Source organism: Gopherus flavomarginatus, chromosome 7 (assembly GCF_025201925.1).
Source record: "Gopherus flavomarginatus isolate rGopFla2 chromosome 7, rGopFla2.mat.asm, whole genome shotgun sequence".
NCBI lineage: Eukaryota > Metazoa > Chordata > Testudines > Testudinidae > Gopherus > Gopherus flavomarginatus.
The window spans coordinates 58,784,559-58,926,734 of NC_066623.1; the positions used below are offsets into that span (position 1 = coordinate 58,784,559).

At 47.5% G+C, this 142,176-nt stretch overlaps 3 protein-coding genes and 1 long non-coding RNA gene across 4 annotated transcripts; 2 read left to right on the top strand and 2 right to left on the bottom strand.

The window, feature by feature from the left end:
- Window positions 1–2,196: 2,196 nt before the first annotated feature.
- On the top strand, window positions 2,197–61,391 carry AXDND1 (axonemal dynein light chain domain containing 1). Its single transcript, XM_050963452.1, has 26 exons — window positions 2,197–2,314; window positions 3,674–3,834; window positions 4,593–4,774; window positions 16,349–16,449; window positions 17,133–17,241; window positions 18,151–18,233; window positions 19,328–19,384; window positions 19,508–19,616; window positions 20,426–20,547; window positions 22,385–22,525; window positions 24,117–24,221; window positions 26,953–27,073; window positions 29,485–29,586; window positions 30,224–30,390; window positions 36,285–36,360; window positions 36,617–36,851; window positions 38,786–38,999; window positions 43,564–43,657; window positions 47,790–47,998; window positions 49,183–49,279; window positions 51,092–51,202; window positions 52,161–52,307; window positions 53,068–53,208; window positions 54,031–54,122; window positions 54,887–55,029; window positions 57,082–61,391. Exons 2-26 carry the CDS (start codon window positions 3,705–3,707, stop codon window positions 57,168–57,170), a joined length of 3,177 nt encoding a protein of 1,058 aa, XP_050819409.1. The 5' UTR covers window positions 2,197–2,314; window positions 3,674–3,704; the 3' UTR covers window positions 57,171–61,391.
- On the bottom strand, window positions 6,081–14,101 carry LOC127055921 (uncharacterized). The gene is made up of 2 exons (XR_007775662.1): window positions 13,520–14,101; window positions 6,081–6,685 (listed from the first exon to the last, which is right to left on the bottom strand). It is a non-coding gene; the product is annotated as an uncharacterized LOC127055921 (long non-coding RNA).
- A 2,114-nt stretch (window positions 61,392–63,505) lies between the features above and the next one.
- On the bottom strand, window positions 63,506–74,907 carry NPHS2 (NPHS2 stomatin family member, podocin). The gene is made up of 8 exons (XM_050962282.1): window positions 74,634–74,907; window positions 70,777–70,880; window positions 69,300–69,372; window positions 67,936–68,018; window positions 66,306–66,509; window positions 65,427–65,482; window positions 64,703–64,781; window positions 63,506–63,781 (listed from the first exon to the last, which is right to left on the bottom strand). Exons 1-8 carry the CDS (start codon window positions 74,905–74,907, stop codon window positions 63,506–63,508), a joined length of 1,149 nt encoding a protein of 382 aa, XP_050818239.1.
- Window positions 74,908–85,775: 10,868 nt separating this feature from the next.
- On the top strand, window positions 85,776–118,164 carry TDRD5 (tudor domain containing 5). The gene is made up of 18 exons (XM_050963069.1): window positions 85,776–85,817; window positions 86,220–86,458; window positions 88,582–88,974; window positions 89,453–89,631; window positions 91,886–91,969; window positions 93,373–93,429; window positions 94,450–94,603; window positions 96,284–96,393; window positions 98,498–98,718; window positions 101,801–102,013; window positions 102,639–102,705; window positions 103,788–103,988; window positions 105,562–105,717; window positions 107,738–107,911; window positions 109,729–109,938; window positions 110,346–110,474; window positions 116,593–116,809; window positions 117,596–118,164. The coding sequence occupies exons 2-18, from the start codon at window positions 86,227–86,229 to the stop codon at window positions 117,850–117,852; spliced, it is 3,054 nt and encodes a 1,017-aa protein (XP_050819026.1). The 5' UTR covers window positions 85,776–85,817; window positions 86,220–86,226; the 3' UTR covers window positions 117,853–118,164.
- Window positions 118,165–142,176: the final 24,012 nt, after the last annotated feature.

A 142,176-nucleotide genomic window follows, 5' to 3' on the forward strand; every position in this document is an offset into this window, starting at 1 on the left:
TCTCTATGCATTTACTTGTTAACTTGCTTTTCCTGTAAAATCTTGATTAATTATGCATGACCATTATCTTTTGTTAATCACTTTGTTTACTTCTGTGTATAAATATTGATGCTCACCCCTAATAAAGGGGCCACACTTAATCTAAAGCTTTTTAGAGCTAAGGATAGTGTGAGCCCGTTGATCAACGCATTGGTGTCTGGTCTCTGACAGAATTGTGTGCCCCATACCAACTCCGCACGAACTCGGGTGCTGGAGAGGTGAGTGAGGACTTGCTTTATTACCTAACAGGGGGTTGGGGTGAGGGCTCTAACTGGAGGCGCAGGCTCTGGGGTGTGGCCAGAAATGGATTTAAGGTGTGAGGGGGGGCTCTGGGTGAGGAGTTTGAGGTACGGGAGGGGGCTCCGAGCTGGGACAGAGGTGTTCAGAGTGTGTGAGGGGGCTCTGGCCTGGGGCAGGGGGTTAGGATGCAGGCTCCATCTGGAGGTGTGGGTTGAGGGGCTTGTGTTGCAGGAAGGGGCTCAGGGTTGGGGCTCTGGGTCACTGGTGGCAGCTCCTGGTCAGTGGCACAACGGGGGGCGGGGGGTGGATAAGGTACCTTTCCTGACACTGCAGACTGTATTGGTCCCCAGAAGCAGCCAGGAGGTCTAGCTCCTAGGTGGAGCGGAGGTTCAGCAGGCACCTCTGCATGCTACTCCTGCTTGTAGGCACTGCCCCTGCAGCTCCCATTGGCTGCAGTTCCTGGCCAAGGACAGTATGGAGTAAGTGCTCTGGGTGGGGGCAGAGTGCAGAGCCCTGCCCCCCCACCAGGAGCCAGCTGTGCTAGCTGCTTCTGGGGTGCAGCACAGAGCCAGGACCAGTAGCTCTGCAGCACAACTGACTGGACTTGTAATGGTTCAGTCAGGGGTATTGACTGGGGCTGCTGGGGTCACTTTTCAATGGCGTGTTTCATTTGAAAACCAGTCACCCTACTGTTTGGTTTTCTGTAATTAGAAAGTAGGCAACCTTAACCCTCATCTGCCCCCCTGCTGCAGCCTGGTGAAAATGAGGGAGGGACAGGATCGAGTGAACAGGGGTGGGGCCTTGGGGCAGGGCAAGTGTGTTGCGTTTCTCTGCAATCAGAAAGTTAAGGTTACCATATGTCCATATTTTCCTGGACATGTCTGGCTTTTCAGTTCTTAAATTGCCATCTGGGAGGAATTTTTAAATATTTAAAAATGTCTTGGAAAATAGGGACATAACCCTAAGTCCAAAGTGCTGGGGCAGCTCCCAATATCCACCGGCTAACAGGAGCCTGCAGTGTGGGTGGCCCCCAGGCACAGTGGTGGAGGGGGTCTCCGCATGCTGCACCGGCTCCCGCCTGCCCAATCAGAGCTGTGGGAGCGGGGATTGCAGGCACAGGCAGTGAGCAGAGAGCCCTCTGCGCCCAACCTGAGCCAAAGGGACTCCTTATGTGGCAGAAACTGAAGCTAGTTGGAAAACGGGAGGGTTGCTCAAAGTGACGTTACACCGGATGCTTCTTGGGAGCCGCCCCAAGTAAGCACCGCTGGGACTCCCTATCTGGCCCCCGGCAGGTCCCTCTAGCTCTTAGTGATGGGTCAGGTCTGGGGGGGCAGAGGGCTCTCTGCGTGCTGCTGGCGCCTGCAAGCCCCGTCCTGTGGCTCCGGCAACTCCCATTGGCACTTTTCCCAGGGAAGGGGGGAGGCGAGCCAGGGGCAGGCAGGGGTGCGTGTGAAAAGGCCCGCGGCAGGCAGTGAAGATTGAAGAGGTGAGGGGCAAGGGAGCCAGTGGTGGGCAGCTGGGGGTGAGGAGGCAAGAAGCAGCAAGCCAGGGGCAGGTGGGGGTTCCTGGCGGGGGCGGGGGAAGTTCTGGCAAGAGAGTGAGGAGGTGAGCAGTGGATGGGGGAGTGAGGAGGGACCCAGCAGGCCAGGCCACGGGATGAATGGGGAGGGGGCAGGACCTGGGGGTGAAGCAAGGGTGGGCGGTACTCATGCAGCTCACTTTTTAACACGGGAGGCAGGGGCGCGTGCCGCGGCGCACACTGTAGAGCCGGCACCAAGGCCCTGAGGGAAAGTGGATTTGCTGAGGTGGCTAAGCCACCGCCTGATCAAATCCTCCTTCGGCTCCCGCCCCCTTCCCGGCTGTCCAGGTCGCAATGCCAAAGCTGGGCGTCGGTCAGGAGGCCCAGGCGCGGGAAGGAGGTTCCGCGGAGGGGGAGTTCTACCTCACCAGGCGCTAGTCAGACAGCTATGGAGGAGAAGCCCTGCGTTTCCATAGCAACAAACTAAAGGGGACGTGCGGGTGCTACTGTGAGCTGGTAAACGGCGTCCTGCCCGCTGTCAGTATCACCCCGGCGGGACTCCTGTGGGCGGGCCCCGCTGGCTCGGCCGCGGGAGGGGGGTGTCACTGCACGGGGAGCTGCTCGTACCCCGGGGGGACCCGAGGTGCTGGCGGGGCGGGGGGGTTGCGCCCCCTCAGCCTGTCCCTTCAAGCGGGGCAGCTCGCTGCCGCCTGCCACGGGCCGAGCTCGGGCGGGGGGTGAATGAAGATGCTTGTTGGCCCGTGTCCGGCCCTGCCTCTGGGGGCCGGTGTGATGCTGTCCGGGGCACGGTGCAGCCTGTCCCCCGCCGGCTGACAGCGCGGTGCACGGCGTCTCCTGTGCCTGCCGGCTGCACGCGACGAGAAACCACCTGAACCCCTCGGGCTGGGCGGGCTGAACCCAGGGGCGCCTGCGGGACATTGGAGCGGGAGGAACCTTCCACAGTGTGCGGCCGGCGCGGGGGCATGGAGGATACTCTGCGGGGAGCAGGGAAGGGGTCTGCTGATGTGTCAGGCAGAAAGATCAAGGATACCTTGATCCACGCCACGCCAGCATATCAGTGGAAAGGCAAATCTGCTTTCCAGTCACTTGCCCGGGGATGCTGTTATCATCCCATGATAAGGCTAAGGCACAGGGGTAATTAACATGCCACTTACTGATCTAATTATTTGTATTGCTATTGGTGACCAGATCAAAGGAAGGCTAACATGAGATGTTGTTTGACTTCGCAAAAACGATGTGTATTTGCAGCTAGTAAAAATGGGCTTTCCAAGTGAGTGCTTGTGAAAATATATTAAATGCATCCAATTAGATATCAAGACATAAAATTCAGAATATGATGGGTGAAATGGGAGAGACTAGATTTTTTTGCAATAAATATGGAGGTAATTGCAATACAGTTCAGATATGTCCAACACAAGCATTGTGGTGTCATGCAGGTAATAAAGGCAACTATTTTGATAAATGTTTTACTCCCAACACAAATTGGAAACAAATGGAAAGCACATATATGAATGGGAGGATAAAGCACTGGTGTTGATGGAGGAGCACAGTTTGTCACTCATTCTAATAATTTTACAAAGCAAGGGTTTGACAGTAGATTGGTTTGGCACTGGAAATAAGTGATGAAAAAGTGAATTGCAAAATAGATACTAGAGCTCAATTCAGTGTACTCACAAATGTATGTGAAATGGTTTGTGCCTGCTTCATGTTAAATATTAAAACCAAGCTTTTTACAAAAAATATATATATGCACAAAAAATTTTGGATGCAAAGCACCGTGTCTGGTTCCTGACTCTCCTTGTACCATACAGAAAAGTTTTATTTCCATAAATATTGATTTAATTTTGCTTGCAGGTTATTTCATAATTGAAAATTACTTGAATAAATGAATAGTAAACCACTCACCATGTCCCTCAATCAAATGCCTGTTCCTGGGCCACCATCTGCATCCAAACCAGAGGGCAGAAAAATGAAAAGTAGTTTATCTCTGGTACCTGTCAGCAGTAGAAGTGCAGGTAAATCTCATCTGGGGACCGGATGATACTGTATAAACTGCATATAGGGCGTTGTTTAATAGTGATTCACAAATGTCTCAGTCACCATCATTTTTGCAGAAAATTGACCTCCTAGCAATCCATAGTAAGAGGTTGATAACAGGAGAATGCAGTTGGGAGTACCTTCTTGTTTTTATGTATTCACTGTATTGAGGTGGGTCACATGCCTCTTATATTTACATCTGTGGTTTGAATAATTAGAACACTGAGTGGATACAACATTTGTATCAGCATTCAATCCACAAAAATGATCCACAGATACAAAGCAAATATCCACTGATTTGCAGGTCTCTAATATAATCCAACACCTCAGAGCACCGCCAAAGGAATGGTGAATTTAGGATGCTCATCCTCTGTGAGTGCGCTTGAATGTGTGCATACTGTACTACCATACGTAAAATAACTCTGCAGATAGCAGCAGTTTGATGCCTTTTGTGCCGATTCTGAAATTCTCACAGAAAACCGATTGCTAGATACTGAACAAGTAGCAGTAGCACTGCCTGCAGATGAGCCACAGCAGTGGGTTTACAATGGGCTCATGTTGGAGAGCTATTTCTGTGGGGGCTAATTCATAATGATGGGATAAGGTGATCCTTTAATAAAGATCTATTCAAAAATACATGAAAATGAGGCCAGCTCACCATATTGTTTTGAAAACAATGTTTCCCTCCCCAGCAAAGTGTAACAGTATCTGGGGTTTTTTTCCTGCTGTTTTCCAGAGCTCCCTCAGCTAAGAAACAAATCAAGTATGCTGGACTGTTCAGGGCCTCTTCCTACTTCCCTACAGTGCGATTTCATCCCAAAAGAGATCCTTCTAGCTCTGACTTCTGCTGCCAGTAGTGCCTATAGCCCTGAATACTTAAGACCCCTCAAGAAAAACAAAAGTGCAAAAGACTTCAAGGTACGTACATTATCCTAGGTAGTGTCTTTTCCTCTTCAGGATAAGACCTGCCCAGAGTTGTCCCATTTAGACCTATACCAGCACAGTATCCAGCGGTGCTATCAAAAAGTTAAAGGAATTCTTTAGTGCAGCGTGTTTTTATTCCAGCAGCTAAAAGTTTAAGTGAATTTAATGGGTCTTTTCTGTTTCTCTTGGCTAGAAGTGACTTGTTTCAATGGATCCATAAACTTGTTAAACTTATATTACACCTATGTTCTAATTACAACAACCTTATATGGATTTTAAGCTATTTGAAATGGAATTTGTCATTTAATTACCATAAAGTGGCTAGCACACTTTAGTGCCACTAAAATATTAGATAACTATTTTGTCTATATTAGTCCTGGCTTTTTCTGGTGACAGAGCTATATGGAAACTAGTTAGATTGCTGTTTTGATCTTTTCTACTTCTTGGAAACTTTATTACTATTTTGATTTATTTTATTTATAATTTGTATAGCATCATAACATGCATAAAGCTTCACAATTGGTTACTGTGCCAGTCAAAACCATCATTCCTGCCTCAGCCTAAAGACATGAAAGGGTACACTGCAGTACTCTGTTGGACAAGCCTTCTGGATGAACTATAAATGGCAAGATTGGGAGGTGAGAGAGTAGGAGATTATAGTGTTTAACGCAGGAGGAAACTAGTGCATTGACTGAAATCTTGGCAAGGGGGCTCCTGAAGGGGCAAATTCTGGAGGTACTATAGCTGACAAAAAGGCAAGGTTAGTTATGTGAGGGAAGATGTAGGAAGAGAACTAGAAGATGACCATAGTATTGCAAGCTTTGAGAATAAGGAGGATGTGTGTGATGTTAACAGTAACATAAAAAGGGGAGGAGAGACTTGGAAAGTTGTGACAGGATCCCTGGAGTATAACCTGAAACTGTGGGATCACTGTGCTCCCTTAACTTGTGAGAGACAGTGCAGGCTCAAAATGCTTTGCCAGTGACAAACAGCAGAACTTCTCCAGGTGCTGTCATCACTCAGCCTTCAGCATATGGAGCCCCACACCCAGCTAAATTGCATGAATGTTCCCTGAGCTATTCATGACTCATACAGAGAGAGGCAAACAGAGAGAGGCACCAGCCAATCACCCCAGACTCCAGCCTTGTATCCTAGATATATACTGTTACATTGCTTAAGACTTCCTTGGACAGTGCAAGCTGATTAATTAGTTCACCAGTCCGACAAGAGTAGTGGACATGCAACAGCACTTTTAACCTGAACTGAAATTTCTCATTGTACTTCAACCAAAACCACACAGTTTTAGATAAAATATAAAACAGATTTATTAACTACAGAAAGAGATTTTAAAGGATTATAAGTAGCAGGCATAGAGATCAAAGTTGGTTACATAGAAATGAAAATAAATTCACAATCTAAATTCTACAGACTAAGCAAAATTTGAATCAGTAAACCTAATAAATGTTACAAGCAGCTCAGTTCTCAATACACAGTTCAATTCAAAGTCCGTGTCTTTCGGATGATCTTCCGGGTGTTGAGATGGGAGAGAAAAGAGGCCAAGTGTTGATGTCACTGTCCCTCTTTTGTACTTTCTTCCAACTGCTGGAAAGATAATTGCTGTGATGTGGGTCAGGCTGCCCTCATTGCCTAGGTGTCCTCTGTGTGGAGTTTCTGGGATAGTGGATTATTCTTGATGGGCCATCAACACTTGTCTGGCCAATGATAGTTGCTCCTCTGTCCCTACAGTTGTAAGGCACCTTCTTTGTCTCACCAGCCTCAGCACTTCTCCCTTTGGCAAGACGGGCCAGGGGTTGATTTACCACAGTCTGCTGCACTGGGGCAGTCTTCGTCTCCCCCACTCTGTATTCCTTTGGCCGTATTTTCTTGGTAGGATCACCCTTAGATCTACAACAAACAGAAGGTACTATTTCACCAGACACCAATACAAAGGGAGATACCCTCCCCAGCCTCCTCATTGGTGAGGGGTATCATCCTGTGGTTTGCCCTGGGGAGTCAGTCCTTCCCCTAGTAGGTGCTCAGGCTTGTCTGTTTCCCCTATGAGAAGGAGCACAACCTCTCCTCCTAGAGATGCTTATTTTCTACCTGCCAGTGTGGCCTGGTGGGGGAGGAATTGGGACATAAGGAGGGGCTTTAAAAGGTCTCAGGAAGCCCTTAATTGGATTCATTGTTCCTAATTAACCCAAGGTAACCTCTTCTCAGCTAATCCTAATTGACCTGAGGTAACCCCTTCTCAGCTGATAGGGAAGAGGATCTTTAACGTTCTAGAGCTTACACCTACCCACTTCCCTGGAATTTCAATAGGACACCACTGTTGTGTGGGTGCAGAGCTACTGCTGCTAGGTGCACAGTACCCTCAGTCTTGGTCTGGGCCAGCCCCCTCTTGCTGCCTCACTAGCTAGTGGTCACCCTGGTTGCTTCTGCCGCTCCTTGGGGGGCCCTGCTGGCCTGCTTCCCCATCTCTGTTTCTGTTGCCACCTATGGAGTCTCTCCTGCTTGCCTGGCTGCCTGATCCCTGCCCTTGGACCGGCCCTCCCTTCCTCTGCTGCTTTGGCTGGTGGACCTTCCCACCCTCTGCTTTGCCTAGCCGCCTCCCTGCAGCAGTTTGCCCTTTTCCCTTTCTGCCTGTATTTGCATCCCCCCAGCAGTTTTTCTGTTTATTTGCCTGCCCCACCCAGTCCCTAGGAGTTTGTTGGTTTGTAAGCCTAGCCCTTCTCCCCTTGCCTTCTGCTGCCATCCTTGTCCAGCCCCTTCATTCTGTGCACGCTTGTCCCCCCCCACATTCTTATGGCCCTTCCCCCTTCATGTTGAGTCCCACTGTACAATGCACCATCCTCTGATATTGTAGTCCTTCCCCTTTCCAGTGCGGCTGAAGGAGCCAGTTTTCCCATCTCATGGCAGTGATTGTGCTCCCCCTCCCATGCCTTGATTGGTGCCCCTGTACCCTCACTTTTATGGTACCCTTCTCCCCTGCCTGCAGCCTAGTGGGGAGGTGTGGTTTGGCCTCTCGCCTCCCCCTTCAGTGCTCATCCCCATCCCCACCAAGTATGGTGAGGGGAACAGTGGGTGGGGCCCCCTGGATTGACCTTGCTGCCCCTCCTCCGCCTGCCCCTCCCATCTGTCTCTGTGGCAACCCTCTCGACCACTGCTGCCAGACCTGTCATTGCCCCTGCTGGGGCATCGGCAGCGGCAGGCACAGATGTGGACCCTGTTGCTGCCAGGCCTTCTGTCTCCTCCAATTCTAGGGGACCCCCCACAGCTGGTAGAAAGGAACAGGGGAAAAAGAGGGGAAAAGCTGTGCCCGGAAGGCCAACCCCCCCATGGTAGGGGCTGTCCCCTCTGCCATGGCCCCACCATCGGCTGCAGCCAACCTGCCTCTTCCCTTCCATCCTCTCCACCAGCTTTGGGAGCATCCCTTTCTTGGCCCCCTAGAGCATAAGCCCAGGTGGCCACAGCTGCTCCACTTGCCATCTCATCATCTAACCTGGCCACTGCCTCCGTTTCCATCCCTGGCAGCCGGGGCCCCTTTCTCACCCTAATCAAAAAGCACAGCATCCGCTGCCTCCTGGTGCCCGCCTTGCCCCAAGTAGAAATCTACATGTGGGCATTGGCAAGGGTGATGGGGCCCAAGGCCATGGTGGCAGTCTCTAAGATGTATGGGAAGGTAGTCTTCTTCCTGGCATCGAAGGCCACTGCCCAGGAGGCAGTGAGGAGGGGCCTGGCATTGGGGGGCATGTATGTCTGCCTCAAGCCCTTGGAGGGCCTGAGCATATGGGTGGTTTTCACTTCCATCCTGCTCTTCCTTCCCAATGCTGCCCTTTTGCCTTTTCTTTCCACCTGGGAAAGCCCTGGTCAGTGATTTGTCTTCTCCCACTAAGCTGTAACGACCCCACCCTCCGTCACGTCCTCTCGTTCTGCCGAGCAGTGCCCAGGAATCGAGCAGTGCCCAGCCTCTGCGGATGTCCTCTGGGAGATCGTAGACCGTCACTCCCTGGTGGACGTCTGGCACGACCACCACCTGGACGATGAGTCTACCTTTACTTATGTCCGAGTGGAGGAAGATCAGTCGTGCCACTCCCGGTTGGACCGCATTTATCGATCTCATCATCATCTCTCACGGGACCATGTCTCCAGAGTTTGGCTGGCCCTATTCTCGGACCACCATTTGGTGGCCGTGACGGCCTCTCTCACTTCAGAGAGACCAGGACCAGCCTATTGGCATTTTAACAATAACCTCTGGAGGATGTGGGTTTCGTGGCATCCTTCCAGGAATTCTGGCTGGCTTGGTGAGGGCAGAGGTGTGCCTTTCCCTCGGCGCAGCGATGGTGGGATGTGGGGAAGGTATGTACCCGGCTCTTTTGTCTTGACTATACCTGGGTCGCCTGTCGGCGGAGGGATGTGGTGATAGAGCAGCTGGAGCAGGAGGTCTTGGAGCTGAAGAGGTTCCTGGACACCAGCCCTGGGGATCCATCCCTCTGTGGAACTTGCCAGGAGAAGCTAGAGGAGCTCTGAGCCCTTAAGGTTGATCAAACTTGGGGCTGTTCATTCATCCCACATCCGTCTCCTTTGGGAGATGGATTGTGGCTCCCGCTTTTTCTGTGCCCTGGAGAAAAAGAGGGGGGCCAAGAAACACGTCACCTGCCTTTTGGCAGAGGACAGCACCCCCCTCACAGATCCAGAGGAGATGTGTGGAAGGGCCAGGGCCTTCTATTTCAGTTTTTTCTCTCTGGATCTGACCAACGCTGATGCTTGCAGAGTGCTCTGGAATGAACTCCCGACAGTCAGCACAGGCGACCGGGACTGGCTGGAGCTGCTTCTCACTCTAGCTGAATTCTCAGAAGCCCTCCATGTCATGCTCACTAATAAATCTCCAGGCATGGGTGGGCTGACCGTGGAGTTCTGCCATGTGTTCTGGGATGTCCTTGTCCTGGACCTCGTCACCGTCTGGGCCGAGTCCTTGGAGAGCAGGGTCCTCCCCCTGTCGTGCAGGTGAGCCATGCTCGCCTTGCTACCAAAGAAGGGGGACCCCCGTGACCTTCAGAATTGGCATCCCATCTTGCGCCTCAGCACAGACTGTAAAGTCGTAGCGAAGGCCATCTCGCTGCACCTGGAATCCATGCTGGGGGACATGGTCCATCCCAACCAGACCTACACCATCTCGGGCCGTTCCATCTTCGAAAACCTGTCTTTGGTCCAGGACCTCTTGGAGCTCAGGTGTAGGGATAGTCTGTCATTAGCCCTCCTGTCCCTGGACCAGTAAAAGCATTTGACAGGATGGACTCCGTGTATCTCCTGGGCACTCTGTAAGCTTTTGGCTGCAGGGCCTCTGTGAAGTGTTTGGTCAGGCTCAACTGGACCCTGACTGAACCAGTCAGCTTCGGGCGAGGGGTACATTGGGGTGTCCACTGTTGGCCCAGCTGTATTCTCTGGTGATCGAGCTCTTCCTCTGTCTCCTCCACTGGAAGTTGACAGAGTTGGTGCTCCAAGAGCCTCAGTTGTGGCCGGTCCCATGGGTGTACGCTGATGATGTGCTCATTGTGGTCCAGGACCCAGGTGATCTGGTGTGGGTAGAGGCCTGCCAGGCAATCTACTCAGCAGCCTCCTTTGCCTGAGTTAACTGGGTCAAGAGCTCTGGCCTGTAGGTCGGGGACGGGTGACAGATGAGCTCCCTCCCACCTGCACTTTAAACCATTCGATGGAGCACGGGTCCACTGCTCTATCTCAGCATTTATCTTTCCGCCACACATCCTTCTCTCCTTTTCTGGAGAAATGGCAGGATGTGGAGGGCAGGGTGGGTGAGCGGCTGTTGAGATGGACAGTACTGCTCTGGTAGCTCTCTCTGTGAGGGAGAGCAGTGGTGCTTAACCAGCTGGTCCTATCCATGCCCCAGCACCGGCTCAATACCCTGATCCTGGCCCCAGGTTTCCTGGCCCACCTCTAGAAGATAGTTCTGGAGTTCTTTTGGCCAGGATTGCACTGGGTCTCTGCAGGGGTCTTGAGTCTTCCCATGGAGGAGGGAGGAAAGGTCTGATCTACCTTCACACTCAAGTCCATGTCTTCTGCCTTCAGGCCCTGCAGAGACTTCTTTATGGTGCACAGAGTCTGGAGTGGAGCACTCAGGTGCACGCCTACCTGCTCCACTTCCGAGGGCTCCAATATGACTGGCAGCTCTTTTATCTCCATTCGAGATGTCTTCCGCGAGACCTCTCCGGGCTGCTGTTCTTCTACCACGACCTCCTCCAGACCTGGAAGCTGGTCTCGGCAACCAGGTCCATGGCAGCCGCTGAGGGGGTAGATCTCCTCGCAGAGCCCCAGCTACACAATCCCCAACTCAGTGTGCAGGTGGCAGAGTCCCCCTTGGTGCACCAGAGGTGGTCCTGGAGGAGTCACCAGGATCGGAGACCTCCTGGACTACAACTGAGGAGACTGAGTCGATCCCCTGATGCTAACTCAGCATATGGGGCTCTCCACCCTTCTTACTCCCTGGCACTTACTTCAGGAGGTGAGGGCAGCCTTGTCTCCCGCCTCTCAAGCTTACCTTGAGCAGGTCGTCAGGGAGGTTGCTCCTCACCCACCCCGGGCCCTCTGGATCTTCTTATCAGGCCCTGTTCCATGAGCCTACTTGGCCATCCCACTCTTAAACCTCGAGCTGGCTGCATGACCTGCATCTAGTTAGCTTTCAAACCACGACAAGGGCACATCTGCACACGCTCATGCTCTATACTCTCCATTTCCTCACCCTCGTGTCCCACCCAGATACCAAATGGTGGGACTTAATGTCATCTGTCAAGGGTGAGGAACCCCGGTGGGCCAGCCTATATTCCATCCTAGTCCCGCAGCCATCTAGGAATATCAGCTGATGGCTCCTCCATGCAGGACCGGATTAACTTTTTGTGGGCCCAGCGCCAAAAATATTTGTGGGCCCCCATGGAGTAAGGTGCAAAGGGGTGGGATGGTCAGTCTCCAGAGTGAAGGGCGGGCTGAGGGCAATGAGGCACAGTGCGGTGGGAGCAGCCCTGCTCCGTGCAGCCCATCAGGAGGCCACTGTTTGCAAACCTGCAGCTGCCAGACACACACTGGCCTGCCCAGCCCTGTGCTGCCAGCATGCCCCTTCCCCATGAGGGCAGGCTTGCACCACACCACACTCCCTGCCCAGCACCTTCTCATCCAGAGATCTCCACCACAGATCTCTATGCCCAGCCCCCACCCCTCCCAGAGACCTCCCCTGCTGGCCTCCCACCACAACTGCACAGCACCCTGCACACCACACCACTTGCCTAGCGCCCCCTGCCCATGGACCTCCCCACTGCCCACCACCTTCCTCACAGTCCCACCATCACAGCTGCACAGCACCCCATATTCCTGGGGGGATTTTCCACCAAAAAATAAAAAATTCTATGCACAGTATTTTGTAATATATGGAGATATATCTATTTCAGAGAACTGGAAGGGACCCTGAGAGGTCATCGAGTCCAGCCCCTGCCTTCACTAGCAGGACTAAGTACTGATTTTCCTCCAGATTCCTAGGTAGCCTCCTTAAGGATTGAACTCACAACCCTGGGTTTAGCAGGCTAATGCTCAAACCACTGAGCTATCCCTCAATAAATTAAATGTGGAGGCTCCAACATGGCAGTGGGGAGCACAGGCCATTGGTTGCATGGAGGTGGGAGATTACCCTGCAGCCTTCCTGCACCCCACCACGGGACAGGGACTTGGCAGTGAGGTTTCACCCAACCCTGACACAGTGCAAGGGCCAGGCCTGCCCCAGAAACACCCTGGGGCCCTTTTCCTCTGTGCCAGGTGCACCAGGTGTGGGTGAGCAGGCTCAGCCTGGCAGCAGGATCCAAGTACAGAGGGACTTAGTGTAGAGGGATCCAGGTGGAGGTAAGAGATTTCTCTGTGGGGCAGTCTGGGGGCGGCCTGCTCAATGGGAGATCTGGATGCACAGAAGCTCATTGAGGGGTTCCAGGTGCTGGGGCAATGCGACTCTGTAGAGGATCCAGGTGTAGGTGGTTGAGGCTCAGTGGGGAGGGTGTTGGGGGGGCTCATTGGGGTGGTGCAGATGCAGGGAAAGTGGGGGCTTGTCAGGGTGAGGGTTCAGTGGGCCTGCTTAACAGGGAAGCTCCAGCTTCTGCCAAGGGGATACCACATGCTGGGGTCCAGCTTTCCCCCTGCCTCTGCTTCCCCCATCCCTTTCTCTTCCCCATCGCATGCCCCTTCCCCACTGCTCCATCTCCTCCCTACCCCACCCGCTTCTTTCCTCCCTGCCTCTTTCCCCCTAGCCCCAGCCCCAGCCTGCCTTTCCCCACCATAGGCACTCACTGTTGTACAGAAAACAGGATGGCACACAGCAGGGGAGCTCTACCAGAACTAGGACCCAGAAAGTGGCATCTTCTGAGCAGCACCCTCTTTTTTCAGCCGGGCAGCTCTGCGCTTGCGGAAATGGGGTGAGGCAGTGGCACGTGACTCTGTGTATCCCCACGCCTTGCCTCTGTTTGGGGGCAGTGCCCCCCAAACTAAGCCCACGGGTGTTCTCAGCTGCCACCCACCTCCTCCCTTTGCTTCTTGGTCACTTTTGAGGGCAGCAAAGAAATGTGCAGGGGATCTGTTTTAATTCCCCCAGGAATACCCCACACAGAACCCCCACTGCCCAGTGCCCCTCCCCCAGCCCATCCAGAGACCCACTCCCCCACATCCTTCCTGCCCCCCAGTCACACTCACCAGCGTGCTGGAATTGACTATGTCCATGCATGGGCTGAGCCTGCAGCACTGCTGTGGCTGGTCAGGGATCCCTCTGGCCCTCGGAAGCAGCACAACCAGTCAGGACAGAGTGGGAGCCCGGCCTGCCCCAGCCAGGCTCCTTCACGACCTACATGCCTGGAGGGGCCTATCAGGGCTGTCCCTAGACATTGTGGTGCCTACGCAATCCCCCCGTAGGGGGTCGGCTGGACCCAGGCCTCAGGGGGAAGGGGGTCTGGACCCAGGCCTCTGCAGGCGTGGAGGCTGTGCCCAAGGTCTATGGGGGGCAGGAGTAGGAGTAGGCTTGGGAGGGCAGGGGGAAAACCGCCCCCCAGCACAAGGCAGTGGAGCGGCTGGGAGCCGGCAGAGCGGAATGGGTTGGGGCCAGGTCGCTCCACTTCCTGTCGCCTGGTGATTGCAGGGCGGGCCCAACCCCGCGCTCACGGGGCGGCAGGAAGTGGAGTGACCTGGGCACAGCCCGCTCCGCTCTGCTCTCCTGGCTGCCAGCCTTGGGACTGGAGGCAAGGAGGAACCGCCCCCCAGCACTCACCAGCGGGATGTAGCTCAGGGTAAGGGGTGGAGTGGGGGCGTGGCTGGGGCAAAACAGAGGTGGGAAGAGGTGAGGCGGAGCATGGGTGGAGGCAGCTTTCCTGGCCAGCTCAGCTGGCCAGGGGATCGGTCTGGAGGCTGGAGCAGTAAGTCCGGACAATGGGGCCCCTTCTGAGTTTGGGCCCAGTACCATGGTGCCACTGGCACCATGGTAAACCCAGTATTGCTTTCATGGAGCTGTGAGCACAGATGTGTATTTGACATAGTTCACTCCTGTCCTTGAAGCCTGTCCCTTCTGCAGCATTAGGGAGACCCTGTTGCACATTTTACCTTTAGTGCAGCAGGTTTCAGCCCCTTTTATGGCTCCTCCTGGACCTCCTTTTACATTTTTGGCTGCAGTTCTCCCCCCGCCTCTTTATATATGCACACCTCATCCATGTCCCCACAAAGTCTCGGGACCTCCTTATCAACTTCCTCCTAGCAATGGCCAAGGTGGCTGTCTAGAACTCCAGGGAGAGGATGTTGGCTGAGGGGGTTCTCTGCGACTGTAGGGCCTAATTCCGATCCTTCTTCCATTCACACATCTGGGCAGAGTTCTGCTGGGCCACATCCACCTTGCTCCCTTGACAGCTTTGATAAACAGTGAGTGCTGTCCAGGGTTCTCTGCTTGGTGTCCCCTTCAGGTTCCCTATTTTTGACCCTTTGGCCTTCACACTCATTCTTGTTTTTTTTTTCATTGGCCCCTGTAATTACTTGAGTTTCTAGGCTCTCTGGATTCTCCCTGGAACCCAATAGGAACACCCTTTTGCAGCTGGCCGGCCTGACTTTGTCACACTACTGAAAGGTCAGCTGTGGATGTTTTCCAACCTCACAACATATCTCAGTAACAGATATAGCAATACTTCATAACTTCACATTCAATTATAGTATATACATTTCAACAGGATATTGCAGTCCAACAGATCAAGACTTTTAAAATGATACCTCAGAAGGCACGCATTGTACAAAACATATCATAATCACGTGGCAGTGGTGAATATCGGGGTTCCAGCATGCTACTTTGTGGTACTGAGTGTCACAGAGGTCCAGTCTGAGACATGTTGAGATGGCAGCTGGATGTTCAGGGAGAGATATTGGAGAGACATTGAAGATGGATAGGGAGATGTGGAAGTCATTAGTATAGAGTTGATAGCAAACCCTGGAGAATGACTGAGAGAGTATGGAGGGATGGCAGAAAGGGATTGAGAACAGGGTCCTGTAGAGAACACTGCCAGAGAGCGGGAAGAAGGAAGAAGATGGGAAAGAGAAAGAGTAAATGGATGAACTACCGAGTGATATGTGACAGCAATGAACAGGGTTAAAAGACAAGATGGGGTCGTAGGCAAGAGTCTGTCATAAATGGGAAAAAGGGGCTACAACTCCAAAATGTTTGAAACCACAGAACTATATAAACCAAGCCCTAATGTGGACTCATGGAAACCTGTCAAACAGACCCTCTGTATGCTATATAACTAGGGCCCTTTGTTTCTGGCTTTTATTTTGTTTAAAATTCCTAGGAAAGTTAGTGGTGTTTAGTACACATATTAAAAAAAGGGGTGAAAATCAGTGGCAAAAATTAACTTCACAGTTTTCTGGGTAATTATCGGGATTAATAATGGTGAATGAGAGAACACAAAAAAACAGAAAATAGAGAAGAGGGCCAGTCAGTTAGCAGGAGAAATGGAGAGGGACTATCACTCGGCTCCCTGTCCATCTTTGGGGCTGCACTCAACAGCTGGGGCCAGCAGGGGGCTCTCTCCAACTGGGGGCCTGGTGACAGCCTTCCATTCCCTATGGGCCTGTTGCTGCAGTGCTTAGGTGGTCTCAGCTGCTGAGACCAGACTTCCTGCCTGTCTGGCTGCCCCACTGTGCAACTGTAGCAGTCACCAACCAGAGGTTGCTCTCTTCTGTGCAGGCACCCTGTGCCTCAATACTGAATTTTTCAGGGAAATTCAGTAAAAAGCAAAAATGGAGGACCCTATACGTGATCTGTGTAAAATTGTTAGTGACCATTTTGCTGTTCGCCTTCTATTATGTAAATATTCCTAGTAATATCTCCCTGTTTCTCTTTCTCTCACTCTGAGTCAATGGTATTGTTCTCTTCAGCCATCAGCATAGATGACTCAGTTCTTTAGGTAACCCTGGAATGACAGGTAGGTTTTGTTTGACTACCTTTGACCGTAGGGTTTTCACTGGGAAGTAATATTTGTGCTTGCTCTTCAGGGGAGCACACGTGTCCCAGATGGGCTCTGGCAACATCCCATTCGCCGGAACAAGTTCAAATACCTCATAGACCATCCCATCTGTTTGACGGGAGCTGGAAGGTATGTAAACTGGGGGTAAGGGAGATGGTGAAAGTGGAGAAAGATGAGGGCTGGGAACATCCCTACTCTTCATGTCTAATGACTGTGATAAACACTCAGGTATTGGCTGGGAAATAAACAAGTGGAAGTGCTGCCCAACAATCTGGAGAGATTTTTCAGGGCAAGATGTTTTCCTTTGAGGTCATATGGTTTCTTTTTGGAATTACTCTTTTCCACAGGAGTTAAGTCTCACACATATGTATAATCCAGGATTGCTGTGAGGAAGCCCTGCCTGTCTTTAATAGATTTGGAAGAGGATGCAGATCTCCTATAGCCTTATGGCAGCTCCTTGTAATTTAGCATTGTATTAGTCATGCCAGGGAAGTGATAATGTTCCAATCATATGCTGTCCTTACCAGAAATTAGACACACACATATTTTGGCACATCAGTGGCAACAAGGCTGAAAAGCAACCCCCTGACCAGTGTTATTGCAGACAGTAGTTCCTGGCAGATTCAACTTCAATGAAATGATTAAGATGGCTAAAAATATCACTGTGTCACCCTTCATTGGCCAAGTGTGACAAGATTCCAGGTATAGCCTTCATCAGGACGCACAGCATAATCCCCCCTTAGATTGTGATTAGCATTAGGAGAGAAGTGGAGTGCCTGGTGATGAGCAAGCACTTTCCTCTATTTCTTCAGGGATGTCTCATTTCTATATGACATAGCTGGAAAAGAAGATGGACAAAAGGTGTCTCCAGCAAGCCCTTTAGCTGAACCACATCATTATGATTCATCCATGACTAGTGCTGTGAGTGCTAAAGTTTGATAAATCTTTCTCATTTCATTAGCCCTTGAACATAGTGATCAAAAGATTTCTTCACCAGTCTGAAACCCTGCTGATTCTTCTTTACCTTTCCCGGTATTAATGTATGTTTAAGAGCAAGATATTCATAATAATAGTCACTGTGGGAATGGTGGAAAGTGTAATTCAGTTACTCCCTTTCAGCCTGTCTCAGCTGGAGTGCCTGCAGAGAATGGTGCAAGAGCTCTGGTTTCGTGGGATTTCAGTTCAAACTCTATCAGGTCTAGCTTTTTCTGGCCATAATTATTGTAAGCAATAATATAGCCACCTTAACTGTAAGAGGGGGTGGGGGCAACAGCTGTCTTGCAGGCATCACTGTACAGAATGCTGTGCTTCCATTTTGAACCCTTCCATTTTGGTGTGGCTATAAAGATTTTAAATTTGAACCAGCTTTAGGTGTAGATTTAGGGGCGAATTTTCATTTGCACTCTGCATTGCTCTAACTCTGTGAGAGTTTGGCTGATGTTGGTCCGTGCTGGATTTAGGCCTGGTTTCCCACCCAGCACAGTCTTTTAATCTGTTACCCTGTTACCCTTTGATCTAATAACTCACTGCTTTTTTTGTGGCAATACAATTTCTTCAGCAGCAGAAAACCTCCCATATCACAGTTGGAATTCATACACGCATTTATTTTATGTCATTAATTTACATTTATTTTAGATTTGTGAAGTGCACCAGTCATCTAGGTTCTAAATTCATACATGGAGAAATGGGAAAGCAATACAGAAAGCTTCTGCATAAGGCTTGCTCTCTAAGCAACCACAACAAATATCCCTTCTGGGGGACAGTGGGGGTTTGTGCACAACTTTTACCAACGCATTTCGTGTTCTGATGTCTCCGTTCTGTCCTTCGCAGACAAGTGTAGCAGATAGCCTTGTCCCTGAAGAATTTCACATTGTGAAGAACAAAGGAGTCCTGGGCTTGGAGTATTATGATGAGTGAGTGCTTCTATGATTTACAGAGAATTCTCCTCAAGGTTTAATGGCCTGCCTTGCACTATAGAGTAGGGCAAGGTAACAAGGCCAAGAACACTGGCCAAATATATGCAACCTAATCAAGGGGTGAAAAGTATATAAAGTCTGGTTTAGCAGTTGTGTTAAGAGCATATCTAGAAAAACGGCTGCAGAAGAGATGTTAGGCAACACCTGTCCCTGCAGAGCTGTCTGAGCAATGCTCTTGCATCCATTGCTGTGTGATGGCTAATGAGGGCTAAACCTCTCTTTTTTTTTTTTTCATTCCTCTGACTACCTCTCAAGAATTGGGCTGTCAAATGTATTTCTGGTTGGGTCTGAATGTGGCAGTAGAAATCTAATGAGACCACAGAATTACAGACATATAGGACTGGAAGGGTCCTCAAGAGGTCATCGAGTCTTGTCATTTGAGGGCAATGCTGAGAGACTCCTTAAAGTCTTTATTGGCTTTTGTATGAGTTTAATTGGAATGTGTCTGTCTTTTTACACTCTATTTACCTTTTAGAACTGCATTCTGCAATAAAGCTAGAAAGATTCTCTCATCCTACATAGCGGATCTTCAGTGCCACAGTTGAAATCCTGAAGCTACCCCCTCAGGTTTTCCACCTTTTAGTCCTCCTGGCTGTGAGGCTTGAATTGAGTTCACCAAACCTTGACCAAAGAAGTCTAGAGAGAGTCCTTTTAAACCCTCAACACCATGCCTTAAATTTGTTGGAGTCTCATATTCTGTTCCTTCTTTCTCCATCAGGGAATAAAAGATTGAGATTAGGAATTAAATCCCAGACTTCTGAGTGGCAGAATATATAATGTTAATATAAGTAATATTAATAACAATATTAGTATTGTGTGTTATACTTTTTTTATTTATTTGTATTATGGTAGCACCCCCGACATGCACCAGAAATCCATTGTGCTATGTGTTGTACAAACACGTAACAAAGGGGCAGTCCCTTCCTCACAGAGCTTACATTTTATACAGCACTTTCGAGGCAGTCCTGAATTCCACAACAAAGCCAGAATATTGTCTGAGGCAGGTTTTAAAATTTATGTTTGTTTTACAGTAAATACACAACTCTACTTGAAGATAGTGAAAATAGACTGCGGCTATTCCCATCCATGTGAGTACTGCCCTGCACCATGTTGCTATTAGAAAAAGTGACAGTATGGATTTAATTTCTATGTAATACCTTATAACATTTTATATAAACTAATGGCACTTCTTTTCTACCATGGAATTTTAGGAAACCATCTGGGAGATTAGAGGTCATCCAGCTGATGAAGGTGATGGACACCATGCTGGAGAAGGCTGGAGTAGATGATGAGCAAATTGGGATAACAGGACCTTCACAGGTAATGTCTTGTAAAAATCCTGAGAAATAATATCTCCTCTACGCTAGAGTTTATCCCCTGCAATATTTAAGGGGTCTCCCAGTTGTTTAATTCTAATGCTATATGCTACTGTGGGTCTTGCTTCTCATCCTGGTACTACTAATGGGGACTGTTCCTTGTTGAGGGTACCCTCTTGGGATTTCGTCTGATTTATGAAGAGTGACAGGTTGGCTCCAGGGCATTAGGTGTTGGTCTTTCTTGGTGCAAATGTTGCCAACAGGGGATGTGTTTTGAATGGCTAGTGTGAAAGAATTAAAGCAGCAGATTCCCAATCTCCTGATTGTGACTACAAAAGGAGACCGAACACTACTGATGCAAATTGACTGGAGATGTTAAATACTGGACCTTCAGAAGCCTGTCCAGGCTTGAAACAGGATGTCAGAGACTCTCCCTATCTTAGGGCTGTCTTCAGGCTTTCCATGTACAGAAATGGGGCAGATTTGGACATAGAGGGTGAGACATTAAAAAGCACTCAATATCTGCCTAACTGTTCCCATTGGAGTTAACCGAAGGCTCCCATCAACTTTGATGGGAGCAGAGGTAGGCCAGTACTGAGCACTTTTGAAAACCATACTATTGAACTCATGCACAATGACTCCTTCTCCAGTTCACTCTGCATTACCATTTTCTTCTGAAAAAGAAATCTATCACAAGGGTTTTGTTTTTTAAAACCAAACTTTATCCAGGATCCCTTTATCCCAAAGTCATTGCTGTCAAGGAGTAAATTCCTTGAGAAAGCCTGCAAAGATCCTGGTTTTGTTTTTTGCCAGTTGCACAATGTATTGGAGGTGCTGAAGACAGAGCAGAACATTTACAACATAGTGTTCCATGAGCTGATTCGACAGGTCAGTGTGGATTGTGCAGAGAGAGGAGAACTGCTTTCTAAGCTTAGGTGAGAATTCACAGAGTTCTCTTTCAGATTATGGCTGTGTTCTGACTAGCCTGGTATTTCATAAAACCATGTTGCCTCCAGGAATGTTAAGAATAATTAACTGTCACTCTCCTCCGCACCGCTGCCCTGTTCTCTATAAGTGGTGTCTAGTGGGAGAAGCTGTGAGTAGGATAGCTGAGAGCTCCTTTGTGATCAAGGTTCTTACACCATTCTCTCAGAGGTCCTGTATTTGACACAACTGAATAATCCTAGAATGTTAAAATCCTGGCTTCAAATGCTAGGAAGTTTATATTATAGAAATTTCCATACTCAGTGGAAAGAGGACCCTCCTATTAGATTCTGGATTAGCAGATGTGATTCTCAGGGTATGTCTACATCTACAATTTTGCAGCGCTGGTTGTTACAGCTGTATTAGTACAGCTGTATAGGGCCAGCGCTGCAGAGTGGTCACACTTACAGCAACCAGCGCTGCAAGTGGTGTTAGATGTGGCCACACTGCAGCGCCGTTGGGCGGCTTCAAGGGGGGTTAGGGGAACGCGAGAGCAAACCGCGGGGAAGCAGGTCTCCTTCCCCGCGGTTTGCTCCAGTGTTCCCCAAACACCCCCCCCCAAGCAGGTCTCCTTCCCCACGGTTTGTTCTTGCGTTCCCCGAACCCCCGTGCAAGCAGGTCTACTTCCCAGAGGTTTGCTCCGGTGTTCCCCGAACCCCCCTGCAAGCAGGTCTCCTTCCCCGCGGTTTGTTCTCACGTTCCCCGAACCCCCGTGCAAGCAGGTCTCCTTCCCAGCGGTTTGCTCCGGTGTTCCCCAAACCCCCCTGCAAGCAGGTCTCCTTCCCAGCAGTTTGCTCCGGTGTTCCCCGAACCCCCCTGCAAGCAGGTCTCCTTCCCAGCGGTTTGCTCCGGTGTTCCCCGAACCCCCCTGCAAGCAGGTCTCCTTCCCAGCGGTTTGCTCCGGTGTTCCCTGAACCCCCGTGCAAGCAGGTCTCCTTCCCAGCGGTTTGCTCCGGTGTTTTTTGAACCCCCATGCAAGCAGATCTCCTTCCCCGCGGTGTGCTGTCGCGTTCCCCGAACCCCCCTGCAAACCGCAGGAAAGGAGATCTGCTTGCACGGGGTTAGGGGAACGCGAGAGCAAACCGCGGGGAAGGAGATCTGCTTGCACGGGGGTTAGGGGAACGCGAGAGCAAACCGCGGGGAAGGAGACCTGCTTGCACAGGGGTTAGGGGAACGCGAGAGCAAACCGCGGGGAAGGAGACCTGCTTCCCCGCAGTTTGCTCTCGCGTTCCCCGAACCCCCTGCAAACTGCGGGGAAGGAGACCTGCTTGCACAGGGGTTAGGGGAACGTGAGAGCAAACCGCGGGGAAGGAGATCTGCTTGCACGGGGGTTAGGGGAACGCGAGAGCAAACCGCGGGGAAGGAGACCTGCTTGCACAGGGGTTAGGGGAACGCGAGAGCAAACCGCGGGGAAGGAGACTTGCTTCCCCGCAGTTTGCTCTCGCGTTCCCCGAACCCCCCTGCAAACTGCGGGGAAGGAGACCTGCTTGATTACCAGAGAGGCTTCCTCTGGTATGCTGGGATACCTGTTTATTCCACGGAGGTCAAGAAAAATGCTGGTGAGTGTTTACACCTGATCCAGCGCTGGATCCTCTACACCCGAGTTTCAACGGGTGTATGGCCAGCGCTGCAAACAGGGAGTTGCAGCGCTGGTGATGCCCTGCAGATGTGTACACCTCCTAAGTTGCAGCGCTATAACTCCCTCACCAGCGCTGCAACTTTGTGGTGTAGACAAGGCCTTAGAAAGGTAAGACAAGTTTCCCAGTTTACTGTCTCTATCTATTACAGGCAGAGGTATGTGAATCTGCTGGATCGAATCCCCCAACAGATGAGAAACCTTTACAAAGAAATGATGGCACAACGAGTAATGGACAGGCACATTACAGAAGAGTTATACAACTTCAAGGAATCTGTTGGACAGCTGACCAGGTCTGAATCATGATTGATCCTCAGAAATCTACCTTCTGTGCAGTAGATTTGTTGGGCGTGCTGCTTGTCCATGGTTTCTGCTCCCATGTTATATGCTGTGGGTCAGAGCAATATTAACCATCTCACAGCTGTCTTACCTCTTATGCAAAGCTTTCTCCCCACATTCTTAATACCAGTCCTGTAGAACTGTAGCATAGGATGGCAGCAAAGTCTCTTCCTTTTCTTCAAATCAGGGTGGAAAACAATCAATGGTTATTTAAAAAAATAAAAACCTCACATTTGTTTTAAATTTAAATTTAACTTTCTTTAAATTGAATTGAAAAATAAACCTATTTAAAAATAAATTTGAAATAATGATAGCCTATGTTAAGACCTAAGTGAATTATTGTCTATTTAAATCATTTAAATTAAATACAAAAAATATTAAGTAGTGAATATTTGCTGCCAAATTTTAAAGAATGTCAAACCATTGAACTGATGGTAGTCATTTCCTAGGCATCTAGAACCAATGTATGAAGTGTTAAATTAGCTTTTGACAGCAGTAGCCTCTTCTGCTTGTTCAGAGAGGATATTTTCTTCATTTTAGTTTATTCGGGTAGTTCAGTTCAATGACTAGTTCATTCAAAGTTAAAAAAACACTTGGGAGTTGAAAAATCAGGAAAGCTTGTTTTTCTTTTCCAAGCTATGAATAAAAACTAGGTGTGAGAGGATGAGATTTACTAGTTCTAAAATGTTGAAGGACCTGGTGACCAGAAACAGTCAGTTCAATTCTTTAAATACAAATAATACCTTCTTTGTTTAATAAATTGGTTAGTTTTAAATGCAAAACTTATTTTGATAAACTTTTTGATTTTTTTGGCATATTTCAACATAGTAAAATAGTTTTAATTAATAAATAGAATGCTGTTTTGGTGCATTTTTAATTGAATTTGAATTTCCATCAATACAGAGTTTTGACACAAATCACAAGTAAATAATTAATCATCATCTAGTAAATACAAAATGCATCGTTCACCATTTCTAACTTAAAAAATGGAAAGCTAAGAATCAGAATAAATGGATAGTAAGCTATATTATTGCTTAAATAAATGTGTACAGGTATGGTGTATCTTCCTTGTTTGCAAAATGAAGCACTAAGCTTAGTGTAAGGACTATATTTAGTTGCAAATCAATATGTTTTCTGTTACCAATCAATGAGAATCAATCTTTCTGTAGGAAAATAACTAAAAAGTACTAATGCAAAGCATGATTAAAGTTGATGATTTAAATCAAGATTTTCTTCTTGCTAATTTCAATCATGATTAAAATCAATGATTTAAATAGCTTTGATTTAAATCCATCCATCTTGTTTGAAATGTTATGCAAAGCTGTCTGCAGAGGGAGAGCTTTAAGCAAAACGTGTGCACAAGAAGACCATAGAGTTTTGTGTGCACTGGAAGGACATAAAGATCCCTTAAGATGAGATGATTGACTGTTTGTGGAAGGGAAGCACACAAGACAGCTAAGGGCACTCTAGACTGAGATTGGTAGGTTGACTCTGAATTGTTCTGATTGCAGCAGGCTGTGAAATGACTGTTCTATGCTATTCCAGTGAGCTATGTGAGGTCCGAGAACATGACTTCAGGGTGACGAGAGAAGCAGAACGGGCCCATGAGGAGCTGGCTGATGCAGTGCGGGATGCTGAGCTGAATGCAAAGTGAGTTCCTTCAGCCCAGGGAAGGTTGGAGCAATATGGTGTTTTTGAGTTGAAGGCAAAGCACATATTTCTTCTATTGTCTCACAGGTGACGTGGCCCAGTGTTTACTCTCTGTGGGAAGGGATGTGGCATACTGATTTCTCTCTCTTTAGGGCATTGTAGAGGGGGTGTGGAATATTGATTTCTCTCTCTGTATGGGAAACTGGTTATTTCTGTGCAGTATATCCAACCCGATATACTGCACAGAAATTTCTCTAATAGTGCCAAATTTCTCAAAGGGAGAAGTTGTTTTAATGTTTCAAGTTTTAACCATTAAAAGTCCTTTGTATTTGTTATCTGTGTATTTTCACATTTTAATGATTTTTACTAAGTACTACCCCCTCCTCGTCCTCCCAGTTCTGAGTTCCCTGTCTCTTAACAGTCTGCAAAAAACATCACAGACCTCAATCTCTGAGTGGCCAACTGGTGCAGAGTGTGTCAGACTCCTGCATTGAGTTCTGAAACACCTGACCTAGGGAAGGTTGCATTATGAATAGAACAGTCAGCCTAAACCCAGCACAGACTTGTCTCCAGACTTGTTGGGAGCTCACAGTGGGAATATCAGTAAAAGGGCTTGTCAAGGTTTTTTCCCCCACTTTGAACTTTAGAGTACAAATGTGGGGACCTTCATGAACACTTCTAAGCTTAATTACTAGCTTAGATCTGGTAACACTGCCACCAGCCAGAAATTCAATGTCTGGCGCACTCCCTGTCCCCCACAAACTTTCCCCTCCCTGGGTTGCCTTGAGGGACTTCACCAATTCCCTGGTGAACACAGATCCAAACCCCTTGGATCTTAAAACAAGGAGAAATTAACCATCCCCTTCCTTTCCCCCCACCAGGGCCGGCTTTAGGAAGTGCGGGGCCCAATTCGAACAGTTTCGACGGGGCCCCAGCAAGGATGACCCAAAAAAAAAAAAAAGGCACTTAAAAAAAACCACCTTTAAAAAAAAAGCACTTAAAAAAAACCATTCTCCCCTCTTGATGTATTTGATTTCCTCCTCCAAACCTCCCTCTCTCTCACCTGGAGTTCACAGCACTAAGTACCAGCTGGGGGATTTTTTCCTGGGTTACATGACATGATCCCAACTTTAGTTCTGAAACAGACACAGGCAGGCACAAACTCACCCTCAAACAGCAACACCCTGAAAACCACAACACCAACCCAATATTACAAACCTAGGGGGAATGACAGGGTCAAACACTCACTGTCGGAAGCCCCAGCAGCTGTTCAGGTGAGTGAGGTCCACTGCAGAGATTCCTGTGTCTCCCACCGGACCAGAAGCTCCCTCGGGGTCTCCTCCAGGCTCCAGGTGACTGCTGGGGGGAGAGGAGGGGATGGGAGGAAGGCTGCAAGCACATGTGCCTTCTCCCCTCTTCCCTCTCCTGACCTACAATACCCAGCGGCTGTCTCTGCCTCAGCCTTCTGCCAGCCAGCATCTCTCATTGCCTAGCAGCAACAGCAGCTGCTTCTGGGAGACGCAGAACTTTGCTTCAGGGAGACAGCCGGCCAGTGCGGGGCCCCCTTCAGGGGTGGGGCCTGATTCGGGGGAATCGGGCAAATCGGCCTAAAGCCGGCCCTGCCCCCCACCAATCCCTGGTGAGTCCAGATCCAGTCCCCTTGGATCTTAAAACAAGGAGAAATTAGCTCTCCCCCCTCCTTTCCCCCCACCAATCCCTGGTGAGTCCAGATCCAATCCCCTTGGATCTTAAAACAAGGAAAAATCAATCAGGTTCTTAAAAAGAAAGCTTTTAATTAAAGAAAGAAAAGGTAAAAATCATTTCTGTAAAATCAGGATGGAAAATACTTTACAGGGTACTCAGATTCATATAGCCCAGAGCAAACCCCCTCTAGCCTTAGATTCAAAGTTACAGCAAACAGAGGTAAAAATCCTTCCAGCAAAAAGAAACATTTACAAGTTGAGAAAACAAACATAAGACTAACATGCCTTGCCTAGCTAATTACTTACAAGTTTGAAACATGAGAGACTGATTCAGACAGATTTGGAGAACCTGGATTGATGTCCCATCCCTCTCAGTCCCAAGAGCGAACAACAACAACAAAACAAAAGGCACAAACAAAGACTTCCCTCCACCAAGATTTGAAAGTATCTTGTCCCCCTGTTGGTCCTCTGGTCAGGTGTCAGCAAGGTATACTGAGCTTCTTAACCCTTTACAGGTAAAGAGACATTAACCCTTAACTATCTGTTTATGACAGGGCTTATCTGGGATTCAGGGAAAGGAGCTGTAGATTTGCAGGGCCTGCAGAGTATGGTAATTGAGGAAGGAGATCTGGCTGAAGCTGGTATCTCAGAAATGTTTGGGAGCTGTGGGAAAGATAAAAAACTAGGTTAGGAGGAGGGGGATGTGGATAGTGTACCTCTGTCATCTTCTATGCAGTGTAATTGTAGCCGTATCAGTCTCAGGATGTTAGAGAAACAAGATGGGTGAGGTAATATCTTTTATTGGACCAACTTTTGTTGGTGAGATAGACCAGCTTTGGAGCCACACAGAGCTCTTCTTCAGGTCTGGGAAAGATACTCCAATTAAATTGTAATAAATTAAGTAAACTTATGCTAAACAATCTGTTGCACCTTGCATTTAGCATGTCTCTCTCACCAAGAGAATTTGGTCCAATAAAAGATACTGTATTACCTCACCCACACCTTGTCTCTCTGTCTTCTTCTCTCAGTCTTGTGGAAGAATATCGTGAGTTGTATGAGTTACAAAGAGCGAGGCTTGAGACCCAGCTGCTCCAGTTAACCCAAGAGAAAGAAATCTGGAGCTCAGCTACATATGACCTGGCAATGAAGGTAGGTACAGACAGCATCATGGAGGACACTGCCTTACTGCAGGATACAAACCATTGTAACTAAAACTCCTGTTCCAGGATTTCCAAAGGTTTTATTTAACTGAAATCTTGTGCTCCCAGACCTGCCAAGACTGCTTTTCCCAGGGGACTGTTGCTTTTTGGCTCTTTTAACTGTGGAAACTGACAGATATATATTGCTTTTTCTGGTGCTAATCTCCAGGCTCAGTGCCAGAGGATTTCATATGAAATCAGAGAGTGGCTTGTGTTTTTTCAGAAATAGTGTCACTAAAATGCTTCCTTGACGTTTCTCAAAGTTTAGATTATCCAACCCAGATTCCCTAGACTTTTTCTGTAATTTCAAGACTATATTTTACTTTCTTTTTCTACTGTGTCCACATTGGTGGTCTCTTATTTTATCCCATTCAAATTAAACATTTGCTGTGAGAACTTCTTGGAGTTGTCTGGTAGTTTTTCAGGTTGTTCCTTAGGATGAGACAGCAATAGTTCTGCAGAAACAGAGTGGGAACACATTTTTTTTTGGCTCTCTGAGTTTCCCCTGGACAACATTATTAGTCTTTCAAAGTACATCTGTTCAGAGTTATTGGCGATGGCTTGATATGTTTACATTTCCTTTTGATATTTTTCCTTTTAAGAGATTATTAATGTCCAGATTCTTCCACTCTTGCTCATCCTGAGTAGTACCTTACTTCATCTCTTGAGGACTATCTTTACCAAGAAAAATACAATATTGGAAATATGGTACAGACATTTTTGATATATGTGGTACTTATCATAAATGCCATATGTGGTTTCTGTTACGGTTTAACTTTAAAAGGCACATTATCCTGATGGTTTGTGCCTGAATTTGAGTAAGTTAATGCAAATTTACAATCTATTGTTATTTGACCAAAGTTATTGCCTTCCAGAGAGCTCCACTAAACTTCAAACCGTGGGCTTTAGTTGTTCTACTGCCACTTTTACATACAGGAGCCATCTGCTGGGATGTAATCGAGCATGGGCTCACCATTGTTACTTATAAAATACTCGGATACCTTGCATATCATGTGGAATAAAAGCCAAAAGTTGCTGAGCAGTCCTTTAAATCTCCATCCCTACTAGCTGGGATGTGTTGGGCTTTGGCCATCCTCCATCACACAGTGAAGCATTCTAAGGAGGTTCCTGCTGGCGTTTAAGCTCAAGTGAGGGTAGTGTGGTAAGGAAGTTCTCTCCTCCTCAAGGAGTGTTCTTGGATTGTTAATCAAACCAATGACAGTAGGTGGCTTTACCACACACTTTGGTTCTGCTGTTGCATGCTGTTCATTTATTCGCTATGGTGGCCATTGGCACTTAGGTAGCCATTTTTTATGGAGTTCTGTTCTACAAACTGTTCTCTGTGAGGCCTATGACAGCAACGTCTATTCAGATCTTTCTCTCCAAATGGCAAGGCTGTCATGTGTCTGGTGATGAGGGGAGACAGTTGTCCAGGGCCTGGGCTTTTAGTGGAAGGTGGGCCTCTCAATGGGTCTGCACAGCAGGATGTGTGTGATGCGCAGCAGTGCTGGTAAGAGACTGGTCTGTATTTCCTGGCCCTTTCCCATGCCATGAGTCAGGGTTGAAATGGTTGATGCCCCTCTTGTATGCTGTGGGGGGTCAGTACTCACCAACCACTTTGGACAGGGACAGTCTGCCAGTGTTTGGGTACAGTACCTAGCAATAATATGTGCAGCAGGAGGAGTTCACGCTAGTGCCACCTGCTCCAGTGGGGAGTCAGCCAGGAGCAGGTGTTGGGAAGACACAACAAGCACTCACTGTGACAGCAGAAGGGCAGCCCTGGGCCGTCCTGAGCCACTTGATAAGCCGGACAGGGCAAAAAGAGGCAACAATGGAGCAGGGGGCTAAAACAGTGAGGGGCAGAGACAGGTAGTGAAAGAATTGGAGAGAGCCAAGGGAAAAGGACTGAGAACAACAGCAAAAGTAGATGAGGGATGTTTGAAAGAAAAATGAGATGGGGCAGATATATGAGGGGAGCAGCAAATGGGAGGAGTAACCCCAAGCGGGGATCAGAGGCAAGGAAAAGCAAGGGCAGACATTGATGAGAAACAGACTCAAGGTGAGAGGGTGAGTCCTGCAGTAGGGGAGGCAGGGCTGGAAGAGATAGTGGCCTTCCCTGGGAGTGTGGGGTCACTGTAGGGGACAGGTCACAGGAAGGCAGAAGATTACCTGTCCTGGCCCTGTAAATCCTGTCACAGCTCTGCCCATAGTCTCTTATAGCTTAGGGAGTGCTAGTGTGAAGTCAGCTTTTCAGGGTACGTTTCTTACACAGTGGAGGTTGGGTCAGTTATCTCCTGGGTTGTCCTCTAACCTCCTCACCACTCCCAAAAGAGTTGGTATAAGTAACTGTGTTCCTTGCAGGTGATCGAAAGAAACCAGCTCACGTTGTCTCGCAAGCTCTATGTTAGTGAAAAGGCATGGACCAAAGTCATCAAACACTTCATAGTGCTTCTGGCATCACAGGTAGAGTCCGGTTTGTGATGTATGACTGTGGCGTGGAGAAGGCTATGTTTGAAGAGCTTGTGTCTGTGCAGGGTTCATCTGTCTCAGTGCAGAATTTCATGTTTCCCAGTTACTATTCGAACTTTAAAGTTTTGGCTCAGGTTTGAATGAATGGTATGGTTTGAATAGGTTCTCTATCTCCCCTTTCTCTTTCTCTCTGTTCCTCTCCCTACTGTTCCTTTTTTCTCCTCTCCCATCGCTCTGTCCTCAACTTTCTTCATCTCTCTATTTTCCCTTCTCTCCATGGCTTTTCCTACTTTGATCCCTCTGTTCATCCTCAGAAGACCAAGCCAAATCAATGCTAGTGTAATTGTATCCTCAACAGTGCTGGCCTGGCACATTTGCCTTCTGATGTTTCAGCACAAATACAAAACTCAGGTGCTGAGCTGAGTCATGTGTGCCTCAGTCCTAATGCCACTAGTGAAATGTCCAGCTTCCAAGGTCATTGTGTATGCTGTGGAACTGCAGAACATTTTCCAGCTAGCCGTCTGTGAAGTGGGTACTTCTTCAGACATCTGAGTGGTCATTGTTCTGATCCCAGTGAAATGGAAGGTCCCTTGTCTTATAGCTCTCCCATTCTTTCTTGTGATGCACACAGGACACAGCAGACCTTTCCGATTTGCAGGAGATGACTGAGCAGTTCAGGGAGCTGTTGAACCGCATTGGAGTTGAAGTGGAACATGCTGAAAACTCCAGCAGGGAGAAGTTGCGAATGGTTCAGAATGGCCTCACCAAGTGGATGCAGTACTTCCAGGACAATGTTTTGTGAGTGTCCAGGAGTTATTATTTAATTTAGGCAGTGGTACACTGGCTACCTCCACCACCTTTATGTGACAGAAAATTGCAGTACACCAAACCTGGCAGCCCGTATTCAGGCAAAACCACCATTACTTGGAGGATTTGGCTCACTGGATGCAAGCTGCATACACCTTACCATTGTTCTGTTAGGTTTGACATCTGTTTATTTTGAAAACCTTGTCCACAGCTGAAATCTGTCAGCTCCAGTATGGTGATGTAGACTTCTGTTCATGCCTTCTGCAATAATTCTGTCTTACTCCCCCCCGAACAGCAGAAAACAAAAGATTTCACAGTAAACTATGAGATCTGTTTGTCTGTTACCATGAGGATTTTGAAGCAAATAGGGAGAAATGATCACCTAAGATGAAACATTACTAAAATACAGGCATTCAAGATAACATCCAGCACCTCAGAGGCAGTGTAGCTTGTAAGGTTTTTAGACCATCTATTTGTGCTGTGTTTTTTCAATGCCGAGTACAATGAGGTCCTGGTTCATGACTGGGGCTCCTGGGACTTCCACAATGCATGTAATGAATAATAATAATGACAAGGATAAAGGTTGATTGTCTCTAAATGAAGGGAAAAAATAAATAATAGATCCTATCTATTGGAAGGACTATACTACATCCTAAGTACTAATACACACTAAGGGCTTGTCTACACTGGCAAGTTTTATCACCAAAAACTGGCTTTTGGAGACAAAACAGCAATAGCATACACACTGCAGTGTGACTTTTTAAAAAAAAAAACAACGCCTAGTTTTGGCGACAAAAAACTTCCATCCCTGTGAGAGACTTTTGTCTTTTCTCCTTCCTTTGTTGTCAACAAACATGGAGTGTAGAGACCACAGGTTTTTTTTCGATTTTATTGGCCTCCAGAAAGTATCCCACAATTCTCATGCTGCCGGTTTGAACTTTGCTGCCCTCCAGCCATTCCCCCCACCCCCACCCCCTTGCAAACCCCGGGAATTTTAGATCTAATTTCCTGCTTCCTGGCTTCCCAGAGGAGCTTCCCAGGAGGCTTCCCAGGTGAGCATGGCTGGCTATCGCACCAAACATGGTCCCGCTTGGACCACTGATGAGTTGTTGGATCTGATCAGTATATAGGGAGAGGAGTCTGTTCAGTGCAAGTGACCCATAGGAATCAGGACACATATGGGCAAATTTCTCGAGGCTTGTGCGAAAAGGGCTATGATTGGGACACGCAGCAGTACAGAGCGAAGATAAAGAAGCTGAAGCAGGTGTACCATAAAGTGCAGGAGGCGAACCATCACTCCGGTGGTGCACCTAAGACCTGCCAGTTCTATAAGGAGCCGAATGCTATCCTCAGTGGTGACCCCACCTCCATCACCGATAGCCCCGTGGATACTTCGCAGGCAGCAGAAAGAGGGGTAACCAGCAGGCTGAAATTCTGGATGAAGAAGTTGAGCTAGAAGAGGATGTGATGCTCCCAACGGGATCGCCCAGTGGGGCAGGCAGCCAGAAACTTTTTTCCACTTCAGAAATGCTCAACGGGGAGAAGGAAGCAGATGAGACTCTGGGTAAGTTGCTGTGGCTTGTGTAGGGAATCGAAAAGTGGGAGGCGGTTAGTTTTTTCTGTGAGCTGGACATTGACCTGTGTAGCTATGCATGGCCAAGCAGGGTGTCAGTGGACATCGAGACCTGTAGAGAATCCTCCAGAGAGAGCTCTGGAAAGTTTCCAAGAGGTACTTGTTAATCCTCTGCCACAGATTCCAAGGGATGGCAGCCTTGTTAGTTCCCCCATTTTGGAAAACTGTACCATGCCATTTAGCAATCACTGGAGCTGGGACCAAAGCAGCACATAGCTGAGCTGCATATAGACCAGGGTGAAAGCCACAAGCATTCAGCAGTTGTGCCCTGGTTTCTCTGGTCACCCGCAACAGTGAGATGTTAGCCAGCAGGTTGGCCGCCTGTGAAAAAGTGTGGGATAATTTTAGAATGAGTTCCCTGGAAAGCTGCCCTGAAAGCCATGACCTTTTTGTCCGTACGCACAACTGCCTTCCTCCCACTCCCGACACTCACCATGATTGGGGTGCTCGCGAAGCTGTGTGCCTGCCTAGAGTCTCAGAGGGAAAGTGATTTCTACTAGGAAAATACCCTTTTTACTAAAATGTTTCAATCATTTGCTGGAATGTAACAATTCCTCTTCTGTTCAGCACAGACCTTGAAGAACACACCACACATCCTAGTGGACTGGCTTTGGCAGATAAGAAAAAAACATAGGTGTAGAAAAGAAGACATGTTCTGGGAGGTGCTGCAGCACAATGAGAGACAGACCAGGGAATGGAAAGGGTGCCAGGAAGCCGAAAGGCAGGACAGAAAAGAGAATGCTGCTTTTCCCAGGCAAGCGACAGAGTGGAGCATAACAGTTATGAAGGATCAGACAGAGATGCTCAAGTCTTTGATACAGCTGCCGACTGAGCAGATCTGTGGTCGATGTCCACTGCAGTACATGCAGATGCACAATTCTTTGTCAACCCCTCCTCCCCCCATGCTCACACATTCCTTTTCACTTCACAGCACTCCTGAGTTTCCCCATCACTCCACCCCTTCTCACAGCTTGCACAATGATAGCTGGAGCTACACACAGTTGTGAGGTTTTACCCTTTTTAACAATAAATAAAGGCTAAGGTATTTAATGGTACAGCGTTTTTATCTGTGTTCTTCAAAAGCGTATAGCATTCAATTCACTCTCGCGAACAGGCTTGTAAAGCATTGTGTTGCATAGATCTTGGTCTGCAAAATTGTACATGGAGGCACCAGGGAAGCAACTCCAAAGCAGACGTGTTACTGCCACTCATGGTCAAAGCAGTTCCTCAAAGCCTCTAATGTTAATAGCAGCTCTCTGGGCTCCTCTGACAGCCCTAGCATCCGGCTGTTCAAACTGTGCAGCCAAGCGCTCTGCCTCAGTGCGTGACACCTGAGCAAACATTTCACCCTTAGAGTCACACAGATTATCCTTAGTGCAGCATGGGGCTATGACCATGGAAATACTTTCCTTGGTAAGGTCTATACTATCATTGAGACACCTCCAGCGAGCTTTCAAATGGCCAACGGCACATTTGACTGCCATGTGGTACCTGCTCAGCCTGTTGCTAAAATGCTCCTTGCTGCTGTTCAGGTGCCCAGTGTAAGGTTTCATGAGCCAGGGCTATAAGGGGTAAGCTGGATCTCCCAGGATTACTTTGGGCATTTCCACATCCCCCACTGTGAAACTGTGGTCTGGAAAGAAAGTCCCTGCCTGCAGCTTTCTGTGCAGGCCACAGTTCCTGAAGATGCATGCATCATGTACCTTTCCAGACTAGCCTGCACTGATGTCCATGAAATGCCCCTGGTGATCCACAAGCACCTGCAACAGCATGAAGTATCCCTTCCTATTGATGTATTCAGAGGCAAGGTGGTCTGGCACTAAAATTGGAATGTGTGTGCCATCAATCACCCCGCCACAGTTAGGGAAACCCATCTCTGCAAAGCCATCCACTATTTCATGCACATTTCCCAGAGTCACGGTGCTATACAGCAGGATGCAATTTATTGCTGTGCACACTTGGAGTAACACAGCCCCAACAGTGGACTTTCCTACTCCAAATTGATTTGCAACTGACTAGTAGCAGTCTGGATTCACCAGCTTCCACACAGCGATTGCAACATGCTTCTGTGCAGAAAGGGCAGCTCTCAATCTGGTGTCCTTGTGTCGCAGTTCGAGGGACAGCTTAGCACATAGCTCCATGAAGGTTGCTTTACGCATCCTAAAGTTCTGTACCCACTGGTCGTCATCCCACACCTGCATGACAATGCGATCCCACCAATCAGTGCTTGTTTCCCTAGCCCAGAAGCGATGATCTACTGTATGCAGCTGCTCTGTGAATGCACAAAGCACAGATAAGTTGCTGCCGTCCATATCACACTCGGAGGCCTGTGATTCATCCTCTGCTAACTTTGCAAGTAACTCTGAGAGTAACTGTGCTGCCACGTGCAATGTCCTCATGACAGCTAACAGCACATAGGAGAGAAGTGTGGGATCTATCCTCTCTCACTGCAGATGCTGGCGCACACTGTAAAAGAATGACAGTTGGAAAAAGGGTGCAAAAGGAAGCCAGAAACCTTTGGAAGGGTGGGACACAAAGCAGGGCATGACAGTACATTTTGCACATCCCAGGATGCGCCCTGCTCAGTTTCCACATTCCCACAACACTTAGTGATGGATGGTGTCGCCAGGCACTGTGGGATACATACCCATAGTCCATTGCTCTCGCTGTCGACAAAGGTGCCCCAAATGTGGACATGATCTGTTGACAGTGGGAGTAAATGTAGACACGCTTTGGTGACTTTGCTTTTGTTGATTTTTCCTTGTCGACATTAGTTTCATCGAAAAAACTTGCCAGTGTAGACAAGCCCCAAAACAATACTTCTTCAGTGGCAATGCGGGGACAATACAGTCTTTCCTAAGGGGGAAAGTAGAGAGAAAAAAATATAAAATGCAGTAACAGCTAAGCACTTTCAATACAATGTCCTGAAATAATAACTGGCTTGTTTTTTAAACAAATCCTAGGTATTGAATTCTGAAATCCATTTCTGTCTATGAATCCGGATTGTAGAAAACTTCCTACCACAGTAAACCTCAGAGTTATGAACACCTCAGGAATAGAGGTTGTTTGTAATTCTGAAATGTCTGTAACTCTAAACAAAACATCATAGTTGTTCTTTCAAATGTTTACAACTAAACATTGATTTAATAAAAACAGGAGTACTTGTGGCACCTGAGAAACTAACAAATTTATTTGAGCATTTGTTAGTCTCTAAGATGCCACAAGTACTCCTGTTCTTTTTGCAGATACAGACTAACACGGCTGCTGCTCTGAAACCATTGATTTAATACAGCTTTGAAACTTTACTGTGCAAAATAAAAATGCTGCTTTTCCTTTTTTTTAGTAGTTTATGTTTAACACAGTACTGTACTATATTTGCCTTTTTTTTTTTTTTTTTTTTTTTTTGGTCTCTGCCGCTGCTTGATTGCAAACTTCTGCTTCCAGATGAGGTCTGTGGTTGACTGATCAGTTTGTAACTCTGATGTTCTTAACTCTGAGGTTCTACTGTATTTATCCAATAGCCTCCCACACGTCGGGTGGAAAACCTGATCTCACTGAAGGCACTGGGAGTTTTGTCATTGATTTCAAATGGACCAAGGAGTCCACCCTCTGACTTTATAACCAGAGGTTTCTTTCTGAAAGGTTACTCTCTGACTGGTCTGACAGTGCTCTTGTTTGTTGTTTAAGTTTGATAATTTTTATTCTTAAATGCAAATAAGTGAAATACCAAAATTTATTTTAATAGAACACCAAGGTTACAAAATGAGACCAGTCAGAAGATGTAAAATGTAAGGTTCTCATAGTAACTTTAACTTAGTTCCCATCCTCATTCCACTTACTTGTTGAGCTACACATTTAAAAAGTAAAATAGGAATAAAATGATTATTTTAAGAAGATTTTTTCCAGGATGATTACAGTATTAGTGAAGAACAGCATTTTGTCAGTTTCAGTCACAGCCTTTCTGAGGACTAAACATCCAGTACTTGTTTGCCTTCCATTCCTCCTGTTCTTGAAGCAATCTTTTTTCCTACAAGGGACTCCAAACACTTTTGTGATTCTAGGGGAGGGAGTGTAAGTCAGTGGTGGGGAGGAAGCCCTAAAGACCCTTCCCTTGGCAAAAAGGCCTCTGTTTCAAGTACAGGATATAGCATGGAGCAGCATGTGCACACATTATACGTTTACTTTTGCTCATTCAGGAGTAATGTTTCTCTTGTATCTCATCCCTTCTCACTTTCTCTCCTTGTCCCTCTAGCAGGAAAGCAAGCTTCTCTAATATGAAGGGAGAAGTATTGGAGGAAATCCTGCAGGACTTCAAGAACTTGGAAAATGTAAGACTTTCTGACAAGCATATTCCCCTAGCCTACAAACTAAGCTGCTAGCAAATAATTAATATTTAGCTCTACAAATACTAAGAAGGACAGAAATAAAGCAAGGCTCCAAGTTTATTATATAGTTGCTTAGTTTGCAACATCTTTTTCATCTTGGGCCAAAAGGATATCCCTCACCTTTCTGCTGCACACCTGGGGGTGACCAAGGCAGCTGAGAGCTTTTTCTGGGATGACAAGTTCATTACTTTCTTTTCAGATGTTAAATGAGGACCTGGAGCAATATGGAGGGGAAGTTCTATTAATGAAGACGGAGACCCTCAAGACTGCTGCCAACCTGCAGAAACGTTGGACAGAACTGGGACAAACAGTGCTTAGTCGTCACAAGGACATTAATGGGGTGTTGCCTCCAGAGCTCAGAGCCATGGAAGAAATAAATAAACATGCAGATGAGCTTTGCCAACAGTACAGCGTAAGAATAAATGGGGAGAATGGTAAGAAATTACCCATCTTGTCATTCAATCTTTCCTTCAGTGTGTCAATGAACAAGTGACTAAAAGAGAACTAGCTGACATAATTTATTTGGCCTTTAAAAAGCCTTTGACAAAGTCCCTCACAAAAGGCTACTAAAGAAAGAGGTCTCTTATGCACAGGATGTTACTGTTTGGGAAGCCAGAGTGTGACTCTACAGTGCATTAGCCTGCCATGCACTAAGTCACCAAGCTGACCCTGGTACAGCGCTCTGCAAGTTCTGCAGTGTGCTTTGACATACTGCTGTTTGAAATGGGAGTACATCAAAGTGCACTGTGAAACTTCTAGTGCATGGTGGTAGTGTCTGTATGGGATATTACTGTATGGCAAGTTAGTGCACTGTAAATTCACATCCTGGCTTATGCAAACAAATGTCCCATGTAGACAAGTTCTTAGTAGTCATAGAAACTGGTAAGAGACATAGGGGAAAAAAGTGGGGCTAAATGTTCAGTTTTCTTTATGGCAAAAGGTTAACAATGGGTTGCCTTGTGATTCTGTACTAGCTCCAGTGTTGTGTAAGATATTTATTAATGATCTGAAGAAAGGGGTGAGCAGTGTGCTGGCAAAATCAGCAGATGACACAAAATAATTTAAATCAGTGAAATCTAAAGGGCATCCTAATGTAATGAGGAGATTGGGCAGCACCATGGCAGAGGAAATCCAGTGTTGACAAATGTAAGGTAATACACTTTGGAAAAAGTCATTTGAGAACTATTGCTGGGTTCTAAACTAATGTAACTACTCAGGAAAGAGACCAAAGTATCAATGTGAACAGCTGAATAAAACCGGCGTTCAGTGTGCAGTAATGGTAGAAACAAACAAAATGTTAAGGAGTTATACGGAACAGGCTAGTGATATTGAAAACATAATGCCGTAACATAAAGAAATAGCATTCAATCATCTGAATACTGTGCTGAGCTCTGATCACCCTCTCCACAAAACTACGTATCAGAATAGAAGGGGGTCAGTATAGAGTGACAAAGAGTAGAGGCCTGGAGAGACTTCTGTGTGAGGAGAGATTGATATGACTGGACCATTTAGTTTAGATAAGAGGAGACCTTACAAAGATATACAGAATAAAGGTAAGTCTGGTGCTCCTATTTACCCTTTCTTCTAATAAAAAACAAGGGGACAATGAGTGAATCTGAAAGGCGACGCATTTGAAAAAGGAAATCCTTTTTTCCCCATATTGCACAATCTATGGAACTCTTTGCCACAAGACATCACAGAAGTCAGCACCTTTAGTAGGATTCAAAGAGAGCTTAAACACTTTATGTGGATATTGAGAATGTGTATAGTTACAAGCAGCTCAGCAGACAGAGATTACACATCTGAATGTGCAAAATGGGTAAATGAACAGGTAATCACACCTTTGCACAGGCAGTTTCCCATTTTACACACACCTTTATAATTTGCACATACACATGCACATTTACCAGGCAGAAGTTGGGTGCTTGTGTTGAAAGTTTTGCCCTTTTATATATGAGGCATTCTTGGCAAATAAATAAATAAATAAAACCGTACTGTGAAAGGCTCTATGCATAGGAATGACAGATCCTTTTTGGTCTGTCTTGATCCAGTGCTTTTGAATGAATACAAGGCTGCTGATTCTTGTGATGTTGGCCATTGCTTAGAGCTAGAAATCTGAAATTGATTGAGCTATGTAGATAATTTATGGTCTGAACCATAGCTCCTTGAAATAAACAGAAAGACACCCATTGACTTAGTGGGTTTTGAATTAGGTCCTTACTAAACAATTAATCTGTAATTCAAGCCCGCTAAATTCATGCATAGTGTAGTCATTCCTCTTATCATAGAATTTTGAACTGCTGGATTCTGAAGCTCACTTTTCACTGACTGAAGGAATACAGATAAAGTTTCCTCTTTTCCCCCCCAGGGGTAACCAGGATTTTGACAGGTTTAGTGAGCAGTATGGAAGATTGGACATTCAAGATGCTAACCAACAAGCGAGGATCTGTCATGCATGAATCTGATTGGCTGAAATTGTTTCGAGTGATTCCTGATTGGCTGACCCAGGTGGCTGCACTGATGACAGTTATAGGTTCCGGCCAGTCTCATGAGGATCGGAGCAATAGAAAGCCTCATGTCTCGTAAGATAGGTCCTTGCCAGTATTGTTCATTCTTCTCTGGGGCTGTTCTGATACAATTTGCTCTTCTCACATGCTTGGATAAATGTTTTCATGTGGTGGACACTGTCTGGAACAGGAGGTTGGTAATGGGCTATAGAGCCTTTCACCTCTAGGCCACCAGCTGAAATTTGGTTCAGATGGGCAATGATTAAAAGTCATTCCCGCCTGATGGCTGTTTGGTAATACCTGTGAAACGAGTTGTGTACAGTTCCTAGTACACTTGTCCCCATCACAGCTGACACTTCCTTGGCAATCTTGGAGTTAGAAGCCAAGGACCAAATGCACCTCAAAGCCTGACCTCTCCTCTCACCCCCTGGAAGTGGTCCCTCCAGGTGAGGGATGAAGCACATTGATGGGGCAATGTGAAGAATCTTGCTGCTCATGGTTTACCTGTTAGATGGTAAAAAATGAATGTAGGCTTCAGATTGGTCAGTTTGACGCCAGTGATAATTCTAGCATGTGATGAACTTCATACAAATTGAAGCTTCATACACAAATCATGCTTTTTCTCTTGTATTTGTATTAATTGAAACAGAACACTAAAACATCATTCATAGCAAATAGTGGCACTCTGATTTCTTTACCTTCTAGGCACTCTGTAAAAGCCATCTTTTCTTTCTCTTCTCAGACTGATAAGAAGGGGTTGGCTGAGGACTGGTTATATATATGAAGAGTCCTTTTTTGTAATTTTGTGCATGTTAACTGATAGCGATATTTTATTATTTTATCAGTTTGAAGAAAAGAAATAAAATATTTGATTAATTTACAATTGGATTTATGAGGTGAACTACTTCTATGGTGTAACTCTGTTGACAGAAAAAGTTACATATGGAATGAATTAGCTGCAGAATATGTATACATTGTATAACAGGCTATTTACTACTGAGAAACTCACCAACAGCTACAGCATTTACAGAAATCTCCAAATCTTTTATACATGTCATGGTATAATTCCCCACTCTGAACCTTAGCGTCCAAAAGATGGGGTACCAGCTTGAATTCCTCTAAGCTCAATTACCAGCTTAGTACTTGTAGCGCTGCCACCAACCAGGAATTCCAGTGCCTGGTACACTCTGGTCCCCCAAAAACCTTGCCCGGGGACCCCCAAGACCCAGTCCCTCTGGATCTTAACACAAGGAAAGTAAACCCTTTCCCTCACCATTGCCTCTCCCAGGCTTCCCCTCCCTGGGTTACACTGGAAGATCACTGTGATTCAAACTCCTTGAATCTTAAAACAGAGAGGAAAATCCACCTTCCCCCCTCCTTCTCTCTCCCCCTCCCAGACTCTCCCTGAGAGAGAAAGTAATCCTAACACAGAGAGAAATTAACCTTTCTCTCCCCCTTTCCTCCTTTTTCCCCACCAATTCCCTGGTGGATCCAGACCCAGTCCTCTGGGGTCTCACCAGAATAAAAAAAAGCAATCAGGTTCTTAAACAAGAAAAGCTTTTAATTAAAGAAAGAAAAACCAGTAAAAATTATCTTTGTAAATTTAAAATGGAATAAGTACAGGGTCTTTCAGCTATAGACACTGGGAATACCCTCCCAGCCTAAGTATACAAGTACAAATTAAAATCCTTTCAGCAAAATACAAATTTGAACTCCTTCCAGCCAAATACACATTTGCAAATAAAGAAAACAAACATAAGCCTAACTCGCCTTATCTACCTAGTACTTACTATTCTGGACATATAAGAGACTGTATCAGAGAGATTGGCGAGAAACCTGGTTGCACATCTGGTCACGCTCAGAACCCAGAGAGAACAACAGCCAAACACTAACAGCACACACAAAAACTTCCCTCCCTCAAGATTTGAAAGTATCCTGTCCCATGATTGGTCCTCTGGTCAGGTGACAGCCAGGCTCACTGATTTTGTTAACCCTTTACAGGCAAAAGAGACATGAAGTACTCCTGTTCTATTAACCCTTAACTATCTGTTTATGACAATACAGTATGTAGTAGTCTAACCATAGCAATTTAACCCCTCTCCACAGTTCTCCCCCCTACCAAATACACCTCTACCCCAATATAACACGACCTGTTATAACGCGAGTTCGCACACAATGTGGTAAAGCTCTGACATGCTGCTCTGAGCAGCGTGTTAAGGGTGCCGGGCCAGGCCGGGGCCAAGGGGTTTGATAAGGGGCAGAGGGTCTTGGGGGCGGTCAGGGGGTCCCTTTCCCACGGTGCTGGGGGGGGGCAGGAGCTGTGGGAGGGCACTGTTCGAGGCCCCACAGTCCCAGAGTGGCCCGGGGGATTAGCAGGGGTCCGGGAGCAGCCCGACCCCAGCCTGCTCCACTCTGCCAGCTCCCAGCCGCAGCACTCCGCTTCCTGCCGCAGGTGAGTACGGGGATCAGGACCGGCGCTAGAGTTTTTTGCGCCCTAGGCGCACGGCCATTTCGCCACCCTGCACGCCGCTCCCGCGGAGGGTCCATTGGTCCGCAGCTCCAGTGGAGCTGCCCCAGCCGTGCCTGCGGGAGATCCACTGGAGCCGCGCGGGACCAGTGGACCGTCCGCAGGCACGACTGCGGCAGGTCCACCCGAGCCGCCTGCCGCCCACCCCCCGGCAAAATGCCACCCCCCGAAAATCCTGGCGCCCTAGGCGATTGCCTAGTTCACCTCAATGGAAGCACCAGCCCTGACGGGGAGCATCCTTTCCCCAACTTCCCTGCACTCACCTGTGGTGGGAAGCGCAGCACCGCGCTGGGAGGTGGCAGAGTGGAGCGGGCTGGGGCCGCATCGCTCCACTTCCCGCCACAGGTGAGTGTGGGAGGAATCCTTTCCCCAACCTCCCCACACTCACTGGCGGTGGGAAGCGGAGTGCTGTGGCTGGGAGCTGGTGGAATGAAGTGGACTGGGGCCTGGCTGCTCCACTTCCCGCCACTGCCGGTGAGTGCCTGTCAGGGCTTGGGAATTATTAGGGAACAAAGAACAGTGGAGGGCAAAGCAAGTTTGATATAACGTGGTCTCACCTATAATGTGGTGAGATTTTATGTCTCCCGAGGATCGCGTTATATCGGGGTAGAGGTATATATACAATCCTTCACCCTTCAAACAGTATGTGCATAAACTGAATACAATGCTAGTTCACAGCTATTCACAGCTTGATGGTCATGGCTATACACATTGTTCACTCACTCACCATCAAGTGAGAGGCCATTAAATCTGTCTTCAAAGGGAACAATGGGTTTCTGTGTGGGTTTTTTATCCAAGCAATGTCAGCAGCACTCAAGGCTTATCCTCTCTGTTTTTGCTAGAATCAGAGGGGTAGCCATGTTAGTCTGTATCCACAAAAACAACAAGGAAACTGGTGGCACCTTAAAGGCTAACAGATTTATCTGAGCATAAGCTTTTGTGGGAAAAACCCCACTTCTTCAAACATGCATCTGAAGAAGTGGGTTTTTTATCCACGAAAGTTTATGCCCAAATAAATCTGTTAGTCTTTAAGGTGCCACCAGATTCCTGGTTGTTATTGCTAGAGTTTTTCTGGGACGACTACAAAAGTAGACTGGGAGCTTTCTCAGTCTTTAGCTAGTAGAGAGGCAATGACAAATCATTGATAACAACTGTTTGTCAGGCATTTAAATTAAATACATATTAAACATAAATAAAACCAGAGTTTAAATATTCTGACTGAAAACCAGTTGCTCCAGATACTCTCTTGTCATAATGCTGTTATTTGTCAGTAATCCATAGAGCCTCTCAGGAAGTACAAGCCGGACTGAATTTCTAATGTAAAAATCCAATAGGAACCTCTCTCCTACTTTTAAAACACATTTTAGTTTTCTTTGTCCATCACAAGGAAGCAAATCAATATACAACTTTTGTTTCCACTGTAAGTCAATCACATTTACATAGAACTTATGACTTCAGACAATCAGAATTCCCGTTATTGGAAGCTCTCATGCCCGGTGTGACTACCTCACACAAGAGATTAATATCATTTTTGTCAATTATTTGACTGAATTTTTGTTAACCTAAGCTCTCTTTCACCCCAGATTTCCATTTTCCTTAATTATTGTTGTTGTCTGGGAATGATCTTTATGGTGACTGCTCCTTAGCTCCTGGTTTCACTCTCCTGCAATTAGAGTCCATGATACAAGCTCTCTGTTCTGACTACACCCTGAAAATGGCTCATGAGTTTCACCCGTGGACTCCCCAACCTCCTTCATGAGCACTAAAATCAATTAGAAGACAAAACCAAACTGTTTTAGCACCTGCATGCTGCAAGTGCATCAAATTTACCCTCTTTTCCTGGGAAGTGGGTTAAAGTAAAAACATAACAACAAGAGAAAGTTAGCTGAGCCAGAAGACTCTTGGTATAAGAATAATATATACCTACTTCAACTCCTGTGGCATGTGTGATCTGTGCTAGAAACATGTATGCAGGAAAGATAGAAGAGAATCTTGCTGGTCCAGATAAAGAGTGGAGCTGGGAAGCTAGATTTCTGTATGAGCCATGAGAGCCTCAGAGTCAGATCTGATGCACTATAGGTCACTTTGGTTTTTGGGTTTGTTTTTCTTCAGGGTCCTTTCAGGTGATGTGTTTAAGATGATTCAACAATGGGTCTTGACCACAACTTCTGGGGCTGAGAAGGACAACATACAGCTTACACAGGAAGTAGGTATATGCCTGAGGGGGGTTGGGATGGGAGCACATCTGTCTAGCATTCATTCTCTTATTTTATTTTGTGTATTTATTTTGTATATTCCCGAAGAAGCTCCCTGTGCCTGTACCCCTTCGTCTCCCTTTGAAGCTCAGCACTATGGTTTCCATCTTTCTGGCAAAAGAAGGCTTGGCAGGGATCCTTTCAGAGTTCTTCAGTGCTGTTGCTTATTGAGTCAGAGAAGACCCAGTAGAGTGACATAAACTAGACTTTAAGTAGGACCATTGGAAATTATGAAAAATGTTGCCACATTTTATAGGTTTTTTCCAATGGATTCTGCAAAGAGTTTTTGAAATCTCTGATTTAAAAAAAAATCAGATAATTTCAAAGTACATATGAGAATGTTAACAAGTTCATTGTCTAAAGTATAGCCAATTGCTTGACAGCACTTTCAGTTCAGCATGCAGTTCACCTTACACAGAAAGTGTGCACTGAAGTATGCATTCAAATTAGCCTTATTTATAGTATGGTTGTTTACAGACTAAAAGCATTTTATATGTCACCCAAGACTAAAATCCACCAATCAGCTTTTTACCTTGTTTTCCTCTATCAACCTGTTCCTTCCATATCTTTTGTTTTGGAAAGCACATTCCAAGTGCTAGGGGCCATGAAGGCACAACCCAACCTGTACTGGGACACATCATTCATGTATCTTCGATAGGTTTCATATTTGCGAATACCAAAAGCTACCTTTCATTTGCAGAGTATTGTGAGATATATATTGTGACAGGATGGACCCCCCTTCTGGGGTGCCATCTGTTGTACTGGGATTTCACTGAGCCTCTCTTGCTCAACCAGCCAGGCTTCCCTCTCTCTGGCTTCTTGCTGCACACACACACAGGTAGGGTCACTCCCTGCTGCAGTCACAGGCTGAAGTTAGCTCTATCTGAGAGGACTCCCCCCGCACTCATGTGCCCACCCTTTTTGGGAGATAAACTCAAAATAATACTGTCTTGCACTGCATAGAAAAATCTGCACAGTGCAAGCTCATAAAAATCTGCCCTCTTCCTCAATGTGAAGAGAGATGTGCACAACTTCTTGCCCCTCCCCAGTTAGAAATTATATAAACTGGATTTTATTATAAAAAAGAAATACGTTTATTAACTACAAAAGGTGAATTTTAAGTGGTTAAAGAGATAGCAAACAGAACAAAGTAGATTACTTTAGTAAATAAACAAACACCGCAGACTGAGCTTAACACACTAGATAGGTAGGATACAAATTAACAAATTCTCACCCTAAGTGATAAACAGGCTGGCAGATTCTTAAGGCATCAGTTGCCTTGGCTTTCCCAGATTTTCTTACACAGGCTAAAGATCTTAGGCTGGGACCATCACTTCCCACAGTTCAGTCTTTTTCCTCAGGTGTTTTCAGGTGTGTTGTTGTAGAGAGTGAAGACCGCTCATGTTGTCATTATCCCTCTTTTATATCTTCCCCTCCACTTGCTGGAAAGCTCTTTTGCTGTGACTTGGGTCAAACAGTTCCCAATGTTTAGAGCTGTCTGAGCTGGGTCAAGCAGTTCCCATTGTATAGAGCTATCTCTGAGAGGTTTCTATTGCACACGGTTTCTGGGGTAATCCTTGTGCTTGTGTACATTTCTTCAGTAAGCCACTAACACTGTCTGGCCTCATCTAACATAGCACATTTGAAATACAGAGACACGGTCAATATTCCCAGCTTCAGATAAAAAAATGATACATGCATACAAATTGGATATACACACTCAGTAAATCATAACCTTTCCAGTGATACCTTACATGAGCCATCATGCATAAAGTATATCTTAGTTATACTATATTCATATCATAACCATATTTCCATAAAGAATATGGGATGTAACGTAACATATCTATCTTAACGTAAGTGAACATAATACAAGTTAGTTAGCATAACTACCCAACATTCCTATTTGATATAATGTATACAATATTAATACAGTGAGCATAATACTTATTAGTATGGTGTGTGGCCGTATAATTATATGTGTTGGCTAACAAAGTGGTTTAGTAAATGTATTAATAACTATATTAGGTAGCTTTAGGCAAAATGGGTATTTAACCCAGTCTTTATATTAAATCCCACCAACACACCCCCTCGAGAATTTTCATTCACTCCATGAGACCTGTCAGATCTTCCTACCCCCTTCTCTCTCTCTCCAGAAATCTTCCAGTATGCTAGAGCTTCTTTCTTGCCCTCTCTCCCAGGTTCCTGAGTTGACACCACAAAACAATCAGATACTAGATACAGCATTCAGTTATTTGCATCTTTAAAACTTTCAACCTTCCCCACGCATAGAGTATTCCTTCAAATGAATCTAACCACGCTGGGTAAAATGTACTAGCTGGACGTTTCTGCTTAAATGGCACACAGTGAAATAATTTAAATGTCATCCTTACAGATTTTCATGAGGGAGAGTCCAAGCCCAGTCAATAGGCCTGCTGCTGGGGGCCTCACCCCAGGGTCCTGGGATCTGCAGCTGGATGGCTCTGGAAGTCTATTATCCTTCTTCTTTGGTTTACATTTCTCATCTTTATTTTCTCTTTCCTTTTCTGCCTTCTTTCTTCCTTGTTTCCTCAGGCTGGTGAAAAGGAAGCTGTTCCATACCCTTAATTATTTTTGTGGTTCTTTTCTGTGATTTTTCCAATTCTAATTTATTTTTTCTAATTTATCTGCGGTGACCAGAACTGCATGGGGTAGTCAAGATGTAGGTGTACCATGGATTTATACAGTGGAATTATGATATTTTCTGTCATATTATCTGTCCCGTTCCTAATGGTTCCTAACATTCTGTTTGCTTTTTTGACTGCCGCTGCACACTGAGCGGATGTTTTCAGAGAACTGTCCACAATGATTCCAAGATCTCTTTCTTGAGTGGTAACATCTAATTTACATCCCATCATTTTATATGTGTATTTGCGGTTATATTTTCCAATGTGCATTACTTTGCATTTATCCACATTGAATTTCATCTGCCATTTTGTTGCTCAGTCACCCAGTTTTGTGAAATCCCTTTGCAGTCTGCTTTGGACTTAACTGGCTGTCTAATCGGCTTTGTTTCCATGTGTTAAACTGCACTCAAAGGTAGGCAATTGCTGTAGCTGGCACAGGGATGTTATCATTTGCACAGGGAAGAAAGTTCATCACAACAGCTGACTCAGCAGGGATTGAATCTGAGACCTCCAGAGCTAAAAGCATAAGATGCTTCAATTTGAGCTAACGGGCCAGGCAGTAATGGGCTGTAACATACACCTGTCCTCTGCTTTGGAACAGGTGGAACAGGTGGGGACCTGTGACATACAACAGTGGGCTACAGTAACAAAGCTGGTCCATGAGACAATCTCTCTATGAAGATGTGGCCTATGCTTTGAAAACCACATACTGTATGGATTATTATAGAAGTAAGGCAAGGAAGGGTATGCATGTGTGTGTTTCAGCCACTGGATAAGTGTCCCAGTAGCCTACCACTGTCCTCCCTGCACTGGCCTATTGCTGTATCAAGAGTATGGATCATTTAATTTTACATTTCCTGTTTAAATGTATGGGGTTTTCTGTAACGTATCCTCCCACTATGAGAAATCGTTCCTAGAGAAAATAAATGAGAAAATAACAGGGTAAAAGGTGTGAAAACCTTAGCTCCAGTCTCCCCAGAATCCTTTGGAAATAAGCTTCTGGTTACAACTATCTTTTCTTGATCTCCAGTCTCATCTGGTGCCTCCTCCAGAGTGACTCCCATATCCAGCTCAGATAGCTGCTTGGTCCTGTTGGATCTTGGATTCACCCTAGAATCCTGTTTGGCAGCCACCACAAAGTTATGTTTGAAATGCCCCATCAGTGGCTCCCTAGAGTTGTGGGATACTCCTGGTTCCTGGAAGTGTCATACTGCTTTGTGGCTGATTGATAGAAAAGATGTTAACATGGGATGAAAACTACCTTAGAGGGGCAGTTTACAAGTGTAGTGAGTGTCAGTATATTTACCCACACATCTGAACTTTGCCACTAAAGTCAGACTACTTTGCAAATCAGATACCCTCTTACCATTCCAGATTCTTGATACAGTTTAATCCTTTAGTTTGAACTTCTATGCAGATGATTGATCTCCACAAAGCCCTGACCATGTGGATAGTGAATTTGCTGACTTTGATGGTACCTGACCACTCCTCCAATAAAGGTCTCCTAGAGAATGAGTCAGAAGCTGCTAAGGATCAAGAGCTCAAGAGGCTAAGGGCCTATAAACTAGAGGAAGAAGCTATGAACCTGGTTCCCAAACTGAGCAGATTCTCCAGCTATGTAATGAGGTATTAATAAAGCTTTGGGATCTCACCTGCCTATGGGATTTTCCCATTAGAAAAAAATACTTAGTGTGATGGGAAAGCCCTCTGAAGGGAGGTATGATCTCCCCAAAAGTGCGTGGGATCATAAAAATGCAACTTTAATGCTGTGTGGCACTCAGAAGGAAACATTTCAAGTATAAATTAATGATAACATTAGCTGGAACGACTTGTGGTGTTCAGCATCACTGAGGGCTTGACTGGCTATGAGCATTGTTCAGATCTCTTAGACATATCATAGATTCACGTGGTAAATGTCATGCTGAGGAAAATGATTGGGGAATCCTGGAGGACTTTGAGTTTACAAAGCAAGCAGTGGGTACCCTGGCTATAATGTTGGCATCTACAGAATCGTGCTCTAACGTGGTGCATATTTTATAAAGGAAAACAGACAAGATCCCAATCGTCTGGAATTCCACTGTCTGTTGTGCCAGTGATGCTGTGTGGTAACCAGGACCGGCGCTAGCGTGGCTCCCAGTGCTGCAAGCTACACCCATAGAGGAGTCCGTGCAGTGCTGGGAGAGCTCTCTCCCAGCGCTGGCGCTACGACCACACTCGAAACAGCGCTTTGAAGTGCAAGTGTAGCCATACCCTAAGGCTCTCTCCAAGATCCTGGAGGGAGCTGCTTCTCTCCCACTCTATGGAAGTTGAAGAAGTGGTGCCCTAAAGGGTACAACTGATATGACAGGTTGGCAAGAAATGCCTCTAGGGCCTTTACATGACTTCACTACTGGGCCAAGGAGAAGCTGGTCTGTGCAGGAGGAAGCTCTTAATTCAAATCCAATTGTTGGGAGTAATATCAGAGAGAGAACCTGGCTGGTCTAGTAACTTAAACATTCTCTCTCAATAGTTTGCTACTATGTCGCAGCCCTCCTGTAATACTGGGGAGATTAAGCACAGTGTTATAGGCCTACATCCTCCCACAGCCCTTCTCTAAGGCGTATCAAAAACCTGACAAATGCATCACTTAATAAACAAACCCAAAGGAATGGGCTGCCCTTGTCTGTACTTGGCGCTGCTTTAAAAATCCTGCTATGTGTGATCACAGTGTGCCTTGTTGCAACAACAGGATACTGCACAATTCTGACCAAGGGGAAAAAGGAGTTTGAGAGCATTGCTTAGAGGGTGGGTGACATTCTGTGTCTCCTCAGCTGCTGCAAGGAGTTGGTAGATGTTATAGTTCGGAAGAAACAAGCTGAATTGGATTCAGACCACAATTATGAGCTGCGGGAGCTGGAGAAAATCAAGGTAACAGCTGCAAGTGCATGTGTCTGTCCACACTATGGTCCAGATCAGCCTGGGTTTGTTTGTGAAAGGGTAAGAGGAAGAACTGGCACAAAGCTAACACACACACGAGAGTCAGGAAGGAGTTTGAACAGACAGAACATTTTTGTTTCATCTTAGATCCAAGCGTAGAAAGCCACAAGCCACCACCAAATATTTCTTCCTTGCAGCAATATATTCAGCCTTTATGGTTCACCAATGGTCAGTAGTGAATTAAAACATAATCAAATTGATTGGGTGATATGGACCCTGGTTAGAGACCCCAATGCTCCAGATTTCAAAGTAGCAGCCGTGTCAGTCTGTATCCTCTCTGGTCACTCAGTAACAGATTTAAAGGTGGCAGTTTTGCAACAGAAAAGCTTCAAAAACAGACTCCGACAAGAAACTGCTGAACTTGAATTAATATGCAAACTAGATGCCATTAATTTAGGCTTGACTAGAGACTGGGAATGGCTGAGTCATTACACAGATTTACTCTATTTCCCCATGTTAAGTATCCTCACACCTTCTTGTCAACTGTCTAAAATGGGCCATCTTGATTATCACTACAAATGTTTTTTTCTCCTCCTGATAATAGCTCATCTTAATTAATTAGCCTTTTAGAGTTGGTTTGGCAATTTCCATCTTTTCATGTTCTGTATGTATATATATCTCCTTACTGTATGTTCCATTCTATGTATTTGAAGAAGTGGGCTGTAGCCTACGAAAGCTTATGCTCAAATAAATTTGTTAGTCTCTAAGGTGCCACAAGTACTCCTGTTCTCAATGCTCCAGAGAATCCCTGAACACTACCTCCAGTGAGACTCTACCTCCATTCATGGATTCCTCCCAGCAGTTTCCTACTGACCCCAGCGAGCACTTCAAAAGCTGCACAGTTTTGAGAAGTCTGGGCCATATTCAGACTTAATTCCTTCCTTACACTGTTCCAGCTTACATGCCTTGGGACTTTTCTGTAGGATCTAATCCATATAAGAATTGCAGTAGATTCAAATCTAGTTTAAAGCTTGTCAGGCACTTGGGCTAGGTAGTCATATCCAGGGTTTTGCTGAGCCTAAGGAGAGAGATCCGTGGATATATTGGGAACAGTACCTAATTCAGCACTGGGCAAGACTTCCTTATCTAGTCCTCATGTCTCCTGACTCTGCGTATATATGTAAAGCTATTATGCAGATAACATGTTAACTGCAGGATTTTATCTTAGAGGAGCCAGGGAAGGTGCCCTCTAGTACTGTATATCTCCATTCCTCCCCCCTTGAATTCCCAATACCTTCAAAGGCCACCTTGTGTTGGGCTGATCCAATCCTCCATTAAGGAATACTGGGCATGTGTCCCTCTGAAGCCTCATGTTATTCTAAGCATCAAACAGATGGGGTTGTCCCAGAGTGGCGTGAGGAAATGCTTCCTGCAGGGGTTGAGACTGCTCCTCCCCAGCACTTCTGGTCTGTGCTGGCTTATGGGGTAAAAAAACAAACTTGGGGTCTGAACTCTGATCCCTGCCCCGACCTTTCAGGGCAATGTGCTGCCACTGCACTATTGGGCCAAACCAATTGGCAGCTTGTTAAATATATTGTATGGAATAGGTGATTAGCCCATGAAAGGCTCCATATTTGAAGGCTTAGGAGGACTATATGTTCCTTTTCCTTTGTAGGATGAGGATAGATGGGGCCATATAAATACCATAGATAGAAGGATGGAGTTATTTAATCATAGGAGTGAAAGAAATATCAATTCTTCTCTCCCTCTTGGTAATTTGTCTCTTCTGTTATTTCATCCCAGACCGAGTGCCTTGATTGGATTAATACCTGCAATCTCCTGCTTTCTGAATTCAAAGGCTCTCCAGTCTCCTTACTGAGTTTAGAAGAGCAGAGGAACCTGTTTGGGCCTCAGGTACATAAAGACTTAGCATTTACCAGCCAAAGTAGAGCCTGTTTGGCTGGGGAGCTGCTTGAAAGGCTTTCCAAACTGAAGAAACTATGGTTCAGTTTCCAGGAGGATTCAGCATATAGAGCCCTTTGCATTCAAGACTCCACATTGGTGATTTATTGGGATTCATGATGGAGTTTGTTACACCTAAAATGCTTCCTATGAGGGCAGACTTTCAGCTGGTGTCAACTGTCATAGCTTCAGTAGAGCTGTGACAGTTGACACCAGCTGAAAATTGGCTCTGTGATGTTGCCTGGTAAATTCTGCTTCTCTCAAAAAATTGCAAATTGATGGGATCCAGGGGTTTGGATTGCACAGGAGTTCATAATGGTATGAGAGCTTCTAGCTTCATTCCATATGTGGCTGGACAGATGGATGTTGCTTGTGAGAATTTGATTTGATTCAAATCTTTTAGACGGTAGGTCTGACATTGGTCTAATTTCAGATATGATGGGCTATATTCAAATATTATGGAAGTGGGTTCAGTTCCATTGATTTGAACAGAGTTTCATCTGCTTACATCACATCTAATTTGACCTCATGTGGATAGGTATTGTTTGAGCTTTCCCACATTCAGCACGTGCACTGGCTGCTCTGCAGTCACTCTGCTACCCCGTTCCTTGGCCGATTCTGAACAGATTTTGCCAAACCATGTAGTGGTTTGTAATGTTCATAAGGGTCCAGTAAGGATTTAGAGGCGACACCAACATCCTGTAACTTGTGATTTAAATAGATTTGAAGCCAGCCCTCCTGAGGTGGCTGGGTAGTAAACCACCTAAGCTTCCATTTATTTCTTGTTTAAAAATTTAAGCAGGACAAGATCGGTGATTGGCTGCCTTGTTTTGGTGTTTGCCTATGTTATGTGGAGGGACAGAATCCCAGATGAGAGTGCTACTGACCAGTCCCTCGCATTGCTTTCCAGGAGACCCAGCCACAGATGCACTCAATTGTTGTGGATTCTTTACCTGAAGAATTTTCTGAGACTTCTTCTGAACTTGGGAAAAACAAAACTGAAGATGTTGATGCTGATAAGAAATCTGAGAAAGGGGAAGAAGTGTTAGAGGAAAAGGTGAAAATCATAAGCGGCGGGTATAATAGGCAAGCAGTGGCTCTGCCTGCCCTGGTGCTGCCGTGGCTGTCGGACCCCCAGTCATGGGGTTTGGTGGCAAAGTTTTTGCTTTATTATACCCCATGCAGGTTCCAGAGCAGCTGAGAAGGCACATACATACTGCTGCCTCACCCGCCCCAGAACCTGCATGGGGCATATCAAAAGCATCGTCTAACAGATGCTTTTCCCCTGAGCAGGTTGGGTCCAGGGAGAGGAGGCACGGCACGGCACAGCTTTGGCCAGCCTAAGGTGCCTCCGGGCAGGGGTGGGGGAAGGCTCAGGGCTTTGGCCAGCCCAGGGCTCCTCCAGCCGAGGGGGGTGCTCAGGGCTTCGGCCAGCCCAGGGCTCTGGGCTGTGGCTGGCCCAGGGCTCCTCCGAGCAGGTGGAGGGTGGGCTCAATGCTTCGGATGGCCCAGGGCTCCTGCAGCTGGAGGGGCTTGTGGCTCCAGCTGCAGCGGGAGGGGGAGGGGGTCTGGGGCTCCAGCCATGGGGAGAGCGCAGTAGGAAGGGGCAGAGCCAGGGGCTAGCTTCCCCAAAGGGGGGCTCCACCTGCCACCCATGGTGAAAATCTCCATTTTTCAAGTGAGTGCAGTAGCCATGGTTGGCATAGGATGTACTGCTTTCCAGTGGAGCCTTTCTTTGCTTCTTGCCATTTGCATATGACATGTGAAATGTAGGCCTCAAAGCCATTGCCCTAACTCATCATTCACCTTTCCTTCAGCAGGAGCCACCTGCACCAGATGTCAGCAGTGAGGTCCCAACTGTAAGCAGTGAGGTAACTGAGGACACCATCAGGTACCTAGGACATGACTCCAACATCCATTTGAAATCCCTCAAGTCAACAGCGGTGTCGGTCTCTGGGGTAGGAATCTCCATCATACAAATTATTGTTTCCTTTTCACCTGGACTGGAGCTTGAGCTGTGGGACCAGATTTTTAAAGGTATTTTGGTGCCTAAAGATGCAGATAAGTTCCTAGTGGCACTTTCAAAACAATCTGAGAAGCTGTGGCTGTGCTAATCAGATGGCAGGGGCTCCATTTCTCCCCTCTTTTCTCCCTCTTCAGTTTTCTGATTTTCCACAAAAGCAATAGGATCTGGCTATCAATGACTAAAACATTCCCTGAAATTTTGGAATTGATTATATACAGTGTTCAAAAGTTATCACATTACAGACGGACAAATGCCATTGAGTGTAAGTCCTTCTCAAGCTCAGCCAATTAAAGGAACTATCTGTCCCTTCTCATCCTTTTGACCTCCTTTCATTCTGAGCCTGACCATCTGGGCTTTCCAGTCAGGACATCGCCCTCACAAACTGCCATAACCTGACAGGTTACATGCCATCTGGCTGTGCACTGAAGGTTTTGGCAATCCAAGTCAATTACCCACTGAGTCCACTCAGGCTCTGATTCAACCAAGCACTAACTCTGAGCATGTGAGAAGATCCAGTTGAAGCTGATGGGACTGATCACATGGCTAAAGTGAAGCCTGTGCTTAAGTGCTTTGCTGAATTGGAGCCTTGATGCAGTGCCCTGCCCTTCTTTGTTGCTTGTCCATGCTGCGATTAAGCAGTGACAGACTAGCACCCAACTGGACAAGGCACGTGCTGCGGATGAAGCATAGCTCTGTTGATTTCTGTGCACTCCTCATACTCCCATTCAGAAGGTGTTTCCTCTCCTCCCCCTAGGGAGAGATGACTGCCAGCAAGTCAACAACCCCGTATTCTCAAAAGGAGTTTGAGACCTTGGCTTCACTAGAACGTCTGCAAGAGCAGCTCCTGTGAGTACTGGATCACCTGATTGAGAGGACGGATCAACCTCCTCTTTATAACAACCTTTAATGTTCTGTAAGACTGTTATGTCCCCCATTAGTCTTTTCTTTTCCAAACTAAACCACCCCAATTTTTTAAAGCTCTCCTCATAAGTTATCTTTTCTAGACCTTTAATCATTTTTGTTGCTCTCCTCTGGACTTTCTCCAGTTTATCCACATCTTTCCCAAAGTGTGGTGCTCAGAATTAGACCCAATACTCTAGCTGAGGCCTGATCCGTGGTAAGTAGAGTGGAAGAATTACTCCTTGTGTCTTGCTTACTACAATCCTGCTAACACATTCCAGAGTGATTGCTATTTTTTTTTTGCAACAGTATTTATCACATTGTTGACTCATAGTCAGTTTGTGATCCACTATAACTCCCAGATCCTTTTCTGCAGTACTCCTTCCTAGAAAGTCATTTCCTATTTTGTATTTGTGCAATGGACTATTTGTTCCTAAGGGTAGTACTTTGCACTTGTCCTTATTGAATTTCATCTGACCTTTCGTTAGGAGAAATTGAGTTTTAAAATTAATTTAAAATGTAATTGATGCTCATGGACCATACAGCTGGGGCTGTGGAGTCACTATTTGGTTTAGATCTTTTTAATAATGCCACACATTTACGTTAGTGAGTTGTTTTTTATAGAGCCAATCAGTTATACTGAAAATCTCAGTTTTCTTAGCCTGTCTGTTGAATATCTTGCCAGTGCCTTCCTGGCTTCTGTATTTCAGAGAAGCCGAGATCCGTGCTCAGAATGCAGAGGAGAGATCAGAAAGCCTGAATGAGCATCTGGAAGAAGCTCTGGGGAGAATCCAGGATCTAGAGAAACAGCTGGAAAAAGCACTCAAAGCCCAGGAAGTAGCACCAAAACCAGGTGAGCTAATCAGAATTCTGAGATAGAAGAAATCTGCTAGGTCCCTTAGTCCATTTCAGGGCCAGTGCAGGACCATTCCCTCTTGGACATTTACTAGTGTGTTGTCTAGACTAATTTTAAATGCGCCAAGAGATGAGGTATACACCACCTCCCTTGGGAGATTATTCTATAGCAGAAGCAGTAGAACCACTGCATTCTGAGCGATTTTGAAAGAAAGTTGGTAAGAATGCTTAATACATCAGACTCTTTCTGTTTCTAGGGGCTTCTCTACACTAGAAAATTAGGTCGACTTAATTTAGGTTGACCTACAGCCACTGCAGTAATTCAGTCAGCTGTTGGTGTCCACTCCTGCTGCCGGTCAAGAGCATCCTCACCAGGAGCGCTTGCACCAACTGAAGTGGGGCATTGTGGAGGCACTGACAGTGGAATGTGAGGCACTGACAGCCACATGGGGCTCACAGCTGGAGTCCCCATCCACCCTGATGTTCCAGTCCCAACTGTGAGCCCCACGCAGGCTCAGTTTCACAGCACAGAGACTAACAGCCATGAAATTGACATGCTGCTGTTTTCTCCACTCAGAGCAGCCCCACTCTAACAGCTCTGGGCAATGTGGGAGCTGGGAGCCAAGGCTTTCAGTGCCTGGCAGCAGGACTCAGAGTGGGGAGCCTGAGCAGCAGCCTGCTGGGAGCTTGTAGCCCAGGGGGTGGGATGGTGGGGAGGACAGCAGGGCTCCCAACAAGGAGAGGGGAGCGCAGGCAGCAGCCCACTGGGAGTGGGTAGCCAGGAGCCCTAGGAGCAGCTGGGTTCTGGCTGGAGTCCCCCACCCGTCCTGGGGTGACAGCCCGAGCTGTGAGCCAGGTGCATGGTTCACAAGAGGGAACCTACTAGCCTTTCTTGTCAATTTCACTGCTCTAGCACTGAGCTGCAAAATTGACAAGAATTTTAGCCAACAGCCCATGTAAGTAACACAGTGTCTACAGGGACACTGCATTGCCCTAACTACACTGACATAAGTCCTACGCCTCTCGTGGAGGTGGAGGTATTATGTCGGTGTAGTAAGGCCCTCACATTGGCAGGAGCAAGGCTGTAATGTAGACACCAACATAGTTAGGTCAACATAAGCTGCCTTATGTGGACCTAATGCTGTAGTGTAGACCAAGCCTAGCATTTTAAAAAGTTTGTTTCCAGTGCATTGTACGGACATGAATGTGGAGACTGGCTACATCTTGCTCATGCTCTCTTTGTTGCTATCTTTAAGAGCTGTCCAGGACCAACCTCTCCTGAGTTACAGATAATTCACTCTCCATCTCCACTCAGTTCTGGGGTTCCTCACAGTGTGATGTCAAAAAAGCACAACCCTAACTTTGAGTAACATAGGAACTAAGGATCTGCTATACTAGGGAGAGCAGTGGTCTGTCCAGCCCAGTATCCTTTCACTGACAGCGGCCAGAGACCCAGCTGCTTTAAAGGAAAGCACAAGAAACCCTGCAGCCATGGGGTACCTGCCCCCAGGAATATTCCCTCCTCACCCCCATTCAGTACAGGGTGGCTTATATCTTGAATCTTGCTCATTTTTAATATTTACTAAGATACTTATCTAGCCCCTATCATCCAATATCTAAGTGTGTCTACCCTCACAAGACAGGGCAGGGCAGGGTTGTTCTGCTCGCTTTCTCCCAAGTGCCAAGCTAATGCCCTAATCACAAGACCATCCTTCCTCTCTGCAACTCTAGATATTCTTGTTATCCGTGTAAGTGTCTAATCCTTTTTTGAACCCTGCCAAACTCTTGGCCTCACTGACATCCTGTGGCTTCGAGTTCAACAGGCAAAATGTGCATTATGTGGTAAAGCACTTCTTTCATTGGTTTAGAATTGGATCCACCCAGATTTAGGGGAAATGAGGACTATAGTCCTAGGCTTTCCCAACACTGCCCCTCTAGTGGATCCCTCTCAGCTGTGATTTGAAAGGAGAGGGTGATTCTACAGGATGTCTTTACCCTAGGAGGAGTTTTGCTACATTTATTTTTAACATCTGTGTATTTTTTATTTCAGAAGTCCCTTCCCAAGAAGAATCCAAACCAACTTCTCATAAACCATCTGCTACTGCCCGGTCCAAGAAAGCCAGCAGACCCAAACATTAAAGAGCAGCAATGCCCAGTGAAGGTCGTTTGGTTCCCATTTGTAGTAGACTTTCAGCATAACACTGCCCATCTCTGAGGCTTCAGATACACTTTAATTTCAAGTTCTTTAGTATAGCAAATTGACTGGAACACCCACTAATGCACCCTCCCAAGGAGAGCTTTAGACAAAGCACTGGAGAGGATCTTTTCTAGGTTTATAAATTATCTGAAAACCCCATGCTGGGTAACGCAGTATTTTAGTGTAGTTTCCGGTCATAACTGGAGACTGGACTAGAACAGAACTTGTAGAAAAGGCTTTCAGGCCTTCTCAATGTAGCTGTTAGTAGAGTCTTTAAGAGATCAGGTCATAAACTTATCCCAGGCTAGCTGTACTACCACAGTTGGAACTTTGGGATTAGTTGTCCAGATCTCAGATCCATTCATAAGTGCTCAGCTTGTGAACATAAATCTTGGGATGGTTTCTTCCAGGTATGGAAACAAAGGGAGGCTCCTGGACCAGGTCTTTCTCAGAGTGGGACACAGAATACTTTCTAAGTACTTAGAGGGGAAGTTTCCAACTAATTTATACAAGCGCAGTGTATAGAAAAAGAAAAAAAGTTCTGCTCAGTGTTGCTTGAGAAATAATTAAGGCAGCAGACTCAGAATACCCCTTCTGAGAGCCATTATTTCCATGGTTATCATCCTTTTACAAGATGTTCATGGCTTTTGATATGTTGGGATGTCTGTTAACGTGGGTGGTGAATTGGAGAGGAACAGCTCTGTCAGTTTGATTGAGACTCTTAAGGAAACAACCCACAGGACTGCCCAGAAGGGTTATAAAGACAACGCTGCCAGGACACAAAGGTGGAGCCCTGCTGACTAATGGGGAGAGTCCTAAGTACTAAACCTCCAAGGCAATGCAGAATCACCAGGACAAGAAAAAGAGCTGATGGCAGGGCAGCTCCTAACACTGTAAGGCAATGACTGTGGAAAACGAAGATGCAGCAGCTTGCACCTACAAAAAGGACTTTGGGGGTGGGGTGTGACAGGGAGTAGTAAAATCGCCTACAGTCACAAAGTGTCCCCAGAGCATCCAAACTATAACGGGAGGCTGGGCCTGCAAAGAAAGTTTGATTACTACAGCAAATATCAGTGACCTGCCCAGGACTTTGCCTTGATTGGTTTTATTGCCTGTTATTGCCAGGGCTTCTCCGGGACTTTGCCCTGTTTTACCATTTATATATACACACAGCCCTACTCTCTGCTTTTCCAGGGCTTTGTATATGTAGAAATGTTAAAGATGCACCTCTGTTGCTCCAATGAAATGACCAAATGTCTTAATGACTTATTAGCCAGTTATTAGCCAGTAGAGACTATTGCAACTTGATTCTCAAGTTTACTGGGCCTGAGGATCTCATTTCAAATCCCTGTGTTTGGCCTTATCATTAGCATTTGCATCATTGCATAATAACTTAAGAACGGTCTGTTGCAGGTGCAATAGCAATTAATAAGAAAAGATGTCCAATAACTAGGCTTGATCAAGTTATTAATCAAAGATTAATACAGCATAATACAGAAAGAAAGAGTCCATATGTTACCAACCCCTTTGGAAGACAGCAATGGGAGCGGTCACGCTGTCTCAAAATTCTGTGCTTCCCCCTGCTGTGTTTCTACCTAACTGGGAAAAGTTCCATCAGTTTCCTAGACCACTTTACCTAATACACCTTTTTGTCTGTTTTCTTTTACTGTTTTTCACTGACAATGATGCTCAATACATTTTTACCCCAGGATGCGGGTAGTATGTTGTAAGTTTCAAGATGGCATATAGTTTACATTTTGACAGTTATACAGACCCTGCACATTACACAAAAACACAGATGCATGTACGCAATATTTTAGGCACAGTGTTTTAGAAATTAACAAATTTAAAGGTATCTTAGGTTTTGCATTCTCCAGCGCAGATACATAGCAGAAGACAGGAGTTCTTACAAAAGTCACAGCGTCTACATAGCATACAGTTTATAGAATTTAACATGAATATAAAGGACTTCCGATATAACATACTTATTCACTGACTATTTTTTTATTTTGGTTACATAAGACCCCTTTTCCATTTATACTTATAGTTGCTATAATAACCAATTCCTGTATTTTAATCAATACTTTTTAACCTTTTACGTATAAGAACTGATTTCCCAATACATTCTATCCTGACACACTGGTAGTTGATAAGAAAGCAGTTTACATTCCTGGTAAACAGTTCTGTGCCTCCATCACTCCTTCATTCCTTTCTCCTGGTGCCTCTGTCCACACTCCTCCCCACTCTCTTCCTGTGCCTTCAGCGCTCTCCCCAGGCACATCTACTGCTCTTTCCAGTACTCCTGCCTGTGCTGCTGCTGTTCTTCCCATCCTCCCCTCCCTTGCAGCTCTGCCTCTCCTTCTCCAAGTGCTCCACCACTCTTTCCCGTGCTTGTTCCTGTGTCTTCGCTCCTTTCTGTGCTCCTGCCTGCACCTTCAGTGCTCCCCCTGCCTGCAGTGTGTGTGTGCTTGGTTAGGGCTGATGTACAATGTGTTTCCTGACCTATTAACTTGATGGTGTCTGACTGAGGTTGGTTGTGTTGTTTTCATGGTGATCCTCAGAGTCCCTCCTCTCAGGTATTTAAAGAACAGCCCTAAAAACATGCCAGGTGTGTAACTCACTCCAGAGAGTCTGTCTAGAGGGAACATTCTGTACAGAGTTTGAAACTCAGCAGGAGAAACATCTGGGGAAAAACAAACTATTTAGCTTGATCAACACCTTTCTGGGTCCCAGGCTGGGAGGTGGGGCCCGATGAGCTGCCTCCGTTCAATAACCTGAACTAGCCAGGAGGGGCTCTCCACTCAGCTCATGTTCTTCAGTGGAGACTGACTGAGGCTGGTGCCAAATTTTCCAAAGCCAGTTTCTCCCTTCCCACCTGCTCAGACATTTGGCTGAGAATTTCCTTAGTCTTAGAATACCAGTTAATACCTCTAAAGATGGAGGGTGAAGTATGGAAACAGGAGGATAAGGGATTCTGGAGGCAGGTAGGGAAGGAATCCCAAAGTGGATGCAGCAGCCAGAAAGTTGGCTGCAAAGTGGAAGGAGAGGGAGGAGGGGTGGAGGCCCAGGATGGCACTAGCAGCTCAGGGCTTTGGCCTGATCACTTCACTGGCAATAAGGATCCTTATCCATAACCCTTTATGTGCTAGTCCATCTCCATTATGCTGATGCATTATAGTGATCCATCACTATCAGGAAACTTACCCCAGCAGCACATGGTCTCCTTTTACAGTAGTCAGCAGCAAGCAAGGGCTAAGTGAAAAGAGATGTACAAATACAATAGCCAGAGGGTGCAGGGAGCGAATGGCCTAGATGCCACTGGCTGGGACTATCCATCCTGAAACATTACTGAGTGTGCATTTGTCGAGGGGAGGGATCACAAGGCACTCTCCAGCTCAACACTGATGGGCAGTGAACTACCTCCACACACCAGAGCAATTTGGCTGGGTTGGAAATTTGCTGTAATTATAATAATTATTTTTAATAATATCCAGCTCTTATATAGCTCTTCCCAGCCATAGATCTCAAAGCACTTTATGGAGGAGGTTGGTATTATCCCCAGGTCACAGATGGGGAAACTGAGCCACAGAGAGGGGAAGAGACTTGCCCAAGATCACCCAGCATGTAAGTGACAGAGCCCCAAATAGGATCCAGGTCTCCTGAGTCCCAGTCCAGTGCCCTATCAGTTAGGCTGCACTGCCTCCAGGAGGAGTACTCAAAGGTAGGTGAGAGGGGCAGTGTCAGAGTTGTGGTGAGTCCCAGACCTGGGGGACAGATGGTCAGGAATACAGTGCAGTACTAGGGCTGTACAGGATTTGCTAGAACATGCTGCATACTTTTGCTATGCGGAAAGGTCTATCAAATTGAATAGGGAGCTACAGATATTTGAAGAGCCTTCTGGAGAGATGACGCTTAGTTCTGTTGGGGTTTTTTGAGCATTCTACCTATTCTGTGGACCATCTGACAGAACTGAATAGCGAATCATCACATAGGACGTATAGGGAAGTTGAAGAAAGCTATAGAAATGTTGCTGTTATCTATAAAACTCATGACAGTTATTAGCTCCCTGCTTTCACCATCTCAGGGGAAGTACATCGGCATTTGTAGTTTATCCCCTTAGTTTGCCTTTAGTCTCCTAATAAGATCCCATCTCTCTTACCATGTTCATGTCTCACGAGAACTTTGCCTGTGTCCTGTCCTAGGGCGCCATTAGTAGCAACAAGCAGCAATACAGCTCGCTTACCCCACAGATGGCTGGAGTATCCATTTCAGGAGCAGGCTTCCAGGCCATAAAGGGGCTTGTCTTTCACCCAACCCAAATCCTTCATGGAGGAGACTGGTCTGGATAGGGGGTGCTATGCCTTCGTGCTGGGCTGCCTCCACCCCACGAAGCCCAGGGCCCTGTTAACACCTCTAGAGCAGAAGGGTAGCAGCTCCCCTGGGGATGGCAGTGTTGCTAGGAGCCAGTGTGGCTGATCTGTGTCAACCTCGCTGCAGGCTGTGCCCCTTCCCCACCCCACAGCCAGATGTGTGCCAGCTTGGCCTCCAGCCCCTCCCACTCAAACCTTGGGCAGCACCAGGCCACTGGGCTGCTGCTGGAGCTCATTAACAATTGAGATTAACACAGAGAAAGGAGCTGGAACAAGAAGGACCCCACCTTGCTTTCTGCTGTGCTGCCCGTTTGCTCTCCCTGGCTCAGCTACCTCAGCCCAGAACCCAACAGCTGGTGAGTGACAGATCTCAGGGGACACTATTCCCCAGGGGCTCCCACTTACTGCTCCAGCCCTAGTTTGCCCTTTGCAGTCAATGATTTGGCTGCAGAGGTGGAGAATGCAGGAGCTATCGGTATTAGCTTTCATGAGCACCCTACGTGCCTCAGTTTACCTGCTTGGCATTAGCCTGCCCATCTGTCTGAGGTACAGCCAAAGGAGGCTATTGGGGTAAACAAGCAGGAAATGAAGCAGTAGCTGGGATAAGCTACCTGGGGTAAACAGCTTCAAGGGGGCTAATATGACACTGGTTGAGGCTATTACGTGGGAAGATGCTGTTCTCCGGTTGTCAGGCAGAGGAGGTGCCGGGGGTGAAAGCCTAGAGCTGTAAAAGACCAGGAACAGCTATAAAGCTCCTCCCCTGGTTTTGGGAGGTGGGCCATCATCAGCTGCCTGCGTGGAGGACACTACCAGAGACACACTGATTGTGGGAGCACCTGCAGCAGGCAGGCTGTTCTAGCTGGAGATGAAGGTAAGTGGGTGAGAGGACCTTGCCAAAGGCTGCAAGGTAAGCTGAAGGTGTAAGTGAGAGGGAAGGTGTGGCTAGGCCTGTACCATGTGATCCCTTGGCTCGGTAAATGATTAATATGTAAGTCTGAAGCCCTTGTTTTCTGTCACTTTATTCAGCTGATGCCCCAGGCTTCTGGAGGGAAAGGGTTTACAGGGGCCCGGCCCAGCTGGGCCAGCTACGATTGGGAGGCAAGGGGCTGCAGCCCAGAAACCCAGACAAGGGATCAGCCCAGGACCATGGGGGTTCCACCCAGAGATGGGTGAAGGTAGCGAAACCTGCCTCCAGAGGGGTTCACTCATGAGGTCTCATGTACCTGGGCCAGCGCTTCTTACCAGCCACCCTTCTTTGAGGAGATGCCCACCTCGCAATGAGTGACACAGCAGGAAGATCTCAAGCGCTGCCCAAGCGTATGGAGCCCTGGATAATCCACAGCCTCTGACTGATATGTTACAGCGGGGCGCCCCTTTGGGCTTCCTCGCTTCTCCTGGGCACCGGGCTTCTGCAATGCAAATGATTCCAGCCAGATCATGTTGTGGGGATTGGGAAGAGAGAGGTTGATATTTTGGGCCTTAATAAAAACATTCCTAGTTTATCCAGCCAGCCTAACTGGAAGGATAGAAGCATCTCTAGGGCTCCAGCTCTGGGGCTGGGGGAAGCAGTTATAGCATCCCTCTGCTCCTCAGCACAGCAGGGTGAAAGGAGCAATGAAATGGTGAGATGCAGAGGCAGCTCCCACCCCCACCCCAGTGCCATTCCTGCACCCCACACACGGGATGAGCCGGAATGTTTCTTCAAAGTAAACTCAAACGTCTGTGTCCAGCCCACTTTATATCATAGGCCCCTGCTAGTTTACCATCCCAACCCCTCCACATTTCATGCTGGGGGGCTGGTATGGTGCAGGCCAGTCCATGGCGCTTGTTTGAAGATAAGTGACCTGGTAGAAGGTGTTCATCAGCATTGCAGCCCCACCTGAGTGCCAGCTTCCCTTGGCATGGCTCTATAGCATGGGGGAGTCCTTCTTGTCCTTTGGAGCCTCAGGGTGATTGGGAGCACTGGTGGGAAGGCTGCTGCCCGTGGAGTTGTGGCTCGCCGCAGATACAAGATTCATTAGGTCAAAGGGCAAAGGGAGGACGATAGTGGAAGGTTTCTCGGCAGACAGGCATTGCAGCATGTGCAGGTACCGGAGCTGGACAGCAGCTGGGGAGCTGGCTAGGATCTCAGCTGCCATCTTCAAGGATTCACAGGCAGCCTTCTCCCCATCGGCAGCGATCACCTGCAGCACAAAGGAACAAAGGGCTGTTTCTGCACTATTCCGTTGGGTTGGCCCCCCCAGGGCTGGCAGGAGCTGTGAGGGCCTGGCTGATGGGAGCTGACATTGTTTCTTACAGTGAGTCTGAGTGAAGATGCTAGGCTGGAGTCACTGCAAGCGCCTCCCATGGCCTGTGTTCCTGCCTTAGTCTCTGCAGTGCCTCCTGCTGAGCAAAGGAGGGAGTGGAATAGCCCATGCAGCCAGAGTTCCTCTATCACTTTTCTGCTGTGGCCTCTGCTGGAAGAGACTGGGACTGCAGCAGGGTAACCACTGCAGCACCTACCTCCTCCTGTGTTACTCTTTAAAGCGGGGTTCCCCAGCCTGTGGGTCAAGTACCTCTAGGGCTGGTCAGAGGGGCCTTCCTGGGGATCTCGACTGGGCAGAGCCCTCCTGTGGAGGAGGGCTATAGGAGAAGCAAAGGAGGGAGCAGCCAGTCCAGGGTTTGGGAGACAGGCACTGTGCACCAGCATTTAACCTGCCCTCTCCTGTTAGGATGCCCATCAGTTCAGCGCAGGGACAGAGGCAGCCCCCAACTCAGCCAGCAGGGAGCACCAGTGGGAAGAGTTTGATAAAGGGACTACTCCATATGCAGAAATGGCTGGTCTCCACAGGACATAGGCATTGCAACACAGAGGGTGGAGGGGCAGGGCTGCTGCGGGAGAGAGTCCCCTTAGGATAGGGAGGGGCACCCCTCCCATTGCAGGGTGTAGAGGGGCAGTGCTGTGAGCAGGAAGGCATGTGGGATGAGGAGCCAGTAGAGGTAGGGACAGCTGGGCCCTCAGGGGAATCTCCTCTCCTGGCGGTGTATAGAGTCTCTGTCCAAATGGCCGGAAAAGGCTAGGAATTGATCCACATGGGAATATGGGGCATTCGCTGGTGTCCTACCCGCACTTTGGCCTGTCTCTGGGCCTCTGCTTCCACTGCCAGGGACTGCTGCAGTTCAGCTGGCAGCCGCACGTGGTTGCTGCAGGAGGAAGAGACGAGTTACACGGACCCTGGAATTCCACACCCATGAGTGGTGCCAGGCTGCTAGACTGTCTGACACTGCGCCCCAGGGTCTCCTTCCTGCGCTAAGGCAGGTTACAAAAGCCCCTGGAGTTCGGATTTTCAGCCTTCCAATCTCATTTCCCATCCAGCTAGTCCCAACCCACCTAGCACTGGAATCAATGGGGGGGCCTTCCCAGGGACACTCTGATTCTTGGACTAGAGTCTGCTATTGGCTGAGCTGTGCTTTTCTCCTTTGGAACCGGGCCGGGAAATCTGACTTGCAATAAGAGGACCAGATCCCCAGCTGGTGTAAATGGGTGTAGCTCTCACGACATCCATGGCATTAGGCTGAGTTACCCCGCTGAGGTGCTGGCCCCAGCTGGAAAACACAAGAGCTTTTTGTGCCATTTAAACATTTGCAGCCCAGTGAGTGGAGGTGCTGAGTATTTGGGCAAAGGAGAAGGGCTGGGTGGGGGCTCAGGGTGCTGAAGAGGTGACACTAGGATAGAGCTTCAGGGGCAAAGGCGGAAAAGGAGCAGACATTAGCAAGCAGTGTTTGCAAAGGGGCACGGGGAGGTTTCTTTACCCTGCTGGGTCTCTGCTTCATACATTTCCTACCTACATTTCTGTTCTCTCCACCTTGATTCCCCAGCGACATGTGACTGCATCCAAGGCGACCTGTAGAGATGGGGATATACTGACCGTAGGCAGTGTGTGTGGCCCTGTGCCAAGGCACTTACAAACAGGTCAGACATATGGTTCACTGCCTGAGAACTCATGTTGGCAGGATGTGTCTGCTATGGATACTTGTGCGTGCTACAGAAAAACACTTCTGGTTAAAAGGCTCAAGTGTCTCTAAAGGTTGGACACCAAGAGAAATCCTTGTGGCAGGGCAAGGAGATAGCTGCCATGTGCGTCTTCATTGCTCTTGGCTTCTGGGTCTCACACTGTGCTCAGAAAGATTTGCTCCCAGAGAAGTCAGCTGACTCAGAAGCACCATTGCTGCCTAAAAAAATCCAGTTCTGGTGTAACTCCACTGAAATCAGCAGGGTGGGGCCCACTTACACCAGGCCTGAATTTGGTCCTGGATGTGTCATTTGAATCTAGATGGCTGATCATTTCCCAGCTTGGATTGCTTCCCCTAAACCTTTCTCAGCAGGTGGATTTGTGTCAGCTTTGCTGCAGCTGGTGGAGAAAACCACCGATTCCCTGCTTTGTCTGTGGCTGCGGCCCATCAGGACTGTGTTCTGCCAAAGCACTTTGCCCTCGGACAGCCTGTCGAATCCAAGGGACTCAAAGTATAATCATCACACTGTTGACTTCCATTGGATGCAGCAAGTCACCTGACGCTACGACTGATCCCTGCAACTGATATCACTGTGGGCTTCTTGTAGGCTTTCCCTGAGGCCCTTTATACACTTTTACTGTGGGTTGAAAGATCGATCTATGGCACTGACCCAGAGCTCTGGCCCCATGGCTGCCCACCTCCACATGGAGATACCTTCATTTCCTGGCCAATGCTCTTCCTCTCCAGGAGGATTTCACTGAAGGATCGATGTGCCAGCAAGCGCTTCATGGTTGTCTGCACCAGCAGCTGGACAGCACTGGAGAGGTTGGCCACACTGGTTAGGAGGAGAGAGGCATTTTCCATCCGGTAGTAGCAGACAGCGTCTATTTCCATGGTAACCATGTCTTTGGTCACCACCTAGACAGAGAATTTGGGGGTGATGGAGCTGGTTCTGAAAACTGTAGGGTGGGATGGAGGAGCTGGGAACACTGCAGGAGAAGAAGAATGGCCTTGTGGGTAAAGCATTGGGCTGGGACTCAGGAGATCTCAGGGATTCAGGTCCTAGCTCTGCCCCAGACCAACTGTGTGACCCTGGGCAAGTCACTTTGCCTCTCTTTTCTCTCCTGCAGTTGGCCTGACTTGTCTATTTCGCATGTAAGTGGTTTGAGCAGGGACTGTCTCCTACTATGTGTGTGCAGCACCTAGCACAATGTGATTATCACTGACTGTTTACGGCAGTGTCCACTGCATGCTAGAAGTCATGCAGGATGGTCCCTGCTCCAAGCTGCTCCCACACTAAGACTCTCAGGTGGGGGCTCTAGATGCTGCTATTACTAGTAATGCAGCCGGGTATAAGGCATGCAGGGAGAGGGAGCGAAGGAAAAAAATGAAAAGGAAGGATTTGGGTATAGGGAGGGCCGCTCCACACTGGTCTGTGCCTGCCTAGACCCTGGAAATGACAGACTCTGATCCCAGCAAGCTGTCCTTCCAAGGCTGGTACAGATGGAGGGTTCTTCAGATGAGAGCTTAAGAACCATGCTCCAGGCTCTTCTGCGTGGGACCCCCTGGCACTTTTTGTAAGAATCTGGCCCAGTGTCTTTGGCCAAAAACTCTTCCTCCTCCTCCTTGTCGTGCAGTGTTGTGTCATGCTGTGCTGTACTGGCCATTGGTGCATTGTGTTGTGTTTAGTGTGCTATGTTGTGCAGCAGTGTGTTGTGTGCTGGGCATTAGTGTGGTGTTGCCCACTTAATGTGTTCAAAAATCGTGAACTTGGATTAAAAATGGTGAGATTTTAAAGTCCAAGCACCCCATCTGTATGATCTGTGCCTTTTAGTTTCTGCCCCTTTAGGGTGAATTTTGGTCACATTTGGGAGCCTTTCTGCACAGCTAGGAAGCCTAGATACTGAGCATTGATTAAGGGGGGAAAAAGTGAGATTCTTCCCCATTCGCCTGACTCCAGGACCTGGGGCTTATAAAAAACACCAAATATCATAAGATTGGCAATAAGATCATGAGCACTGAGCAGTGTGCTGTGTGCCAGTCGGCTAGTGTCCTTTGCCCAGAGCTGACTGCATCCCAGCTGTGCTGGCGTGCACAGCTTGTAAAGCACTTCGGGAGCCCTCAGAATCCAGAGTGCTAGCTAAGTGTGAGACACTTTTATTGCTTCAGGGCAGAATGACCAACACTAGCCACTGGCTGCAGTTAACTTCAGGCTTAAATCTGCCTCTTGGGTGGGTGTAATATTATGTGCCACCTTCCCACTAGGGAGCAAATAGATCTAACCAGCCATAGGAAAGGCTAATGCTAGAGATGCAAGGAAGTAAATGGGAGGGAGTTGGCTTACCTCATGGAAGGGGATCTCTAGGGTTTTGAGGCGACGATCTACCTTGTGGCATGTATCCAGACAGGGAAGGAAGAAGAAAAGGCCTAGGGGAGGAAGAGACAGAACAGTGGCATGTGACTGGATGCCATGGAAGAAAGTTCCACTTCCTGACCCAACAGGAGCAAACCTGGGGCTACATAGGATAAGACAAAGACCAAGAGAAGGGCCCAGAGCTGCAGCATCTCCAGCTCTAAACACCTGCCCAGATGTCCTGCTGTAGGAATGGGTGGGGGAAGGAAAAGAAACTCTTACCAAAAGGTGGGCAGAGACATCAGACCCTGAGGGATTCCCCTGGCCACCCAGTGCTAAGGTTTCAGAGTCACTCGCTGTCCCCCTTCACATGTCCCCACACAGCGTGCTGGGTTCTCACTTCACAGGTGAGTCCATGTCTTAGCACCAAGATGGGTCTGAGCTGTACCATTTGAGTGGGATCCAGATCAGAACAAGCTGTGGGCTGTTTGGATGGGGGTTCTGGCTCAGGCCCATGGCTGCCTAGAGTCCTCACAGTGGGGGCTTTGAGGAGGGGCATGCTAGGCCTTTGGGGTCTTAATGCAAGGGCCCCCCAGGCAGCTAATGTGGGGAGTGTGGATGGAGCAAGCTGAGTATGGCACATACACGCGAAGGGCCCCGTGAGAGGAGACAGGTAGGAAGATGACCACTACCTGCCGTTGGAGGTGGGAAAGGGGCTGCACTTCCACCTCCTCATGGTTGGGAGGGGGAAGGGAACCAGGGGGCATGAAGCCGGCCCCACCACTTCAGCAGTGGTTGGAGGCCTACAGGTGTCAGGAGCCTGCCAGGAGAGGAGCCAAAACAAGGCTCCCGAGAAATGCCCTCTCCTTTTTTGGCTCGGCTGCATGGAGCGGGAGAGGGCTGAGGGAGCCGCAGGCACTGAGCGCAGGATTTCCAGATGCCCCTCACCCCACTCATCTCCTGTGGCTGCAGCAGCCCAAGGAGTAGCAAGCCCTGTGAGGAGCCAGTCACCTGCCCAGCAGAGGGCAGTGCCTGCATTGCCAGCCATTAGCAGACCTGATTGGAGAGGGAGAGTGCCAGAGCCTGCAGGAGTGGGGGATTAGAAGGACAAGGCCATTGGATGGGGGCAGAGGAAAAGGGCCTATCACAGACTCAGACTAAGCAGAGGCTGGCCTGACTCAGGATGTACATTTGTGATGGGTGGGGTGAGGGGGCACAGGGAGGGGGACACTGGGTATGGGATCCCCTGGGAACAGTGGGGATGGGGTGGCCGACCCGGCACTTCTGGGAGCCCCCTGGGAGCCTTGCGCGAGTGTGATGAGAGAAAGGGGTGAAGGAGTGAACAAATTGCTTACCGGGCCCTCGGGGCCTTCCAGGAAGGAGGCGCCCGAGTCGGAACACGATGGCTCTCTCGTATTCCCGCACGATCTGCAGTGGGAGACAGAGAGGCTGAAATCAGAGGGGGTGGGGCTCTGGGGGAAGGGCTGCAGCATTGGAAGAGAAGCTGGTGAAATCATTGTTTTGGGAAAACCACCGAAAGGCAAACTGCGCCGAGCCAGCCAGCCAAAGCTGTCAGCTGGCATAGCTCCATTCACGCTAGAGCTGCTATCTCCATTTACACTAGCTGAGAATCTGGATCAGAGACTATATGACAATTGCAGCTGTGGCCTGCTCCTTGCCCCTGGAACTGAGAGCAGGGAACCTGTCTCTCCAGTGCTCTCAATGATCCCCCTTCGCTGGGGTCTAGGCAGCATAGAGGAGGAAGCCATTTGAATCAAATGCAGAGGGGGCAAGAGCCAGATCTGGGTGGGGCAAGTACCTTGGGATGAAGAATTCTGGGAGGGATGCGGGGATGGGGAATGACTGGGACTGTGCATTGGGCTCAGGGGAGATTGTGATTGGCTGTGCAAGGAGACCACGACAGGGAGCTGGGGATGGGACTGAGAGCCACTGAGGGAAAGGCTGAGATCAGATGGGGAGCTGGGGGAGACTGGGAGTGGGAAGCAGTGTAGTGGGGGAGGGGAGACAGATCTGAGAGGAGTCAGTGTGCAAGGAGACAACTGGGACTGGCTGAGCAGAGAGCCTGGGGCAAGGGGTCAGACTGGGGGAAGGACGCTGAGATTAGACCGAGAGGCTGGGACTGGGAGCCAGTGCGGATGGGGACTGTGGACATAGGAGGCTGAGTGGGAGACAGAGACAGATGAGTTGAGGAGCTGGGAACAGGGAACTGGGATAGCTGGACAAAGGAGACGGGGACTGGGATGAAAAGTCTGAGGAGTGGAGACGGGGACTGGCTAGGTGAGGAGGATAGGACTGGGACAAGGAGCCCAGGGTAAGGACGGGACAGGACCAGGTTGGAGGGGAATGGGCAGAAGAGTTTTCACACTAGACCACACTCCCCTCCACAGTCTGGAATGGAACCCCAGGTCCTTGAGACCATAGGTGCTGATGGTGCAGCAGCACCCACTGGCTTGAACCCCTGGCTTGAAGTAGTACTAACAACCAAATACATGGTAATGCCATTCCTCTGCTGGGATGGGATATCTGGGAAGCCACCTGGCTATGTGTCTCATCCTCCTCTAGTGCTGGGCCATACAGAGAATAACAACCTACTATGGCCATCAGTTACTCCCTTAGCTCAAGCAGCAGAGGGCTGCGTGGTGTATGTAAAGGTTCTGACCCTGCTGAGGAATTATGTGGGAGTAAGTATGATGCCACATGATGGAATTTCTGTGTTTTCAGTTTGCTTTTTTAAAACTCTAGGAAATTACAAAGCTATGTTAAAATACTACAATAAGGTTGCAAAGTCAAGTGCACCATGCACAGCCTCACCTTCATGCAGAACCAGACAGAAACGGGGAAGGTCAATATGATGAAGAAAAGGGACAAGATAGTAAGAAGCCATTCACAGATACCTCGACTGGGAGATGTCATCCCTAAAGAAAAATAAAGAAAGAACGCATTAGCAGGTGCTTATTTCCATATTACTGACCAATTGACACCTGCTTGCATGGTCAGAAATCCAGCTTCTACCAGGTGTTCAAAACCTGCTCAGAGATAGGCAGAGTATAATCACTGGGCTGGAATCTGACCAAGACACCCGTGTCAGCATTCAGGGCCTGGCTTAAAAGGGTAAAAATGTGGTTGTGTGTGAGCATTTTGGGGCAGAGGGCTGCATCACCATATATATTCTGACAGCACCATGGGAAAAAAGAGCTGACCAAGCACTACTGCTAGTACTGTACTTTCAATATTCAATAGAAATACTCTGAAAGTCCCAGCAAGGAAGGGGCAGTCAGTGTGCTCCATTTCCCAGATGCAGCCTGTGCCAGCATCTCTCCTGTTGGGGTAGTGTAGCTTCTCTGGTGGGTTGGGTACAAAGCTTTTATTGCTGTGTATTTGGGACAATTCCATTGCCCGGGAGCATCAGAGCCCCAGGGCAGACTCCTAGCTGGACACATGAACCAAACAAAGCCAGCACTAATAAGTGGAGGGCACCTGAATCAGGTGAAAGCTATACTCGTCTCAGCTGTTTTAAGCGGTGCCTGCATTATTCATTTGGGACTGGTACAGGGGGATCTCAGGCTGGGTCTGTGTGTCCCTTTGAAATGGATTCCAACTGCAGTCTCGACCCTAATGAGTGTAGCACTGTGCATGGGTGTGTCTGCTACTGCTACACCTGGAAATCCACACCGATAGGAGGGACTAGAGGCTGCAGCCCAAACCCCAGGCTTGTGGTTTTGGCAGGCCAGGGCATGCCACCTTTCCACTGGCGTTCTTAGGAACAAAGGCCCAGATCTTCCAAGGTTTTAATGGGAGTTAGGTGCCAAAATACTGCTGAGGATCTGGACCAAAGTCTTTGTGCCATGGCATGAGGCCACAGTGTGAAATGGGCAGCTGCAAGGAACACATGCGTTGTGTGTGTGGGGAGGGGGAGTTTGCTGGAACATGGGAAGAAGGGTGAGACCAATGGCTTCCCCATGGTTGGTGTAAGAGTCCTGAGCTCAAGGAGCCCAAGACCTTTGGCAGGGCTGGCAGCTGGCTCTGGGTCTGCACGTTTACTGACCTGATGGTGGTGTCTGATTCATTCCTGAGGAGGCTGTTCCCTGGGCAGTGACTTACTAGAGGCAACCCAGTGCAAGGGGAAGTTGCAACAGCTCTTTCTTTTGTGCCAGCTTTATGGGCCCGGGGATCCACAGCACAAGCAGGAGCAACGGGAGCTGCCCCACCACACTGTGCTTCAACCTTGACCCACTGGAGCCACTCAGAGGCTATCACCTATCCCCATTTGTTAGCAGTATTGCTGGAGGCCTGGCCCCATGGTGCTAGGGATACGCACAGTAAGAGACAGTCCCTACCCCAAACAATAGATGAAGGAAGTGCTGTTATCCCATTTACAGAGGGGGAACTGAGGCACAGAGAGACTAAAGTGACTTTCTCCATGGGGAATTTGTGGCAGAACTGAGAACTGAAACCAGCTCTCCCAATGCCCAGGCCAATCCCTTAGTTCAGATACAATCCTGCTGCTTGGAAGTTAGTAAGTCTTTGGCCTTTACGTAGCTGGTGCCACTAGAGCTAAAGCCCCTGGTGAATTCTGTGATGTGGGCATCTCTCCTGTGGGACATAATGTCACCCAAGGATCATCAAACAGATATTAGAGGGAAACAACTCTTATTCCCCAGCAATCCCAGGTGGATGGGCAGTGACTTCCAGATGAAATGCTACCTGGGCTTGTACTAATTCTCTGAGCCACGCAGTCCTTCAGTGTTAATGCTGTGACTTAGAGCAACAAGTGAGCCTTCCCCAGAAATTCTGGCTCTTAACTTTGTCTGAGCTGTAAGACTGGATTAATTGCTATTTATAGAGAAAGATACAAAAGTGAGACCTGGCTTTTGTCTATATTGGCTGGTGTGTGTGTGTGTGTGAGAGAGAAACAGGATAAAGGCTTACAATGAAAGAATGGTTGTCTGAGTGAGTGTTTATTTACTAATGGACAGTACAGGAAGGAGAAAGATCAGGAAGCAAATATCATTTTAAAGACACCTCATGTGTCCTGATAGTTCTGCTCTTTCTGTAACCTACCAGCTCCTGCAAAGCTTGTGTGTTTACAGCCCCTTCCATTCAGGAATGAGTTAAACCTCACACACTCCCTATGACATAGACTATTTCCCCTACTTAACAGACAGGTCAGATCACTCTCCCAGGTTCATACTTATACACACCCACCCTGGGGCCCAGCTGAGACCAGAACCCTGCTCTTCTGCTATCAGGCAGGTGCTCTAGTCCACTATGCTCCATTGGCTCTCCTAGTTTTTGGCTTTAAAATATTCCCCCTTTGAACCTTCCTCTCTGACCTGCCGTCAGTAGCCAGGTATGAAGGAGAGGGAGAGCCCCCTTCTCCTACTGAGCGGATGCTGACTCCACCCTCTCCCCAAAGTGGGCATGCTCCAGCTTCCACTGGCTGCCCTTAAAAGATGGTCATTCAGGGCTATTGCCCCCTTGAGAGGACCTGGGGCTCTAGTGGGCAGATGGCTTCCTGCTGGGTGCAGGCATGCCCCTGAAAGTGGAATGCTTACTCTTCCCAAAGGTGAGTAAACATCCCTGCTTCTATTGACCACTACAGTCTCTTCTGCCTTTAGGGGCGCTCTGCAGAAAGGTCAGGTCTAAAGAGGAGCTTGAACCTAAGCCCCAGATGCCAATACACCAAGCTTTAAGGGTTCAGAGTCTGTATCTGAGTTTTGCAGCTGGATCTTCTCCCTACAACAAGTTGAACTAAACCTGTGGCTGGAGACACTCTCAAACTGCGTGTGTCCTCGGAATCTCCAGCAATGCTCTGATTGTGTGGCTTGGTTTCTTGGTTGTAGCAATGAGATGCTCCCTGTAATCAAGACATAACTCCATGGAGGAAGGAGGCAGCTGTAGAGAATTAATCATCAGAGAGAGAGAAGCAAAGCTGGGGCAGCAGAGCAGCTGGACTGGGGAGGGTTTTTGCTGCTTCTTGACATTCTCTCCCATCCCTGTGATGCCAGGACTGAACAGATCAATTCTCTGGATAAAGCATGTGCCTATTGGAAGTACAGTGCCAAAGTGCAAAGGCTGAGAGGCCAAGAGCTCTGTTGATCATCTCACAGTTCTCCTCCTTCCTCCCTGTGCCAAATCCCTGCCCCTGGAACTGGCCATCTCCATCTGTTTTCTGTGGCAATAGGTTGGTTCAGGTGTGTTCTGGGCAGAGCAAGGCTTAAGAGCCTTCTAGCTAGGATAACTCTAGCTAGAAAATTCTTCCATCTAAGGGCGGTAAATAATCCCCCATGCATCTCAGGGCTAAGGGGTAATAGAGCCTGCAAGGCCATGGCCTAACGAAACTCATGAGCAGTGCTCTGAGGCCTAGAGGGATGCGGGGTGGATGCTGCTTGCTGCTAAATTCGTTGCTTTATTAGAAATGGAACAGGTCCTGATGTCTCTGAGCAGCATGGCTAGTCTCAGGGCCTGGTGCTGAGCCCTTCTGAAAATCTAGCCCTAGGGGTTTGTGTGATCACTTGCTCCTGTGTCATGCACTTATTGCAACTGCTTTGCTCTCCCTTTGCACTGGTGTAAATGTTGATACAGGGATCAGACCAGAATCGGACCCCAGTGCCCCATGAGCCAGGAGCCTCTGTGCCTACCTCTCTCGTGCCCTTTCCAAATCCTACCTTCCTCTTGCCGCTCGCTTTCCAGCAGTGCCATCACCTCTGTTTCCTCATCAAAAGAGACCACATCATCCACGTCCACCACTGTGGAGCTTGGCACCCGGCTGTCTATCTCTGTGGGGCTCTTCCCCTCTTTGGCTTTCCCCCTCTTGAGCCCCTCTCTGTCCTTGCTGGCTCCTCTTCTGCTTTCCACCTTCTCTCTCCTGCCCTGTGAGTCTGCAGGCTCTTTGTTCCTCCTGTGGGACTCCCTGGAGGAGCTGCGAGACTGCTTTTCCATCCTCATTAGGCTGTGAGCGGAGGAGCATGCAGCTCTTGGGAAGCAGCTTGCTGTGACGGCAGGATGACCGGTCTTGGGAATTTATCGGGGAGTGGAGGAGGTGGCAGGCGGGGGAGGTGCAGGAGATTTTGAGCATGCTTTGGGCTTGTTAGACTTGTTGGACAGTGAGCCAAGCAAGCTGTTTCCCAGACACTGTCCTATCCCCCATCTACCCAGCACTGGCAGGGGAGTTTCAGGAAGGCTCAGTCCTCACCGCTCAGATGCCAAGATGGTGGAATCCATGATGAGGGTCTGTTTGCTCTTGCATGACTTTGGCATAAAATGCATTGCCACTCACACAAAGGGGTCTTATTTGTGCATCTGTAAAGTAACTCTTCCCCATCCACCCCTAGTACAGCCATCTGGCTCATGAGGCTGCTGAACTCTCCTGGCATCACTAGCACCATGACTTGGGTGGAGAATCCTAAACCTTGGCTGTTGAAAGCAACTGCCCAAGTCAAATTCTGAATATTACCCATGTTTAGAAGCTATCTCCATTAGGGCTTGGGATGGGGGGATTGCTTCCCACTGGCTCTGCTCCCTAGAAACAGATGGTTGGGATCCCGATGCAGCAGGGGCATATTGACATACAGCTGTTCTCATCTGAATGTACCAACTATGTTGCTTTTCAAATTCAAGTGAGGCAGTTTGACGCCAATCCAGCAACGTGCTCCCTTGAGTCGAGCTCAGTTGAGTTTAGTGTGGCTCCATTAGGGCTCAGGGCATAGGACTCGTTGCAGGATGAACAATAATAATACGTAGCTCTTTTCTAGAGATTTTCATCAGCAGATCTTCAAATGCTTTACGTAGGAGGTCAGAGTCATCGTCCCCATGTTACAGCTGCGGACAGTGAAGTATGGGGCCTTTAAGACTCTTGTTTAAATGACAGAACTGTAACTTTGTGCCTGAAATAGCTCCTCAGGGTCTCAAGATGTGAAGTGTCGAGGGGGGTACAATAATCTGCGTAAGTAACTCACACACTCCACAGTGATGTGAAGGACGCCCTTTCACTTGCATGCTAGATCAGAGGGTCCCATTGGGTTGTCAGTACATGCCTGTTAGCAGGGAGAGAGTTAATTCTTACAGGGTAAACTGCAAAAAGCTTTTCACTCAGGCCTCTGGGAGAGGAAAATTCTGTTTAGTGGCAGTTTAAATTTGGGGCTCACGGAAATTGATTTCAATTGATTGGGGTTTTCCCTCTTCCTGAGTTAACGAAGTTTATTATTTTTTTTTAAACTAGGCATCCACTTAGCAGAGCAATGACAAGCCCAGGGTTGTGTTCGTTCACCTCCGGCCTCTGAAATTAGAACAAAACAGAAATGCTCTGAGTGCCTGTCTTCTGATTTGGTTTCTTCCTCTGTTTCTCCCCGTCCCTTCCCTTGGTTCTTACTGGTATCTGCTATTAGACTGTAACCGTTCCTTTCTGCAGTTCTCGTTGATATCCTTCACTTCCTGTCTCAGACCATTGCCAAATGTTGCTGTGCGCTGATACCTACTATCCGTATTCTGCCCACAGAAGGGGCTGCATTTTGTTGGTGGGCAAAGTAACTAACAATACAGCTGCCTTCATTTCCATATGGTGCCAGACGTGTGGCTGGTCCTTTGTAGATCTGTATGAAGCACAGGAAACTTATATATGCACATTTAGATAGTTGTAAATAACAGTATTTAGCGTGGGATGTTGAAGTTAATGGCTATACTAAAGAAAATAAGGATCTTATTATAGGGAGCATTGGAATGAATTCTTATGCTGCTGAAAATTCAACCCCGCGTGACCCTGGATGTTAAAGAAATAAAAAAAATGAGCAGCTGAAATGTTCAAGCCTCTTTCCATTAAAATGAAACAAAGTGACTTTATATTTGCAGAAGTAATTCCCTTCCCTAGAGAAATCTTCCCCAGCCAAGTCACTTGGTACGTCCAGCTTCTACACTAGCAGCTATGACCATAGTCTGACTTCTACTTGTGACACCTTGGTAGGTTCAGCCTCATCCGGCCCAGACACTGTTGTCCCAGTGGTGGGGATGCAAGCACTGGAGATCTCCAATCAGGTGCATTGCCAGACAAGGGAAGCCAGTGCAAGGAGGATGTTAGTCTACTAGGATGACCATACATGCTGTTTTGGCTGGGATAGTCTCTTTTTTAAGCTCTGTCCTGGCAGTCTCAACTTTTTTGGCAAAACTGGGCATTTGTCCCGTGTGCTCTTGCTGACTGACCATCAGTCAAGAAATCAAAGCTCCAGGCTCTTACAGTTATTAAAGATTGCATTGTACTTTTGGCGAGAAAGGGCCATAGCCAAAGCAATCTGACCAACTTTCAGAATTACTTACTGCTGACCTGAAATTCCACTTGCTGGGCGGAGGAACATGCAGGGGGGTGGAGATAAGCAGTGATGACAGCTCCATGAGGGAGGGAGGGAGGGCTCAAGGCGGGCAGCAGGTGTGGTTTGGGCTCTCGGTGAGGGGGAGCTTGGGCCAGCTCTGCACAGGTGGGCAGCGGGGGGTGGAAAAAGGGGGCCTCAGGCCGGCTCTGTGCAGTGTCCCATTTTCCATTTGGGAAAATATGGGCACTCTAACTTTTACTCACTCTCCATTCCCTATGAGGAGTGAGATTTGTCTGTTAGGGCCATGCTATGTACCAGCTCGCTCTGTATGCTTTCTTCCATATGGGGGAGCTGCTCACCAACGAAGCAGAGGTTAGTGCTTGCTCAGGCTGACTCTGGCATCCGAGGATTTCAAGCTATCCTAAGCAATTTGGGTGGATTGAGGGAGAGCTTCATAGGGCCTATCTGTACTGCAGACACAATTGTAACTGAGTTGGCTAATGTGGTTAGGCCCAATCTATGCTATAAGAAATCAGTTCAATAGCAAGACAATGCTAGTCCTCAGCACACAGAAGCAGCAACCTCCCTTCTGATGAGTTGGTGCTGACTTAGTGCTGATATCTAGAAGCACAGCTGTGCTGTTGTCCAGCAGGTATGTGTAGTGTTAGAGGAGGAGGAGAAAGAGGAAGGGAGTAGTTAGCGTGACAACAGTCTTTGTTTTCTTTTGGATTCCTGTTTTATTGGAAATCTTTGCAGCCTGCTAAGTCAGGATATTACAGGCAGGCCTGAACTCTGAACTTTCTACTCCCTAATCTAGTTTGTAGTGTTAGGCTCCGGAAACATTCTTTACTGGTCCCAGGGAACTGTTGAATACATGGGGCAACTGTCAAGCAAATGGAGTTGGGTAGGTACTTGGGAGAAAACAGTGATACATAATTAATGGTGTCCTTAATCATCCCCAAATGCTTTATAAACTATATAAATACAGAAATTGCCTGTTTAATCAGGTATGTCAACATTATGGAACAGTGTGGAGTGGGAGGAGAACAGAGAAGGATCTCATATCCAACGGGACCTGCAAGTGGAATTTCAGGTCAGCAGTAAGTAATTCTGAAAGTTGGTCAGATTGCTTTGGCTATGGCCCTTTCTCGCCAAAAGTACAATGCAATCTTTAATAACTGTAAGAGCCTGGAGCTTTGATTTCTTGTCTGGTGTTCTGGATGCTATTTCCCAAGGGTTCTTTGTAAGAGCAGTTTGCAGCTGAGCAACTCTCAGTTGATCTCAGGAATTTGGATTTGAGAATAGTGCAGCATGTTTACTCCTGCCCTGGGGAAAATCTGTGTAGAATGAAGACAGGAATCATTTACTCAAATGCAGGCATTTCTCCTTGTTTCCTCCAAACAGCTTAATCTGTAGCCTGAGTCACTGGGAATTGTACTGAATCGTACAACTTTTTGGAAATAAACAAAATAACTGAACAGGCATGGATGGACTTAGGAACAGAAATAGAACATTGGCCTGAACACATGACTGGGAGTCAGGAATTATACTCCAGATTGATAGTGATTCCCCTTTTACCCTTGGGCAAGTCACTTAACCTTTCATCCTTGGATTTCGCCGCTGTAAAGTAGGGATTATAAACAGAGTTCTGCAAAAATATTCCAAAAACTATCAAAATATATAAAATGTTTGTTTTAATTTTGTTGCATTAAATTAAAATTGGTCCCTTTCTTTTCTCAGCTTGTGTGCATGTAAAATGGGAATAATACCTATTTTACACAGAGGTGCTGATTAATATTAAAGTGCTTTGAAGGGGTAAAGTGCCAACTATTATTCTATTGTGTTGGCTCTAAAGGACAGAGTCACTTTGTTATAAGATGACTGATTAATAAAGAGATGGAGAAAATTGGCTTGATTGCATGGGCTCTAAAGGACATAAATCAATACTCTTCTACCCAGAAAAATCATAGACTCATAGAACTGGAAGGGATCTCAAGAGGTCATCTAGTCTAGTCCCCTGCACTCATGGCAGGACTAAGTATTATCTAGAGTAGACCATTCCTGACACCCATTTGTCCAGCCTGCTCTTAAAAATCCCCAATGATGGAGATTCCAGCACCTCACTAGGCAATTTATTCCAGTGCTTAACCACTCTGACAGTTAGGAAGTTTTTCCTAATGTCCAACCTAAACCCGCCTGCAATTTAACCCATTGCTTCTTATCCTATCCTCAGAGGTTAAGAAGAACAATTTTTCTCCCTCTTCCTTGTAACAACCTTTTATGTACTTGAAAATGGTTATGTCCCCTTTCAGTCGTCTCTTCTCCAGACTAAATAAATCCAATTTTTTCAATCTTCCCTCATGTCATGTTTTCTAAGATCTTTAATCATTTTTGTTGCTCTCCTTTGGACTTTCTCCAATTTCTCCACATCTTTCCTGAAATGTGGCACCCAGAACTAGATGCAGTACTCCAGTTGAGGCATAATCAGCGTGGAGTAGAGCAGAAGAATTACTTCTCATTTCTTGCTTACAATGCTCTTGCTAATACATCCCAGAATTGCTTGCTTTTTTTGCAACAGCATTACACCATTGACTCATATTTAGCTTGTGATTCACTATGACCCCCAGATCCCTTTCCGCAGTACTCCTTCCTAGGCAGTCATTTCCCATTTTACATGTGTGCAACTGATATTTCCTTCCTAAGTGAAGTACTCTGCATTTGTCCTTATTGAATTTCATCCTATTTACTTCAGACCAGTTCTCCAGTTTGTCCAGATCATTTTGAATTTTAATCCTATCCTCCAAAGCACTTGCAACCCCTTCCAACTTGGTATTGTCCGCAAAATTTATAAGTGTGTTCTCTATGCCACTATCTAAATCATTGATGACAATATTGAACAGAACCAGACTCAGAACTGATCCTTGCGGAACCCCACTTGTTGTTCCCTTCCAGCCAGCGGTGTAGCCAGGTTCTAAGAGCAGAGGGAGCAAACATAAAAAAGGTGCCCCCCCCCGGCTCCTCCTCTGGCCACGCCCCCCTGGCTCCTCTGGCCATGCCGTGCCCCACCTCCTTGTCTGGCTCCTCTGGCCACACTGTGGCCATGCTGCCAGGGTCGGTGCAAGGAAGTTTTGTGCCCTAGGCAAAACTTCCACCTTGCACCCCCCACCCAGCTAACGCCGCCCCACCCATGGCAGCTAACTCAGCCCCCCACCCAGGGAGCCCCCCTTGCAGCAGCTACCCCCCCACTGCGACAACTAACCCCTCTCCCCCCGCCATTCCCCCATGGCAACTAACCCTGCCCAGGGAGACCCCTTGTCCTCCCATGGCAGCTAACCCTACCTGGGGAGACTTCCCCCCCCCCTCGCCACGGCAGCTAACCCTGCCTGGGGAGACCTCCCCCCGCGGAAGCTAACCCTGCCTGGGTAGCCCGCCTCAGCCCACCTCGGCTCTGCCTCCTCCACTGAGCACGCCTGCGCTGCTCTAATTCTCCTCCCAGCCCAGGCTTGCAGTGCTGATTGGAGGAGACTTAGCGCTGGGCTGTGTGCTCAGTGGAGGTGAGCTGGGGCAGGGAGCTGTTCCCCTGTGTGCCCCCCCACCCAGCTCACCTCCTCGCCTGAGGGGACTTTTAGGCGCCCCCAATCACTAGGCGCCCTAGGCGGCTGCCTAGTTTGCCTAAATGATTGCACCCGCCCTGCATGCTGTGCCCCCCCTCGCTCCTCTGGCTGCACCGCCCTCCCATGGCTGTACAGGGAGGCTGGCAGAGGACAGGGGGATTGATGTAGAGGGAGGGTGGCAGGGGACAGGGGGTATGAGGGGAGGTGAAGGGGAGGATGTGGAGGGAGGAGGACGGGGGTTGACTTGAGGGGAGGTCGTAGGGAGGGTAGCAGAGGACGGGGTATGAAAGGAGGTGAAGGGAAGGGAAAGGCGGGGGAATGGGGTACATGGGAGGGGTACATAGGGTATGGAGCTTGGGGAGGGGTTACTGGGGATGGGAGTGGGCTCAGGTCCCCGGGGCTCTCTGTGCAGAGGGGGCTGGAGTTGCCCCTGGGACCGGGAAAGCCTGGGAGTGCACTGCCTGCCCTTCCGCTGCTTTTTTCCGGGCCAGCAGCAGAGAGAGCAAACCCCACCATGGCGAATCTCCTGGCAGCCCCAATCGCTCGGCAAATCAGTAGCCGAGATCGCGCGTGGCTCAGCGGCCAGGAGCCGGGGGAGCTGCAGTCTGGCTTGCTCGCTCAGCCCAGAGGCGCTGCCCTTTCCGGGATTGCTCGCGGAGCCTGGCTGTGGGCGGGTCGTGCTGACAGGCTGCGGCAGGAGCGGGGACGCGCTCTCCCCTCTTCAGGGGGAGTTTTATTCTGGTGAGCCGAGGGTGGCGCTGAGGCTCCTGCTGGGAGTGACCGGCTGCGAGTCCGCCCAGTGTGGCTGCTGTGAGGAGGCGGGGGAGACCCTCCCTGTCCCGGGACCCAGTCAGTGCAGGAGGCGGGGCGGGCACCGAGCTGCCCTCGCAGCGGGCTGTGCACGGAGCTTGCCATGAGCAGCGCAGAGCCGCGGTGTCTGCTCCTCCACCGTGCACGGGCTCTGCTGCTGTCCCTGCTTTGCAGCTGCGCTGGCGGGGCTCTCCTGGGCCAGCAGGAACTGCCCAGAGCTAATTGTTGACAGCTGCTTCTGCACCGCGGCGCTCTCCAAGGGGCCTGGCTGCCAAACCGTCCGCATCAAAGTCATCTGCGGGGGGGAGGGGCGGGCGGCCATGCTGCGCCCCCCCTTTCTCCTCTGGCCGTGCTGCCCCCTCCCTATGGCTCCTCCGGGTGTGCTGCCCTCCCTTGCCTGCAGGAGCCCAGCGCTGCCCAGCAGACCAAGCTTCAGAGTGGAGGGAGCATGGGCCCCACTCTCTGGCGCCATGGTAACCCCTAACTAAGGCACCGCTTTTGGAAAATGTGCTGAGGGAAGCAGCTGCTTCCCCTGCACCCTGCTAGCTATGTTACTGCTTCCAGCATGACTGTGAACCACTGATAACTACTCTCTGGGAACCAGTTATGCAACCACCTTTCAGTAGCGCCATCTAGGTTGTATTTACCTAGTTTGTTTATGGAAAGGTCATGTGAGACAGTATCAAAAGCCTTACTAAAGTCAAGATATACAAGGGAGAAGCGGTGGATGTGATATACCTAGACTTTAGTAAGGCATTTGATACAAGTCTCGCATGATATTCTTATAGATAAGCTAGGAAAGTACAATTTAGATGGGGCTACTATAAGGTGGGTGCATAACTGGCTGGATAACCGTACTCAGAGAGTAGTTGTTAATGGCTCCCAATCCTGCTGGAAAGGTATAATAAGTGGGGTTCCGCAGGGGTCTGTTTTGGGACCGGTTCTGTTCAATATCTTCATCAACGATTTAGATGTTGGCATAGAAAGTACGCTTATTAAGTTTGCGGACGATACCAAACTGGGAGGGATTGCAACTGCTTTGGAGGACAGGGTCAAAATTCAAAATGATCTGGACAAATTGGAGAAATGGTCTGAGGTAAACAGGATGAAGTTCAATAAAGATAAATGCGAAGTGCTCCACCTAGGAAGGAACAATCAGTTTCACACATACAGAATGAGAAGAGACTGTCTAGGAAGGAGTATGGCAGAAAGAGATCTAGGGGTCATAGTAGACCACAAGCTTAATATGAGTCAACAGTGTGATACTGTTGCAAAAAAAGCAAACGTGATTCTGGGATGCATTAACAGGTGTGTTGTAAACAAGACACGAGAAGTCATTCTTCCGCTTTACTCTGCGCTGGTTAGGCCTCAACTGGAGTATTGTGTCCAGTTCTGGGCACCGCATTTCAAGAAAGATGTGGAGAAATTGGAGAGGGTCCAGAGAAGAGCAACAAGAATGATTAAAGGTCTTGAGAACATGACCTATGAAGGAAGGCTGAAGGAATTGGGTTTGTTTAGTTTGGAAAAGAGAAGACTGAGAGGGGACATGATAGCAGTTTTCAGGTATCTAAAAGGGTGTCATCAGGAGGAGGGAGAAAACTTGTTCACCTTAGCCTCCAATGATAGAACAAGAAGCAATGGGCTTAAACTGCAGCAAGGGAGATTTAGGTTGGACATTAGGAAAAAGTTCCTAACTGTCAGGGTAGTTAAACACTGGAATAGATTGCTTAGGGAAGTTGTGGAATCTCCATCTCTGGAGATATTTAGGAGTAGGTTAGATAAATGTCTATTAGGGATTGTCTAGACAGTATTTGGTCCTGCCATGAGGGCAGGGGACTGGACTTGATGACCTCTCAAGGTCCCTTCCAGTCCTAGTGTCTATGAGTCTGAGTCTATCTACTGCTTCCCACCATCCACACGGCTTGTAACACCAACTAGGATTGATTAGTGCCCCTTCATTTCTTTCCAGGTCCAGGGCTGTCCCTAGACATTTTGGTACCCTACGCTGCCCTCCTGCGGGAGGGGTTGGCCCCAGGCCTCTGGGGGGTGGGGCTGGCCCAGGCCTCCATGGGAGGGCAGGAGCTGGCTTGAGGGGCTGGGGGGAACCGTACTCCAGCACAAGCTAGCAGAGCAGGTTGGGGCCGGGTCGCTTCACTTCCTGCCACCTGGTGAGTACAGGGTGCGCCTGTCTGCAGACCCCTGGGACGTTGCTCAGAGGAAGGGGTGGGTCTGGGGAAGATCTAGGGCGGGAAGAGGCAGGGCTCATGGGGAAGAGGTGGGGCAGGGGCAGGAGCAGCTTTCTTGGGCGACTCAGCCAACCGAGGGATCAGGCCGGCCACTGGAGCACTACTCAGCTGCATAGGGCACCAGAAAATTTGGGGCAATTTGGTTCCCCAAATTTCCTGGTGCCCTACGCAGCTGTGTACTTTGCATATGGGTAAGGATGGCCCTGTCCAGGTCTTAATGATTTGTCTGACATTTTTCAATGCTTGCATCATTTTGTACAAGCCTAGATTTTGGTGCCATAATATTCACACTGCCATTACATTGTGCTGTTGTGTTGAAACATCAGTGTTGTGGAGCAATGATCCTTTCTGGGAATTTTCCTAACCTTCCATGAGGTAGGTCTGTGGAATGTGTAAGGCAGAGGTGGGAAAACTACGGTCCACTGGCCACATCTGTCCCATGGAACCATCCTGCCTGGCTCCTGAAATCCCAGCTGGGGAGGCTAGACCTCAGCCCCTCCCCTGCTGTTCCCCCTCCCCTGCAGTCTCAGCTCGCTGCGCTGCCAGCGCTCTGGCCCACCGCCCCTGCTGGGCAGCATGGCGTTGTGGCTGGCTCTATCATGGTAAGGGGATGGGGAACGGGGAGTACCGAGTACCGAGGGGCAGTCAGGGGACAGGGGGTGGTTGGATGGGGTGGAGGTTTGGGGGGGTAGTTAGGGAATGGGGAACGGGGGGTTGGATAGGTGTGGGAGTCCCAGGGGACCTGTCATGGGGAGGGTGTGTGGATAGGGGTCGGGGCAGTCAGGGGACAGGGAGAAGGGGGGGTTAGATAGGGGGTGGGGTCCTGAGGGACAGTTAGGGGATCTGGGAGGGGGTGGTCAGGGGGCAAGAAGCAGGGGGGGGTTGGATGGGTCTGGGATTTTGAGGGGGGCAGTCAGGGGGTGGGAAGTGGGAGGGGGCAAATAGGGGGCAGGGGCCAGGCTGTTTGGGGAGGCACAGCCTTCCCTACCAGATCCTCCATATAGTTTTGCAACCCTGATGTGGCCGTCGGGCCAAAAAGTTTGCCCACCCCTGGTCTAAGGGCTTAAAAGTTGATGCTAATTGGAGATTGTGTGTGCATGATGTGGAGCTGGGCTGAAGGTTTATGTTGGGGTGTGGTTGATTTTTTTTCTATTCTTTCCCCCCATCCCTTTTGCTTTCTTTGAGCCTGAAAGCAGGGCTCAATCATGATTCTGTGGCAAGATCCTGGGCCTGCTTTCAAGGCCCCATTGGTCTCGTTGGTTTAGCCGGCTGTGCTGTCAGGTCTGTCTGATGAAGCCCAGGTAGAGATCTGATGTTTTGATTTGTGCCTCACGAGGTTATGAGTTACCAGGATGGGCACAGCTAGCAAGGTGCAGTAGGACATGGCTCCGTGGGACACGCATGGGGTGGCCCGAAGGGTCAGACGGGAGCTCAGCAAAGGGACCACTCAGTACAACTTTGGGGGTGTGTCTGTACTGTGGATGCCTGTCACCTGGGATGGAACTCAGCCCTGCCTTCTCCCCCACAGGACCTGAGGGTCACTGTGTTGGGTGGGGACCCCGCCCCCCGCCCCATGGGCAGCTCCCACCCGCCCCATGGGCAGCTCCCACCTATGGGAGGCTGGCCCAGCCCCAGCTGGGACGGGCTGCCTGAGCGCAGTACCTCGCTCTCACCACTGGGTGGCATTATGTGCCGCTGGCGAGGCTCTAGCGCCCCTCCGCTGCTCTCTATGGTCTCACTGGTAGAACGCCCCTCAGGCGCCGCCCTATGGTCTGGTGGGAGGACACAGGGGGGTGGGGTGTTTGTGCGCAGGCGCACAGGGTGCGCACCACATGAGGGAGCGACCCGGACGCGAGGACACAGCGCGAGCCCGCGGGACGGTGGGGGCGGGGCGATTCTGGGGGGATGGGAGGGAGGAGGACTTGGGGCAGGAATCGCCATGGGGGAGGGACAGGGAGACGCAGTGGCAGTAACCCCGGGGGTGTGGGAGGGGCAGTAATTGCATGAGGGACAGTAATTTCGTGGGGGGAGGAGCAGTAATTCTGCGGGGGGCAATAACTTTAGAGGGGGCAGTGATTCTGGGGAGAAGGGGACAGGCTGATGCAGGGGCAGTAACTGTGGGGCAAGGGCTGTTGTGCTGCACTCTTGGTGCTGGCTCAGACCCCCCCCCCCCCAGCTTGCCTGTCTCTGGGGCTTGCTATAGAAGTCCATCACTGACGTGGTTCCAGTGCCTCTCCTCCCTGCTGGACCAGCGCTCTCTGCTCACTCTGTCTCTCCCCTAGTGCAAACATGTCGGACCAAGAGCACCTCATGGACTTGCTGAGGAAAGAGGTGAGGTCACTGCTGATGGCTGTCAAAGAGGGCCTGACCCCAGTGCAGCTGGAGCAGGAGTACCTGACTATGATCGGCAAACCTCTCCCATTGCGCACCTTGGGCTACCGATCCACCATGGAGCTGGTGAAGGACATGCCCGATGTCGTCAATATCTGTTCTTGTAGAGATGGCTGTGTTGTACTGAAAGGTGGGTGCGTGACTTCCCTGGCAAGAGGAGCAAATGACTTGGGAACCCTCACCCTAGCATGGAAAGACATTCAGTAGAACAGTCTCATGCTGTACTTGTAGTCTGTATGTGCATGATACAAGGCTGTTGTAGCGTGGACCCTGGAGGTGGAGCATTTGGACATGGGGGAAGTTATCCAGATCCTACTTCTTTCTTGTTTCCTCACCTTTGGGAGCAGAGTCTTTGGAATGATCAGCAGCAGCAGTACTGTTTTGGGAGGAGTGAGTTTTGCAAAATTGAAGAGGCAAGCAGCCTCGGGGAGGATGAATTGACATTTTAAAATCTTTTTTTAAGAAATGAGGGGTGATGTGGAAATGCTGGGAGAACATAGCTTTGTCTCCAAAAAGATTCATAGAATTCTTTGGTAAGCTCCATAATACCAATCCATGAGTCTAGAGAGATCTTGCAAGGCTGGCTGTGTGCTTCCTATAACAGGGTATTCAGGGTTTAGTATTAATAACATCGTCTCTCACTGGTGGTGCTGGCTTGTTTTAAAGGCATGTAGATAGTGCTTCTTAATTTGAGGCCTCCCAAAGCACCGTGCAAGCGGTGACAGATATGGTAATTTCCTGATGATATTGAATTAAGGTTAAATAGCTTTGGAGTCCACTGTATTATAAATACAAAGTTTGTATTATTGTATTGTACTGTATTATTGTGGGATTGTATGCAACTTCTCTCGGAAGGAAAGACTTGGCCAATGTATACCCTGAGAAGTGTTGAGTTTGAAAGGACTCTTAAACAATATGCCAGATAAGAAGGAACTTTTGGGACAAAGTTAAGTAGGTTTTCTAGGAAATACCTGGGAGGAGGTGAATGAAGAGTGTCTCCTCCGGACCCAACTTTTTGATGCTATGCCCAGAGGAGAGTGCCATTGTCTGACTGACGTATGCATGGCCTCTCAAATGCAAAGACACAAGCAGTATAATGCAAAGGCCAATCTATGAATGTGTGTTTTAAGCAAACAGCTGTTGTAACCACGGAAAAGCCCCATGGTGGGGTTCGAAGGAGCAATCACCCACTAGAACTCTTGCTCAAGTTCAGGTTGATCTCTAATGAGCTTATTTGCATGGTGGGTAGGTTCTTTTATTGTTTTAATAGTATTTTCACCTTAACAATGAATGTGCTTGCTTAGAAAGGGCTGTGTGGTAACTTATAACTGTGGGCAATTACACTGTTTGTAGCCGCTGGTGAGAAGGCAAAGCACAGATGGAGACCTGCTTAAGCAGTCTGACTTACTAGGGAACTGCAGCCTGGAAAAACCCCTGTCAGGAGGGAAAGAGATATTGGGTCTCTGCCCAAGAGAGGTGAGGAGCTGGGAGTCAAGAGTGGGTGCCCTTGCTGGAGCACAAGGGGGAAATACACGTGCAGTTGCCATGAATTGACACCAGCTATGTATATACAGGGATCACTTTATCAAATAGTTGTGCAGTTTAGCTTCAGTATCTACATCAGTGTAGGGCAGTGAAAAAAGAATGCTATATCTGATTGAAATTGCAAGGTCAATTTAGGTAAAATGTAACTGCACAAATTGGAATTAGTCCAGGACACTGTTGCTAACACCTTTAACATTGTGAAAAATGCCATGCTGACAGGTGGTTAGGGCCTCGGCTTTACATCTTGTTCAAAAGGCTGTAGCTCCAGTAAAGCACATTGTGCTGTAGCACTATCAAAAGGTTCAGTAGAGTTTTGTTGCAATACTGGCTCACAGGGAAGGGTGCCATCTATTGAGCAGCCAGCACAGCCTTCTACAATATCTGGGTTCTCTCGAGTGATCGCCTGTTCAAGCACTTAGTAGGCTCAGTAGCCCTTTTTGCTTGGATCATGATCTGCTGAGATCATGGTGCTGACACGTTGTCCTCTATGGGATGTTAAAGCTGATCCAGACTGACTTACGAGGGGAAGATAAAAGCTGTAAGTTACTGTGCTTTCCATCATTAATGGTAGAGTTCAGCAATAAATGATTAGTGCAATTTGCTCTTTGAAGAGGACTGTTTCCTCAGAAAGGGGCAAGTAAAAGGGAAAGGGGAGAGAGGAAGAGCATTACCCAACACAGCTTTAACTATTTATTTCTGCTTCTTTAGTCATTGCAGATGAGACCACCAGGGGGTTGGCAAGTTTGGTTGCCAAACAGAGGACCAGTTCTAAGGCGCAAAATATCATGCGAAGAACAAATGCCTTCTCTTGCCCCCGCCTGCCCCGGCGGGGCCGGACCGCTCCTATCCTGCCAGCTATGGTGAAGAGTGAGCTGAAGGCCCTGCTGAGTCTGTCCCCAGTCTTGCTCTCAGATTTTGATAAGGCCTTCGCCAGGCGTTTTGGACGGACATTCCAGTATACGCGCTATGGATTCTTCTCCATGATTGAAGTGCTGAGCGCAGCCTCTGATATCATTGCCATTGAGCAGACCAGGGCGGGCTCTCTGTTGACTCTGAAGGAAAGCCCCTCAGTTAAGCAACAGCAGGAAAAGCTGTCACAGGGTGAGGATGTATATGTATTTAACTTGGGGCAGGTAGTTCTGATTAGCACATATTGTCACTTTTTTTTCAAGCAGACCATGTTTCAGCTGAAAGGGGCTAGGTCTCCATTGGCTGCAATAGCACCCATCCTTTAGGATTCACACACAGGAGGGCTGTAGTGGTGCTGCTGCCACAGCTGTGTGCCCAGCCCAGTGCCAAAGGATTCTGGCTCTGTATGACTTGGGACTTTATTACATGGTTCCTCCTCTGTGTTCTCCAGATTAGCTAAACTCGCCCCTCTCCATCCATCTACCGTGAAGTGTATACTCTATAGATAGCTTTTATTAATATGACAAAGGTTGCCTCTCTGTTGTGGAAATGGATAAACATTGGTGTGAGCCCAACATTGCCTGCTGGCTTGACAGGGAAATGGAAAACTGTGATCTCCATGTTCACGTAGTTTGATTAATGCCATGTATAAACCTCTTCTCTGCTTAAGGTAAGATGATGATTCAGCCAAAGAAAGCAGAGCAGGCCAAGCCTGATTCTCTGTTACCACCTGCAGTTAGGACACCCCCTCCAGGATCTGTCTTATGTACAGAGAGCCTTGAAACACCAAAACGGGGATCAGAGCCAGTGGAAGCAGCAGTAGGGAACTGTGGTGAGAGACTGAAACAAGTAAGTAACTGAAGTAGTTAGCTGTGGGGTCTCTTATCCTTAAGCAGAGTCATTTAATAATGTAATTGTCTCTGGGATATAGTGTATCATCAGTACAAGGCAAAACAAGGTTTTCTAAATTGTTTTCAGATTAGTTCAACAGGAAACAAATTGATATTGGCATGGGAGTGCAGTGGGCTATCAGAATCCTGTTTCTGGTGTGCAAAATCTCTGTACTCATGTTACAGATCACCCATTGGCCAATTCCTGTGATGTTACCTAATGATAGAGTGCCTTCCACTCAAAGATCTCAGAGCACTTAACATTAAGCCTCATAACCCTCCTGTGAGGATAGATAAGCCATGGTAACTATTCCCACTTTACACATATGGAAACTGAGGTACATTGTGGTTAAGTCACTTGTCCTAGGTCACACAGAATCTCATAGAGAAAGGAATAGAAACCAGGAGCCTTGAGTCCCTGTACTTTGCTTAGACTACTAGATATACTGCCTCCCAAGGACAGAAAAGAATGGAAGCTTTTCCAGGTAATGCCATAACTGAAAGACACTATTTCCTTTGTCCTTTCTGGTCCTGATGGGCTCTGTGCTGAGGTTGCATATAACTGGACCGTTTATTAGCACCAGGGAAGGGCTTGGTCCAAAGGCCAGCCATTGTTGTTGAGTTCCGTGTGCTAGGCAATATTCAGACAAAGGAAGACCCTCACTCTCCTCACCCCGGGGGGTGCTTATCTAGGTGATCAGGCACAGACAATCCAATACTGACCCACAATTAATACAATGGTTAATGGTACAAATGGGAGGTGGTGTGGATTATTTTAGATCATTGTTGAAGTACAAATGGAGCAGCATGTGTTAAGGAGGGATTTGAAATGAATAATACTTCACACCTAAGAGGGTCATTTAGCAAATGAGAGAGAGTGAGTTCTGTATGTAGAGGACAGCATGGGGATAGGTGCGTAGACATGAGTGGGGAAAAAATACAAAGGATGGGTTTAGCAGGGAGGTTTGGATGAAGTGTAGGCTGTGGGAGGGAACTGATCCAGAATTGTAATAGGCTGCAGTATAATTAGTTCCTGCTAGAAGGCTCATATGCCATGGCAAGAGCCTTAGGGACAAAGGAAGAATGAAAGAAAGTGTGTGAGGTGTTCTGAGAGCTCCAGAAAGCTTGCTTATGGGCAGGGTTATACCTACCCATACACAAAGTACACAACTGTGTAGGACACCAGGAAATTTGGGGCACCAGATTTCCTGGTGCTTTAAGCAGCTGCATGCTGCTTCAGCTCCTGCTCCGCCTCTTCCCCATGGCTCCTGCCCCTGCTCCACCCAAGCCCTGCCCGCCTCTACCCCTTCCCCAAAGCCCCTGCCCCACCTTTTCCAGCCCCTGCTCTGTCCCAGCTCCACCCCCACTCCGCTGAGGTCTGCAGCAGGGGTCAGGCCTGCACTCACCGGCCGCAGTAGAGTGACCCGGCCCTAGCCTGCTCTGCTCCCCTGGCTCCCAGCTGCACCGCTGCTGAGTGCTGGGGGGCAGTTTCCCCCTGCCCCCTAAGCGCCAAGGCTGGGAGCCAGGGGAACAGAGTGGAGTGGGCTGTGGCTGGGTCACTCCACTTCCCACCGCCCCATGGGTGTGAGGTTGGGCCTGCCCTGTACTCACTGGGTGGCAGGAAGTGGCACGACCTGGGCCCAACCCGCTGCACTCTGCTGGCTTGTGCTGGGGGGTGGTTCCCCCCTGCCTCCCAGACTCTCTCCCCCTCCCTGCCCATGGAGGCCTGGGGCCAGCCAACCGCTGGTGGGGTTGCATAGGCTACCAAAATGGCTAGGGACGGCCCTGCTTATGGCTGGCATGGAGTCTGCTTTATGATGAGGTGGTGCAACGCTGGTAGTATAATGGCAAATGTAAGCAATAATTAATTGGCGACCCCTGTATCACAGCAAGACCCATCAGTATTGGCGAGCTACAGAATAGTCACCAGAGATTATGGAGGGCAAGAACTACTAGACATTCCAAGTGCCCTGTATCTGAGCAGTTTTAGAGTTAATGGTTGTGCATCTTATGCATGCAGTGTGTTTTCAAAATTCTTTGCTAGATGCTGACATTCAATCCTGTTTCACTGCAATCCTAATCTCTATGTAATTTCCACTAATAAACAAATCTTTTACTGTAATTGTTTTCCCCCTTGATTACAATTGATATGAGTTTTCTTGAGCCTTGGAATTCACCTTTTCTTGGTATGATTTTTGGCTTTTTCCTTGAAGTTGGAGAAGGATATTAAGATGATGTTTGCACAGAAGGGAGCCGGAGGGACAGTCAGCTCAGAACTCAAAGAGAAGATCCGAGTTGTAAGTGTTGCTCATATCTGGAAATGTCTCTAAGCTTTGGGCAGGAATAAGCATTTAGACATTAGCATGTCTAAAGCTCTATGATCAAGGAACACCACAAGTGCTTCTCAGTAGACTTGGTGGTTACAGGGTAAATTAGGGAAGATGGTGTGGGGTCAGCAAGATTGAAATATGTTTCCTCTGTCTTTGGCATCAGATAATCTGTATTCTCTGCTGGGTTTTTCCAGGCTATCTATGAATCCTGATGCTTGTACAGAACCAGAACCTATGAAAGGTGGAGACGCCCTATAGATTATTCTCAATGTGTGTATTTAGGGGGAGTGAGATACACACATTTAAATAATCTACTATCCTCTCTTTTACTGCTTGTGTCTTGAACTGTTCCCCTTCACAGCAACTGAAATTTTACAGATACTTCATGCGCTGAAGAGCTCACCATCGTCCTATAAGTATGGACAGTACCTTTCATGTTATGGGTACACTTAAGCAACCATACTGAAATACAGTGGTGGGCTGCTAATTGAGGCTTGTCAGCATAGCTGTCTGGGTTGGGTTCTGAACCTGGAGGTCGTGAACAGGTAGATATAGGAGGCATGGCTACTTTGTCCTTACCATATTGCTAAGTGGGAGAGGGGTTTTTGGCTAGATTTGGCTAGGGGTGTTAGGATGTTGCCTTTTTGGAAAAGAATGTAAAGGTATGGAAAAGGTCTTCAAAATCACTGGCCTAGATTATTTAGCTGGGAATTAGACTTTTGATCCTTGCAGCTATTCTACAATGTGGAATGTTCATAATTCTTGTATACAGTAGAGCTTCTCTCTACACGGAGTTCAGAGATGTGTGGACTTGCTGATTGGGACAGATGAATCCATGCCGAAGTAGATACTTTTCCATTGAAATTTTCTCTTGTAACCGAGCAGGCTCTGGGTGCACTTTCTATATCTTCTAGCAGGGCCTGTGGCCACAGCTGAGGCCAACAGATCAAATACAAAATGCAGATCATTTAAAGGGCTCTTCCATTTGCTCCTCCTGCTCGTTTCACTGTGTGGGGCCATGAATTCCAAACATGCACATGCTATCTGTTGTCCTTTCCTCTTTTTCCAGTTTATATGTACCCTCAGAAATTAAGTTATGCAAGTCTGAGGTTCTGGATGAGTGGCAGAGCACTGCTAATTGGGGGCAGTGACAGATAGAACGTCCAACATGTCTAGCCACAGGGGCTAGTATTAAAGTGCATGTCATTAAAAAGCTAGGGCCCCTAACTTTCTATAAGTACTTGTTTTGCACGCATAACATGCTGTTTAGTTGTCTGTGTTGCAATATGAAGCCTATTCTTACTCCCTCTTTCACCTAAGGTCCAGGTACACAACTGTCTGGTTATGATGTGTCTTTTCCTATCGTGTAGGTTGCAGCCCAGTATCCTGAGGGTTTGCTTGCTTCTAAGCTACCTGGTGAGTTTGAGGTAAGTTTTGCCTCTGGTAAGTAGGGAGTCTTTATTCAATTTGGTTAAAGCTGGGCATGGTACATGTAGATCTCTGTAAGCTTCTCTCTCAGCTCTGATAGAGCAGTTTCCTTTTTTCAGTGCAGGTTCCCTCCAGAAGAGGCTGCCAACTCTGTGTTGGCTTTATGGTGAAGATCAATACCCATAGGAGCTAAGATGATGTCGCCTAACTCATGTCTGTAAAAGCAGCAAAGAATCCTGTGGCACCTTATAGACTAACAGACGTTTTGGAGCATGAGCTTTCGTGGGTGAATACCCACTTCCTCAGATGCATGTCTGTTCACATGCTGACAATGAGGAAATAGGAATATTTCCCCCAAAACTTAATTACCCCAATAATTCTTTTAAACAGTTTTTTAAAAGGGTATTTTATTTAACTAATCTTGAGGCAGGCCACATAGGCTGAAATATTGATTTGTCTAATCCTTGTGGAATCCTGTAAGTAAATGAAATACCTTTCTTAAGAGGCTTAAGAGAACTGAATATATGTGTATTGAGAAATAGTCTAATTTTTTTTGCTGTTGAGGAGCAGCTCCACTAATATTAGGGAACTAGTGTTCAAGCTCGTTCTGTCTGGCTGCAGGCTTCTATCTATAGTCGTGTTCCAGCAAAACACATTCTTTGGTCGTTTAACAAAATTATTAGATGTGCAAAATGTAAATCTACATCCTATGTCTGGTTTTAGGGATCAGGTATGTGTCTGTTACACAGCAGTGAACCTTGTAATTGATGCGCTGTGGAGTGCTGCATTCCATGTCCAGCATCAAGAATGAGAAGGTCGCAAGTCATCTGGATATCATTTGTACCAGCTTATAGTCCTGACTGTGAAACAGTTCTGTTTAAAAGATACCATTGAACTGTTTTTATAGCTTTGGAATCTTTTTTCTCCCCATACTTTTAACTCCCTTTAGAAAGGTGTGTTGGCAGTTTTTTTTAAGGCAGTTGAATATGCCTTGTAAAACTCTTCTTCTCTGGCAACAGGCACGTTTTAAACAGAAGCTGTCCGTGAAGGAGCTGGGGTTCTTAAATGTGATGGAGTTCGTTGGGGCCCTTAATGATATTCTCTATGTTGAGCGCAAGGAAGGCGAACAAGACTGGCTGGTCTTTGATCTTGAATGCAAGTGCTTAGCAGATGGTAAGTGAGGTTTGTATGTCCCTGTTTCACTGTAGGGCAGGAATCACCAAAATACTGCTGGTGGGACAGATGTTACCAACGAAGATGTACAGCAAGGTCCCTTAAAAATGGGATCTGTAAAAGAGAAGCAGAGTCTACAAGTCTCATCATGCAACTCATCACCTTGGTCTAAACAGAGTATTGTTCAGAGCAGGATGCAGCATTACACACTAGCAGCTTTGCTTATTTCTTACCATTGGTGAGTGGATTTGTCAAGCCTGAGTGAAACTCTTAGATTTGACATTTATATTCAAAGTTAAAAACCTATTGAGATGAATGAGGGGACTTCACATCTGTTTTAGAATTACTGTCTGAGGCTGTCAAGAAAACAGAATTGCATAGATCGGGGTAGGCAATCTATGGCACGTGTGCCAAAGGTGGCATGTGAGCTGATTTTCGGTGGCACTCACACTGCCCGGGTCCTGGCCACTGATCCAGGGGGATCTGTGTTTTAATTTAATTTTAAATGAAGCTTCTTAAACATTTTAAAAACCTTTACATACAGTAGTTTAGTTATATATTATAGACTTATAGAAAAAGACCTTCTAAAAATGTTAAAATGCATTACTGGCACATGAAACCTTCAATTAGAGTGAATAAATGAAGACTTGGCACAACAATTCTGAAATGTTGCTGATCTCTGGCTTAGGTTCATTGCCAAAGAGTATTTTCACAATCAAGGTTAGCTTCCCCCCCCCTTTTTGTTTTTAATCAAAGATTAGATTCTGCTGCAAGTATTGGAATCTGTGATCAGTATCACAGCAGGGGAAAGTGTGTGGTAAAAGTGCTGTCCATTTGAATTGTGAAGGCAAATCATCGGCTTCTCCTTCCCTTCTCTGTGGAGGGAAGCTTGCTTTGTTGGCATCTTGCAGATTATACTTCAATGCAGATATTTTTGAAACCTTTTTGTTGTGGGTTGAGGAGGGAAGTTTTTTATCAATGAGTTTTATAGCCTGTGCCACTGAGCAAGGAAAGAATTTATAGTGTTTCTGCTTTTGTATCTTGATGTACATCAGCTCTTTTTCTCATTGCTTTCTGAAGCCCAAATGAATGTGTTCTCCTTCCTTTCTTAGGGCCTTATCTACAGACGCTCCCCAACTTACGCAAGCGTTCCATTCCATTCCAGAATGCCTTGCGTAAGTCGAATTTTGCGTAAGTCAGGAATGTATACCCAATGTTTATGGAGGCCAGGAAAAAAAGGCTTACAGAATGTACGGAACTTTTTCCATAAGTGCGGATTTCATAAGTCGGGTTTGCGTAACCTGGGGAGCGTCTGTACGCTAAAGAAATTTACATCAGTGTAGTGTGACTTAGCAGTATAAACTGTGGCATTGTAAGCCAGCAGTGTGGTGTGTCTACATTGGGAATTGTGCAGGTGTAATTATCTTGACGTAGTTACACAAGGGGCAATTTCTTTATTGGGTTAAGTCACACTTGTGTAAGCCCTGCTTTACTTCAGTGCAACATATTTGCACTAGAGTAAGAGCAAAGGTAAATTTCCTGAATGTAGATGGAGCCTTGGAAAGTAACAGCTCTAGCTTTTAAGACAAGTGAGTTTCATCCTCTAACAGAGCACATTTGGTTCCATTAGATGAGCAAAGGATGAGATCTGTCAGTCTGATTCTTTGACATTTTCTCTAGGTGCAGCTGAGCTTAAGGTCTCCAGCTGGGATTTCCATTCTGAGAACTCAGAGGCTGTGGACCTGAAAAAAAGCCAAGTATTCAATGTGGTAAAAAAGACGGTGAAACCAGTGAGTGGCCTTCAATAATGTAATGACCAGGGGTGCTTTTCAGGTTTGAAAGCTGTGATTTGTGTGGCTGGCTGCTGGGAATTTAAATATCCCTTCAAGAGTGTAATGTAGCCAGACTCAGCCTTGCAGAGTCACTGCAATCTTTCTGCATCTGTATCCAGCCTGTCCAAAGCCCTCTTACCTATGGACATTGTGGATTCTCCATCACTTGAAGTTTTCAAATTGAGATGGGATATTTTGCTAAAAGATGTGCTGTAACTCAAATAAGAAGCTATGGGCTTGATGCAGAGAATACTGGATAAGGATCTCTGGCTTGTTATGAATAGGGTCTTACAAATTCACAGCCATGAAAAACGCATCATGGACCATGAAATCTGGTCTCCCCCAGGAAATCTGGTCTTTTGTGTGCTTTTACCCTATACTACACAGCTTTCATGGGGGAGACCAGCATTTTTCAAATTGGGGGTCCTGACCCAAAAGGGAGTTGCAGAGGAAGGTCGCAAGGTTATTTTAGGGGGGTCAGAGTATTGCCACCCTTACTTCTGTGATACCTTCAGAGCTGGGCGGCGGGAGAGGAGTAGCTGTTCTCCACGTGCCCAGCTCTGAAGGCAGCTGTCAGCCAGCAGCAGCACAGAAGTAACGATGGCAGTATCATATCATGCCATTCTTACTTCTGCACTGCTGCTGCTGGCGGCTCTGCCTTCAGAGCTGGGCTCCCAGCCAGCAGCTAGCACTCTCCAGCTGCCCAGGTCTGAAGGTAGGGCCACTGCCAACAGCAGCACAGAAGTAAGGGTAGCAGTACCGCAACCTCCCCTACAATAATCTTGCAACCCCCCCCCAACTCCTTTTTGGGTCAGGACCCCTACAGTTACAAACACCATGAAATTTCAGATTTAAATAGCTGAAATAATGAAATGTACAATTTTTTAAAATCCTATGACCATGAAATTGACCAAAATGGACTGTGAATTTGGCAAGGCCCTAGTTATGCAGGAGGTCAGATTAGAGTATCCTAATGGGCCCTTCTAGCCTTAATATCTATGAACTTGTTCATTCTGTTAAGTACCTTACTCCCACAATGCAGTTTCCACCTATGGTGGTTGATCAGGCGATCTCATCTGCATTGCTTCTGCATTGTCCAGTAGGGATGGCTACCAGGTGAAGTGAGGTGCCTTTCTCTTTCTTTGTCCCTTGCCTCAACAATCCATGTCCTGAAGTTACTTCTATGGCACACACTCTCCTTGCTGGCACAAGAAGCAATGTACACAGATGGAGTCTGAATCTCTATAGGGCAGCAGAAAGCAGTGCATGCACCTAGTTAACTAAATGAAACCAAAAAAGATTTAGTTCACCTTTTCAGTCAAGTCCTCTCATGGAAGGGACTGGCTTTCTCCCTTCTGGGGTTGCCTCTAAGTTTTGATGACAAAATAGTTTTTTGCATTTAATAGCCTATTTTCCAGGCTCCCAGATAGGAGCTGTTCAGAGGTCACTCTCAAATCTGGTGTAAGGTATCTGTTCCCCATTTGCTTTCTTGGTGGGTGTAACACATACCAGAGAGAGTTTTTAGAATTTCTCTGTTCCCAAAGAACTTTCTGCTGGCAGATGATCTCCTCTGCTGAGCCAGTCAGACCCAATGTTTAATTGGAATAATTGCAATGGGTGAGTCAGGCACTCCTTCTCCTTCATTGTGGGTCTGAACCACCACAATTAAATCTGCCAGCCCTTGTCATTTGAAGACCTTAAGAGGAAGGGCATTGCAATAGGTCTTAAGCAGTGCTTAATTTATGCCAGGGCTGAGCCCTTGCACCTCTAGGCTCAGCAGTTCTAAGCCCCGGCACCTCTGGGCTTGTCACATCACTTATCAAAGTAAAAATGTTGCTTGAGCATGAGCACTAGCACCTCTTTCATTACAAATTAAGCAGTGGACTTAGGCTGTACAGTGCCACTTAGAATCCTTTCCAATAGGTATTAGGACAAGCCCCACCAGCACTGGGTTTTATCTTAATGGGGCGGTTGCTTGTCCTTGTTCAGTGCACCCACAGCACCAGCATTTAACCATCTGTCTGAACACCAGATCCTTTTCCTCCTTTTCTTGGCTCTGCAGTATCGGGATGTGGAGGAGCTACAGCTAGCACGGGAGATAGCAGAACCAGAGATCCCCCCTGATGCTGTTCAGGACAGAAGCCTTTATTGTCTCCCTGCACTGGACAGTAGCACCCTAGTGGGTGTCTTTGTGGAGTACATCATCTCGCCTAACCAGTTCTACATCCGGATATGTAGCAAGGAAACATCTGAGATGCTGGAGGACATGATGATTGAGATGAGGTGAGAAAGCTTTGCATCAGCTTTGTGCTGTGGCCTGCTGTGCAGATTCTTCATGAGTATGTGTATGCATGTGCTATGCTGCTGAGAGAGCAGGGCACCCAGCTTGCTGTTGTGGTTGGTATTGGCTTGGGTGTGTTGGTGCAGATGTGCATGCACTCTACTCGTTCATGTATGCATAATGCTTACTCATTCCTCTATAATTGGCAAACAAGAACTATTTGGTGGCAGTTAAGGCTGCAGCAGGACACACTTCTTCCACCCAACATTTAAAAGCATAGAAATAAATAGTTATGGCAAAGGACTTATGCATTCCTTCACACCTTCATGTTGCCTACAACACTTAAGGCTTTCACGTCCATCTCCAACAGATACCAAAAAGCACTACTTACCCCAGCTTCATCAAACTTGCACAGTAAGGCAATACCTTGACAATTACTTCCTGTGCTTTTGTATCAGCAGATCAGCACATCTGACTGTCATGCTTTCCATGTATTTGGGAAGGTCATTATCTAAAGGTTTTGTGTTAAAGTAAAAGCTTGTTACGAGTGGGATACATGTTGCTTTCAGGGATAGTTATGAAATGCTCTCTAGCATCATTACTAATGCATAACTCATATTCTAGGAATTCATGCATAAGGAACAGGAAAGAGACTAAAGGACAGCTCCCAGAATGTGTTAGCAGCAAAGAATCCTGTGGCACCTTATAGACTAACAGACGTTTTGGAGCATGAGCTTTCGTGGGTGACATGCATCTGAAGAAGTGGGTATTCACCCACGAAAGCTCATGCTCCAAAACGTCTGTTAGTCTATAAGGTGCCACAGGATTCTTTGCTGCTTTTACAGATCCAGACTAACACGGCTACCCCTCTGATACTTGACAGAATGTGTTAGATTTCTTGCAGACGAAGTACCAAAAAAGTGATACAATCTTAATGAAAAATTGCCAAATAGGGTGACTTTTAAATGCTTATAATGCTCTCTATTCATTTTTCATTGAACCACTATGAAAAATTCAAATAGTTTCTGGTATTTTTTGACATTTTCAACAAAATAAAGGTTGACAGCTTCTGTTAAAAACTGAACTCTGTAACACAGCTCTAACTATACTTTTTACGTATACTTTTTTTACATACTGCTGTGCGAGCAACCTGGAACATCACTGGCCCCCTTAACTCTCCAGCCTGGGCTCTATCTCTCAGTGCTTTGCCAGTGTCAAGCAGCAAACCCCTCCAGGCACCGTAATCACTCAGCCATCAGCATGCAGAGGCACACCCAGCTAAGTGGTGTGGAGAGCATTCATGCAACTCATGAACTATACACAAGGAAACACCAGTAAATCTCCCAAGTCCGCAGCCTTGCACCCCAGAAATATACTGTCTTCCACTGCTCAAGACCTTCTCTTGAACAGTGGAAGCTCAGTAATTAGTTCGCACCTTCATCAAAGGAAAGTAGCTATGCACCAGCCTTTGTAAACTGAGCAGATTCCACAAGCACTTTGGACAGACTTACTAGTAAGGATAAAACATTCAGATAAGTTTATTAACACAGAAAGATAGATTTTCAGTGATTATAAATAGGGCTCAGATTTTGTCAGAGATATTTAGTAAAAAATACGGACTGGTCATAGGCAATAAACAAAAATTCACAGAAGCCCGTGACCTGTCAGGGATATTTTTAGTAAAAATCATGGAAAGAATGGGGAGGGAAAAGGGTCCAGCTCCCACAGCGGCTGGGCTGCTGTGGGGTCCAATCCCTGCCCTGGTGGGTGGGCAGCTGTGGGGAGCTCAGCTCCCCTCAGGGGACTGGAGCTCTGAGGGACCCCTAGGAAGCCGTGGGGTCCCCCTGCTGCAGAGCTGCTGTGGGCCTCCGCCAGCAGGCGGTGAGAGCTGTGAGGCTGCCTGCTGACAGTAGTCCAGCCCTGGGGCAGAAAATGTCACGGAGGTCTCTGGAAGTCATGGATTCTGTGATAATCGTAGCCCTGATTATAAATGGTAGGCACAAAGATCAGAGATAGTTACCTTAAGAAAACAAAAAGTAAACACATATTCTAAATCCTAAACTTTTAGACTAAGCAAGAATTAAATCAAACAGTTTTTCTCATCTCACTGAATGTTGTAGGCAGGTTATGGTTCTTAATTCTCAGTCTGAATTTCCCTCTCAACATGAGACCAATCTCCTTAGTTCTAAGTCTTTGTCTTGCCGTTGTTCTTGTTGTCTTCGGCATAGGTGAGGGACAAGAGATGGTTTGATGCCACTGTCCCTTATTTTATACTCTCAATCTATGTCCCTGGAAAGATACTGGTCCAGGCATGTCCTGGTGGGCCTTGCTGAGTCAGAGTTGAGCAATCCTGATTGTGTGGTGCTTGCACAACTGTCTCTTACAGAACTGTAAATCTCTTGTTTACAATTTCCATGCTGATCAGTGGTCATTAAATGCCCATCTGGGTGTGAGTCACCACCCCTGTTGTCACTGGAAAGCTAGCAGTGGGCATATCCCAAACTCATAGCATGTTTCAGTAAGAACCATCTAGCAAAATCATATAACATCATACATAATGATATACATATTTTGACAGAACAATGAGTTTCAGCAGATCATGACCTTTCATATGATACCTTGCAAGGCACGCTTTATATGAAATATCACAACCATATACTGTCAATGAATATGGGGATTGCAGGGTGCTACTTTGAAGTACAATGTGTCACAACTGTACCTACTGTATTTTTGGGAAGGCTAGTAAAATCCCTTTATGTGCTTTATACTCGAGCCTTTGAATTTGGCTGTGTTCATCGTAAATATTTAAAGTACACGTGTACTCTACCCATGTGGTATAAGAGCATAACATGGAAGGGTCACCTTCACTGTTAAGGAAGATCTTCCTCTGCATTGTCGTTCCTAAATCTTATGTTAACTCTGAAAACTGTTCTCAGCTCTGATGTTTTACCATAAGGCTCCTTGAAAGCTCATATCAGAGAGGTTTAAAGGAAAATAAGGAAGCAACACTGTACTGAAGTACCTATGGAGTTCTCTCTGTACTGCTTCCTGCTGGGCACTACCTTTTTCTGTGGTGTCTTGCAGACGATGCTATTCAAATAAAAACGTTTCTGACCGTTATGTCATGACGGAGGGCTTGGTCCAGCCTGGCCATCTTTGCTGTGTTAGGATTTCAGAGGACAAATGGTGGTACCGAGTCATCATCCACCGGGTGCTCAGCGAACAGGAGGCGGAGGTGTTCTTCCCAGACTTTGGAAATCTGAGGACTGTCCAGAAGTCTTGCCTGAGATTGCTCAAGTAAGTTAATTGCGGTATTCTGGCTAAGGATATTCTGGCTAAGTGCTGCCAAATCTTACCTTCTCTTCTGGAACTTGCCCCACCTTCATTCCCTTTGGGGAAAGCTGCATAAACACTGTCAATAGAATTCAGTGTTTTCTAGACTTACCTGGAGTTGTCATTTATTCTGGGATGAACATAAAGCATCAGTTATCCTTATATTGAGTTGGTTGGAGTGGAGGGAAGAGAGCTTTTTTTCATCTTCCCCCTTTCCCAGCTTCTGCACTGTTCTCCTGTCTCATCTTCCTCTCTACGTGGGGGCTTTAGCACTGATTGGACCAAAAGTCATAACTATTGGTCTTTGTTTAATGAGCTGCAGGGGTGAGATACATTTGGCATGGAGCAGTGTGTGGGAACTGGCACTGCTGTTGTCTGTGCTGTACCCATTCTTTGGAAGCAGGATGTTGATTGCCAGGGCTGTACATCTGGCATTTTTCACAAGCATATAACATTAATTAAAAAAAATAAAACTGAGGTGGCTGTTGGAGTTGAAGGTCAAGAGGCTAAATGGCTCACGGAAACTTGTACCATCCGTATTTTTAACCTTTGGTGTATGATGAAATGATGGATTTGATTCCTGTTGCAGGTGCTGCTATTCAAAACTTCCTGCCCAAGCTATCCCTTGTTCCTTGGCATGGGTGAAACCCGTAGAGGTATGTATCCACGTACAGTTTTTCACTTATGTGTATATATAATGGGACTGTGCAGTAGACATTGGCCTCTTGCCTACTTGAAATAAACTGAGTAATATTGATGTTGACAATCACTGAACCTGATCCGAATCCCATGAAATTTGCTGGGAGTTTTGTTGTTGTCTGTCACCCTATCATTGTTCCCTTTCTGAATATTCATAACATGCTTGTTTGCATTCTGTCTACAAATGGACAGCACCTGGAGAGGTATTCATTATGCTATTGAATAAGTTTTTTCCTCTGCCCTGAGTCCTCTGTGACCCTTCTGGAGCCTGGGGAAATGCAGCCCAGTTTTCTCTGCTTTAGATATTTGCTTTACTTGAGTGACTCACATTATTCAAAACTTCCTTCACAAGTAGGGACTGTCCAGGACCCTCTTTAGAGTTAGCCCATCACCCCTTACAGCAGGATCCCTGATTTCCTTTCCACTCTAACTTCAAAATAGATAGATAAATTTCCATCAGACTTTCTCAGAACAAAAAAATTTGTCTGGGGTGAGAAGTATATGAAAGAACCCCAAAGAGAGGAAAGGTTTTCTAACAATAATACATTTTGAGCTCTTTTTATTTCCTTCACATTTTAAGCATTTAGGTTCACATTTTCAAGCTTTTCTTCAGGGCTAGAAACCTTTTTTATAAACGAAAACTGAAATTCTCCTTTAGTCACGAGGCTTGCAGCAAGCACCATATATTCTAAGACTCCTCATAAAACTTTGGGAGCTGGCCACACAGTTTCAGTCATTGAAAAACAAGAGCTTAGAGTGCAAATGGCTTCCCAGTGGTAACTCCATCTTTGCAGCCATTGTACGTTTTGAGTAATTTAACTTAATTGAGTGTTGGTAACCTTGTCAGGTTCAGTTTGGTGCATTTTGCCTGTTTGCTGCATCCTTATTACACTTACTTCAGCTAAGCCTTGCCTGGTTGTGCAATGAATCTAGCTTGCCTTCACCCTTTGCATCCACACTGAACTTTCTAGGAATGAGAATAAGCATCATATGGCTGCCGATGGGCTATTTTGTAGTAACCTGTTTCTCTTTCTTCAAGGGGCATTGGACCACCAATGCCATTCTCCAGTTCTGGAAGCTGTGTAACCTGAAGCCACTGGTGGGAGTGGTGGATGAATATGTGAACGGTATTCTTCACCTCTTCCTGTGTGACACTACCGCTGATGAAGATACCTACATCCATCAGGTCTTGAGAGCAGAGGGCCATGCTGTCATTTGCAGAGAAAATATTCCCTCCAAGGTGAAGCAGGGCAGAGGTGGGGAGTTTGAGCAAGACTGTTCAAGGGAGGGGCTGTAATATGGTGGGAATTTGGATTATGTAACATGGAAAATTTACTCTTAACAAAAAGGAAACGCAACAGGAACTTCCAGTGCACCTTAAAATGTCACTCATCCCAGAGAGGAGTCTATTGGTGCAGTATATTAATACAATAGTCCTTTATCTCATAAAGCTTAAGTTCACATTTATCTTTAACAGGTTTTCACAGCCTGAGCACAATCAGACATTTGAACTTCATCACCTAACCACCACTGTGTAGTGCTGCAGGGTTCATGTGTGCTTTCATCTCTGCTGCACAGTTGTTTGAAAAGCTGCCAGGGCTCCATTGATGTTACATTGAAGAAGAGAGGATTCTTTTCGTTACATTTGCTAACCCGGGTTTAGGAGATTCTTAATGTGGATATTTTATTATCATTTATTCTATATTCATGTACTGTGGATAGGGATCTTCTATAAATATGGAAAAAATAGACTGAGAACTGTAGACATTTTCAACAGCAGCCCAGAACTGGGATAGTAGTGAAGAGCCTGTGTTACAGGGCAGGATTAAGGTACACAGGTGCAACTGCCTATAAGATACATGCCTTTTCTATGGCTGGCTCTCACCAGTTCTGTCAGTCTATCATTTTTAACAGCACAAGATTCGCTCAGAAAATGAACTAGAACATTTAGTTCTAGATGTTTGAAATTGATGAGGTTTTACTGTCTAGTTTGAGGTCTGCTTGGAAGTCTTCTGCTTTGTGCTTATGTTTGTTAATGAAGAACTCAAACTGTTATGCAGTTTTGGTACTTTTGCTCTGGAAATATCAATCTCAGGTGATTTAGCTGTAATTAGCTGATTTGCTTGAAGCACAAGGTGAATTACAAGAGGTAAATCTCCAACCTTGTCTGCACTGGCTGCTGAAGCCAAGTTACAGCATACTGCATTTATACACAGATCTAGGGGTAAAGATGCTAGTGTGATTGATTTACTTTTTTTCCTGGTAAGTGTACAGTGGCCTACGCTACAGTTCCACACTAAATGGATTATGCTCCAGCACCAGATTATAGTTTAGAAAGGGGCCTAGGCTGTTAAACAATGTGGTAAAAATGTATAAGTATAATATAGGTAAGAACAGCCAACACCATGATTTGAAAGTGAGAGTCAGCACTGTTTTACCAAGAACTGTAAACAAAATCCCACTATTTCAAGTATCAGTAACAGGCAAAACCCAGGGGCCTTGTGTCCTTTGCTTTAATCAGCATGCTGTGCAGTAAATCTTGTGGCAGGAAGACTTGCCATTTTTGGCATGTGCTGTGTCTAGATATCATTTGATGAGTAGTCCTGTCACTGTGGAAAACCATTTAAAGTTTTGAAACAAGGCAGACTCTGCCAGTGTCCAGACGGCTCTCAAGCTAGCTCCCACTCAGTTGGGTAGCAGGTTGCTGAAGTTTGAAAACCATTTCAAAATCTTGCTCTAGTTTTTTTTCTTCATTTTCTGTTAATTACAACACACTTTATTGACTGTACTGTACTGTTTTTTATTTTTAATAGGGGTTCATAGAACAGAACCCCTCAGAATTGTACCTGCAGCCCAGTCCGAATGATGGATCATCAGGGTCAGACCTTCCCTTACAGGAACAGGAAACTTTCTGTGAAGTCAGCAGGGCAGTGAATCTAGAGCTGAATGAGAGTGAACCATATGCCCAGGTGGGAGGTTTTTAGCTCTTCTGTGTCTAAGGCAAGATGAAAAACAGCTGTTGTGTTGGGAGACTCTGGTGGGTTGGTAGATGGTGTTTTAGCTCTGTGGCATAAAAAAGCAAACAGGTGCCATAAGAATAAAAATGTTTCAGATGGGACACAAATATCTCATCTAATGCTTGCCCTAATCTTTTATTTTCCTACCTGCTTGTCTGGTCTCTCGACAGCACTTGGGTATTCCATAAACTTCTAGGTATAGAGCCCTCTTTGCTCTGAGATGCCTGTTCTGCTTACCCTTTGAACTCAGACCTTTACTTGGCTCTTGAGTTCAGATGATGTATCTTGGAATCAGTGTTGACTTCAGACTTTTCCCTTTCTCATCTCCTGTGTCTTCACTTGCTTTCACCTTCATCATAATATTTAGCTCTTTATATAGCACTTGACCTCCAAGTACTTTACAAAAAAGGAAAGCATCGTTGTCCCATTTTGCAAAGGGGAAAACTGAGGCACAGAGGGACAGTGACTTGTGTGTCACACAGCAGGTCAGTGGCAAAGCCAGGAATAGAACCGGTGTCCTGAGTCCCAGTCCAGTGCTGTAAATCCATTAGACCACAGAGTGGTGAAATATTTATAAACCAATTTTGTCTATTTCTTTCTTACAGGCTTTTCTGTGGCACACTTTATCAGGGCATCTGAGCACCTTTTGAATAGATCATAGCATCATAGGACTGGAAGGGACCTCGAGAGGTCATCTAGTCCAGTCCCCTGCACTCATGGCAGGACTAAGTATTATCTAGACCAGCAGTTCTCACACTTTAGCAACCCAAGGACCCCCATTTTGATTTAAAATTTTTTGTAGACTCCCAAGCTTCCTGGTCGGCCCCACGCCCCACCCTACTCCACTTCTTCCCCCAAGGCTCCACCCCCACTCCACCTCTTCCCAGTTGTTCCCTGGCATGCAGGAGCCTGGGAGGATGGAGGAGGAGTTGATCAGTGGGGCTGATGGCCCTGGACATGATTCTGTCCCCTCCTCCAAGCGCACCCTGTCCCCTCTCCTGGGAGAGTGGAGGAGGAATTGATCAGCAGGGCCCATGGACCCCATTCTGTGGACCCTAGTTTGAGAAATGCTGATCTAGACCATACCTGACAGGTAATTGTCTAACCTGCTCTTAAAAATCTCCAGTGAAGGATATTCCATAACCTCCATAGGCAATTTATTTCAGTGCTTAACTACCCTGACAGGAAGTTTTTCCTAATATCCAACCTAAATCACCCTTGCTGCAATTTAAGCCCCTTGCTTCTTGTCCTATCCTCAGAGGTTAAGAAGAACAATTTTTCTCCTTCTTCCTTGTAACAATCTTTTATGTACTTAAAAACTGTTACCATGCCCCTCTGTCTTCTCTTCTCCAGACTAAACAAACCCAATTTTTTTCAGTCTTCCCTCATGGGTCATGTTTTTCTAGACCCTTAATCATTTTTGTTGCTCTTCTCTGGACTTTCTCTAATTTGTCCACATCTTTTCTAAAATGTGGTACCCAGATGTTGAATTGTTCCTTGACCTGAGTATTCTAGGAACCATTTTTTAATCTCTCATAATATAACTAATTTAAAACTAGTGTAACAAATCTAAGCATCCTGTTTTAAACACCATGCACAGTGCCTAGCATAATGACCCCCATCTTTACTGGAGCCTATAGGTGTTACTCTAATACAAATAACAAATGATCATGCTCTGCTCTCAAGCAGAATGAGAGCTGTGTGTCTGCATTTGGAATCTTATAGTTAATTATCTTGCACAATATAAATATTGTACATGTACTGTGCAGAATTGTACCTTACTATTTTTGCTTATGCTCTTTTGAAATAATAGATGTTATGGGTGAGTCTTTGGTTCATTGGGTGGATGGTTCTACATATTTTTGTACAGTCATTTATGTCAAATACAATAAATATTTTAAAATCAGAATTAAAAATAAACAACCCAACCATGTACAGTTGAGCTGAAATAAAGTTGCTGTTCTCTTTCTAGAGATCTCAGGTTGACCAGAAGGATGCAGTGTGCTTAGCACCTGAAGGAAGGGTACAAGAACACGCCTGCTCTGTTAATTCTTCTCTCACTTCATGGGACTCACAAGGCAAAAATTACAAAAATTCGCAGGAAAGTCCAAATGGAGAGCCCAGAAAGCCAAAACTGGAAATGCAGGTGAGGTTGGGTTTTTTTTCCAATACTGAATAACTTAATTGAGGTTGAGCTGAGACTGTCCCTTAATCAGCTTGCAGCTGACAGTAAGACTAGGGCAATTCCAAAAAGCATTTTGCAAATGTGTTTACCTGCAATGAATGGTAAGGAATAATAAGACCTAGAAAGGAGCTCCCCAGAGGAGTCAAGTGTTGGTAACAACTTAAAACTGCTGTAATAAAACTGCAAACTTTAAATGTTATTCAAGAGATATTTGCAAAGGTGGTTAATTTTTATACTTACAGGTGGTGGCAAGGTATTAGAATAGGAACAGTTTTGGCAATGAAATTTTACAGACTTAGGGATAACACTATGAACTAGTGTTAGTGGAGAAGAATGCTCTTAAGCAAATAAGTGTTAACTTACTAGCATACATTTTGTTTAAATGCAAGCAGAAGAAAACAGTGGAATTGAACCTCCCAAGAAACCAGATTCTATACATCAGAGTATTCCGCTCATCCACAGAAAGGAGCAAAATGCTGGAACTCCATATCTTAGGACAAAGAATGGTGTTGCGGAAATGCTGCTAGTGTCTGTTGTATTAAAAGCTTCCAGACTTAGACATGCAATTACTTTTCTGTCCATTTTAAAGTACAGTAGGTTCTGTTTAATCAAAATCATTTTTCTAATTTATTTAGTTAAATTGGTGTAGACCTCTGTGTGGACACATCTAATTAGCTTTGATTTGACTTAATATGGCGTGCTGGTTTACTGGTCAAGGCTTTGTCATATCACTTGAGTTAGGAGAAGATTGAGTCTGTTTGCTTCCTTAGAGCCTAGGAATTTTTCCTCTTAACTTCCAAATTTCTCCTGCTCTGTTATAAGTGCAGTGAAGTATTAGCACAGACTCTTTCTTAAACTGCTACAGGCTGCTATACGTATCATTTGGCAAAGGGTTATGTGGTGCGATAAGTGCTTTGGGAGGGATAGCTCAGTGGTTTGAGCATTGGCCTGCTAAACCCAGGGTTGTGAGTTTAGTCCTTGAGGGGGCCATTTAGGGATCTGGGGCAAAAATCTCTCTGGGGATTGGTCCTGCTTTGAGCAGGGGGTTGGACTAGATGACCTCCTGAGGTCCCTTCCAACCCTGATATTCTATGAACCTTTTATTTATTAGCAACCACTTGGTTCCCAGTAAAAAGTTGTCATTTATCTGAAGGTTGCTAGTAAGAGGAGGGAAGGCTTGCGGGGCTGCAGCCAGGGATGAATGCACTGGGACATGCTGAGCACCCTGCCCTGGATCTGAGGGACCAGGCTCAACATGTCCCAGTGCATCCTTCCCTGGCTGCAGCCCCACGATCCTTCCCTCCTCTTACTAACAACCTTCAATAAATGACAACTGTGAAAAGCCTCGTATCCAGACTGCAGCGGCCCTCCCAGTTACTGCCCTGTCTGTACCCTCCTCTCCCAACTGCAGGCAAGCTTGTGGGTCTGTAGCCAGGGAAGGCATCTCAAAAAGTTGCCATAAGCTACATGCCTGTTGCCAAAATGCAAGTCTCAAGAACTGTAAAGTCAGTGGGATGAGATTGATTCCTAGCCATATGTTCCTATTAACTGGAAGTTGTTAATCTTAGTATTGCTATTAAGCGGTATCCACTGTAACTGTCAAACCTCACTGAACTCTTGAGGCTAAATAAAGAGGGGTATTTAGGTATTTAGAAAATGGAAAGATGGACAAGGATACGGAGAGATAAGTTCCACTCTCTGCCCTTTATTAAATGGTTTCTAGGTTCTTCACATAGTCTTATAGAATATCAACTTGAGTTAGTTGCTTTTTTTTAAAGGAAAGTCCTCATCTGGATATACCATACTTAGAGCCGGTGTCTGTGATCTCAAACATCTGGGATGAAAATTGGTTGCCTCTGCAAACCTTACAGAAGCAGACGGGTATTGGCCATGACACCTTGCAATTGGATACTGTGATATCTTCCAGCCAGACCTCCAGCCATGAAGGAAGGAATCAGAGCCTGCAAAGCGAAGAGCAGCTGCAACAGGTTACTTCTGATCTTTCGTGGAGGGAGGGAAATGGACAAATGCCCCATGGTGACATCTGAAAGGGATTTAAACATCTTGTGCATGATGCACATTCAGCTTCATATGCTGATTTAATGGGGAAACCTGGCCAATACCCTCAAGCGGAAGTGTGTACGAAGGGATACTCCATTTTGTCCAGATCTGTGATTTCAGGGCTCCTTTCTTGCTGGCCTCCTACACCAACAACTTCAAGTTTTTGTGTGCCTGAAAAGTTTTTTCATTTGGAAATAAAATGAGAGGTTTAAGTCCACTTTCAATTAAGGGTTAAATAATCGATCTTTGGTTGCAATTTTTGCCAGATTTTTTCATGTGTTTCTGCCCTTCCCGCTTTCTCTCCTCTCCATACTCACTGTACTGAGTGTCTTAGGTAGGGCATTTTGCTGCTGCTGAAGAGACTTTGGATCATGTGAACATGACAAGGACAGTAGTTGAAAAGTCAAAATACCCAATCCAGGGGGATCTGGGAGAAGTCCTGGAGCCCACCGAGGGGCTGAAGGTAAGTACACATTTTCTGGCCTGGCATAATGGTGTGTTTTTTGTTTTTAAATTATTTTAATATTTCTGGAAATATTTTTTTGGTCTTTATTAAATTGAAATTTTAGTCCAAATGAGGCACAAATGTTTTAAGAAGATCCACCTACCTTTGTGTCTAGGTTCTTACATTTGTGCCCGCCACCAGTTTGTCTGAGTGCCTCCCAAATTAATCCAGTTATAGCAAGTAACATTAAACAAAATGTAATGTCTCATTCTCATTCAGTATATTTGTACCAGAGAACCATGCTGTGACAGTGTACCCCATAAGGCTTTATGGGGAGAGGTGCTTATAAATGTATGTATGATATAACTGGAATAGAGTTTTGCTACTTATGCCACATAACACATCTATGTAAAGGTTATGATCTACTGGTTATGTTCATCCTAGTTGTATGCAGGTACCATTTGTGTGTTCAAAGTTATGAACATTGGCTGTATATTTTGCTTGATTTCTAAGTAGCCTTAGAACATTTGGTGACTTCTTGGGAAAGGAATATGCAAGTTAAGTGCTCAGTCAGGAAGCACTTAACAGACAAAAGAGCTTGGAAGACTCCAATCCACTGAACGTCCTCAGGTAGACGTCTTATAAGTATCATGTGGGTAATGGCTGCTACCTGCAAGTCCTCAGTCATGCATGGGCATGCGACTTGCCCATGTGATTCTGAATCTCCATTTTGTGTCTGGATTCTACACACGGGGAGGGAAGGGTGTCTACCCAGAAGAGAGAGTCTATTTAAACCATTGGGAGACCCTTCCATTTTGTCTTCAGCTGGCTAAAGAGGGAGCCTCTCCACCCCCCAGGATACTTGAAATAAACTGGAACAAAGGACAGTAACTACAGGTGGTGTGAGTGATTGCTGGACCCAGGCTAAAAGGAGATTAGCCTGTTAAAGGGAGTATTCTGGAACTGGTGAGGATTTTATCTGTATTCAGTTTCATTAGACATAGATTTGCACATTTTATTTTATTTTGCTTGGTGACTTACTTTGTTCTGTCTGTTACTACTTGGAACCACTTAAATCCTACTTTCTATATTTAATAAAATTACTTTTTACTTATTAATTAACTCAGAGTATGTATTAATACCTGGGGGAGCAAACAACTGTGCATATCTCTCGATCAGTGTTATAGAGGGCGAACAATTTATGAGTTTACCCTGTATAAACTTTATCCAGGGTAAAACAGATTTATTTGGATTTAGACCCCAATGGGAGTTGGGCATCTGGGTGTTAAAGGCAAGCACGCTTCTGTTAGCTGCTTTCAGGTAAACCTACAGTTTTGGGGCAAGTAATTAAGACCCTAGGTCTTCGTTGGAGCAGACGGGAGTGTCTGGCTCAGCAAGACAGGGTGCTGGGGTCCTGAGCTGACAGGGAAAACAGGAGCAGAGGTAGTCTGGGCACATCAGCTGGCAGCTCCCAGGGGGTTTCTGTGATCCCGTCACACATACCATGCTTTGGTATGATAGGCAGTCTCTGCTAATAGAGACTGTGTGATCTGCAGGAGTGAGCTGAATGGTTCAAAGTAAGTCTAGATTTTCTTACAGAAGTCTGTGGGGAAGTGTACATATCTCCTGTCTGCGCTTCGTCTCTCTAGTCAACAGTGTTGACCCTTCCTTTTCATGTATGCCAGTGATGATGATAAAGGGTAAGAGGGCAATGAAAGAACCCAGAGAAGAATTTTTATAATATATAAATGTAGTTAGCAATCCAGACTCAGCAGCTTTATATTAGTGTGATGCTTTGGCCTGATCGTGGAGAGTGTTTGTCAGCTTCCACAGAGAGACTCTCTGGCTGTTTGTTTTCCCCTGGCATACTCTTGGTGTGATCAGTTCTGTTGTAGGTAGGGAAATCTGTAAAATCTACTCTGTAGTTTCACACTGAACCTGATCTTGCATCAGGGAACTTAGCGGGAGTTTTACAGTTAACTTCAGTGGGAGGAGGAGCAGGCTCTATATTAACAACTTTATAAGTGCGTCTATGGCTGAATTTATTTGAAGCTGCTTAGTCAATATTGCCAATGCCTCTTACCGCTTGAGTTAGGGGATTGAAGTCAGGATTCTTAATAGTAAGGTTGGGGAGGATCATTTGTGGGACGTGGGGCACAAAGTGAGTGCTGATACTTAAATGGAATAATAAATAATGACTATCTAATGCAGGGGTCAACAACTTTTCAGAATTGGTGTGCAGAGTCTTCACTTATTCACTTTAACTTAAGGTTTCATGTGCAGTTATACATTTTAATGGTTTTTTAGAAGATCTCTTTCCGTATTATATAACTAAACTATTGTACATAAAGTAAACAAGATTTTCAAAATGTTTAAGAAGTTTAATTTAAAATTAAATTAAAATGCTGGTCTTATGCTGCTGGTGCGCTGCCAGCCTAGGGTTCCATTCACCTAGTTTGGCTGCGGGCTGAGCGGGGCCCGTGGGACCCCGGCTGGCAAAGGGCTGGCAGCTGGGGCCTCAGACTGGCAGCAGACTGAGCGGGGCTGGCGGCCGGGGCCCCAGACTGGGGTGCAGGTGGGCATGTGGGTGGGGAGGGGGTGCTCAGGGTGGGGATGGGGATGTGGTGGGGGGTGCAAGAGTCAAGGCATAGGGGGTGCAGGAGTCAGAACGGGGGCTGGATGTGTGTGAGGCTGTGCAGGAGTCAGGGTGTGGGATGGCTAGGTATGTGTGAGGGTGCAGGGGTCGGGCAGAGGGCTGGGTGTGTGTGTGTGTGTGAGGGTGCAGGGGTCGGGGCAGAAGGCTGGGTGTGTGTGTGTGTGTGTGAGGGTGCAGGGGTCGGGGCAGAGGGCTGGGTGTGTGTGTGTGCACGAGGGTGCAGGGGTCGGGGCAGAGGGCTGGGTGTGTGTGTGTGTGTGCACGAGGGTGCAGGGGTCGGGGCAGAGGGCTGGGTGTGTGTGTGTGTGTGTGTGTGCGCACGAGGGTGCAGGGGTCGGGGCAGAGGGCTGGGGGTGTGTGTGTGTGTGTGTGCACGAGGGTGCAGGGGTCGGGGCAGAGGGCTGGGTGTGTGTGTGTGTGCACGAGGGTGCAGGGGTCAGGGCAGAGGGCTGGGGGTGTGTATGTGCGAGGGGGCAGGGCAGAGGGCTGGGGGTGTGTGTGTGCGAGGTGGCAGGGCAGAGGGCTGGGGGGCTTGTGGGGCTGCTCCCAGCCCCCTGGCATGAGTGGCTCATGGCAGGGGGCTGGAGGGGATATGTCAGATTCCACCTCTTTCCCCAGGGCCCTGTCCGTCCCCTCCTCTTCTCTGCCTCCTCCCTGGAGCAGCAAACATGCTGCTTCTCCCCTCCTCCTTTCCTCCCCCTCCACCTGCCCCTCGCAAGGGCGATCAGGTGATCGGTGCAGGGAAGGAGAGGATGAGGCGCAGGAAGGCAGCACATTGGAGGAAGAAAGTGGGGGTGGGGGGAACTTGGCTGCCAGCAAGACCAAGCCTCTGCCTCGTGCCCCCGCAGGAGAGAGCTGGGGGGGCAGGTGCTGAATGGGGCCAGGACCCTGGCAGGTAGCAGCATGCGATTAAAAATTGTGTGCCGCAGGTTGCTGACCCCTGTTCTAATGGTATAAGTTAACATGACCATTTATGAATGCAGAGTTTGGGATGGACAAGAGGCAGGAATAGTGGAGGGGCATAGATTGTTCTAGCATTGATGGCAGCAGAGGGATTAGGAATGATCAAATACCTACAAGTTTTTTGTGCATTATTACAGTTCATTAACTGCAAGGAAGAGGTGGTTAGTGACCATGATGAGAGCCGTTCTAGTGGGGTATCAGAAACCAGATTTGAGAGGATCAAGGGAAGAGCTGGAAGAAATTAGGAGTAGGAAAGATACAGGCTTTCCTGGGGTGGAGATGGAGTGAGGCTTTGTGAGAGCAAAGAAGTTGGGGTGAGGAAAGTGTCACTAAGGTAATGAGAGAAGAGCAGACAATGTAGCTTGTGCAAGCAGAGGTGGGGAGATCAGAATGGATAATGTGAGAATGCAGAGTTCCTCATATGCTGACTCAGACATAACTACACAAGTATTAGACAGCTGATCATGTGGCTTTAGGAGCCTGGGCATCTCCCTACTGGAGTAGAACAGTTCATCTAGTCCAGTATCTTGTCTGACAGTGATCTCGGACAAGAAGAAGATACAAGAAACTCTAAGTGACAATTATGGAAAAAACTTCCCTTAGGAGACGATTCTTCCTAGTCCCCCATCAGTTATTAGTTGGCTTGTGTCTGGAGCCTGAGGGTTTCGATCTTTTGTGCTTTATCCCAGTTCTCTATGGATTGTTCTCATGCGTTGACTGCTGCATATTGAGCAGAGGTTTCCATTGAGCTATTGACATCAATGGCCATGTCTTTCGCAAGTGGTTGGTTAATTTGCAACCGAGCAATGTCAGTTCAAATTATTCTTTCCAAATGTGCATTACCTTGCATTTGTCAATATTGAATTTCCTTTCTGTCCATATATATGCTTCCTAGTTTGTTTACTACTTCAGGAGCTCCCCACAGTCATGTCTAACTTTGACTATCTTAAAAATTTTTGTTTCTATTGTAAATGTTGTCATTTTACAGTTCATAGAAATGTAGGAATCTTGAGGACATCTAGTCCATCCTGCCATGCTGAGGCAGGATTAAGTATACCTAGACCAGTGGTTCTCAAACTTTTTGTATTGGTGACCCCTTTTGAACACCAAGCCTCTGAGTGTAACCTCCCCCCTTAGAAATTAAGAACGCATTTTTGATATTTAACACTATGTTAAATACTAAATTTAAACTCTGTTGCTTTAAAATGAATTTACCTTTTCTCACTGTTTTTAAATTAAGACTAAAACACATTTTTATCAAATTAAATATAAGTGGAAAAGTTATTTTTAAGTAGGATTTTATTTTAATACTTGACAGCAATTAATGACCTGAAGCAAGTAATAACCCTCTGCATGGCTGGGCTCCACCTGACAACCCCAGTACAAGGGTTGGGGCTCGCAGCTTCTCTCCTGATTGGGGTCAGGACTCGCAACCCCGCATGGTGGTCAGACTCGGGGATCGTAGTCCCACTCCTGGCCAGGGTTGAGGTCGGGATTCGCAGCCCCATGGGGGATCGAAGTCAGGGCTCGCTGCCCCATGCCTGGCTGGAGTTCACAACCCTGCTCCTGGCCAGGGTTGGGGTCAGGACTCACAGCCCCATGGAGGGGTCGTACTCAGGGATTGCAGCCCCACTCCTGCCTAGGGATCGCAGCCCCACTCCTAGCCAGGGTTGGGTTCAGGGCTCGCAGCCCCATGGGAAGTTGGAGTCGGGACTCACAGCTGCGTGCCCAGGTCAGGGCTCGCAGGTCCTGCAGCTCGATACAGGGGTCGAAGCTCGCAGCCATGCGTTGCCGTCAGGGCTCACAGCCTGGAGAAGTAGTCGGGGCTCGCAACTTGCAGCTGCATGCTGAGGTCGGGGCTCACGACCCCCCACATAACCCGCTTGTGACCCCCAGTTTTAGAACCAGTGACCTAGACCATCCCTGACAGATGCTTGTCTAACCTGTTCTTAAAAGCCTCCAAGGATGGGGATTCCGCAGCCTCCCTAGGTAGCCTCTGCCAGTGCATTAACTCATCCTTATAGTTAGAAAGTTCTTGAAGTTTTTTCCTATCCTCCCCTTTTCCAGTAAATTAGTGAATACAAACATCAGTCCCAGTACAGATCTGTGAATTAAACTAGAAGCTAAAAATTGACTGAGCAGCATACTCAATCTCAGTCCAAACTGCCTTGTGCTCACTCTGTCACTGTCAGTCTTGCTGTGCCTGGGGCCTCTCTCAGCTCAAGAACTATGAGGGTTTTTTACAGCAGACCATTAATATCTTAAGACATGAGCAGAGATGGAATTTTGTACGTTGCAATAAGCAGCCGCCCTCCTTGGAGAATGCGGAGGAGGTGCTGCTCTCTGGCCCTGATTTTGTGCAATTGGCCAAAAAAACCCAAAACAAACTCCGAAAATGCAATTGCTAGAATTCCTTTCCAGCTATGTCTGGATGCTTAACTATATGGTGACCAGGACAGCTGATGAACTGTGGGTGCACTAACCTCGCTGTCTGCTTTGTTTTATATTTGATTTCAGACACCAGCCTCCCTTGGAGATTTATCAGATCCTGCTGTTTTGTCCAAGTCACTGGAAGAGTTTTATGTCTCCCTAAGCTGTTCCCAGCCCTCAGCAGAGCCTAGCCAACTGGAGACTGATCAGAACAAAATATCTCTTAACAAGGTCCAGCTTCTTACAGCACCAGCTGCTTCTGCCTCACTTACAACAGCGCCTGTATCTTTGGAGAAGCAGAATGGTACTGTGGATTTGTCTGAGTGGTTTTGTGAAAACTGAAGGGGTATTAGTAATGTGCATTCCACTACCCAGTTTGAATGCTGGCCCTAGCTCTGCGATCCTGGTACTATGTTAATGGCACTGGTGGGTGTTTCTTGGTATTGTCTGAAGTCCATTACAGTCAGAAGCTGGGCTAAGGAATCCTGGGGCTAGGGCACTAGTGTATGCAAATACAGACCTTGAATCTTGGCTTCTTGGTACAATGGACAGATGTCAGTAAGTGACTGTGGGTTGATGCAATGCTTCAGGTTGGCCCCATGTGCAGAGAAGTGGATTCATATGTATTTTGTGGGGATGAACTTGAATTGAGGTTTATTCCTCTCTTGGTTCATTTCCCTGCTTTATCTAGATATTTTTCTTCTGTTACCTTTGTCCAGCCCTTATCGTAAATATTTTTGCCTGTCTGTTTCAAGTGTTAGTTTCCCAATATTAAATGGACTCTCATCTCCTGGCATTTAAGGGATTTCATGTAAAACCATGGAAAATGAGAGAGAGCGAAGCCCTTGTTCTTTCTAAATCCCTCTTAGCTCCCATGTGTCTGTCCTCTGAAACATGAATTGATTTTAACTTCACGACACCCCTTTGAGGTAATGAAATATTTATCCACATTTTACAGGATAAAATAAGTGACTTGCCCAAGGTTGCATAGTATGTCTGTGGTAGAGCTGAGAATCCAGTTCTCCTGAGTCCCAGTCCAGTGCCCTATCCAATAGACCATCCTTCTACCCTTGTCTCATTTACTATGCAGGGGAAGTCATGCCAGAGACGGTAAAGAATGAGGACCTCTTGAGGACCCAAGTTATCACACTGAGTAGCAGTAACAACAGCAGTAACCGAGGGGCTGAGGATCAGAATTCCCTGATTCTAGCTGCTGAGCTCCAGGTCTCCCAGAAGCTCTACGTCCCTCGCAGCTCACCTACCGCAGCATTGGGAGCTGCTGCACGCTTGGCCACCTCCAGTGGCCTTTTTCACTCGTTTGCTGTCCTGAGAAAGTTGGAGACATGAGGAGGAGGAGGAACCCCAAGCTGTATAGTTTCTCAATAAAGGAGTCTAATCCACTTGTACTGCATCAGACAAGATGGAGAAACAAAGCAGATGCTCTTTGAGGGGTTGGTTCTCCTGTACCATTTCTTTGTCCATAAGAGTTACTCATCCTCCTAGGGTCTCCTTGGACATGCCTGTGTGTATAGGATAAATGTTGCTTTTATTTTCAGTGGAGATGGTTATAATCCTTCTGTTGTACTGCTGTATAATGACTGTATTCTTTTTAATATAGTGGTTTGAACTGTGTTTCAATGTTATGTTGCATGTATAAACAGTCTCCAAAAGGTGGAGGAAGGAAACTGGGGTCAGATTTGGCATGTTGGAAACAGACCATCTCTTAAAAAAACAAACAAACAAAAAAACCCAAAAACCTCTTTCTCCTCACCTCTAGACCACTTCCCCTCAAACGAGTATTGCCTTGAGCGTCGCAATGTATGACTTATTGAGTAAGGATTTTTTAAATGCAGTGGATCCATCACACAATCCTTTTCTTGGTAGTACAACTACTGGCCACATCATAAGTCAGCCACCCAGCCTGTGGTGAGCACTGCTAACCAGTAAACGGCCTACCTCATGCCCCACTGTCTTGCTGCATCTACATCAGGGGTTCTCAAACTGGGGGTCGGGACCCCTCAGAGGGTTGGGAGGTTATTACATGGGGGGTCGTTAGCTGTCAGCCTCCACTCCAAACGCTGTTTTGCCTCCGGTATTCATAATGGTGTTAAATATATAAAAAAGTGTTTTTCAGTATATAAGGGGGGGTCACCTTCAGAGGCTTGCTTTGTGAAATGGGTCACCAGTACAAAAGTCTGAGAACCCCGATTTACATAATGTTAAAATATAGTGGTTCTTCAAGTAGATGCAGCTGTGTATTCAGCTTAGGTGTGCATGCCCTCCGTGCATTGGAGCCAGAGAGATCTGCCTAGCAATATTTGTAGGGGTGGCGCTTGTGCCATTGCAGCTTTAGCCCCTCCCCTGACTATAAAAGGCAGTGCTGCCTCAAGCCCCTCAGTTTCTTCTGACCACCTGTGGCTAGAGTCTGAGCTCTGTCGTGTTTCACTTCACACTTTTGTTCTGTTTCTGAGAACTTTGTCTTATGTATATAGTAGTTTCATTTCACTGTGAGTATAGTATTAGAGCAGTTGGCTGCTGTCTGTGATGCTCTCATTAGGTTTTGAGCACTGCTATTGTGTGGTGCCATCTCCCAACAGTGATGCCCACATGAGGTGCTTATTGTGCCTCAGTGAAGGACTCATTAAAGAGAAGTGCCCCATCTGCAAGTTGCTCACAAAGAGGACTCAGGTGGCAAGAGTGTTGCAGCTGAAGTAGCACCTGCTAGATCAGGCCATGAGGCTCGCTTCGGCACAGAGGCCCTCGTCCCAATGGTAGTCACTTTCGAATTTGCCAAGTGACGTCGCTGCACATTGGGCTTCTCCTAAGAGGAAGAGCAGTCGTTCACTCTTCTCTGGTAGGGTGAGAAATTGGTCCCATAAAACAAATTAGGACCATTTCTTGGTTTGGGGAAACGCCTCATCTTTTAAGGGGAGTGGTCACTGGTACCGTACTCCCTCCAGCACGTGGGATGAAGCAGATCTGTCAAACTGCTCCCTGGTACCATGCCGAGATCAGTGAGAGCCTGTACCATTGACTCAGGTTCAAGCTGTAGGCCATCTATAAAGTCTGGTACTGATGAAGTCTGCACCAGCGCTGGCTGACTGCATGCTGTTTGCAACAGACGTGATTTGCCTCTCAGTCCTAGACCCTCCACTGGTTCCAGAGGACTTTGGTGCCATATGTTCTACCGCATCACCTTCCATTGTGCCCTTGGCACCTTTCAGCTGTGTTGCAGAGCTGCCAAGTTCATTGGTACCATAGTTCACACCTCCCAGGCCTCAGATTGTGGAGTGGAGGCCAATGTGGGGCCTGATCCAAAAGCCCCCTTGACACTGGTGTATATTTTGGTACAGTCATCTTGGTAGCAGATCCCTTAGAGTTCAGTACAGCCCTTTGCCTTGGTACTGGGTAGAAGAGTGTCTCATTCAGAACCACTGGTGTGCTGATCCCCTGTTCCTCTTTGGCATTGATGCTGCCCCTATATGGGCTTCAGATGAGTCAGACCATTTGCCCTGTTGGGGTGGCTCCGACATTGTCACCAGAAAACCTCCAGGAATCCTCAAGATCCTGCTTGGGGTTGTCCTCCCCCTCATTGTCACACAGGCACCAGAAATTGCATTTGGATCACCACTGATGCTGAGATCGGCGTGTGTCCCACAGTTGGGACGGGCTCTTGGTCCAATACCTACTGGCCACCAATGTCTTATCCATATGCCTACTGGCCTCCTTGGGATGCTACTGAGTCCCTGAGATCTTACTCCTTGACCTGCTCTAGAGCGAGATCACGGGTCCTGATGGTAGCTTCCACTCACAAGTCATCTCAGCTGCAAGCGACTTCTGAGCCTGTTCCCCCTGGACCTCTAGGGCTATTCGAACTGGATCCTGTAGTGAAAGAACAGGACTCCTCATTGGTGCAGCAGATCATCTCCTCATCCTACCCGAATGAACCTACTGTGCCTGACTTTTCCTCTCCCTCAGTGTCTGAGGACTTTAAGGCACATCTGACACATGTGAGCTCTTATCTTGGGTATCCAGGTGAAATTCCTGCAAGAGAATATGCAGATATTCTCCAACCATCAGCTCCAGGAAGAGTAGCCCGCCCAATAACTGAGGCTCCTCTAGAGCCTATAAAGGCCCTGTGGAATACTCCAGCTCCATTGCCTTCCATGGAAAAGCATTCAGAGAAATAGTACTTCCTTCCCATGGAGGGCTTTGAAGGTTTCTACTCTCACCTGTCCCCTAACTCTCTCTGGTGGTGTAACTGCAATCAATGACAGGGCATGGCAGAGAAGATACAAGTCCACCCCTAAAGACAGAGTCCAAGAGGATGGACTTAATGGAGAGGAAGATTTATACCTCCTTTTCCCTGGAAATGCACATCACAAACCAGCAGATGTTGCTTTCTAAATGTCTTTGTCAGTTGTGTGGCCATGTCTGAGTTCATGGACAAGTTGCCAGAACACTCCAGAGAAGAGTTTACGGTCTTCATTGTGGAAGGCCATGTGGTGACCAAGACCTCATTGCAGTCAGCCCTGGATGTGGCAGATGCTATGGCCAGAATTATGACATCAGCTGTGAGCCCGTGGAGGGGCTGAGGGCTGCAGAACTCAGACATTGTGTTCAGTGTACAGTAAACTATTGAGGACTTATTATTTTGGCTGGGTTTTGTTTCAGAGAAAACTGATGAAACACTTCACTTTTTAAAGACTCCTGAGTACTTCATGTTCTTTCGGAGTATATACTTCAGCCATAAACAGGTGCCAGTATAATAGACAGAAGCAATGCCACTTGCAGTGTTTTGAGAGACAGCTCTCCCTCTCTGTGTGGCAGCAGGATTACACTCCCGCAAGGGCCATAGAACCTAGAGGAGAAGGTCCTCTGGTTCTGGGTTAACCAGCTGGCTCACATTCTCTCCCCCTCTCCCAGTATCAACCAAGTGCCCATTTTGACTCATGTATCCAGGTCAGCGATCCAGTAGTACCTCCTTTTCCATCCCACCTTTTTGGGGACAAGCTGGCCTGTTTGTTGTGTTGTTTGGGACTTGATTACCATGGACATCTGGTTCCTAAGCACCATCAGATTGGGTTATGCAATACATTTCATCTCCATCACTCCTCCCCTCCCCATTACCCCATTCCTTTTCAGGGATCCCACTCATGAGACACGGCTTCTCGAACACGTTCAGTCTCTAGTGTCTCGGTGGGGGAGAGTGGGGAAGGGGAGAGGAATGAAGTCATAGAGGAGGTTCCCCTGCAGTATGAGGGTCAGGGATTCTACTCCCAGTATTCCTAGTTCCCAAGCCCAAGGGAGGAATGAGACCTGTCCTCAACCTCCGCAACCTCAACAAATACATCAGTTACATGCAACTGTCCTCCCCGGCCTTAAATCACAAGGACTAGTTTGCTGCCCTAAACCGTCAGATTGCTTATTTTTACATAGCAATCCTTCCAAGCCACAGGAGGTTTCTCCAGTTAATTCTAGTCTGCCACAACAATCAGTAAACCGTGCTCCCTTTTGGTCAGTCCCTTGCTCCCCAGGTTTGTACCAAATGCATCATTGTAGTGATAGCGTGCTTCAGGAAGAGGAGAATTCAGATCTTCCCATATCTAGCCAATTGGCTACTGAGGGGCAGGTCCAGAGAAGAAATCTTCTATTCAGTTCATGTTGTGTGTATTAAATGATCTAGGTCTCTTCTTAAACAGCAGGAAGTATGAACATTTGTTCCAGCTCAAAGAACAGAGCCCAGTGGGGCCCTGACTGACTTTGAATTTGAGTGTACGTCTACTGACTGACTGATTCTATGCAATTTGCCACCTATGTCTGGAACTGCAGTCTCAACCCTCAAGCACAGCCCATGTATGCCTGATATCACTAGGCCATATAGTTACATGCACACACAGGTAGTCCAGTTTGTGCTTTCATCCTATTCAAATGTCGCTGAAGTAGGTCTATCATCTGAATAGTCATCCCTTAGGCAGACTGGTTCAACTTCCTCCACTGATCCTAGACTCCTTATACTCATGGACAGTTCAGGGAAATGTGTTATGGCATTACCCTTTGCTCGGTCTCCATTGACCAAAACTATTGTCACCAGTGCCTCCTTAATAGGTTGGGGCGCACATCTGGAGTTGCTGGAAGTTCAAGACCTGTGGTCAAAATGGGAAGCTTCTCTGCACATCAGTGTCCTAGAGCTTTGTCATCTACAACGCCTGTCAGATTTTTCAAGATCACATCTGGGACACAGCGCCTCCTATACTCATTGACAATAGCACCATGATGTATTACATGAACAGATGGTGGAACACACTGCCTGAATCATGAATGGTTTCTGAAGCCCAGCATCCATTGGTCCATGTTTGCAGTTTGGCGTATCCTGACAATCTGCCTGTTTGCCATGAGAGACAACAAGAAATACTGGCTCTTTTGCCTCCAAGGGGGGCCTTGGTCCAGGCTTCCTGACCAGGGTTTTTCACCTGAGCTGGGAATTGGCACTCCTGTATGCTTTTCCTCCAATTTGGATCATCCTGAAGGTCATTCTCAAGATGAAGTTGGACCATTCTATGCTAATTCTAATTTTTCTAGCATGGCCATGACAGTATTGATTCTCCAACCTCCTCATGTTATCAAGTTGACTTCCCATATCGCTTCCTCGATACCCCAACCTCCTGATGGAGCATCACAGTCAGGTTTTGCATCCAGTGCTCGGCTCAGCTTCCTGCATTGCACAGTGTGGATGTTGCCTGGTTAGCTGAAGAGAAGCAATGTGTGGATGAGGTCTGACAAGTCTTGCTCAACATTAGGTTGCTCTGGTTGAGAGCTTCCTATTCAATAGAATGGAAGTGGTTCTTGATATGGTCATTAGCCTGGGAAGTTCAACTGAAGCTGGCTTGTATCCAGGACATCTTGGAGAACCAGTTACACCTTCAGTCTTCTGGTCTTGCACTTAGTTCATTGAGAGTTCACTGGGTGGCATTTTTGGTGTTTCATCCACCTATGCAGGGGAAGTCTTGTTTTCAAACCCCAGGGCAGTGAGGTTCTTGAAAGGAATAACTTGTCTTCCCCCACTGGTTAAAGAGATGATTCCTCTGTAGGACCTGAACGTTGTTTTAGCAACTCTGTTTGAGCCTCTGGAAACTTTTCTTCCTTCTGTCAGAAAATTGCCTTTCTTGTGGCAATAACATCTGCAAGGAGAGTGGGTGAGCTGCAGGGTTTGTTGATGGAGCCTCCTTCCATGCAATTTTCTAAAGACAAAGTAACTGTGGATAAAAACTTAAGGTGTGGTTGCAAAGTGGCTTTCTAGTTTCACTTGAACCAAGCTATATATGTACCACTGTTCTTCCCTAAGCTGCATTCAGCTGCAGAGAAACAGTGTTTTCAGACATTGGATGTCAGGGGATGTTTAACTCTTTATGTGGATAGGACCAAACCTTTCTACTCCTCATCTAGTTTGTTTGTTTGTTTGTTTGTTTGTTTGTTTGTTTGTTTGTTTGTTTGTTTGTTTGTTTGTTTGTTTGTTTGTTTGTTTGTTTGTTTGTTTGTTTGTTTGTTTGTTTGTTTGTTTGTTTGTTTGTTTGTTTGTTTGTTTCACGTGCAGACCAAATGACGGGTCAAGTGGTTTTCCTCAGACCATCTCCCGGTGGATAATTTCGTGTATCATGACAGCATATGAAGTAGCCCAGGCTACTCTTCCTCAAGGGGTGCGAGCTCATTCCTTGTTGGCATTTCGCAGCGACATTCCTATAGTGGACATCTGCAAGTCTGCCACTTGGTTCTCGGTGCATACTTTTACAAACCAATATGCTATTACTGCTGCACCCAGATCTGATGCAAACTTCGGGAAGACAATCCAGTACTTGTTTAAGTAGACTCTGAGCCCCTCCTATGAGGGAGTTTGGAGTGGTGCTACCTTTAGATGAAAAGGGGAGGGGCTAGGGCATGAGCACAGCCCCTCAGGGGACTACTAGGCAAAGTTCTCCTGCTCCAGTGCACTGGGCGTGCAGACACCTAAGTAGAGTACACATGGGCCTCATATCTTGAACAACAGTTACAGATAGGCAATGTTTTATTCTTCAAAAAGTGGCTTAAAAATGGCACTTCTTTCTTAGCAGATCTGCTTGTGTGTACTCAGATACAGCTGCTGACTTTGGTAAAATCAGGTCTGCTGACTTCCATGACAGAAGTAAGGGTACCACTTGTCATAGCCCTGGAAAGCCAGTTCTGCTCTGGAAGAGTGAGCTTGATTCTTTTTTGGCTCCTGCATCAGCAACAACATTGACTAATTTTCCAGTGCAGAGCTAGATTCTGCCCTCAGAACTTTGCAATCTCATTGTTCACCTTCAGTGCACCCATGGTGGACCCTGATGGAGGTAACCGATGCACCTAAAGGCAGAATGTGGCCTGCAGATTTTTATTACTGGTGATACGTGAACCAGAAAAAATGAGGTTAACTTTCAGTTTGTAGAGGAGAGGAAAAAAATGCTCTTGTAAACTAAGCAAATATGATGTACAAATTGAAACACAACAAATAAGGAGCCTCAAGAGTGCCATTTTAGAGTTACCTTTCACAGTAAGTATAAAATAAATGCAAAACTTTCCTTTTAAAATAGGAGAAACCCCAAATTGTTTGAAGAAAATCTTAAAACTCAAATTTAGCAGAGAGACTGCCTCTTTGGGTGGATAACGTAGTTAGATTCTTGTGAATGTTGTTGTTTGTACTTCTGTGGCTAAACATATGGTACCACATTCTCAGTTTGTACAAGTCCCCATTGCTCCCTTGACTCAGAGGAGCTGCACTGAATTACATCAGCTCAGAACCTGGCCCATACCGTACAGTCCATTAAGTAAATGATTTTTGCATGTTTGAAAACTGCTTTTTCAGCCACTACTACAGTGTCATTGTCTTGTGAGCGTGCATTGTTCTAGTCTCAGTGGATTTGTGGCATGAGGCCTGTAAAGGAGCCAGCAAGGGGACTTTTTATTCATGGGTTTTCAATGAGGACTCCTGTCCACTGTGGTTTTGGTTTTTTTAAGGAACTGGGAGGGAATCTTACAAAAAAGTAGTGCTGATTTTGCTGCCTTACTATGTTGGCCCTTTTCCCTGCACAATGCATACTAGTTCAGGAAGGCAAGTGAAACGACTAGTGTTCCTTGGCCTGCAGTAATTGAAATAGACAGTTACTGTATTTTAAAAACATTGTTTCTTGCTAAGCATTGACAAAGTGAAATTTTGCATCTGATTCAGGTCAGCCACTGAAAGTGTTCACAGGGTGGTCTACCTTGGCTTACAGAAGTACAAGCTGTGTGGGTTTTATGCTAAAAAAGCTCTTGATTGCTGATTGTTTGTTTGCCAGTCAGAGTTGGTGTAGGTGTAGTGGTGCCTGGATCCTGGATTTGTACATGCATTTGGTGAAGGCCATGAAGAGGAAAATGAGTTTCCACAGTTTGTGACTTCCCTTATCTTCTCATATGAGGGTGATCTCCAAGCTAGCTTCTGGGCTCTGAGCACACAGGAAAGGCAACTCCTCTTGTGTTGGGAGGTCAAACTAAACTAAAGTGATCATTCTGACAGCTACACTCAAATATGTATTGGAGGTGACTTGTGTGGATATGATGGCAGAATGATTGGTATGTTGGCATTAGATTTCCTAAATGGCTGTGTCTTATCCACATCCAGACAGTGTCATCTCTTGAGAATGAGGAAGTTTTAGCACAAAATGAAGGAAGAGTGATGTTCTGGTGAAACTATTTTAGGTAGGGTTTTTCAGGAAGAAAAGACTTTAAACTCACTAATTCTTCTGGCCACGGTGGTAGTAATGCAGCCATTGGTTCAATGAGTTGGTCCAGAAAGTTGTTCTGTAAGTCTTGCTTCCTGTTGAAAATAGGGACCTTGATAGGAAGATGAAGTTTGGCAGCTGCTTTCAGGAATCTGACATAGGATCAGATGCTAGCCTGTTTCCTAGGTGACACCTTTACAGCTCCCGGTACAGCAACTCTTAAGTATACTACGGTTCAGTCCTTTGTATATTCATCAGACAAAAAACTCAGAGGATCTAGTGTTCATATTGTGGAGGGCTTTCCAGCCACTAAAAGTCTTCCATATTCATTAATAAATCCTGGTGGTGGAATCTTTTCTGAACTTAGGATGGATGTCTATCACGACATCAGAATATGCCAGATTTTGGAGACTTACTGTCTTGAATTCCAGGCCCTTAACTGGTGTCTGGTTGGATCTCAGCATTTTACTGGGTCTTACAGGAGATCTGTTGAGAGATGTGGTTCCCAAAGAGCTCTCCTGGAGTCAGTCCTGTAAGGCTAATAGGGGTCTCTCTGGAAAGCACTTGCTCTGACCAAGCTGATCTTATAACTCTGGCAAGAAGAGGCAGAGGAGGGAAAATGTACATCAGATGATTGGACCAGCTGAGGGACAAGGTATTGCCCTCCAGGCCTGTTTTCTCCCAGTGCCTGGAGCAGAAGAAATCCAATCATTTATTCTTGCTGAAAGCAGATACATCTGTTTGGGGAGTGCCCCATTTGAGTGGTGGTGGAGGAACCAAAGGTGGTGGAAGAGAAACTATAGGTCATCATCTCAGTGCAATAGTGTGCACAAAAAGAAAACACTGTAATAGAGGCCCCAAAGAGATTTGCAGTTGGAAGTTGCTCCACATGGTGGCTCAGTCTTGAGGAATCTCCTAGATGGAGTCATGGCTATAAAAGGAGCTTCCCAAAGAAACAAGATTGTTTGTGTTGTAGCATAAAGTATCATAGAATATCAGGGATGTGCCTTTTGCTGTCCCCATGAAGAGCTACTCAAATTTGGCCAGTCTCAATCTCCATATGCTAAATAGAGGACTTGCTAGACTTTGGCCCCTAGATTCCATGCTGCGGGGCAGAGCAGGACTCCCCTTGCAATGGCCAGGGAACACTGGGCTAAGCACAGGAACTGAGAGCAAGGAGTCTCTCTCAATACTCCCCAAGCTGATCCCTGGGCAGGGTGATCTGTAGAAGAAGCGGCAGCTGGGTTGGAATGCAGAGGTGTGAAGAGCCAGACACGGGTGAAGATGAGGAGCCTGGGATGGGGATGTGCAGCCACCAGTGGGGACTGGGCCTGGCCTGGGGAGCTGATGAGCTGGGCTGAGTGGAGACATTTTTTTGAATTTGCAGAGTGCTACCAAACTTTCCTAACCAAATCGCCAGAGAGGTGGAGTCCCCATGTGATAAGCTTCCAGACTGAAATGAGTGCCTGAGAACGGGACCTTGGGATGAAACGGAAAGGGGTCAGATCAGCCATAACGTGCCACTTTAGCATGAGATGTGTTGCTGTAAAAATGGCATCTGCTTATACAGCCAGTCTGTTTCCTGGCTGCATTGAGGTGTATCAGCTTCTTTTAGTGGCTGAGACTGGGATTTTCATTGAATGTCAGTGGGGTTTGAGTGCCCAGATCCCTGCAACAAACCTCGATGCCAACTCTGCCCACATATCTACACCAGCGACACCATCACAGGACCTAACCAGATCAGCCACACCATCACTGGTTCATTCACCTGCACATCCACCAATGTAATATACGCCATCATATGCCAGCAATGCCCCTCTGCTATGTACATCGGCCAAACTGGCCAGTCTCTACGGAAAAGGATAAATGGACACAAATCAGACATTAGGAATGGCAATATACAAAAACCTGTAGGAGAGCACTTCAACCTCCCTGGCCACGCTATAGCAGACCTTAAGGTGGCCATCCTGCAGCAAAAAAACTTCAGGACCAGACTTCAAAGAGAAACTGCTGAGCTTCAGTTCATCTGCAAATTTGACACCATCAGCTGAGGATTGAACAAAGACTGTAAATGGCTTGCCAACTACAGAACCAGTTTCTCCTCTCTTGGTTTTCACACCTCAACTGCTAGAACAGGGCCTCATCCTCCCTGATTGAACTGACCTCATTATCTCTAGCTTGCTTGCTAGCATATATATACCTGCCCCTGGATATTTCCACCACATGCATCTGAAGAAGTGGGTATTCACCCACGAAAGCTCATGCTCCAAAACGTCTGTTAGTCTATAAGGTGCCACAGGATTCTTTGCTGCTTTTACAGATCCAGACTAACACGGCTAGCCCTCTGATACCAGAGCCCTCAGGCTGCTGTGAACATCCCAGCTTTAAATTTTTACATCTCTTCTCCCTGCAGAGCTACAGAGGTGAGCTGGGTTGTGTTCTTGCTCACCTATCATCCACAGAATTAGTAACCTTTGTCATGTTACACCTGTAATTCAATGGGATGGCCCTGGTGTATTTGTTACTGGTGATGATGCATGAGCCAGAAAGAGCCCAGCTTGACTCTCAGATCCTAGAATGAAACGGGGAGTAAATGAGTCCCTTCTCCGTGAAATTTAGCTCTCAGACTGCACTTGGGCTGGCTTCAGTCAAACTAAGCCTGAACTGTCAGAGAGCAAACCACTTTGGAAACCACACTGTGTTTGTGTTAAACATTAGACAGCCTTCCGGTAACCACGCTACCACTAGCAGACTGCCTGAGCGCCATGGCTGCTCTGCGCTGTGGTCTGGTGCTCCTGTGTCTGAGGTTTTCACAAACTGCAGCCTGCATTGTGAGTTGCCTGGGCTAATCTTCCAGCTGTGCTGCAGGACCCACAGCTTGCTGGCGAGTGATGGGCTTGGGACTGTTGGGTCGCATTTAATGCTGCGTGGCTCCCTGTTCGTACACTGTTTCTGAAGGCGCTGGAGCAAGAATAACACGCCTGAGGGAACCTAATAAAATGTCACATTCATGTCTGTATTATAGCATATACGCCCCAGCGGCCACACCCAGCCAGGGCTCGGAGTGGGAAAAGAAGGGAGCCTAGCCTATTGCTGTAGGCTCCAAGGCTCCTGAGCTCCCTGCTTTGAGCCCTGGGTCCTCGTTGTCAGGAGAGAATGGCACTGTATTCCTTGGCTGGAAAGCTCTTGGACATGCCTTTCGGCTACTGTAAGGAAGCCCAGCAAACATGAGCTTCCCTGGTACCCGAGGAGAGGGGAGAAAGTGGGAGGCCCCTCTGGGGCAAAGGAAGGGAGAAGCATTGCACTGAGCACATAGGGAGCCCAAATTCTTAGTCTTCTCCCTTCTCTTGCTCCTTTCCCCTGAGGTCTCCAGGCCCTTTGCTAAGGTGAGTGAATTAAGTATCTCAGCCCCCTCTGGCAGGGAGCTAAGTACCATCACCCCTGTGTTGTACAGAGGGAGTCATCGAGGCCCAGAGGTGGTGTGGTTTGCTTCCAGTCAGAGGAGGGCTGGAGTGGAGCTGGGGAAAGAATCCAGGTCCCTGCCTTAGCACTGCCCCATCCTGCCCTCCCCCCCACCCCGTGTCCTTTAAGGGGGTGATGGCTCTGGAAGGGAAGACCAATGCAAGAGCTTGGTAGGGAAGCTCAGCGATGCCTCACTCAAATCTCCCAGGCCCCCTGGCTTGCTAGCATAGCACTCACTTCCCTGTGATAAATGGCTGATCGGCTGCCAGCACTCTGAATAAATCTGCCTTTGAATGTGCATCACCCAGGGGAGACAGGCAGGCAGGCCACCTCTGCCCCTTGGGCTTAATGGTAATTCTGCTACTTGCTGTAATCGCTCCTCTGGCTGTAACTTTTGGAAAGTCTGGGCCCCTAACAGGGTCATGTCCCATCTTTGGAACTAGGGAGCTTTCACGTGTTGCCTGGTTACCCTTCTCTGTAAGGTTAGCAGCAGCTTAATGACAGATTTGAGATAAGTGGGCTGCAGCTGCTGGGGAATGGAGTGGAATTTAATTAAACCTGAACAATTTGCTAAGTTCAAAGGGCCAAAGCTCTCAGCTCAGCTTGGAATTTCTGTCCACAAATATGAGAACAGTTTTTCCTGTGATCCACCCTTTTTGCTCTCTGGAACCTTTGTAGGGAGGTCAAAATGTGTCTGCTAGTAGGGCAAACCCCCTGGAAATATGGTCCAGATTCCCTTACAAAGCACTTGAAGTGTTAGTCCATGATTAAGTCTGGCAGTCCACAAAACTCACTGGGAACGATGGGGGAGGGGGGAGAGGTGGTTATGGGGGGGAGGGGATAAAAATACTTTGTATTTCTTTAGCACTTTTTGGCTAGGACTCTTCATGGCTATTCTGTTTTAATGCAGTGTCCTGGGTAGGAAGGTATTTTATGTTTTGCAGATGAGGAAACTGAGGAACAGAACAGTGGAGCAATTTGCCTAAAGTCACAGAAATTCTTTAGCAGAGCCTGGACTACCTAGTGCAGTGGTTCTCGGCCCACTGGGGGCTGTGAGCAGGTTTCAGGGGGTCCACCAAGCAGGGCTGATATTAGAGTTGCTGGGGTCCAGGGCAGAAAGCCAAAGTCTCACTGTCTGGGGCTGAAGCCCAAGGCTCCAAGCCCTGCCACCCGGGGTTGAAGCCGACGCCTGAGCAATTTAGTTTCACAGGTCTCCCTGTGCCGTAGAGCCCAGGGCAGTTTCCCTGCTTGCTATCCCCTAACGTTGGCCCAGGCTTTTATGTGCAGAAAACCAGTTGTTGTGGCGCAGCTGGGCCATGGACTTTGTATAGCATGTTGCGGGGGGCTCAGGAAAAAAAATAAGGTTAAGAACCCCTGGGCTAGTGAATGGGACCCTGGCCTAGCACTCTGGAGACCTGGGTTTTATTCCCAGCTGTGTTACTGACCCTACTTCACCTCCGCGTGCCGTCCCCATCCCCAGTTGTCTGCATTGTCTAGTTAGATTGTAAACTCTTCAAGATAGGGCCAGTTTGGCCAGCACCTAGCACTGTGGGGCTCTAACTGTGGTTGGGGCCTCTAGGTTCTACTGGCAATGCAAGAGTCATGGATTCCCTGCCTTCTGCTTTGCCAACCTCTAATGTGCTGTTGCTACTGTCCTAAGCACTGCAGGGACGGGGCAAACCACCATGCAGTCTGCAGAAGGAGCTGATCACCCCTTTCCACCAAGTTGGAATAGCAGGGTGGGTTGGAGGGCAGCTCCCTACAATGCTCTTCCTGTGCAGTGACTCCTTGTATCCCTACGCTGCTGTGTTTAGGGGTGGGGACTGCGGCTAGAAGGCCAAGTGCTGAAATGTCCCGAGGGAGGCTGTTCTCCTGGGATGTGCAGCCCAGCTTTGCAGGCTCACTAGGTGCAGAGAGGTGGGATGTGCTGCATGGCTGAGCTGAGCTGTGCTCATCTGCCCACAGCTCCAGGCCCAGTCTCCTCTGCAGTTAGTCCGATACAGTCTTTGCATAAGTGACTCCTGCAGGTTGAGCTCCTGGGGCAGGCCCCTTACCCATCCGCTCAGCTGCTGCGTGGTTCTCTTGGCTGGAGCATCATTGCCCTGTGACAAGATACTAACAAGATGCGAGTCATCTGTGGGGACACAGGTGCCAACTTTCCTTAGTGCTGGTGGGTGCTTGTGCCTGTGCCCCTGGCCCCTCCTGTGGCCCCAACTCTGCCCGCATTGAACCCCTCCCCAAATCCCTGTCCTGGCCCTGCCTCTTCCCTGAGCATGCCACGTTCTTCCTCCTCCTCCTCTTCCCTCCCACTGCTTGCCCTGCAAAACACCTGTTTCGCAGTGCAAGCTCTGGGAGAGAGGAGAAGTAGGATTTGGCGATGTGCTCAGGGGAGGAGGCAGAGCGGAGGTGAGCTGGGGTGGGGGGCTGCCGGTGGGTGCAGAGCACCTACCAATTTTCCCCAATTTTTGCCCTGGAGCAGCCTCAGTCGGCACCTATGAGTGAGGATGAAATCTCTTGTCTCAGGATTCCGTACCACCATTCCTCCGACAGCCTGTGTGACCAGGGTCCCAGTGTGGGCCAGCTGTGGTCATTCAATTAGGGTGAACTGTAAAGAATGGGGCAGACAAACCCCAGAGCTGGTGGATAGTTCAATACTTAGATTCACCAAGTCAGCATAAAACAGCTTCTTTATTATCTCCCTGGTTATTCAGAAGTCAGTAACACCATTCCCTTGAAATGATTAACTTCTATCCGGCAACCTAAGTCAAAGATGATGATTTCTGAAAATCTTATTTCATCATATAAAAGAAAAGGTTCTAACACTCCCAAAGGACCAGACACATTACCTCCTGGGTTAATGAATATTCCATCTTACCTAAGTACCTGCATATAACAATTCTTATTACCTAAACTAAAATTTATTAAAGAAAAGAATGATTAAAAAATTAATATACAGACAGACATGAGTTTAACTCTTGCGGTTCAGATGCATAGCAGAGATGGTGAACTTTGTAGTTGTGAAGAGTTTTCAGAAATAGTTTATAGGTTATATACCAGCGTCCAAATATCCTATTCAGGGCGGACCACTCAGCACTGGGATCCCAAAGTGGTGGCTTAAGCTTCCCCTAATGAAACAACAAGCAGATCTGAGATGAACAGGATCAGGACCAAGGCTCTTTTTATATAGTGTTCTAGCATCCACTTGACAACACAGTCCTAGGTGAACAATAGGCTTTTGATGTAACCTTCTGTTTTCTGAACACCACCAGTAATTAGTTACACAAATTAACATAGGGCAATTTATTCATTAGGCAGTTTATCACAAACTTGAAAGAGACATATAGACAATGCCATTACTTCACCTCGATTCACCTAAATGTTAATATTCCCTTTTGATTTCTGAATTAATCATTATAGTGATGGAGAGGAATTGTCTGTTTACAGGGCTAGTGTCTAAGATACACACAATTTGTATCACTTCTAACAATATAGGTTTGCATTTCAAAGTTTGAGCTTATCTACCATGAATGGCCCTCATTACCATTCGCATACCTCTCTAACATGGATCTAAAGGTGGGCTTTGGGTCGTGCAAGCTGTTTAACCTTTTCTGGACATGTATTATACTTGGTATAAGATTTATTGTAATTATATAACAGTGGTAGCAATTACGATTTGAATGATTACTTTTTAATTAGACAACGTCACAGCCTGAAACAAACTGTGTACGACAGGCTAAAATGCAGCTCCCCACTCCCAATCTCTGGAGCAATAGGCTGTGCCCACATCAGTCCTGCAGGACTGCACTGTATGGTGGGTCATGGCTGTTGAAGGACTAGACTTGGCAAGTAATGCATAATGGGACTGAGTGGGTCAGCAGCTGAGGTACCGCACCAGCTTAGTGCCTGCTGCAGAGCTTTCCTGTTGGTACTGATGTGAAGAGAACAAATTGTTCTGCAATAGTCTCTGTCCCAGGAGCTCTGCTCTGAGCATGTCAGCCTGAACTCAGTGGCGAGCAACCCTGGGCTGAGCTAGTGCCCCGGTCATGAACAGGTGCAGCTGCAGCAAGCAGGGGTTATTGAACCAGGGCTCCCGGGAGAGGGGAAAAAATGGTTAAAGTGAATTAAAAATGGACCTGCAGCATAGCATTCCCCCTCGCTGTGGCTTTCCCTAAAAGCCAGGGCTGGGCAAACATCCTTGAGGTGTGCTCCAAGGGAGTGGCTAATGGACTGCAGTGATGGGTGGGGTCACAGTTCACTGTATCTGCATCGATGGGGCCTTACAACAGATCAACCTGGCGCCTCCCTGGGCTGCTGTCACATGGCCTCGAATAGGAGAGACTGGAGGTGCGGAGTCAGTGCATTGTCTGGCGTCATATTGGTTGTTACAATAGCCCCTGGAGACCTGGTTGTGCTGGGTGCTGCACACACCCAGCGAGAGCCCCTGGCCAGAAGGGGCCTCATCTATACCCCTGCATCATACTACTTTAACTCTCTGGTGCATTTCAAATAATGCAGCTCCTAGTGTGTGTAGAGCTGTACTGTGCTTAGACTGGTGTGGCTAAGTCCTGCATGGGACGGGGATGAGCTATTCTGCTACAAGGCACCTTTTTATGCTGGTGTAACTGTCCACGCTAAGGCTTGTTCTGGGATCTGTGTAACAGGAACTCCTAAGTGAAATAGTTATACTGGTACAAAAGCCACATGTAGACCAGGCAGGCTGGAGGGAAACTGAGGCACAGAGGTGAAGTGACTGGTCAAGCAGATCAGTGGCTGAGTCAGTAATAGAACCCTAGAATCCTGAGTCCTTGGCTAGTGCTCTATCCACTAGGTTACACTGCCTGCCTGTCAGGTGTCCTGGAATAGAGAGACTGGCCTGGGCCTGGAGGAGGGCAGTCTGTCCTCTTCCCTACTCCCATCACCTGGGATGGGCTGGAGTACTAGAGAGAGGAGAGGCAGCAGCTCTGCCCATCCTGGTGTCAGGCTTGGGCTCGTGCTGTTGAGGGGCCTTCATTGCCCTAGTTGCTAGTGGCCGAAGAGGTTCTTCCCCCTGGAGTGAGGGGGTGGCAGTTGGGGTGCACTGAGCTCTCCCTGTCTTGCTATCAAGTGCCCAGGGAGGGGAGATGCTGGGAGCAGCGCTCATGTTGTGGCCAGCATGTGCACATAGTCTTCTCCCTGCCACAGGGTGGGGTGTCTGGACGGGTTACAAGCAGGGGTGCCATCACAGAGAAGGGAATGGCTGGTACCCTCTGTTGTGATGACTGTGCCCTGATTGTGAGCGCCGCTGTGAAAAGTGCACATAGGTTTCCTAAGGTGTCATTATAACGACACCAGTTATAATGACTGAGAATGACTAATGTTGATGGGAAAAGGTCCAAAAGGGAGATGTACTGACTGAGTCAGTCCAAACAAAAAGGCCTGGGGAGAACTTGGTGACTGCGCTGGGATCAGACCTGATAAACAAGAGAAGCAGGGGTCAGAAATCAATGGACCTAAATTGGTGTGTCAAATATTAGGTGGACAAAACAATGTGGGGATGGGCTATTTCACCCAGCCCTCCCCTCGTGGGGCCCTTAAACTCAGAGACTCTGAGAGGAGACTGAGCAGAGGGGGAAAGCTGGTGCCCAGGCTGCTGGCTGACGGAAAAGGGGGAGAGAAGGAAGGAGTGAGCTTCACCATGATGGCTGCCATTCCCAGACATTCCTGGGATCCCAGGCTTTTGTCATCCTAAGCCTGAGAGATGTCCTGGCCTGAAGGGGCCAGAGGGAGGGACCCAGATGACATGGCCACCTCCACCAGCCCCAGCTCAATCTGAAACAACACCTGGGAAGAGAGACTTCATCTCTCCTCCCTCCGTGTCCTTTTCCATCTCTACCTTATTTCTTCTCTTTTCTATCCTCCTCCTTCCTTCTGTCTAATGAGAGTCTGGCTTAGCCAGCCAAGACTATGTGTTTTGCAACACCTGCTGAGCCTGTGCCCAGAGAGACAGCTAAAAGCAGTGCCCCATACAGCCCAATGCTGGTACAAGTTTGCCAGGTCTGAGTGGCGGAGTCGTCCCTGTGCTGGGCCTGTGCTTTGCCAGCAGAGCTAATCAGCACCAGGGACAGTGTCTTCTTTGGATCAGACTTTACCAACAGCGGCAACTCCAGCCCATTTCAACTAACTGCTGCTCTCCTCCCCCAGCAGGACAGTTGTTACCATCTTTGATACCATCTAGGAGGGTTTCTCTCTAAAGACTCTCTCCAGCTAAAGGGAAAAAGAACAAGGGATGTTATCAAAATAAAAGCCTCACTTAATGCTCCCATTTCTAATGCTTTAACTGTTGCTCCTCCTTTTCTGTATCTTTAATCAAAGGTTAGAAGGATTTTTAAGGGAGTGTTTGACCTGGCATGAAGCAGGTAGAGGTCTCTGTACACCAAACCTTGAACCTTGTTTAACCCTGTTTAATGTTGGACAGTTTGTCATGTTAACAGCTGTGACTCTTTGGGCCCACATATTCCATCAGAATGAACAGAGCACTGCCTTCTCCTGGTATCTCCTGCCGTGGAATAGGTGAGGGATAGTAGATCGGGGCATACGTAGCCATCTGTCCAGATGTGCTGCAAGCTGGTAGGGCTGGGGAGGTGCCAGGGCTCTGGGCAGTGGGAAGGGTGGGGGCAGCGCTCTCTGTACGTGTGCTGGGGTTGGCCGTGGCAGTCACCAGGTCCATTGCAGAGACTGTAAATGGAAGCACATTGGGTTTTAAATGGCCTGTCAGAAAGCATTTGGCGCAGGGAGGACGAGGCTGAGAAATGACAGCTCATTTCAGCTTAACAAAGAGCTACAGCGGCTGACAAATACCGAGTGCAGAGAGCTGGCAGCTTTTCAGCTCAGCCCTTCGCTGCTGCGCCCCCCACCCCCACTCCCACCCCAGACTGTTCTTCCCCCACCCACGCTGTGAACACAGGACAGGAAGATGGGGTCTGGCAAGGAGTCACCTCCCCCCCCCAGTTCACATGGCAGGGGAAATAGCTGGTGGAGGATGCCTGGATTTAGGAGTTAGAGCCTGTTGTGAGCTGGCACGTGCCCAAGCAGGCCCAGAGAGAGGACAGGTCTCCAGCCGCCGATCTCATCTAAGAGGGTGGGAGATACAGATGGCCACAAACCCCAGCAACTTAGTGATCAAGCTTAAAAGCTTAAGTGAGTGTTTGAGCAGGTGATGCGGGGGCTTGAGACACCTGTGGTGCCCGCGACAGGGCAGTGTCCCACTGACAGCCAGGACAGGGGCTCTGGGGTATACGCTGAGTGCAGTGGGGTGGTGTCCCCAGGCATTCCAGCACAGTATGGTGTCCCAGAGCTGGGGCTGCATCCTGGGGCTCTGCGTGAACAGAGCTGGCTCTAAGCAAAGGGATGAGCTGTGCTGATCTATTTACTCCACTGCACCAGCCTCCTTTTTCCTAACACAGGGAAGGGGATGGTGGCGAGTGGATTAGGGTCACGGTCATTCTACAGTGCAGGGTTGGGAGTGCAGTAGCTAGGGCTAATCTCCCAGGGAGTTTACAATGAGCAAGGCTGGGACAGCCAGAGCTGTGAGCTTCTCCAATGCCAGCATTCCTGCAGCTTTCCCTAGACTGGCTCCTAATGAGTGGGGCAGGAGCGGCTGTGGCACAGAGCTCCACATCCAGCACGTCTCCATTAGTCCCAGCCATGTGGCCTGGGAACACATGACCCCCAAAGCCAGTGCTCTGGCACCGTTCCCTACAGTGACTCCTGCTGGGAAAGGCTGGTGCTGCCGCACCTGCGAGCTACTGCACAAAAGGGTTGGTGCTGCAAGGGCTTCGGTGTTCCTGCACTTCTGGTGTATGAGTTCTAATCCCAGCAGCTAGCCATGGATGCCCTTTGATTTCAACAGCAGATAGGTGCCTAAAATCCTTTGAGGGTCTGGGCCTAGGTTCGTTATTGTAAAGTTCTTCACTGTCATGCTCCGTGTCAGACAAGAGAAAATCTGCCATCTCCTTTGCCCCACCACCATTTCGGCCTTTTGCTTCTTCTCCTTCCCCAGCCTCTTTTCTCTCTCTCCCCATCATTCTCATCTTTGTGTCACCTCCTCTTTCCTCTACCCTTCCTTCCCTGCAGCAATTTCATCCCCCCCAGCGGCTCTACTATCCCTTCTCCAGTCCATCTGCTAAAATGATCAGCCATGGAACAGCTAAAGCATCACTTTAGTTGCCATTCCAGTGCATTTAATAGAGGATAGGAGAGTTCACACCTCTCCGAGCCATTGGCTGAAGACTCTGGAAGGCATCGTTGCATTGCTTTATCTTCTGTTTGCATTTGGAAGGCATATCTGGAAATGGGAATAGATACCTGGGGACTGCATGGCCATGGGGTGCAGGGATACAGGTCCCAGCTGAGTAGCTCTCGGGGTGTGTGTGTGTGTGTGTGTGTGGGAGGGAGAGAGAGAATGCAAAACAAAGTGGAATAGGTGTGGGGGGCCGGTGCAAAGACTGGGAGTGGAATGAAAGTGGATGTACAATGGTTGCATGTGAAATGTAACGAGTGCATGGCATGGCTGGGATTGAAGCAAACAGGGAAGAGTCTGTATATACAGTGTATATATAGGTCCATTGGACTCTTGTTCACAGACATGCCTTCCACATAAGCCCCTGGCAGGTAGGTCTTTCACACCTCCTGTTCCCTAGATCTCCTCGTTTCATACAGACATCTTTTCTCTTCCTCCTCCCTCCCCCAGCCCAATCTTCTCCTCTTCAGTGCTCTTTAAGCACTGTTGGGTTTTTTTTCCCATTCCCTGCCAAAAGGTTTATTTTCTGGTTCAGCTCTTTAAAAGAAGAAGCTGGATGTAGGGTCGGGCATGGGATCTCACTCACTGCTCTCTGGGTGCTGCGCTTGTGCTTTTAATCCCTCGGCTGTCAAGCTCCATTAGGAGACTTGGGCATCATTCTGCTACTTCTGGGGCCTGGCCTCCCTCGAGCCCAGCCTGAAATGAGGGCAGCGCCTTGGCTGCAGGAGAGTGATGGATGGAGAGTGATGTCTTAAAGGGACAATGCCCTCCACCTTTTGTCTTCTGCAGCTGCCAGCATTCTCCCTTGCACGCATTGGTGGGGTGTTTGGAAAGAGAGGGAGGCTGCCTTGCTGTGTTGGCAGTCATGCAGCACCTTTTGCTAGCAGTGCAGCCTGTGTCCTCAGCGTGGCAGCCGATGCAGGTGATCTCAAGGGGGGGTCCTGGAGAGGTGAGGGGGAGCAGTTTGGTGGGTCATAGCTGCATTGGCATCACCTAGGGTTGCTGACTGGAAAAGGGAAAATGGAGAGAGTTACCCACTACAAAGAGCCTCAAACCAAGGGCAAGGGATGATCAGCCCATCATGGACTTTGGGGACTCTGATGCCTCGAGAAAAAGCAGGAGCCGGTCCCTCCGCCTGTCACTGCTTTGTTCAATGGAACAGCCTTCTCCCCTCACAGCAGCACAAACCCATTGTCAATATGTAACCCTTCTGCCCCTCTGAGTTGGCAGCAACAAGGGCCGGGTTCAGTATCCAGGGCTTCCGTTTCAGTAGCACAATGCATAACCGGCTCGAGCCCCCACCCAGTGACCTGGGACACTTACATACCACCCCCCCTGGGCGCCTCTAGGAGGCAATACTTCCCCTCTTGCAAGCACAGAGTCTGAGTGTAGCAAGTCTTTTTAATAAAGGAAGGAATCAATGCGGCATCCTATTGGAGAAACACCACAAACAGGGTTATAACACAACCCATAAACAAAAACCCACCTCCAAGTACGTTTGGCACCGTCCTTTTTCCCCTTAGGGTTTTAAGTCCAATCACCCCAAAGTCCAACAACCCAAAAGTCTCTGGTCAATACCACCCCAGAGTTTGAGAGTTTATCTGTAGAGGTCCCTCCCCCCAGCCTGGGGAGAAAGGGGCACCTTACGTGGTCCGGGGCCAACTGCCCTGCCTCTCCGTGGGTTCTGCTTCCGCCTTCTCCACAAACTGCTCCGCTTTACCAGCTGCTCCACGCTGCTCCTCCAGCTGTCCTCAGAAACTGCTCCGCTCAACCAGCTGCTCTGCTCCATGAGCTGCTCCAGTTCTCTCTGCAAACTGCTTGGCTCCGCTCGCTCTGTGGGCCGCTCCACCTGTCCCACAGCTACTCCGCTCTGCCAGCCGCTCCGCTGCCACCAGCTGTCCCGTGATCCGCTCCAGCCATCCCCACAACTGCTCCACTCCGCCAGCTGCTCTGTTCCGCAGTATAGCTTCAGGCTCCCCCACTAGTTAGCACAGTACTCAGTGCTCTCAGGTCAGTAATTTCAGCTCTTTAGTGATTTCAACTCTTAGTGATCTCAACTCTTAGTGGGGGAGCCCCAGTGCTAGTGCACCATTAGCCCAAAGTGAGTTCAGCTCAGTAACCTGTATTTATATTCTTGAGGGAATAAAAAAAATCAGCTCTGACATTCCACAGTGGAGAGAGGAGGGGGTGGAACTGGTGCTTCTAGCTCCACAAGGAGACTGCCCCACCAGGCACAGATACCTGTCCCCAGCCTCTCTCAATTCACTGGGTTTTGAAACCCATGTCCCTTGTCTAGCAAGTACCACCCAACTGAGGGTGAGTCATTTGTCACCAAGCAGTCCCACAGCTCGGCAGCATGGGATGGGGTAGGCGTGCCTATGCAAATACACTCTCTGAAATTCTTTCCACCAGATGTCAGGTAGAGCTTATCCTGACTCTGCTTACAAATACAAAAGCTGTGACTGTCAAAGGACTCTGAGGGCTTGTCTACATCACAAAGTTGCAGCGCTGGTGAGGGGGTTACAGCACTGCAACTTAGGAGGTGTACACATCTGCAGGGCATCACCAGCGCTGCAACTCCCTGTTTGCAGCGCTGGCCGTACTCCCGTTTTGTCTCAGGTGTAGAGGATCCAGCGCTGGTGATCCAGCGCTGGTAATCAAGTGTAGACACTTACCAGCGCTTTTCTTGACCTCCGTGGAATAAGCAGGTATCCCAGCATACCTGAGGAAGCCTCTCCTTCAAGCAGGTCTCTTTCCCTGCGGTTTGCAGGGGGGTCCGGGGAACGCGAGAGCAAACCGCGGGGAAGCTGGTCTCCTTCCCCGGTTTGCTCTCGCGTTCCCCGAACCCCCAGTGCAAGCAGGTCTCCTTCCCTGCGGTTTGCAGGGGGGTTCGGGGAACCCGAGAGCAAACCGCGGGGAAGCTGGTCTCCTTCCCCGGTTTGCTCTCGCGTTCCCCGAACCCCCGAGCAAGCAGTTCTCCTTCCCTGCGGTTTGCTCTCGCGTTCCCCGAACCCCCGAGCAAGCAGGTCTCCTTCCCTGCGGTTTGCTCTCGCATTCCCCGAACCCCCGAGCAAGCAGGTCTCCTTCCCTGCGGTTTGCAGGGGGGTTCGGGGAACGCGAGAGCAAACCGCGGGGAAGATGGTCTCCTTCCCTGCGGTTTGCTCTCGCGTTCCCCGAACCCCCGAGCAAGCAGTTCTCCTTCCCTGCGGTTTGCTCTCGCGTTCCCCGAACCCCCGTGCAAGCAGGTCTCCTTCCCTGCGGTTTGCAGGGGGGTTCGGGGAACGCGAGAGCAAACCGCGGGGAAGCTGGTCTCCTTCCCCGGTTTGCTCTCGCGTTCCCCGAACCCCCCTTGAAGCCGCCCAACAGCGCTGCAGTGTGGCCACATCTAACACCACTTGCAGCACTGGTTGCTGTAAGTGTGGCCACTCTGCAGGGCTGGCCCTATACAGCTGTACTAATACAGCTGTAACAACCAGCGCTGCAAAATTTTAGATGTAGACATACCCTGAGGATTGACCCCTCTGTTCCCATTAGTTCGAATGGTGATTAGCACCCAACTCTTGTACGCAGCTTTGCAAATCTCAGCCTTCTGTCCTCTCTGGGTCAAGAGTGCAGCCATGTTTTCAGTCCCCACCCATAACTCCTCTGAGATCTGACCGTGTGTTTTGACAGCAGCTTTTCACCGCATAGCCACGTGTCTGACTGCAGAAGTAGGCTCACACACACAATGTTACCTGCTTGTCTCAGTGCATCCTGGGAAAAATCTATCCCAGAATGCCTCAGCAGGGGGAAAGTAGCAAGCGGACATGCACACAGGAGGGTACTGTGGGGTTCTCACTGCACAGAGAGCTGCGAGGCAGGCAGACTGGCCAGCCTTGGTCACTGGCAAGGGCCACTCGGGCTCAGCTGCCACAGTTACTAGCTGTACATTGACCACAATTTGGATGTACATACCAGCCATGTTCTGAGCACTCAAGACTCTGGTTACCAGCTCGATTCAAAGTACTGAGCCAGCTCCTCAGCTGCTCTGAGCCATCCTCTCTCAAGTAAAATCAAAGGAGCTGTGCTCATTTATGCCAGCTAAGGAGTGTGTGAATGGTGACTTTAGCAGCATCTTCTCTCCTGCTGCTGGTAATCTTCACACTTGCACGTAGAATA

Coding starts and splice junctions, on each gene's coding strand:
- AXDND1 (XM_050963452.1), top strand. CDS start 3,705: ATGAATAGTAAACCACTCACCATGTCCCTCAATCAAATGCCTGTTCCT. Junction 27,074..29,484: donor CATATGACCTGGCAATGAAG/GTAGGTACAGAC, acceptor TGTTCCTTGCAG/GTGATCGAAAGAAACCAGCT. Junction 51,203..52,160: donor GGAACCTGTTTGGGCCTCAG/GTACATAAAGAC, acceptor ATTGCTTTCCAG/GAGACCCAGCCACAGATGCA.
- NPHS2 (XM_050962282.1), bottom strand. CDS start 74,907: ATGGAAAAGCAGTCTCGCAGCTCCTCCAGGGAGTCCCACAGGAGGAAC. Junction 69,373..70,776: donor CTGTCTGGTTCTGCATGAAG/GTGAGGCTGTGC, acceptor CTCCCACTGCAG/ATCGTGCGGGAATACGAGAG. Junction 66,510..67,935: donor TAGAGATCCCCTTCCATGAG/GTAAGCCAACTC, acceptor TTCTCTGTCTAG/GTGGTGACCAAAGACATGGT.
- TDRD5 (XM_050963069.1), top strand. CDS start 86,227: ATGTCGGACCAAGAGCACCTCATGGACTTGCTGAGGAAAGAGGTGAGG. Junction 102,014..102,638: donor TCTTGCCTGAGATTGCTCAA/GTAAGTTAATTG, acceptor TTCCTGTTGCAG/GTGCTGCTATTCAAAACTTC. Junction 102,706..103,787: donor CATGGGTGAAACCCGTAGAG/GTATGTATCCAC, acceptor TCTTTCTTCAAG/GGGCATTGGACCACCAATGC.